The sequence below is a fragment of the Sus scrofa genome, chromosome 13 (genome assembly GCF_000003025.6).
Source record: "Sus scrofa isolate TJ Tabasco breed Duroc chromosome 13, Sscrofa11.1, whole genome shotgun sequence".
In the NCBI taxonomy this organism is placed as follows: Eukaryota; Metazoa; Chordata; class Mammalia; order Artiodactyla; family Suidae; genus Sus; species Sus scrofa.
The window spans coordinates 205,921,909-206,062,566 of NC_010455.5; the positions used below are offsets into that span (position 1 = coordinate 205,921,909).

General features: G+C 55.6%; 1 protein-coding gene and 1 long non-coding RNA gene across 7 annotated transcripts; one reads left to right on the forward strand and one right to left on the reverse strand.

Annotated features, from left to right (window-relative positions):
* On the forward strand, positions 16,434–113,073 carry PDE9A (phosphodiesterase 9A). 6 transcript variants are annotated; one of them, XM_013981283.2, is made up of 19 exons: positions 16,434–16,572; positions 45,071–45,141; positions 46,804–46,881; positions 52,985–53,028; positions 80,215–80,269; positions 81,132–81,202; positions 89,035–89,119; positions 94,123–94,204; positions 96,177–96,251; positions 100,470–100,556; positions 101,417–101,521; positions 101,753–101,835; positions 102,987–103,143; positions 107,326–107,439; positions 108,843–108,947; positions 109,582–109,710; positions 109,890–109,985; positions 111,588–111,657; positions 112,853–113,068. In XM_013981283.2, the coding sequence occupies exons 1-19, from the start codon at positions 16,504–16,506 to the stop codon at positions 112,861–112,863; spliced, it is 1,587 nt and encodes a 528-aa protein (XP_013836737.2). In that variant the 5' UTR covers positions 16,434–16,503; the 3' UTR covers positions 112,864–113,068. The 6 variants fall into 6 exon arrangements, with proteins under 6 accessions (XP_013836737.2, XP_005654136.2, XP_013836743.1 ...); XM_005654079.2 differs by having other exon boundaries at positions 16,437–16,572; positions 111,585–111,657; positions 112,853–113,073; XM_013981289.2 differs by lacking the exons at positions 16,434–16,572; positions 45,071–45,141; positions 46,804–46,881; positions 52,985–53,028 and adding an exon at positions 69,713–69,944 and having other exon boundaries at positions 111,585–111,657.
* Positions 113,015–116,127, reverse strand: LOC110256496. The gene is made up of 2 exons (XR_002338087.1): positions 113,732–116,127; positions 113,015–113,283 (listed from the first exon to the last, which is right to left on the reverse strand). It is a non-coding gene; the product is annotated as an uncharacterized LOC110256496 (long non-coding RNA).

Below are 140,658 nucleotides of genomic sequence, written 5' to 3' on the forward strand. Positions count from 1 at the left end.
TTAATTTATCCACCCATACATCTGAGCTTCCATGAGCCCATCCAATCATCCATCCATCCATATATAGACATATACCTAAGCATCCATGCATCCTTTTATCCATCCTTCCATCATCCATCCATCCATATACACATCCATCCAAGCATCCCTCCATCCATCCATCCTTCCATCATCCCTCCATCCATATCTATATGTATCTAAGCATCCGTCCATCCATCTTGCACATATCCATCCATCCACCCATCCATTCTATGTCTATACATACATCCAAGCATCCATCTACCCATCGCCCATGCATCCATCCATCCAAATACCCACACATCTATCCAAACCCACCCATGCATCCTTCCAACCATCCATGATACACACATACCCGTGCTCAAGCGTCCATCTGTCCATCCACCCATTTAAGGATAGTCTCCCATCCCTTTCGGCACCAGCATCTCTCCACACAGTGCCCATGGCTTAGGACAATAACAATAACCTCGTCTCTAACTCCTCCTCTGGCTTCTTTTTCCAGAAATTGCCTGTGGAAACACACAGTGACCCTGAGATGTAAATGCCATGGACAGAGAGAGCTCTGCCTCTTTTAAAGTCACCCTAGCCCACCTCCTCACTGACACAGAGCAACTCTCGCACCGACGGAGGGTCCAGGTGGACATTTTCACACCCACACAGGTGGGCAGGTGGGTAGCCTCGCCAGATCACTGCCATTTTTCTTATTTGCCTCCCCAGCCCCACTTAAAGCAAAGAATGTAACTCGGGGAATACTGGTTCTCTTTTTCTTTTTCTGTTGGCTTTTTAGGGCCACACCAGCAGCCTATGGAGGTTCCCAGGCTAGGAGTCAAATCAGAGTTACAGCTGCCGGCCTGCACCACAGCCACAGCCACACAGGATCCAAGCCGCGTCTGTGACCTACACCACAGACAACACGGATCCCTGACCCACTGAACGAGGCCAGGGATCAAAGCCGCACCCTCACGGATACCAGTCAGATTCATTTCTGCTGGTTTTCATTTTGTTTACTCAAAGATAGCGTTTCTCCTTTCTCTGCTGGGCAGCTAAGTAGATTTAACAATGATTCATTAAAGTTCTGTCGCCGAACAGCAAATCAATCACAGGAAAGGCTTACATGCAGTCAGATAGTTGGATATTTATTCCGCAGAGTTATAAAGCCCCCGTCTGACTAACTCTCCCACTGATGCGACGGTGACACCCACACGGTGACGGAGCCGCACAGAAACCACAGCTCGGCACAGAGCACTTCCCAAGATCTCTGCTTCCTCCAGTTTTACGCTGTTTCTCAAGCCATTTTCTTTTGTCTTCTTTAAAGCTAGAAAGCGGGGGGCGGGGGCAGGTGTAAAACCCACCTGCTGACAGTGGATAATGACATTGGGGGGGGGACTTCTGGGGGAAGTGATTTTACCACAAACACAATTACATCAAACCCACGCGTCCGAGAAGAGCATCTCTTAAAAGAATCAATCAGGGATGCAAAATGATAAAAAGGAGTATTTCCAGAACACGGAAGGATGGGGTGTCTTCATAGGCTGCCGTGAGGCGTTTTATGCGGAGCTGGCCTTGGAGTTGTCTGTGTTTCGTGGCCGGGATCAAATTAACCAGCAGGGTCCCGAGCAGATTCGTGTGGCATCCCCACTGGTGTTGGATGGCTCGTGAGCAGGACTTTACAGAGCGTGTGCACGCACGCGCACACAAACACACACACACACACACACACACACACACGCCCGACAGGCGCACATACACCCTGGAGGAAAGCCGTCTCTGACGTCACACCTGCCTCCCAGAACCGTCAAGCTCTGAGCGACCTCACGTGCAGATTCAGCTAAGAAACCACATTTCATGGATGAGAAAGGAACATGTGACGTTGCAATGATGTCATCTCTGGCTCCATTGGGCTGGTGTGCGTGGGCTGGTGTGCGTGTACGGAGGACGAAGAGGCTGCAGTTCTCATCACTTTCTTGGCCGTCTGCAGATACGTCAACAGAAAACCGATCCTGGGGTCAGGTTATAGCAGATGTCCCATATCCACTGACACCCAGTGTCAGGCTGCTTTTGAGCAATACACTCGGACCAGCTCTGCCGACCCACAAGGTACAGACCGAGGGTCTCCTGGCCGCAGTGTGGGCTGACCATGGCCAGCAGGTAGCCTGCCCCAAACTCAGATGCCCCCCAAGGAGGGCAAAGTGACAGGAAGGGGCTGAGGGCTCTCTGTACCAGGAGCAGACCCTGCGCTGAACTTTGATAAAGCCACCGGTCTCATCAGGTGGGAGCCCGGGGGCCTGGCCCAAGCTACCTGGGTCTGACCTGGGGGCTTTTCAAAAGGGAGGTGACTCTGGATGAAGAGCCAGACAAGCTCTGCCTTTCAACGTTGGCTTTAGAGTCTCCATTTCAACCTTGGGCTTCTCTTCAAGAGACTCACTGCTTACCTCAAAATTAACCCCAGTTCTTCCTCTTCTGGCACAAGGAGACTCTTTTAAAATTTATTTCAACTTTTTTTCCTGAAATATAGTTGATTTACACTGCCATGTTAATTTCAGAGGTCCAGCACAGTCATAGAGTTTTACATACATATAAAATACACATGTAAATAAAAATGTATATCGAAATAGACATATAATATATATTCTTTTTCAGAGTCTTCTCCCTTATAGGTTATTATAAAATATTGAGTAGAGGAGTTCCCGTTGTGGCTCAGCGGGTTAAGGACCAACTGTTATCCATGAGGATGTGGGTTCGATCCCTGGCCCCACTCAGTGGGTTAAGGATCCAGCGTTGCTGTGAGCTGTAGTGTAGGTCACAGACAAGGCTTGGATCTGGCATGGCTGTGGCTGTGGTGTAGGCAGGCAGCTGCAGCTCCGATTCAATCCCCAGCCTGGGAACCTCCGTATGCTGCACCTGTGCCCCTAAAAAGACAAATTTTATGTATATATATATATATATATATATATATAGAGAGAGAGAGAGAGAGAGAGAGAGAGAGTCGAGTCCCCTATGCTGCGCAGCAGGTCTGTTTTTGAGACTTTATCCCTTCCCATCCTCCCTGGGTTTAAGATCGCCTCGGGCTGGTCTGACGGGTCCCCTCCCAGCGTCTCCATTTACTCCCTGGCAGCCTTAGGTGGTTTCACGAGCTGTGTGTCTCCCCCTCCCCTCGTGAAGTGCTCATCGCAACGCCCGTCCTGCCTTCTCGCTCTTTCTGCGGGTCCAAATGCTCCCCGGGGTGGGAGGAGGAAGTGAGCTTCGTCCAGGCCCCTTCTCACACGCTCTGCAGAGCAGCAGCTCAACCGTCTGGATTCTGCAGCAGAGGACGAGCTCCTGAGACACGGCTGGGGCCCAGCCCCCAGGCCAGGGGGCCAGGATTGCTGGGTGGCTGCAGTCCTGCCGCTGGGAGCCGGCAGCTCGGGGTGCCCCGTTCACCACAGCCAGACTCCCCAGCTGGATCCCCCCAGCCCTTCCTCTCTCTGCGTCCACCACCTCCGACCACCCTCCAAACCTGCATGTGGACACGGGAACTGAACAAGCAACAGGTGGTGGTGGGTGGTGGTTTCTTGGTTTCATTGCTGTGGGAGTGGGAGGTAACAGACAAGCTAGAGGAGGGCGGGCAGGATCCACGTGGTGACAGGTTAGAGTGGCAGGTCCCGTTGTGATCGCACTGGACTTGACCTGGACTCTAGGGTTCCACGTGGAGATAGTTATAGATGTGTGTATGTACATGGGTCACTAGATACACACATATTTTCTTGCTCCATCAGCCTTGACAGCCTAGAAGCAATGACCCCAGAAGCAACAAGCACATCCAGCCTTAGATGTTGGTTCTTCTTTTTATTTTACTATTGTTTTGTCTTTTTAGGGCTGCACCTGCGGCATATGGAGGTTCCCAGGTCAGGGGTCAAATCGGAGCGGTAGCCAGCATCCTACACCACAGCCACCGCAACACCAGATCCCAGCCACATCTGCAACCTACACCACACCTCACAGCAATGCCAGATCCTTAACCCACCGAGCAGGGCCAGGGATCGAACCTGCATCCTCCTGGATACTAGCTGGATTTGTTTCCACTGAGCCACAACGGGAACTCCAAATTTTTCTTTTTTTATTTTTGGGTTCTTCTCTCTTTTTTTTTTTTTTTTTTTCTTTTTCAGCCACACTCATGGCATGTGAATGTTCCAGGACCAGGAACTAAGTCCCAGCCATAGCTGCGACCTGCGCCACAGCTGTGGCAATGCCAGATCCTTAACCTGCTGCACCACAGCGGGAACTCCAAATGTTGGTTTTAATACTGTTCCCCAGTGACAGGAACCAGGGCTCCTTGGAGAGAGGGCAGATTCTAGGACTAGGACGGAAAAGATACAAGATGGGCTAGAACATCCTATGGTCCCAGAAAGCGCTTAAAAAGGGAAGAAAAAGCACGTGGAGAAGAGGGAATATAGGAGCCAAGTGAAAAGGCCCCCGATGGCCAAAGTGGGAGCCACTGGAATCACAAAAAAATAAAGTCGTGCTGGTTTATAACCCAGAGACTAAAATAACATCCATGAGGCCATACAGATATAAATAAATGGATGAATAAACAAACACCATGGGGGAGGAGAGACAAATTTCTCCTGCAAAAGAATTCAGACGGGTGTATGCAGACCCTCTGCCCTGGAGGAGGGCACACCGGGTCTCCTGGGGCGGGCCGTGCACGGGGACATCCTCTCGGGGAGGGCCGTGTGGGGAGGGGGAAACAGAGTCACTTCTCGTGGGAGAAGCCGGCAGCCCCACCCCCGCTGGGGTCCCGGTCAACCCAGCAGTGACAGGTCGAGGGGCTGCAGGACACCGGGGGGAGGCGATGAGCCTCCCCGGACACCTACGCCCCATCCCATCTCAGGAAATGCCTCCGAGATCCCAGGTGAGGGACGTCCTTCAGAGCGGCGGACCCATCCTCCTCAAATCTCTCAAGGTCATCGAGACTCAGCAAAGTCCCAGAGGCTGTTGCCACCAAGAGGAGCCCAAGGAGACAGGAGGACTCACCTTGTGTGGTTTTCTCACTGGGCTCCTGGAAGAGAAAAAAAAAAAATTAGGAAGAAAGAAGCCAGGAAAATCGGAATCAAGTATGGACTTCAGGTAAGCAGAAAATATCAGTGTCTGTCCGTTAACTGCGACGTCGGAGCCCGCCAGGCTGTGATGTTGATCACGGGGGAGACTGGCGCCCGTCGGTGAGAACGCTGTGTACCATCTTTGTCAGCTCCCAGTAAATCCGAAACCGTTCCAAAGTATAAATTTTATTTAAAAAGTATAATGAGCACATTCAGCTTATGACTCATGGATGTTATTGTGACACGACCCAACCTCTCAGTCCGAGCACTGGCCCCCGCAGAAATGACTCAGGCTGGACCCCAGCTGGCCCCTTGGGCCTCGCTCTCCAGCACATGTCCCACCAAGTTCTCCTACTTGGGTGACCAGCCTGGTAGGATGTGTGCTCCAGGCCGCCAGCAGCCATGACCTTGGCCACATGGGGAAAGCCCACTGGGGGCGGGGGGGAGACAGACGGACACACGGACATAGATGGAGACCTTAGATCAACGTGCCTCTCATGCCAGACCGACCCCCGGACTTTTCACTGATAGGAAGCAAAGCATTGCCTCTGCTCACATTTGTTTGAGCTGAGATCCTGTCATTTGCAAATGCAGCATCCATGAGCCCTGGATGGAACCCCGGATGGAACCCTGGTTTCGCTGGTCTTGTGTCTTAGAAGGAAAAGAAACTTGGGGGAACCACGTCTTATAGCATCAAAAATGAACATTTTTCTGGGACACCTCACCGATGAAAAGCTCAAATCCCTTTTCTTCCGAAGCAACGAACTTTGCCCCAGCCCACGTCAGGGCCCGCGTGTTCTTCGCCTCTGCGCACCACGCAGCTGAGGACCGGCTTGCCCTCAGCAGACCATCTGAAGATCTGCTGGTCGGCTGTCAGACCCACCCCAACCTCAGTGCTTGAAAGAAGGAGGGGGCAGCAAATTCACATTTAAACTGCCAAGGCGGCGACACCCAGGTGTGTTTCACAACCGCGGAGGCAGAGCTTCTACGCTGCGAATCCCACGGGACTGTGGGCGGCTGGTCGCCAGGGAGATGGCCTTGGCAGTTCTGGACCCCCTCAGCGCCCACACGTGCTTGGGCTGCTGGTCAGCCAGCCCCCTCCCTTCCTGGGGGGCAGTGAGGAGGGATGGAGAAGGAGAGGCCGAGCGGGGCCCCGGGGGATCCTCCTTAGAGATCGCCGCTGGCCCCGGACCCCTCCCCACGGCGGGGTGCGGTCACTCTGGAAATGATTGGTGGGAGCGGAGGTTTTCTTCAGAGTGTTCAACACTCTGAAGTGGCCTCTTGAGCCAGTCTTGACCCTGCACTCCCGCGGGGAGAATCTCAACTACCATGGCAACAGCATTGTTCCGCAGAAATCCGGAGAGACGAGGGCGAGGAGGAAGAAAGGCATCGAGGGCTTTGCAGCCTTACGCCACTACTCCTTGCAGAGGCCCCATGAGCCCATTCCACAGAGGAGAAAACTGAGGCGCAGGGCTGCCCAGCAAGTCGGAGCTGGACTCAGACCCCCCGCTGACCGCACCCCAGGACCTGCTGGGCTGCCCTGGCCACCTTGCACGCATGTCACCTGCATCCAAGTCAGCTAAGGCCACGCCACGGCTTCCTATCCTCCAGTGGCTTTGGTTAGACCTCGAATAAAACCCCAAACCCTGCAACACCAGCTGCCTTCTGCCTCCACTCCTCCATCTCTCTGCCCCTGCGCTGGCTGCCTCCCACCTTCCCTGCTGGGCCCCCTCCCCCTGGACAGCTCTCCCTTTGAATGAATCTTCTCCTTGACTTGATTCATGTCTCTGCTCAGATGTCACCTCCTCCAGGGTGCCTTCCCTGATTCCAGTATCTAAACTGGCAGCCCCAGGGAATCCTAAGTCCTCCTTCTTGGCTTTATTTTTTCCTTTACAGGCCTTATTTTTGTTGTGGCATTATACATCCATTGTTTGTTGTCTATCTCCCCACCAGAATATAAGTCCCAGGCAGGCGTTGTCTGTCTCCCCACTAGAATAGCAGTCCGAGGTGGGTAGAATTCTCCTGTCTTATTTACTGGGAGAGCTTTTTACAAACTTCTACTAGACCTGGCATGTTTCGTGTTTGTGCAGGGTGGAGGTGAGGGGATGGGTGCTAGCTCTTGCTTTCATGTCTTCCCCCTCTGCCTTGGAGCGTGCCAGAGAGCCAGGCCCGGTCACACATATCTTTGCCCCAGTCCCGGCTCGTGGCTCACAGCTCCCTGTTCCTGGCCCAGGGCTCCACCCTCATCAGTGAGCGCTTATTTGCCATTGGCTGAATTGGGGCCAGGCTCAGGGGCCAGGAGGCCTGGCAGGTCCTGCCCCCATCCACCTGCTTCGAGGTCGACCTTCACGAAGTTCTGATCAGAAAGAGGCCACTGCAAAGTTTCCAAACTTTGGAAAATTTTTGCTTAGTAGAAGCTTCTTTTGAAAAGTCCAGGCTCTTCTGTGGTCAGGAAAAGTGCTTTCCCTCATTCGAGGGTGTCACAGTGGTAAGAATGGGCTCACCCCAAAGGCCAGGGGACTGGGGGTCTGGGGCCTCACCTGCACAGCCTTCCCCTGGGGCCGGAGGAAGGGGGAGCACAGCAGGGCTGCCCGCGGCTTGGCTGGAGTTAAAGGAGCTGACTAGTGACAGAATAGGAGGCGGAGGTCCTGGGGGCCATGGGTGGTAGGGAGAGCTGGTCTCCTGTCTCCACAGATGAGGGATGCTTCTGAGGTGGGGTGGCCGACCACTGGGTCCCCCGAGACCCCGTGCCCTAGAGCTACCAAGAGGATGCTTGGAGCAAGGCTCTCAGACCCAAAGTATTCAAATGAGCAAGTATCTCTAAGGGCACAACTGCTAAGAAAGAAAAGAGACATAGGAATTTCCCACAGTTAAGACCTCTCTCTTCCTTCATCCGGCAATTTTCAAACTCTAATCCTTCTCACGGGTTGGGGAGGGGTACTTGGGGTGTCCTGGGGTTTCTGTGCCTGCTTTGGTGGAGACGACGAAGAATGGGCGGGGGCGGGGGCGGGGGCGGGGGCGGGCCCCACCCGAGCCCCGCCCTCTCCCCGCCTCTCCCCGCCCTCTCCCCGCCTCCCCCCGCCCTCTCCCCCGCAGGTTTACTGACCTTCATAAACCCTTGCGGTTTGGACACGTGGGAGAGGGACACCCCGGCATACAGGACAGGGGACTCCCTGCTCATTTGGACCCACAGGCGCTTAAGAAATTCGTCACAGGGAGTTCCCGTGGTGGCTCAGTGGGTTAAGAGCCCGACATAGCATCCTCGAGGAAATGGGTTCCATCCCTGGTCTTGCTCAGTGGGTTAAAAATTCGGTGTTGCCGTGAGCTGTGTTGTAGGTTACAGATGTGGCTTGAATCCAGTGTTGCTGCGGCTGTGGTGTAGGCCAGCAGCTGCAGCTCCGATTTGACCCCTAGCCTGGGACCTTCCAACTGCTACAGAGCAAAACAACACAACACAAAACAAAACAAACAAATCCATCGCAGGTGGTACAAGAGGCGCGGTCACCACCTAACTTTGAGTTCATGGAAGTCTCTTTCACTGAAAGATGGACCAGCTGGGCCATAAACTAGCTTTCAGAATAGTTTTAAAGCGTCCCTAGGCATCGTGGAAGCCACCCCAAATAAATAGGACACAACCCTCGTCTTTAAAGAGCTAGCAATGAAGTCGGGCGCGAGGGCCTACAGAGAGACGCTACTGCGGATAAAGTTCAGGCCTGCATACGAATTAAGCTTCCGTGTCCTACTTCTGGAAATGAGATCATCAGTTTGCAGAGCACTCCACTCACAACGGCGGGCTTGCCCCTGGGTCAAGCCTCAGCCGGGAGGTCATTTGGGCTCGTGGATCAGCTGAGCCTGCCTTCGGTCCCCGCCGCTGCTCGCACGGTCACCTCGGCACTCCTGGAGGCCGGGCAGGCTGAGAACAGACTCCAACACCCCACCCAGGGACCCAAACCGAAAGGAACCAGCCTGTCGGGTGGGGATCGGGTGGGTGGCCAACCCCGCCTCGCCAAAGAACTTGGGGTGGTGGGAGAAAAACAGTTGATCATGGAAGTGGGGGCTGGTGGGTAAGCGGCCACTCCCAGAGGCAGGTCTTAGAGTCACTCCCAGGTGCCCAGACCCCGAGCACACAAGCCCCCACGGCACCCCACGTCCTACTTGGAGCCTCCTTTGACCAGATGACATCATTCTGTTCCTGTCCCACTTAGGGCAGCCCTGTGCACCCGGCTGCTCTCGGGCTCTGCCCGCCACCTGAGCGCAGGGAACAGGGTCCAGAGAGAGCTAAAGGGCCTGAGACCCTGGGGCGGGCTCAGTCGCTCCCAGACAGCAGTGCTCGGGAGCCCCTAACAGGTGAGTGGCCTGAGGGCCCAGCCCAGGTGCCTCAAAGCCTTTTAAGGGGAAAACCAGTCCCTTAGTGTCCAGAAGTTTGACCGCAGCCGTGGCCAGCACGGGTCCCTGTGGCAGCTGGGAGATGGGTTAGCGGTGGCAGGTGGCGTGTCACTGTGAGAAGGGACAGGGGCAGCCCAGCCTCAGCACCCAGCCCCCAGAGGCTGCCCCTTTTCTGGGGCGGTGGGGGTGGGGGTTGGAGGTGGGAAGCTGAACCAGAACCGGCTGCTGGGGGCGGCACCCCACCGCTTGGGCTGTGCGGGGGTCCAGCTCTGAGCAGCAGCCTGAAACAAGTTCTCACGGGCCGGATGGGGCAGAGGCCTCCTGGGTTCAGCACCAGAGAGCCCTTTTCCTCCTTAGAAACTCAGGAAAACCGCTTTAGCCGAAAGGTAGGGAATCTGTGGTTGGCTTTTAGCACTGCTTTGAATGCTGATTAATTCAAAGTCAAAAATTCAACACAGGGGAGTTCCCCGTTGCGGCTCAGGGTTAGGAACCCAACTAGTATCCATGAGGACGTGGGTTCGATCCCTGGCCTCTATCAGTGGGTTAAGGATCCGGCATTGCTGTGAGCTGTGGTGTAGGTCACAGATGTGGCTTGGATCCGGCATTGCTGTGGCTGTGCTGTAGGCCGGCGGCTGTAGCTCTGATTGGACCCCTAGCCTGGGAATCTCCATACACTGGGTGTGCGGCTCCAAAAAGAAAAAAATGTCCACACCGACCATCAGCTTTGCAGAGAGGAAGGGGCGCTAAGTCACAGAAAGGCCTCCATCCACAAAAGATTGTTCAACGTTCACTTAGCCCCGGGGGGAGGGCTGCCCCATCGAAGGCCCCACGGCTCCGTCTTCCCCTCACAGAGGCTTCGTTTGGTGGGGAGACGGCAGCAGCTACAGCGCAGAGAGGGAGCAGGGGGACAGCAGTGGCGCTCTTCCTAACAAGACAACAAAACAGCCCCGGAGTCCTCCTGGGTGCCAGGCCTCGGCCAGTGGATGCTCACGCAGGGTCACGCGGTCCCCATCAATCCTCAGGGCACCTCAGCCCCTTTAGTCAATGAGGCGTCAGGCTCAGGAGGACACACAAGTCATCCAGGGCCACAGGGAGGGGATCATACAGGGCGCGGGGTCTCGGGGTCCCCGGGAGGAGCCCCCACCCCACTGTAGAGAGAGGGGTCCGTGTAGGTGACATCTGAATAATCCTAAGGAAGCGGTGGTGGGGGGAGAGGAAGGGACAGTCTTCTCGGATGGGACGAGGAGCAAGGTCACGGATGTCACAGCGGAGCATCTGGTGTCTTCGGGGAATGGGGACAGAGAAGGACATACGAGACGGCCGACGCCAGATGTGCCACACTGGAGGCAACGGCAAGTCCCCAGAGAGGCCACCAGGGACATGACAGGCAGACCAGGCCACTGAGAAGATCCAGGAACACCCACGTGGGAGGGACGAGGAGGGAGAAGAGGCAGGGAACCAGCGGAGGCCGCTAAAATGGACCGACAGGGTCAGAAGAGGGCCTTGACCTGCCAGCTGCCACAGAGGCAGACACTGTCCAGGAAAAGGGGGCAGCTGAGGCCCCGGCAAACAGCCCACGGCCACACCACAGTCTCGGGCAGACTTGAGTGTCTGTCTGGGCCCCGACGTCTCCCGGCAACGCATTTGCAGAGACCCGTTCTTCCCTATGCAGCCATTTCTAAGAACGTCGCTGCGTCATTGTGTACCAATTGCTTCTCCCTTCTTCCGCGTTCCCACTGAATGCAAAAATAACATCACGGCCTTGGAAAAACGGTTTTTTAAAAAATGCCTAAAACCCCAGGACCCTGAACAAGCCATTTGGTTTTCGCTCCCTAGATGGCTTGACTCCTAGCAGGTGTCACAGAGCCAAAGACGGTGTGTAATCTCCGCAGAGCAGGGGCAGGTGCTGCCCACAGCCGGCCCTCCGGGACCTGGCCCCAGGGTGCCTGGGGACAAGCAGCTGGGTTCAGGAATGGACGGCGGGGTGTAAGCGCCTCTGCTGGGTCATGGTCACAGCAATGCCGTGAGTCCCCACGGCCTCTCTCCACGCGGCATAATCCCTGCCCTTGATCGTCCTTTCAGCAAATGGGCCCCAATTTAATTAGCCGGTCCCAGTCTTTGGAAATTCAGGTCACATCTTTATTTCTTTTTTAACTCTTCTATTACAAACGGCACCTCCTTTCTACGCCAACAAGAAACCCAACAGGAAAAGTGGTCGTGTTTTGATGACTTAAACATGTAAAGCCGCAGTATGAAGGTATCGTGAGTAAAGCTGAAAGATAAGGCAGTGACTGGTATAAATTATTAGCAAAATACTCAATAGTCAGAGGGTTCCTATCCTTTGTATATAAGGAGCCAGGAGACATCAATTACGGAGAGGGAGTCCCGTGGTGGCTCAGCGGGTTAAGAGCCCAACTAGTACCCAGGAGGAGTCGGGTTTGATCCCTGGCCTCGCTCAGAGGGCCTCACTCAAAGCATTGCCATGCACTTTGGTGTAGGTCAAAGATAAGGCTTGGATTCGGCATGGCTGTGGCTGTGGCGTAGGCCAGCCGCTATAGCTCTAATTTGACCTGGGAACTTCCATATGCCACTGGTACGGCCCTAAAAAGCAAAAAAAAAAAAAAAAAAAAGAAGAAGAAGAAGAAGAAGAAGAAGAAGAAGGAGAAAGAAATCCATAGTGGAGAAAAGCTCACCACCCAGCACATAGACCATCCGATCACTAGGTCAAGAGCAGGTGCGTGTGCGTCTCCGAGTTGCCCCTGGACGACCATTAGGAAGCGGGGCGGAGGGGGGGGCGCCACCCACAGACCTGGATGGGGCTGTGCCTCTTCTACTGCGTCGTTTGAAATGTTTACAATGAGTAATAATCCTGTAATGACCAAAACCGTAAAAAGAAGTAAGTCGACGTGTGTATAAATCAAATATTGTACCACTGAACTGACGCTGCCTTTGCACGAAAGTGCAGGGCAGGCAGACCAAAGGGCACACGCTTTCCCTCACTCTCGGCACCTCCCGCCAGACGGGTTCCCAGGGGGAGAGAGCTGTTTACAGGGCGTTCCGTTCACTCCATATGCACTGAGCGGCTGATGCCTCCAAGAGGCCCGTGGTGAAGCTTCCAGAATGCAAAGCACCTTATCTCTGACCGGTTCCTTCACTTTCGCCCTCTCCCACGGTTTCTCCAGATCACGTGCTCCCATCCCCTTAACAAGGTCTGCCCCCTGCCTGGTGTGCAACAGGTGCGCATGCATTTGGCTTATGCAACAAATTCAGTTTGGCTCCCCGGCCCTGCCTGCCCCTGCCAGTTCAGAAGAGCTGGCATGGAAGCCCCTGGATTATTTTCAGAACAGTCATTAAAAATGCTAGTTAGACCCACGTGAGAATAGGCAGAGGATGTCCTCGGGGCTGGATCAGCAGCAGCCTGCTGACCCATGTCCCCTGCCCCCCAAGGCCGGGTGCCTGGCCATTCTGGACAGGCGTTTCCCTCCTCCCCCGGCAGAGGCGCCCTCTGGATTTTCCCGACTGCTCTGAACCTCCTCCCCTGTCCCTGAGTCCTGGTTGGAGGTGCCCATTCCAGGTGGGGGCGGGGGCAGGGACAGGGGCAGACCCTCTTCTTCCTCCTGACTGTGGCCGCGCTCCTCTTGCCAGAGATGAAGAGCTGGTGTGGGCCCGGCCACCAGGGCCCAGTTCTTCAGGCCGATTTGAAAGGACGCTTTGATGAGGGTCTCTGGCAATTAAAGGGTGAGATCTGCATACAGAGGTGAGCCCATATGCAGGCTGGTCGATACTGGAAGAAGCTGGGGGCAGATATTGGTCCACGCTGGGGGCAGGGGTGGGGTTGGGTGGAGGCAGGACCCCCCCCCCAGGGGTGGGTTTGTACCTTCGCCTCTGTAGCATCCCTGTGAGATTCAGGCAGGATCTTCGACTCTGATGCCCCAGAGAGTTGGGAACTCCCCTCCCTGTAATTCCCCTCGGACTCTGAACCCCGTGGCCAAGTCCCCACAAGCCCCACGGGCCTCCTGCCCAGCCGGGCCCCTCATCCTGGCCCCCAGGCCACCTGGCAGAGGCTGGCGGTTTCTTTGGGTTTTATCTTGATTCTGGGAACTTACACGGGCTGCAATGCTGGTGGCCAAGCCAGAATCAGGAAGGCAGGTCAAGGACGCCAGGGTGCCCCTGGGCTGACATGGCACGGACAGAGGGGAGGGCTGGCTCCTGCGACCTTACCAGGGGCTGTCCTGGCTGAAGGAGAGTGAATTTAGGCAGAGCCTAAGGGGAGCAAAAGGCAGAAATCATAGCACTGTCAGCAAGGAGCCTCAGGGAAAGACCCAAACCGTCTCCAGACCGGGGATGCCGAATCCAACCACTTCTTGCCCAAACCACTGTCATTCTTTGCAAAGATGATGAGGGCTGCCCTCCTGGTCTCCCTGCTGCCCCCGCCATCAGCGCATCCCCACTCAGCAGCGGCTGAGCCTCAACTTCCCTTCTCTGCCCAACCTCCTGGGTGACTCCATCCTAAAGAGCAGGACCACGTCATGCTACCACCCACACGGGGGTCTGCCACCCCTCACCTCTCATCCCACACCCCCTTGCAGGCCCCCTGCTGCCACCTGCTACATTCCTTGGGGGGGAGGCTGCTCCGGCCCCTCCTCCCTCTCTTTCCTGTGTGCTCAGGCCCAGCCACCCTCCCAGTGTCAGCTCTGCACGCTCCCTTCGCCTCCTGACTTTTCTCCTTTGCTCTAATTATTATCCAACATGCTCGTGTTGCATTTCCTGACACCATCTCATCTGCTTCCCACTAAAATGCCAGCTCCTCCCGGAGCGCCGGGAGTTCTGCTCCTTCTCCACGGATGGCCCAGGGCCTAGAAGAGCAGCGACACACAGCAAGGACAGCACGGGGGAAGGGAGGGAGGAAGGAACCGGGGCTCCTGCAGGCGGGGCAAAGGCAGGTTCTGCTGGCTCCGGGATGAGGGACGGGACAGCAGCCTGGTCAATCCAATACTCATGGGGTGATCATTAATCGGGAGGCAGAACCAGCCAGGCGGAAGGAAGGAGCCCCCCGCCACTGTGGTGCCCGCCACGCCACCACGGAGCCTCAGCCTCCAGCTGGCAGGAACGTGGCCCTGGAAGGAGACGGTCTGAGAGGACCAGGTCAAATGACAACACGACATAGAAAATAACTGGGTACCAAGCTGATGAGCCATCAGCCGGGCGGTGAGCTTTCCACGCCCAGCAGCGCAATAGCTCCGCAGATCAGTCACTGGACGAGCCCAGAGAACATCAGACCCTTCCACGACAAGACTGAACTCTAATAACAGGGCTCCCTCCAATTTTCTGGGGCCACATTGTCACAAGTGTGAGTCAAGTGCCCACTCCAACCCCCTGGTGGGGCTGACCCTCCACCTCAAAGGCCTCCTGGTGCCTCCTCTCCAGCCCAGTCGCATGTCAAACAAATCTCGTGATGCCCCGGCTCTGATGTGGCCCCTTCACTGTGTTGGAGGCAGGGACCGAATCAGCATCAGTCTTTGAGAGCCATCCCCCACCCCCACCCAGAGCAGGGGGACATGAAGCCACACACGCTGGGCTGTTCAAAGGCTGAGGAAACCTCTTCCCCCAAAGGTGACGACTCCACCCTCCCCGGGGCTCCAGCCCGGCCAACGCCCCAGGGGACCAGGAAGAGTCTGGAGAGCCAGCGACTGTCCACCAGGTGGAGGCCAGATGGCCAGCGAAGGAAAAGCAAAGGCCATCAGCCGTGGCCATGGGCCGCCTAGCCTGGGAAAGGCCGGCAGAGAAGAGGGGGTTGGATGCCCAGACACACTCTCTCAGGAAGCAAATCCCAGACATTCAACAGATGGAAAGCAGTGGCTTGGAATTCTCTTCCAACGAAACAGTAAGTGCATTCTCTGGCTGCTTCCGACACTCGCTTCCAAAAGCAACAGGCACCGGGAGCCATTCCGCGTCCCCAGGCCTCCCCACAACTCGTTCCCACTCCTGCAAAGGCAGCTCCCCTGGGATGTGCAGGTCTGGGGCTGCCTGAAATCCCTCCTTTTGTTCCCACACTCCCTGCAGCGATTAACAGGGAGGGTGGCGACCCGAACAGTGCGAAACCAGCAAAGAGCTGATGGCCGGGTAATCCTCAATCTGGCTCCATCGGGGACGGAAATAAAATTGCCATTTCAGCTCCGGTGCAGCTGGAAGAGGCTGTCACTCCCGAGGATGTACAGAAAACTTAGGGGAAGGATGGGCAAGAAGCAACTTTTCCCATCTCCTGTTGAAACTAAATGAGGGTGGCAGTCACAGCGAGCAACGGAACCCAGGGGAACTCTCCCAGTGTTAAGTGGCGCTTAAGTCTAGGTAGTGACCACAAAAGCCTTAGGGCCCCATGCCACACGGGTGCTTGCTGATGATCGCGTATCCACCCACCTGCAGTAAGGCATCCCACGGGGAGAGGACCAGCCCAGCAGCCCAGCGGGCACTACGGGAATCTGGTGACAGGGGGAGGCGACCAGCTCAAAGGCCAGAGGGGGGCGCTATGGGAATCTGGGCACAGGGGAGGTGACCAGCTCGAAGGCCAGAGGGGGGCGCTCTGGGAATCCGGGCACAGGGGGAGGTGACCCGCTCAAAGGCCAGAGGGGGGCGCTCTGGGAATCCGGGCACAGGGGGGATGTCTTGACCAGCCCAGCGGCCAGAAGGGGTCACTCGCCCTGAACGACTCTCCAGGGGGCACCGGGACTCAGGCTGCCTGCTTGGCCGCGTCCCCCAGGGAATCCAAGGGACGAGGAGGGTGTGCCGTGACGCGGGAGCGGAGAAGGGAGGGGCGGCAGGGGCGGGGCGGCGGCGGCGGAGGGCCGAGGCGCGGGAAGAGGAGGAGGGCGGCGCCGGGGCGGAGCCGAGCGGGGCGGCGCTCTGGTTGGCTGGTCCCCGCCGCCCGCCCGCCGCCCGCCCCCTCCTCCCACTGCCCGCCCTCCCCGCGGCGCTGGCGTCGAGAAAGTACAGTAAAAAGTCCAAGTGCAGCGCTGGGCGCAAGATGGGAACCGGCTCCTCCAGCTACCGGCCCAAGGCCATCTACTTGGACATCGATGGACGCATTCAGAAGGTACCCACCCCCTCCAGCCTCCCCAGCCCGGCCGCGGGCGTCCTCCCGGCGCGCCCCCTGCGGTGCCAGCCCGCCGCGGGCCCCTCCCCAGGTGACAGCGCTGGGGTCGCGGAAGCGGTGGGGGCCGGCCAGGGGGCGCCAGCGGGGGTGGGGGACCGCGGTCCGCGCGTCCGCGGGGACAGGCTGCGGCCTCCGACAACTTGGGCGGGGGACAGGGTGGTCTGCCGGGCAGGTGTCCTCACGCGCGGCCCGGTGGAAAGGGGCGACTGCACCGGGGTGTTTTTTCCGTTTCATGGGCTGAGCTTTCTTTGTAACAAATCTGATTTTGGCTGAGTTCCTACGTTCAGAAGCTGGCCATGAAGCCGTTTATTTCCGGCGGAACGACCCTGAAGCACTCACCCCTCAGGAGCCGGTGGGCAGCCCTGGGGGCTGCCGAGCTCAAAGCCCCCAAAGGGACCGGACACTGCTTCCTGGCCGGCTGGGAGCAGGTGGGGGTGTCAGTAGAGGCAGGCGCGGCAGGGACACCTCATTCCCCCCTTCAGTTCCCCATCCCAGCAGGTGGTCAGCTCCCACCGGAGAGGGGGACCCCCGCCGCTCTACTTCCTGGGCAGGCAGAGAGACTAGGCGACCCCATGGACCAGCTCTGCATTCAGAGCATCCCCTGCTTCTGATTGGCAGAGAGGGACAATAAGACAGCCTCCCTGGAGGGGGCATCGCCTAAGCTTCCCTAAGGCCCTGGGGGAGGGGATGCCACAGAGAGAACATCGCTCTCAAACCTCGGCTGGACATTTTGGGAAAGCCCTGCGGCCACTGAGGCTCACCTTGCTCTTCTCAAGGAGCACCCAGAGCCAGGAAGCCAGAGGGAGATGCCCCAGCCAGGCACGGGGTAGCTCCTGGGCTTGGGTTTCCCCCTCTGTCAGCCGAGAGACTTGCCCACAAGCCCCTGTCGCCCTGTCCCCTGCTGGCTCCCATGTCCCATGAGATGAGAAGTACGAGCACCCCTCCCCCCACCATAGCCTGCCTCATTGCAACCAGGTACCTGGGAACAGGTGGCATCAGCACAGGGCAGGTGGTCACCTGCTGCTGGACCCCCACCCCCATCCCCCGATGCCAGGGCCCCTGACCTCCAGGCCACCTGGGACCTCACAGGAGTGAATGGAACGGCCTCCCCCAGGGGGAGAAGGGGCCTGCGCTGAATACTTCCCCGCTCCAGCACGGACACACACACACAAATGTGCACACACATGGGCATGCACTTGCATCCACACACAGCGTGCACATGGAAATGCGTGTACACACACACCCCGCATGTAAACACACAGCATGACACACATGCACACACAGAAACAGGCAGACGCACACACGTGCACACACTTTCACCCTGGCAGAGGAGGAGTGCAAAGGCCAGCCTTTTTTATCTTTTGAAGGAGGTGAGACGAGATGCTGTCACCCTCACAAGTGACAGTTCCTTCCCCAGAACTTCCCAAAGGCTTCCGGGAGAAATTCTGCAGGAAGTGGGTGAACAGTGGAAGAGGTTCCGGGGTGGGAGGTGAGCGCTGAGCAGCGGGCTGGACTGTCATCGTGCGCAGAGGGGGTTTGTGGCTGAGGCACCGGCGGTTTGGGTGACCTTCAGGAAAGCAGCCTTGCAGGTGGCCCGGGCAGAGCAGGCACCTGCACGCGGGAGGGTGGGGCGCCGTGGCCCCTGGGAGGGGCCAGGTCTGAGGTTAGCGCGGGCTCCGCTGCTCTCTGGCTGAACACCTAACCCTCGGCTCCTCTGAGCTGGCCTCCCGGTCAGTAAAGTGGGACAAAAGCACTGCTGTATAGACGCAGTGAAGGAGGCCGGGTAGACGGAATGCCTGGAACCCTCTGGAACGTGGCGGGCGCAGTGCTCGCTCTCTGTTCCGTCCGTGTCCTGTAAGTGATACAAACGGGAGGAGGCAGACCGTGGTCCTCGGGCCTCTGCCACCTCTGCACAGGCTGTCACTGCTTCTTGACCTTGCTCTGCGCCTTCTGCCTTCGCTGCCGATGGTGTCGGGGGCGCCTGGCGGCCAGACCCTGAGCCCTGGGGGAGAGCCGCATCCTTTGGGGTTTGCAGCATGTGCTGGAAAGTCAGCGCCCCGTGCTCCCCTCACAATCGACACCCAGCCGCCCTGTCTGGACTTTAAATCCTAGGCTGAGAGCTCCTCCAGCAAAGCTTGCAATGGCTGTGGTTTTTCTTTCTTTTTTTAAATGTTATCTTATTTTTATTAGAGTATAATTGATTTACAGCGTTGTGTCAATTTCTGCTGTACAGCAAAGTGACCCAGTCATACGTAGATATGGATTCTTTTTCTTGTACTGTCATCCATCGTGGTCCATCCCAGGAGACTGGACAGAGGTCCCTGTGCTGTACAGCAGGACCTCATTGCTTATCCATCCTAAATGCCAGAGTTTGCATCTACCCCCACCCCAAACTCCCCATCCATCCGCCTTCCTTCCCCCTCCCCCTTGGCAACCACAAGTCTATCTTTGCTTTCTTTGCTTTTTCTTTTTTTTTCTTAAGTCTGTCTTTTCTTAAAGTCCCAGGCACTGGGTTAATTCTGAAGCTCCCCGCCTGCGGTCGTGTTCTGTCTCCCTTTTACCCAGCCCATCTCCTTCCCGGGCAGGGTCCCGGGTGCAAACCCATGTGGGGTGGAGGCAGGTGCTGCCGTTGGGGCTTGTGTTGTCCTGTCCTGTCCCCGCCCCCTATCCCCTGCCCCTCGGCTCCTGTGGCTCCCCCTCTCCCCAGGGTCCCCACTCCTGGGCCTTCCAGCCAAGAGGGTCGCAGTGGGGAAGCCGGTGATACCGTTCAAACAGTGGCTTCCGTGGATGCTTTCTGCTCCCGCAGAGCTTGGGGCGGAAGAGCTAAAGTTGCCCGAAGGGGCCGACGGCCAGCGTCCCCGTCTGAGGACTGACCCGCAGGGATAATAATGTCGTCGGCATTTCTGGTTCGAAGAGAGACTGTGTTGGCCCCGGGCACCTGGCTCCCTGCCTTCTCGGTGTGAAGGAGACAGAGCACACGCGGTCGCATCACCCGCCCCGGTGTCCAGTGGGGGCAGCCCCGGGGACCTGGGCTCCCGGGATCCCCTGGAGGGTGCACCTTGTATCCGTGGCCTTTGCTTCAGAGGCCGTGTGGACGAGGCCCCGGGGGCAGGCATGGCTTATCTTCCAGGCTCTGGTCCTTCCCGGGTCAGCACAGAAGGAGGATCTGGGAGACCCAGGGGCCTCCCCTGGCACCTCCACGGCTCAGGGTCGTCCCCTGACCTCTCTCCGACCCGGAGGTCTCCACGGTCCCTCGGGGGGGCTGGGGGGGCTGTGTGGTAGGAATCAAGGGCAGGACACATCACAAAGCCAGTGTCCAGTTTACTGAGTAGCTGCGTGTGCTGAGAGCTGGGACATTCGTGCGTCGTGATGCTCCGTGAGCTGTGGCCCCCCTGCCTCCCCCTTCCCCGAGAGGGACGAGTGGTAACCGCCGCTGTCGCCGGGCGCCCTGTGACGGGAAGGGCACAGCAGGCCCCGCGGGTGGGGAGAGGCGGTGGCGCCGGCCACGCTCAGGGCCCGATGGAGAGGTTTCCTTCCTCAGGGAAGGTGGGCGTCATGGGGACGAGACCGTGGCCTCAGGAGGACTCAGGCCTGGGACTGTGGAATGGCTGGGGCTGTGGCCTCACGAAGCCAGCAGCACCTCCGCACACCTGGAGGTGTCACCTGCTCCTGTCCTTGCCGGGGTCACCTGCTCCTGTCCTTGCCGGGGTCACAGGTGGGACCTGGCTCAAATGCAAATGCACACACACATGCGCGCGCGCACACACACACACACACAGCCCAGGTGAGGGGCCGGGAGTGGGAGCTGGGTCCCTTGCTCCGAGGACTCCTCTCCCGGAGCTGAGGTGTCCTTTTCTCGCCTGAGGGTTTGCTGCCGCACCTCCTGAGCTCAGAACTGCTCCTCTGCCACCAGAGAGAGGTGGGCTCCGCTGGACTGTGTGGGGCGTGAGCGGACGATGCCCTTGGCAGCAGGGAGCTGGAGGGGCTCCTGCCTGGTGGCCCGTCCAGCTGAGGGTTTGCCCACCTTCTAAACAAGGCAGAATGAGGCCTTTGTGGAACCCCTGGTCTGGCCTTGACCTTGGGCTTGGTGAGAAGCCTCGTCCGGGCAGGACTGACCAGCCTGGAGTGAGTAAGTTCCGTGAAAAGGGACCACCTCTGACGGTGTCCCTGCGGGACAGCCCCTGGTCACGGCCTCTGCTGGGTCCACTCTTGGCCACTCTGAGCTGCGGCGTCTTAGTCTCTGCCCGGCTCTGCAGCGGGAACTCAGGGCTTAGTAGGCGATCAGCCGCTTGATTTCTGCCAAGTTGTGCCTACTCTCAGATATGCAACAAATAAGACAAATCCAAAAGGAGGGGCGTTGGAAAGCTCTCATCACAGCACAGAAGATGTTTCCATGGTCTGACCCTTCCCCAGGGCTCACTGCGGTCGGGCTCCGTGACACTCCCCCCCCCCCGCCCCCACTGGACCCCAGCCCCCACGTCCAGTCTTCTCTCCATGCTGACACCTTCTCCAGGCCTGGCCCTGCTGTGACTGGGACCCCAGGGGGATTCTGCCCCGCGGGAGGTGGGGCTCGTCCCAGCCCCACCCCCCGGAGGTTCCCACCTGCGTCAGGCCTGCCCCCTGCCCCACCTTCGTGCCCACCTTCTGCCCACGCCCACGCCGGCCTTTCAGCCACTGCTCTTCCCAAGTCATCCCCTCCTGGGTTCGCTGAAGGTGCCCCCATCCCAGGCTTGTCCAGTGTGGTCAGCGTGGCGGGGCCTCTTGTCCCCCCCGGCTCATGGAATGTCTGTCCTGCCACCTGGCGAAGCCCGCGGATGCCCACGCTTGGCCTGGTACTCAGCGCCTTTGTCTTCAGCCCACTGGAAGGGTCTTTGCGCATTTGTCCAGGGCTGCTGGCCTGACACGGTAGACCCATGGAGAGTTCTCTGGGCTTCTCTGCTGCTGTCCACTCTCTGCAGCACTGCCGGCTGGATGTCCGCCCCCCCTTGGCCACATCATCATTCCCAGCAAAGTCTTTTTTTTGGGGGGGGGACTTTTTATGATTTTTTTCCATTATAGTTGATTTCCAGTGTTCTGTCAATTTCTGTTGTGCAGCAAAGTGACCCAGTCATACGTATATACACATATTCTTTTTCTCACATTATCCTCCATCCTGTTCCATCACAAGTGACTAGATGCAGTTTCCTGTGCTTAGCAGGATCTCATTGCTCATCCACTCCAAATGCATCTGTTAACCCCAAACTCCCAGTCCCCGTCCCCCAACCCCTTGGCAACCACAGGTCTATTCTCTAAGTCCATGATTTTCTTTCCTGTGGAAAGGTTCTCCTGTGCTATATATTAGATCCCAGATAGAAGTGATGTCACCTGGTGTTTGCCTTTCTCTTTCTGACTTCGTTCACTTAGTACGAGAGTCTCCAGTCCAGCAAAGAATTTCATCTTCCTTTAAATCTGCATAACATGAGGTCTTTACAAGACTATTGAAATGGTAACATAAGCTTATTGCAGCCGCGGGAAGTTGGAAAAGGAGGTCACTGCACCCCCTTTTGGGGCGTCCAGTGTGCGTGGAGGCGGGGCTGGTGGCGCTGGGGAGGAGGCCGGGCCGCTGGCCTGAATGCTCCCTGCCTCCAGCTGGGCCAGAGCCGGGCTGCAAAAAATGGATAAGTGCCTCAGTGTTCAATCTCTTTTTCCACAAGTGGATCAGCCACTCCAGCAGATCAGCCTGCCTGCCTGAGATGCCCTGGCAGGTGCCTCCAAATAAGAAATCTTGGAAGCATGGTTTCTCCAGATTTTAGCCTAAGGTCACCGCTGGCCTCCCTCCTGCTTGCCGCTTGCCGTGGTCGGAAGGCCTCTTAAAACAGATACTTCCAACATCTAGAGGCCCCGGCTGGAGGCCCGAACCCCGCTGATGTCATCAGAGTAGATGGATGATGACACGGAGACCTCTCGGGCTGAGTGCCGAGGGGAGCTGCTCCCGGCAGCCGTGTGGGCGAGCTGAGACCATGGCACTGGGCCACGGGTCCTTTCTTTTCGGGGGGACACACAGATAGCACTAAGTGACACACAGAGCCCAGGTGGAGGCTCAGTGAGCACGTTTTGTCCCCTGACCCTCCCTCCACCCTGCACCTGTCCCCTCGGAGACGCTGGTAGAAGCCATGGCAGTGCCTTGGTGTCCCTGGTGTCTTATCTCTGTGAGCCCACCATGACTCCGAACTAACCACCACAAAGAGGCGGCAGTGCCAAGGCCCCAAGCCCTGGGCCACTGCCCTGGAAGCCCCTTCTCCGACCAGGCAGAGGTGATGCCTCTGGGTGGCAGGGCCACCTCATGCCCTGAGCAAGGGAGCCAGTGGTGTCACCTGAGCCCTGGTGGGCAGAGGGGCTGCCTGGCCTCTGAAACATGCAGAACACGGCTCTGGGCCTCAGGGAAGAAAAGCAGGGGCCGGCTGCCCCCTTGGATACCCTGGGAACCGACATGCCAATGAGAGCTGGCAGGGAAGCAGCCAGGACGTGGCGCCCTGTGCCAGCAGCGGGCAGTGGAACTGGGTGGACAGGTTGCCGTGGGTTACCGCAGGCTGTGTCCCCACGCCCCTGTCTTAGGTTTGCCATCTCTCCCACCACATCAGCACAAGCTGAACCATCTCTATCCCATCACCTGCTCCCCCACCCCCGCCTGCTCTGTGGCAGAGGCCACACTCCTGGGGACTGGGCAGTCTTTGCAGGAAGGGCTAAGAGGGTGCCCAGAGGTCACGGAGGGACCTCAGGTATCCACCAGGTGGACAAGACAGCAGCATCCCAGTCCCCCCCTTGCCCCTCCCCCACCAGACAGGCGGGAGGGAGAGCCCCCACCCCCACCCCCACCCCCCCCCCGGCCACTCGCAGAGACTCAGGCTCCAGGCTGGGGGGCGGCTCGGGGACCCAGCTCCAAAGGAGTTGAGGCGCAGCCCCGGCCTTTTGCTCAGCAGCCTTTCCTCCTGCTTTTGTGATTAAGTGACTGTGTTCCCAAAGCCTCTGAATCTTTTTGAGACGATTCTAAGGGTGCGTCTCCTGAAGATCCAGCCGCCGGAGGAGGAGCAGTGCATGCCTCTCTCCTTAGGCGCTCGTTTCCAGCCGTGCGAGGGTCACCGGACAGGGGTGCTCAGCTGCCTTGAAGATGCCTCCAAACATTGGCCATCTCAAAAAAAATACCCTCTGGAGTCGGTGATTTGCCTTGCCCCCCCTCCCGCCCACCTGTCCCCTCCCCACACCCCTGCCAGGGCCACAACCTCTCCATTCCCAAAGCACCTCTGAAAACTCCATCTAGACACAGCTAAAGACGAGCCAGAACGTTCTGTTTAGTTGGCTTTAGATTCCCTGCCTAGCATGTGTTTAATTTTTACAAACTGTAGTGAAGTACACGTAACATTCTGCCGTCTTCACCACGTTTAAGGGCGCAGCGCAGGGGCATACACACTCACACCAGCAGCCATCTCCAGGACTGCCTCCAACTGGGTCCTCACTGAGCACCCACGCCCCAGCCCTGGGACCCGCACCCATCTCTCTGCGTTTGCCGGCTGCGGGTGGAATCATGCCATGTTTGTCACCTGTGCCTGCCTTAGTCCACCGAGCGCCCGGTCCTTGGGTTCTTCCACATCGTGGCAGGTGCCACAGTGCCCTTGCTCGTGAAGGCCAAGGCAGCTGGCATGGTGTGTGGAGACGGCATTCTGCTTATGCCTGAAGTGGTTGGGGAGCTGCCTGCTCAGCATGCGGAAGTCCCCCAGGGCCAGGGATCGAACCCATGCCACTGCAGTGACCCCACCAGATCCTCAACCCACGGAGCAACCAGGGAACGCCTCGTTTCCACTCTCATCTCCTCAGTTTGCAAAGTGCAGGTCACCGCAGTGGTGGATTATTGTGCCTTCTGGAAAACTCTGCGTTCCCTAAAGCCCTGCCCCGTTTCCCCGTCCTGATTGTGTTCGCCTCGGGCGGTTGCCTGCGCTGTGGTCTGTGCAGGGTGCTGTATCGCAGGCAGGGAGACGTCACCCGTTCCTGGAGACAGATGCGCTTCAGATTCAGTTCGCTCAGCTCGCTTGCCGGCTCCGTGACCTCAGGGGCGAGAGCACCGATTTGGGGGCCAGTCTCTGCCTCTGAACCAGGCATGGGGGGCAGGTTCCTTACACGCCTCTGGGTCTCCATCCGTGAAGTGGGGTGAAGCGAGCGTCCACCCCACAGGGTGGCAGTGATCAAAGTCCAAAACGTGTGTCCTGTGCCGGACGAGGGGGGCGCATGCTGAGGGCTCCCTAAGGTCGTGTTATCCTCCTGAGCTTATCATTTCTCCGGGTCGTGGATTCGAGGCCGCTGGATCTCTGCATCTGGTTGGGGGAGGCTTACCAAGACCCTGACCTTGTGCATCCTGCCGTCGTTTGGGCACAAGGCCGTGTGTCCAGGCACGCGCTGCGGCAAGAAGGGCCAGGGGAGCCCCGAGGGGGTGTCCAGCTCCGTGATCGCCGGCGACTGCATTCCCCGGCTTAGCCTTCACCCATCCTCTTCCCCATCCTTCCTCCGCAGGAAGGACCACAAATGCCTTTCATTTCTCCTCCGGCTGGTCCAGAGGTGCAGCTCTCTGGGGATGCAGTGAGGAGGCAGGAAGGGGAGGGGAGGAGACGTGACCCCTCAGTGCAGCTCCCGGCTCCGAGGAACTGGGACGAGCAGCCCTGGTGACAAGGGACAGCCTGCGTGCCAGCACGCTCTCCAGCTGCATTAGGGTTTCCAGGCTGCTGCTTCATTTATTTTGCTGGAAGAGGTGGCAGCCGTGCCCACAAGCATGTAATAAGAATTTTATAGGCCAGCTAAACCCAAACGAGCTGTGCCTGGAGAGTGGATGGTTGGTCACTGTCCCCTGCAGCCCCGGGAACACCCTGCTGTCTCTGTCGCCTGGCTGCTGGCTGTGTTCCTCCCAGGCCCTCAGCAACCCCGCCTCATGTGTGGCCTGGGAGAGCTGCTCGGCCTTGGGGGGGTGGGGTCAAGGGACAGGGGAGCTTTGGGGCAACAAAGTCATTGCCCAGCTGTGGGGTGGGAGTTGGTGGGACTCATCACAGCAGAACCCTCCTGGGTGTAGCCAGACAGAAGCTGCCACAGGGAAGCAGCCACCGCCCTGAAAGCCCCGCTGCCCAGCTGCCAGCTCTGGGTGACCAGGGCATCGTCTGGGGGGGGGGGGTCTGGCGTTCCCGAGACCAGGCGCAGGTGGCATCGATTCATTCCATAAGCAGAACAGTTAGCCCTGTGATTCAGGCTGCCTTTATTCTCACAGCTTCTGCCTTGGGTTTTTTTTTTTTTTTTTTTTTTTCTTCCCCTTTCTGTTTTTACTTGTATTGCCTTACAAATAACAGACAAAGAGGCGGTGCGTTTGACATTATCATCTAGAGATCTGCCATAATCGCCACCTGCAGTTTACGCTTGCAAGAACGGCCAACCTGGAGCCTGGCTGCTGTTACGTAAAGGCTGACTATCAGCAGAAGCAGCCGGGCGTGGAGCCCCGTCTGCTGCGCGCACCATTTCCAAAGCTCTTTGGGGAGCAGCCCCCAAAATGCTTTCGCTCGGGGTTGGGTTATATAAGCTTCCCACGAGGGAAAGTTCAGATGCGGGCGGTGCTTAAAGGTTGAACACTAATGGTCGTACATACTCCGAAGCCTCTCAATGAAGCTTCTTATGTAAAAGCCTCAAGTGTCTTACTGTCACTATTAATAACAGGAAATCCAAAGCTTAGAATAAACACGAGAAGCGCTGAAACAGAGATGGCTTACCATGTCCCCCTGGAGCCACAGGATGCGCAGCCGTGGCCCAGCACGTATTGGAGACCCGTCTGCATATGATGTTTTGAAGGCTGAGCTCCAAAGGGCAGAGATGGGAGGCGGCATCTGTGCCCTCCTGGCAGAGACCACCCAGGATATTCCAGGGATGAGAGTCCGGAGAGACACCTCCAGAGGCAAAGTTAAACAGGGGGAGGGTGTCGGAGTCGTGAATTTCTTCCAAGAGTATTTCTTGAAGCAGTGCCAGGTGGCCCCAGGCAGAAAAGCTGGCTGAGATGGGCCATGGCCTCGGGGAGCTGAGAGCCCACGTGCCGGTGATGCCTGGGTGATGGAGGAGCAGTGGAGCCCTGAGGGAGACGAGGTGGGTGGGCAGAGGGCGACGGTGGCCCTTCTCAGAGTCAGGCTCGGCTGCCTGCTGATGCCTGGGTACTAAGCCCTCAGCATCACGCCCGATTCTAAGAACGGAGACAGGAGGGTGTGGGCTACGTGCACAGTGGGCTCCGCTGGTGTTCCGAACTAGAGACACAGGGAGACCTCCTTCCACCCACCCTCCACTCCCTGCACCCCCACATTTCACCCGGAACGTGACAGCGCCAAGCCCCTCACCCTACTTTTTCCGTCTTGCCTTGTGATGGCATCTCCCTTCCCAGGCCTTCCCCTAAAGCCTCTCTAGGGACGGGGGACTCTGGGTCTCCTGGGTGTTGGTGTTGGAGCAGCGAGGGGCCGAGGGCTGGGAGCCAGGCCCCCTCTGGTCTGGGTTTCAGACTCAATCTCTATCCCTGTCGTGAAGCCTCCAGCTCCCCCATCCACTCAGAAGCGCCAGGCTGGGCTTCTGGAAGAAAGAGCCAGGGGTTTGGCGGCTTTCTGCCAACTGCTGTGAGCCCCAGGCTTCACACTAAAAATAGGGAGCCCGAGAGGAATTGCTTGGTTCGGCGCAGAGGCTGCACGGGCAGCTCTGCCCCCACAGGCTGCGCGACACAGGCGACGTGGGACGGTGCCCGTCTCAGCCTGGCCCAGGAGAGACTGTGCCCGGCTGATGTCATGCTAGGGACAGGCACCCCCAAAAGTCCAGCAGCGTCAAGGAGACACCCTGATCTCTGGGCACACTTGGAGCAGCAGCCACAGAGGAGGCCCGAGGGCTTTTTCTCTGGGCAGTGGACGCTGGCCTTTGCGGCAGGTGTGGGGCCAACTTGAACCCCCTCGAGGCCGCGGTCGCCCACACTCAGAGACATTTCTGGCAGGAAAGCTGCGCTTGATTTGTCTAATGGAATCTCAAGTACTGGAAAGCAGAGGAGGAACAGGAAGCAGTGGGGGGAGGAAGGCGGCTCCCGGCCGATTTGGAGGCGCCTTGGCTCCCCCAGCCTCAGGCCAGCTCAGCTCACTCGCCACTGTCCCCCTGGTGCCCTGCGACGGCCTCAGGGTCCTCTGACACCACCTGTCACCTCATGCTGCCCTCGCTCCTGTGGGTCCCCGCTGTTTGGGGTTGAACTGTGTTCCCTCCAAACGTGTGACCACATCCTGAGCCCGTACCTGTGGATGGGACTGTGTTTGGAAGTCGGGTCTTTGTCAATATAATCAAGGCGAGATGGTGCCGCACTGCTTGAGAAGGGGCTTTTATCCCGTGTGACCGTCCTCCAAGCAGAAGGAAAGTTGCAGGTACAGAGAGCAGAGGCAGAGTGAGCCCTGAAAGCCAAGGCCAAGCCCGAGAGATGAACCCACCAGCCAAGGCACACCGGGGGGTCGCTGGCAGCCACCAGAAGCTGCAGAAAGACAGGGAAGCCCCCCTCCCCGAGAACCGTCAGGGGGAACTGAACCTGCAACCCCCAGTTGCAGACTTCTGGCCTCCAGAAGGGTGGGAGGATAAATCTCTGTTGTTTTAAGGGGGCTCTTTGTGGCGCCTTGTTGAGGCAGCCCCAGGAAACTCATGCAATGCCTCTTTGTAACTTAATTTCCTCTCGGAGTTCCCTGGTGGCTCAGCAGGTTAAGGATCTGGCGTTGTCACTGCTGTGATGCAGCCAAAAAAAAAAAAAAAAAAAGCTAACTTAATTACCTCTTTAAAGGCTCTGTCTGCAATTGCAGCCCCTCCCACCCCCAAAGCCGTGACCCTTCCTGAGAAAGGGCTGAAGGCACAGCTCCCCAGAATCCTCGCGTTCTCACTTCATTCTCGCTGGGAAGGGACGGAACCTGGTGCTTGCTCACCAGGGCGACCCAGCCCTGCAGCCTGAGCTGGAGGGAGGGGCCCTTCCTGCCGCCCCCCCCCCCACCAGGTCTCACTTTCACTGGGTTTTTTCCACGTCTCATCTTTCGCTCTTAGCATCCTCACGATCCGACGTGGAACCAGGCTGTTGGGAGAACCCTCCCACGATGGTCCCCCTTGGGCCGTGGCCCCAGGCGCCCCCAGCACTGCCCTCCTGCCCCCTCCCCTCCCAGGGCACTCCGGAGCCCCGACCCCGGGATGGTCACCTGGGTGCTGACACAGCTGAGCTGAGACTGAGCCGGGAGACGTGGGCAGAAGAGCAGGACGTGGCCCAGGAGGGAGGGACAAGGGTCCAGGGTCAAGGGCTGCCTCCTCTGGGACTGGAGCTCAGAAGGGAAGCAAATCGGAAGCAGAGACACCATCAGACACGTCCTCCCAGGCCTCTGGGTTGAGCTTCATCTCGGCCCATCTCTTGGTCCTTCGGCTCCTGGATTTTTGCGTTTCCAATCCCCTGCGATCCATTATTTATAACAGCGGAGCTTGGTCTCAGGTTCCAAAAACAAAAACAAAACAACCCCGAAAGATGGCAGGGGCGGCGAGTGGATCAGCCGTGACGAGAGGCCTCCGTGCGGCCGCAGATGCAGGTGGGAAATGGGCCCTGAGCACCCACTGAGCCTCGAGGCGCCCAGAGCCTGGGCAGGCAGGTGTTTGCAGCGTCTGGGCAGCTGCATCCGCTCGTGGACATCTCCAAGCAGGACAGGAATTCCCACGACTGCCGGCTGGTCCCCTCCGGCCTCCCTGCCTCCCTGTCTCCCACGGGAGCTCTAACGGGAGGCAGGCGGGTGGATCACAGTCTGACCTGTTCCCGAGCCTTCCATGTCTCCTGTTTAACCCGTCGTCCCTGGCCTCGTCTTGCAGTTTGGCCCTAATCCTATACACACGCCGTGCCTCCCGCAGCCTCAAGGACTCCCATCCCCTGCAAAAAGATCGCAGCCCTCTTAGAACGGAGGTCAAGGGTGTATCCGTCCGTGGAGCTGCTCTAACACATCGCCCCAAACAGCATGACCTAAAACAACAGGAATGTATCCTCTCGCCTTTCTGGAGGCCAGAAGTTCAAAATCAGTGTCACTGGGTCCGAATCAAGGGGTCGGCAGAGGCCCGCTCCCTCTGGAGGTCCTGGGGGAGAATCCATCGACTCCTGGCCCCTTCCGGTTTCTGGAGGCTGTCCGCAGATTTTGGCTTGTGGCCGCATCCAGCCAGTCTTCCAGGCCAGCATCTCCCGGTCTGTCTGAACCCGTTGTCACGTCACTGTCTCCCCGTGTGCGGTCAGCTCTCCCTCTGCCTCCCTGGTGCTTTTGTGACTTCCTTTCTGGCCACCTGGATGATCTCATCACAACAGCCTTAATCCAATCAGCTGCACAGACTTTGCCCGGTCAGGTCAGGTGATACGCAGAGCGAGCTTTCCGGGGCTCGGGCGAGGGGTCTGCAGCGGGGGGCTTTAGTCAGGACCACAGGGCTCGTAGCCACTGGGCTGTGAACGTGGTCCAGCCTCAGCTCGACCACAGCTCCTAACCCAGCGGGATCCCGCGGGATCTTTGGGGAGTGTGGGCGGGGCAGAGCCAGGTGGTCACACCTGCCCGTCACCACCAGCCCGACGCACCTGCTCCTCGTGGCCTCCCCACCCGTCCAGGTCAGCTCTCTTTCACAGATGTGTCACATCTGCCTTTACCTTCGTGGGTGTCGTGGACTCAGCGCCTCGCCAGCCCCCAGCTCCATGTTACAGGCGGGGTCGCAGCGCTCTCTGCTCCCCCGCCGAGCCTAGCTGTGCGTGCAGATTGAACGCACTCCTGCGTGCTGGGCAGCGGTGCCTCTCAAGCCGTCTCCCTTAACAGAGGTTAATCCAGGGCCTCCTGTGTGTTGGAGCCCAGAGAATGGGCGTGATGGGGAGGTGAGTGGCGGGGGGCCGTGGTGTGCTTCTGAACAGCCTCCCGCCCGCTGCCTTGGGGGCGTATCCAGCGGCCCTAGCATCCGCGGACTGGGGTTCCCTCCAGCAGGGCCATGTGCTGGTTGTGGATCTTGGGCCTTAGTTTCCACCTCTGTAAGTGGGGACCGTGCGCGCCTGGCCGGCGTTTGGATGGTGTTACCACACGCTGGATGTCTTGGTAAGTACCTGACAGAGGCTGCCGCGTGGCAGCCAAGGAAGGTCCGCCGTGAGGAGGGGAAGGGATTTGCCCATGACCCTGGAGTCTGTGAGAGGCAGAGCTGGGCATGGCACGCGGAGGCTGGCTTTGGATCTGTGCTGCGAGTGCACCTCTGTGGGGAGAAAGAAGCCCACCTGCCGGGGGAGGTGGCCATTCCAGCATCCAGGGCTCGGGGCGGAAGATGCCCCTGGGGAGCAGGTGGAGCTGGCATTGTCCCCATCTGAGGATGGGACATCTGAGGCCAGAGATGTGGGAGCCTTGCCAGGGCTCAGGGGTTATTAGAGAAGGAGCAGAGTTGGGTCCAGGAAGCCCAGCTCAGAGGCGTTTCCTCAGCCGGTTCATCACGGCCTTGCCAGCTCTGCCCTGGCAGTGAGGCTGGTTCAGGGGCCTCTCTCTGCACCCGTCCCAAATCCGCCCTCCCACACCCCCAGGGGCGTTGTACGTGTGCCCCCGCCCCTGCCCTGGGCTGCGTCGTCGATTCCTGGCGTCTGTCCACACCCAGGCTGCATCCAGTAAGGGCTGCGTCTCATAAGGGCTGGGTCTCACCCTCTTTCCGACGCGTCACTCCCGCTCATGTGCTGTGACCTCAGGAAGGTTCCTCCGCTTTCTGAACCTTCTGCAAAATAGGAAAAGCAATCCCCACCCAAGCTTTAAGGATCAAAGATAATGCGTGTTCTTCAAAAATAATCAGCAAGAAAAAGAGACCACCTCTCTCTCTAGAATGTGCTTTAACATAACCCTGGGAGTTCCCTGGTGGCCTAGCGGTTAAGGGTCTGGCATTGTCACTGCTGTGGTGCAGGTTCGACCCCTGGCCCGGGAACTTCCGAATGCTGCGGGCGTGGCCCCAAAGTAAAACTCAATCAATTAATTAAATAATCCCAATGGAAGGAGAAGCTGGGCAGCAGACAAGCAGGGCGGGTCTCGTGGTGACGCCTACAGAAGCCGGGAGGTGGGGAGTAAACCTCTCATGCCGGACCCAGCCATCTGCTTTTTACAGATTGCAGCATTTCCATTACACCAACGTTCTTTTATTTATTTTTTCAGAAAATGTATGTCATGCATCTGGCTTAGAGTAATAAATAGTTTTTGTTATGATTTTATATTCTTTTCAAATGACATGACCAGAAAAATGCCTCTTGAATTGGAAAGGGAAATAAGGCCTAATTCAGACTTGTATCTTAGCAAAGAAGCAATGATGGCCTGCCTGGTGGTGAACAACCATCCTCTGTGTGTGCCATTGTTGTCGCATGTTCTAGAAACAAGGGGCAAGACAGCACAAGTGGTACGTTTGCATTCGTACAGCTAACTTATAAGTAGAGGTGACTGGCAGACGGGCTGCAGATGTACTTGGATGGATGGATGGGGAGACAGATAGCCTACAATCCCTTCTTTGCTGAACGTGTATTTATTTCTTGAGTGATAATACAAAAATCAAATGTGGGATTTGGGTCTTGGTCTCTTTTCAGCTTGTTTGCTTTATATACTAAACATTTGTAATTCTCAGGAGCTGAAAAGGCAATCGAATTCAGCTTTTCACTCCCCCAAAGACAGCAGAGCTGCAGAACCACCGCTGAGTTGGAGCTGGCAGTTCCGGTGGCTGGTCTGGTGGGTTCTGAGTGGTAGAGCTGGAGCACGAGAACAGGGGCCAGACGGAGACATTCTGGTTTGCTCTGAGGGCCAAGCCCTGTAAAAGCTTCTAGAGGCTTATAGAAAAGCTTAATAGTTTATAAAGGCTATAAAAGAGGAAGCATGGTCTGATCGACAAAGGTAAAGGAATCTAGATTGGTTTATTTTCCTCTGCGTGGAACGGGAGTCTAAATCAATACTCCTTCCAAATAGCAATCCGAAATATCAGTAATTTGAGAGCAAAGCAAACCGAATGCCGACACCTTTATGGGGGGGGGGAGTGACAGCGACGAAGAGGCCGAGAGACCACCTCTACCTCCCATTCAGACCACCATTGAAAGCCTGACCTCGGGCCCTGCATGCGTCTCTGGGCTTGGAGCCACACGGGTGGAGTCTGTATCCAGGCCCTCACGGACCCAGCCAGGCCAGGCTCTCTCTGTGGCTCAGAGGCCTCGTCTGTGATGGGGATGATGACAATGCCAAGCCCACGAGGTCCTCCCAAGGACCCGGGCTGCAGGGTTTAAGGCACTTGGCCCAGCTTCTGGCCCAAGCATGGGCTCGACCTCATTAGGTGGTGCTGGTGCTGGTGGCAGTGAAGGGATGATGCTGGCGCTGTGGTAACAGTGGTGATGCCTGGAGGTGGTGGGGATGGTGGCGATGGTGGAGATAGAGGTGGTGGTGATGGTGGAGGCGGTGGGGATGTTGATGGTGGCGGTGATGGAGGTGATGATGATAGAGGTGAGGGAGGTGATGATGGAGGTGGTGGCGGTGATGGAGATAGAGATGGTGGTGGCAGTGCCCGTGGTCCTGGTGGTGATGGTGGAGGTGGTGGGGATGTTGATGGCGGCAGTGATGGTGGAGGTGATGGTGAAGGTGATGATGAGAGAGGTGAGGGAGGTGATGGTGGAGGTGGTGGGGATGTTGATGGTGGCAGTGACAGTGGTGATGGTGGAGGTGGTGATGGTGGAGACAGTAGTGATGGTGGAGGTGGAGGTGATGGTGGAGGTGGAGGTGATGGTGGAGGTGATGATGAGAGAGGTGAGGGAGGTGGTGATGGAGGTGGTGGCGGTGATGGAGATAGAGATGGTGGTGGCAGTGCCCGTGGTCCTGGTGGTGATGGTGGAGGTGGTGGCGGAACTGGCCTCATTAGCCATATACCCTCAAAATTTGGGGTCAACCCATTCACACCAGGATGCTTGGACACCAGGGTCCCCGAACCTGACGGGCAGGTCCTGTGCTCACAGCTGGATACAAAGGAGCCGACTGAGACGAGGCCCGCGCCTTGCAAAGGGTCCCTCCGGGATGAAAGGGGAAAACTGACACAAAGCAGAGTGAGGCCCAATTGATCACTCAGCCCGTCCAAGTCTAAACCCTACATGATCCTCTTGACAAAAAGACACTTGTGTGGACACGACCCCAGCTCTCCCTGCACCTTGGATGTAGTGGCACGTGGCTGGTGGTACCGGGAGGTCCGTTAGAGCGTCAGAGCCGCTGCTTTGGGGCAACTTTCCTAAGACCGCATCTCCTCGTGCCCTGACCCGAGAACCACCGGAAGTGCCACCTGTTGAAGGAAAGGCTGTGTGTCCTGGGAGCCTCTTGCTGGTGAACGTGGGGCTTTGAGGGTCAAGGAGGCGCCCCTCCACCTCCGGGGAAGACGCCCCCGCGTTCCATGGGCCTCCCTACAATCACAACTGCACTGCCCTGAGCCCTTCCTGTGTGCCAGGCCCTCCACCCGTCAGGATTCGCCCTGGTAACATCCGTGCCAATTACCCTCACCCCGCAGACAAAGAAGCAGAGCCTCAGAACCGTGAGGAAACCCGCCCTGGGCAAGCTGGTGAGAAGAGAAGCTGGACTCCGTTCTCTGCCTCCTCCCTACCCACCCCTCTGCCCTGCATGTGCCCAGAGCAGCGTGCAAGCTTGACGCCCACCAAGGGAGATGGGGGAGCCGCGGGGCGCCTTCCACCCCAGGGCCCACCCCCAGGCAGACCGAGCCAGCTGAGAGCAGCCACTCACCAAGGTCACTCTGCCGAGCAGCCTCCGTGCCAGGCGCCCGCTGTGCCCTGATGCCCACGAGTCAGCGCAGTGACGGGCACAAGTGTAGCCACAGAGGTGTTGTTTCCTCAAAAAAATTTGCATACAACCCTGATATATAAGGCTTATATGAGCAGTTAAATGACCCAAGTGCTGGTATTAGGACCCACTGATTCTGTAAATCCGAAGCTCCAGCACCCAGTAAAGAATTAACGGGAACAGAGAGGGTCCTTGCGGGAGCACCGTGTTTGGAATTGGGGGCCCCAGGGCCACACCACCCCGCGGCCCCGGACTGGCCCTAATGACTGGGCAGCGCTGCCCTGCCGCTCGCTGGCCAGCGGACATGTACGGGACACTCGGGTCTCAGGACAGCAGGCGCGGGCAGCCTTGGCACTGACCAGCTGCACCAGACGCCAAGGATGACGTGTCCCTCTGAGAAGGCCCTGATATTTAAGTTATCACAGCCGAGTACTAGTTTCTAGCTGGTGTCTGAAGGAGTTTCCATCCATCTACTTAAAGAAGGGGAGTCGGAACCAGGGCTGGCAGGCCACCACCCCTACCCCTGCCCCAGGGCAGCGCTGGTCAACCAGCCCCCTTCCCAAGTCTGGGGCGTGGCTCCCCCTCTCAGCGGCTGGTCTGGTCCCCGTAGGACCCCTGCCCAGGCTCCCTGCAGCCCCTGGGAAGCCTCCACACCTGTCCTGGTCACTGAAAACCTCACTTGGGTGGGGTCAGGAAGACACGTGGATCTGAGGGGCATTTGGTGACGTCTGGAGCTGCAGAAATTGTTTAACAGGAAGGCTGGCAAGTGGGTCTCAGGACTCAGAGCAACTGTGGGGGGCGGGGGCGGCTTCTCTGCAGCCCTTCTGTCCGCTGGGCTTCACACGGATCCCTCCAGCCCTGTCCCGCCTCTGTCCCTGCAGCCACCCCCTGGGATCTGCTTCCTGGTCCCCCTCCAAGGAGGTGCCTGGCCCCGCCCTTCCCTCCCCATCCAACCCCCCCCCCACTCTGTCCCTGTATCTCTCTCTCCTCTGATTTGCCCCCCAGTTCCCCCCACTCCCGGCCACATGCCGTTTAAATACTGATTTTTGTCCTCTGGCAAACTCATTTAATTTTCTCATCCGCTTGGCTTGGTGCCAGAGTATTCTTTCCAAATAAAAATGGTAAAGACCTCTTTTCCTCTGCTACGAATTCTGTGTAAATGCAGCCCAGCCTGCTACCAGAAGAGAGTGTTCAGGAGCCTGTTCTGTTATCAGTGATTAACCTCGGCTTCTAGATCTAGATAACTTTTTTCTTGGTTATAAAAGCCCCGCGTATTCACTGTGGAATATTTGAAAAATACAGAGCCGTATAAAAAAGAAAAGAAAAGAACCCATCATCCCAGCAGACTGAAAACAGCGGCGAACGTTTCAGGATCTTTTCTGCTGGTGTTTTCTGAGAGAGACTGGCTTTCTTTCACGTATTTTTTTATTTTGACCATTTTCACTCAGCTTTGCATCAGCCATATAAAACCGTATAAAACCCAGTTTCAACCGCCTGTGTACTGTTCCATCGTGGACCCTTACGAAAATGTAATCATTTCATTGTTTTGAGACATTTAGCTCGATTCCATTTCTCTGCAATAATTAACAGAAAAGAACCCCCACACACACCAGCTCTTTGCTCGCAGAGGCTGCTCAAGGCAGTGGTTTGGGCCTAAACCTGGGATGCGACTGGAACAGTGCCTGGCACTTAATAGCTGCCGTTGTTATGCTATTATTTTCTTCAGAGCGGCTCCTGGACATGGGACTCTGGGTCAAAGGGCACACGAATTGCCACACGGCTGCCCCGCAGGGCTACCTGGACCTGCAGTCCTCCAAGGGCGACCCCCTCCCCAGTCCCGGCCAGAGTCAGTGGGGAGGGGGCCGCCTTCGAGGACTGCAGGTCCAGGTAGCCGGGCTACTCTGTGACCCCGGGGTGCTTCTGGGGTCATTAGGGTGACGTGCGCCTGTGAGCAGTGCTGTGGCCAGAGCTGCGGGCCCTTCACCCAGTTCTCCCCATGGGAACGTCTTGCAAAATCACAGAACGGGGTCACCGCCAGGATAGCGCAGGGAGACAGCCCACCGCCCTGTGCCCTAGGTCCAGTGAGTTCTAGACATGGAGCCATACCCGCGGGATCTCCTATCCAGGCCACAGTCTCGCTGTCCGGTTCAGTCCTGTTCAGTCCTTTTCATGACCCCGCCCCCGCCCCCACCCTCAAGCAAACACTGTGTGCTCTCCATCTCTGTGATTTTATCATTTCAGAAGTGTCCTATCAGTGGAGCCACACTGGGTGTAATCTTTGGGGGACTGGCTTCCATTCACGCAGCATCAGTCCCTGGGGATCCAGCTCAGTCGTCCCATGGATCAATCCCTTGGTGATGAACCAGAGTCTGTTTCACGGTCCCCGGGGAAGGGCCTCTGAGCCATCCGTCCCTTTCGCCTTCGGGCCAGTGCGATGATGTGCCTTCCATTTCTTGGAGGCCAGCATGGCTGTTCTGAGAAGTCACGACCCTGTTTTGGTTGTGATAGAATTTGTTCCAGGATGAGTTGCATGGTTTCCTCGGTCCCCTGGCACGGTGAGGGCGTTACGAATCGATTAAAGCGAAAGCACGTTTTCAGGAGACAGAGAAAAAGAGGGCCCACCTCGCTTGGTAATTGCTTTTCTGTCCCGACACTGCGGACCTGAGTGGGGACCGGATAGTCCCGCCCCGGCCGCTCTGCCTGCGTAAGGGCTGAGTGTTGATTGGTCTTTGTAGGTGACCTTATTTGCATGGGGAAGAGGTTATATAGAGGCGGGGTGAGGCGTGGGCACACACCTTCCGGGTGGGGAGTGGGAAGGAGCAGCCAGGCTGCTCGGGGTGGGGGAAGGGCTTGCGCCATGGCCAGAGGCTCTGAGGTCTAATCTCCTTGAAAGGGCCTTGAACCCTCTAACAGCTGGGTGCAGATTTCTGAAGTCAGTGCGACATTTATAAGTCACATCGTCAGGTTGCAAGAGTAGATGTCTGATGATGTGTTACTGCAGAGATTTCAGATGCTCAGGGGGCTGAGAGGAACAGGCAGCGCGGATGGAGCCAGGAGGGGGCGGAGTGAGTGTTGCTGGAAGAGGCGTCCAGTTCTGATGAACAGAGGAAGGAAACCGAGCCGGGAGCCCGCGTGCAAGAGCCGAACTCGCCGCGTCCCCTGGGAAGGGAAAGGTGCCTGCCTTCCCTTCCGCCTTCGCAACCTCAGCAGGATCCGGGCATCGCCAGACTCGGGGCTCTCGTCTCCAGCTGCCGCCCTTCAAAAATCACGTTGGGGGAAAGATTGCAGAGAATGATAATGAGGAAAATTTTGCTCGAGGTTCGTTCCTCCAAGTTCAAAGACGCTCTGTGAAAACTGTTGCTAGGGCAGTGGAATAAAAAATTTCACCGTCGGTGTGAGAGGGAACAGCAAGACAAATGGACATAATTGCATGTCTTACAACCACCACCCCGAAAGCACATCCTACGGACACAGAGTTTTTAATGATATTGAGAAGGAGCTGATGCCATCCTGCATGATGAGCTTGGTGACACGGCCCCCTGGTGAGAAAGACAGTGGCCCGCCCCGCAGAGGAAGTTCCCCGGGGACCACTGCTTTCTCAGGAGGCCTCCGACCCTCCCAGCTCTGCCTGGTCCCTGGTCCCTCGTCCCCTCCAACATCCACCCACTGAATTTTTCTTTTGTGTTCGTGGTGGGTTTTGCCTTTCCCAGCCTGCAGAACTGAACCCAAACCTAAATTGCTGGTAGGTCATATCTTATTTGTCCAGAACCAGGAGTATTTCACAACATAGCCCGGCGACCGTCCACGTGAGAAACCCACAGTTTCCAGTGGTCCCTGACTTGGTGCCAGTGCACACCAGAATTTGACAAACCCAGCAAGAAGTGTTCCCAGCAGCTGCAAGGACGTGCCTGCGACGGAAGTAGGAAACCGAACTGGGGTCTGCTCTGGATTATGGGCACAACCATGCGGAAGGGAGCTCAGCCCAGCCCCCCAGGGCGCTTAGAGGTGGGGGCGGGGGACGCTTGGCGCCTCTCTGCTTGCTGGGCAGCTCTGTTCTGTTATTACTGCCCCTCCCCGCGGGCGCCCAGTTACTCAGAGAGGAAATTATGCCCTTAGCAGCCTCTGCCAACCACAGTCGGCTGAATAGATGCCAAAACGGCCAGAGGAAGTGGGGCAGGAACAATGGCAAGCCATTTTCACCTGCGGAGCCCAAATGAAAGGACGCTTTGCCCGGTTTTCACGTGTTTGAGCACCCCCAAGGGCGCCCCCACTTTCCGAAGCCAGGCCTTTCCTGTGCCTGGATCCTGGGGGCTCAGCACTAGTGCCCCCCGACCCTGCCATGGGCTTCTCCATCCACCACATTAAAGAGGGGGCAGCAAGAAGCCAGGGCAGAGCTGGCGATGGACACCAAGAACAGCAGTTTTTGAAACTTTTTTTAAATACTTTGACCTGTGTGAATTCACATGTGGATTTCAGGCGTGTGTGTCGGGGGCATAATCTCAAATGTGTGCTGCATAAATCAGGGCTGATGTCCGGCAGACATGGAATCTAGCATCTTTGCACCGTCAGCCAGCATTTTCTGGGCACCCACCCAGGCCAGCACCCCGCCCCCCGCCCCCGCCCCGGCTCTGGGCACATGGACAGAGCAGGATTCAGCCTCCAGGTCTAAATGCTGACCAGCACAGCAGCTACCACCATACAGGGCAGACTCGGAAGCAGGAGCTGGCTGCCCATATACCACAGTCGAAGATGCTTGGACAAGGGCTGGGGGCGGAGTCATGGGGGGGCGGAGCCTGAGCTGCCTGAAACCCCAGGCGTTACAGTCCCAGCAGCTTCCCTGCACCAAAAGTTCAGTCCCCAGAGGTATCTCAGGGAACCAGCCACTCCAGACTGGAGGGTGGGACCTGTCGGCACCTTCCAGATTCACCGACACCTGGCAGGGGAGCCAGCTTGCAGCCTGAACACGGGCAGCCTCGAAGCAGCGCTGGCGGCTTTCAGGGGCCAAGCGTGAGGGAGCTGACGCAGGGCCCCCTCGGGAGGTGAAGGGCCCCCCAGGAAATGTCCAGCACAGGTGGGGCTGCCTCCATCTGCGGGTCAGCAGCTCAGGGCCTCTGCGGGCCTCGCTGAAGCCTGGAGCCCCGCTCCCCCATTGCTGGGCGTCCCCGGTCCTGTTTCTCCTCCAGAGCCCGCGGCATGCAAATCGCTTTCCAGAACATCTCAGCCGCTCCTGATTCACCCGGGTCCCCTCTCCCTGCGCCATGTCCTTGTGCCGAAAGGCCCAGCTGCAAGTCCCTGGTTGAAATCTCCCCAGAGGAACGTGGAAAACCTTTCGTTCCAGCGTGGTCTGTGCACAGGCCGCGGTGCGCCCTCCAGAAGCCCCGGCTCCGCCGTGATCAAATCTCGGTCCTCCTAACCTCGTAATGGGAAACTCGATTATCGGAGCTGCCTGGCGGCCTGGAGACCATCCATCCTCCTGCTTTTCCACACGCAAACGGCCGCGTGTGGCTGGGACCCGGGCGCTCGGGGGCTGCTTTCTGCACCCCCACCTCCATGAGCCTCTGAGTGGCGTGTCCAGGAGGAGAGGCCCTGGAAGAGGCCCCTGGGCTCAGAATGGACCCGAGTCCCTCCCAGCCTTTAGAAGCTGCCCTCCTGTGTCTTTAGCCTGGAGGCCACGTGGACGCGGGCTGGCAGGGTGCTGGCCATCTGCTCCACAGCTACCAGCCCTGCCTTTCTGAGTGTGTTGGTGGAGGTGCTTTTTGTTTTTTTTTTTTTTTTTTTTTTTTTTTTTTTTTTTTTTTTTTGTCTTTTTGCTATTTCTTTGGGCCGCTTCTGCGGCATATGGAGGTTCCCAGGCTAGGGGTTGAATCGGAGCTGTAGCCACCGGCCTACGCCAGAGCCACAGCAACGCGGGATCCGAGCCGCGTCTGCAACCTACACCACAGCTCACGGCAACGCCGGATCGTCAACCCACTGAGCAAGGGCAGGGACCGAACCCGCAACCTCATGGTTCCTAGTCGGATTCGTTAACCACTGCGCCATGACGGGAACTCCCGGAGGTGCTTTTTGATACAGAGAAACAGAAACGTGCTGTGCTCTCCTGCCCTCCACCCCTCGCGGCCTCCCCTCCACCCTGTGATCCTGCCCACGGGCCAGGTGGGGACAGCCTGGGTGAGACGCCTGGTGACCGCACAGCGCACCCCAAACACCCCCAGCTCTGAATCGATCAGTTAAAGTTCTCACGAGGAAAGGAGATTGTGTCCTGGCCAGATGGTCACAGGTCAGGCCAGGAGGGCGGGCAGGGCCACCAGGGGCTGGGGCTCTGGGGAGCAGGCTGGACAGCCAGTTGGTAGAGGCACCCTGTGCCGAGGAGTGTAGCTTGGCCACTGCAGTCCCCTAGGTCTCAAGCCCAGGGCCCCCCACCTGTTAAGGACAGGCCTAGAGCATGTCCTCGGAAGGTCCCTGGCTGGGAGGACACAGCCCTGACCCGAGCCCTGGGTCCCGCTTCCTGGGCTGCTGGACAGGACGAGTCAGGGCTGGTCCCAGCCATGACCTGCGCCAGAAGGCACAGTCCGCCCGCGTGTGCCCCCGGGACACTCACCTCTGGACAGACTGCTGGTCCCTTTCGCCCCAGGACTGTCCTGCCGTGGGCATGCAGCCCAGGAGCCCCTGCCCCACCCCCATCCTTTCTGGAGTCGCAGGTTCCCCGCCCTCCAAGGAACAGTGGAAACGGAGCAGCTGGGCTCTTTCTTCAAGCTCTGGAGAGCCTGCGGGTTGTGCGTTTGAAGTCCTACTAAATAAGACTTGGTGCCAAATGGGGTACAGCCGTAGTCATTTTGGGTGCGTTTGGAGGCAGCGGGACCCCGAGCCATTCCACCCACACTCAGGACCCTAGAGTCAGTGGGATCGTGAGCTTCCCAGGCGGCCAAGATGCTGTGGACTGAAGTTTGCATTCAAGCAGCAGCGGCCTCAGGACCCTGTTCAAACACTCGCCCCTCGTCTCGTCCCTGAGAGGCAAGTGGAGCAGGCGCCATCCCCCCCACTCACAGGAGGGCAGACCAAGGCTACGGGTGGGGACAGTCTTGCCCACAGCGGAGGCCGTGGGGGGAGCCAGCGCATAAAAGAATAGCCCCCGGGGACCGTGGGGCCCAGGACCCCTGCCTTTGCTGCGGCAGCATCTCCAGGGGGAGCTGGTTTGCACATGCGCATTTCATGCCTCGCAGAGCCTGGGAGCCGGAGCTCTTTGGGTCGTGTGTGTGCGCTGGGCCGTGGTAGGCCTTGGGTGGGATCCTAACGCCCTGACCACTCGCTGGCTGGGCCCGAGGGAGCCTCGCCAGCTCTGCTCAGAACAGGGCTTGGCTGGTGGGTGGTGCTCTGAGAGTGCCCGCTCTCCAGCTCATGGGGCAGCAGGAAGGTTCTCGACGCCCCAGTTCCCTCTGCCCTTCACGGGCCCCGCCGCAGGTGAGGGGGCACCCGCATCCAGCAGAGGGGGGCCTCTGAGTTCTCACGTGTGTGTCCTGGTTTAACGTCACGGTGCTGGGTCAGAGCACGTGGAAGAGTCTGGGTGACCTGCTGTGCTTACCGAGGGACTCCAGCCCCGGGCTGCCTCCGCATAAAATCCCAATTTCTCCGTTAATCTCGCGGCCTCCACATCTCACGTGTAAATTCCATTTCCCCAAAGCTCCCCCCCACCCCCCGCTGCTTATTTCTGGATCAAGGCTAAAGGCTTTGGAAAAGGATTCAGCATGTGAACAAAAGGCCTTGTGCCCTCCTGACCAGGCTGCCTGGGGTGGGGGAGGGGATCGCCCCAGGCCACCCAGGCAAGCATGAAGCAGGGGCTGGTCCCCCCACCTCCCCCAACTACTGCGTTTCCTCCCCCGCCCCCCGCCCCCAGGAACAACCCATCGAGGCCAGGAGCTTCTCCTGACACCCGGCAAAGGGCGAGGCTGGGAGTTCCCGTTGTGGCTCAATGGAAACGAATGACTAGCATCCATGAGGACGCAGGTTCCAACCCTGGCTTCGCTCAGTGGGTTAAGGATCCAGGGTTGCTGTGAGCTGAGGTGTAGCTCGCAGACATGGCTTGGATCTGGCGTTGCCGTGGCTGTGGCGTAGGCCTGCAGCTACAGCTCTGACTGGACCCCTAGCCTGGGAGCCTCCATATGCCGCAGGTGCGGCCCTTAAAAGAAAAAAAAGGCGAGGCTGTCCAGGCATTGCTGCATTGGGGTTCGCATGGAGCTTCACCCCAGAGCCCTGCTAAAGGCTCATTAACTGATGAGATAAACACAGCAAAAGCATGACTCCCACATACGAAATGGCCATGCGCCCACGATTTTTGCCTCGCTGGTTAGTTGAACGAGGGAACCGGTCAGATGTGAGGGCCAGTTCAAGGGGGTCAAAGCGCCCGCATTTCCGCACAGCAGAGGGACGCTGGAGCGGAGCTCCGGTGGACACAGCACAGTTTTCCGTGCAAATCTTTTCTGCTTATTTCTGACCTCCTCACAGCCCCCCAGCCTGTCGTCCAGAATTATCTCACAGCCCCCCGGGCTGTCGTCCAGAATTATCTCAAAGACGGTTCTGGATCACAGAACCTCAGCAGGTTTGGCTGGATCGGCCACATGGGGCAGCGGGAGCATCCGTGGGCGCTGTGAGTCCGGGGTTTGCTCTGCTGGGAGATTTCGTAATTGGACTTTTTAAAGCTTCTATTGTTTGCTTGCCCGAGTCGAGGGACTCTCTCCTCCAGATTCCTCTGCAGCCGAGGCCCTCAGGACCCCCGAGGGATGGCCTTTGTGTCCCCTCCCCCGGGGGGGGGGGCGCTCGTTAGCCTGCACTCCACCTCTGTCACACTCAGCTCCAAGCCGCCTCCCCCTTTTCTGGAAGTCCCGGGCAAATTGAGAGTTTTCACAGACAGAGCTCCCCGCCCCCGGCCCCCCTACCCTTCGGCCCACCCCTGCCTTGTCCTGGGGTCTGGAATGAACCCACAAAGTCCGCCGGTGCCAAGTGGAAATGAACTTCTCAGTGGTTCAAGTGGGAACATCAGAAATGGTCCCGTGTCAGTGGGCGAATGGCCAGGACCACCCCACCCCACACCCCTCGAGGGCACAGCCCGCGAGAGCTAAAGCCTGGGGGAGGGGGGCAGGGATGCACCTTCGTGAAAGCCCAGGCCTGACCCAAGGTCAGATGGAGGCAAGCGTCAGCCCCCAGCCAGGAGGCGCTGTGGAGAAGGGGTTGGGGGAGCAGAGCAGAGGGTCGGGGAGGGGTCCCCATGGACGAGAGTGAGGGTGGGTGGGACCTCGGCAAGGACAAACCCCGGAACCTCAGGCGCCCGGCGAGGGGCCACCTTCTCCTATGGGCCCAGCACAGGCTGCTGCCTCGAAAATGGGCACCTCCAGGCCTGAGTTCTAGCAACCGCTGCGGGGTGCTGGGCGAGCCCCAGCAGGGCCCGCACGGGGGCTGCTACAGGGGTCCAGCAGCCCAAACCTGGACACCGGCGCCAGGTGGACAGTGCAGATAAAGGGCCCCTTCTCGGAGGGTGCGACACCCCCCGGATGGTGGTGCTGGCTTTGTCTCAGCGTTGCCAGGCCAGCAGCGCGCAGGAAGCCGCGGTCGTCAGGGAGAGGCTGCCTTGAGGGGGGACTATCTGCCTGCTCCAGTTCGCTGTTTCCAATAAAAAAAAAAAATGATGCAGACTGATCTTTGCTGAAAACATGGTACTCTGGTCATTTAACAAGTCTCCCTGCGGCCCGGCCCTCCCACCCCGGCCCTGCCTGCAGCTGAGCAGGGGGCCTCACAGCAGCTGGCGAGAATGGTGATGCAGAGGGGCCTCAGCTCAGCTCAGCCTTGGAGAACAACCCCCGTCTACTGGGCTTGAAGCCCGTCTCCCAGGGAGGGGCTCTCGCTGAGAGTCCCAGGCGGACCCCCCCAGGGCGAAGAGAGTCCTGGGCAGGCCCCCATCCCCACCCCGGACAAAGATACGGATGCGAACACGTTTCTTTCCTGTCCAGCCAGGGCTGGACGCCCAGCCTGTGGGCAGAACTGCTTCCCGAGAAGTTGGTTCCCTGTGCACCCCGAGGGCTCACATCAGATCCTTTCTCGTTGCCATGCCTTCTGTGCTTCCGTCTGTCTGCAACCTCAGCCCGCAAAGCCTCCAAGGCAGTCTTAGGTTTAAGCAAATGCCCTTCCCCCCTTTTGCACAGCGGGCCCCCGTATGATGTTGTTGGGGTCCCCCGTGATGCGATGGCTGTAAGCGGAGGGGTCGAAGGTGTGTCAGTTGTCATCAGGATGGCACACAGCAGCACGTCCCCTGCGGGTGTGTTTATGGGGGTGACAGCTTTGTTTTTCATCATTCTTTTCAGCAAACCAAAAAGTGACATTTATCTCAACCAGTCTAAATGGAAGCAATGAAAAAACACTGTGTAACCTGCCAGGGCCCGGGGTTTTTTGGCTTTTGCGTTTGTTTTTTCTTTGTAGAATGCACCTGCAGGTTGGGACCGGGGGCGTGGGCTCTGGCGTCGCCATGGCAACCAGCGCTCCGGCCCCGCCCTCACGGCCCTGTGCTTGCTTCGCAGGTCATCTTCAGCAGGTACTGCAACTCCAGCGACATCATGGACCTGTTCTGCATCGCGACCGGCCTGCCTCGGTGAGGGACCCGGAGTCTCCCCTGCCGGGGGCGCCTCAAAAGTCACCTGGGGGGGGTACCTGGGAGGGCGAGGGACTGACTCTAGGGCACAAGAGGTGCGCGCTCACCTTGCACGCAGGACCTTTCACATTGGTGAATGAAACCGCAGAGGATGCAGCCACAGCTGTCCCCTGCCCGCCAGCAGCCACCACGCCACTGCACGGAGGAGGGAACCACTGGGCGGAATTAGGCAGAAACGAGTCTTAAGAGTTTCTTTCTTTCTTTCTTTTTTTTTTTTTTTTTTTTTGGTCTTCTTAGGGCTGCACCTGGGGCATATGGAGAGTCCCAGGCTAGGGGTCGAATCAGAGCTGCAGCTGCCGGCCTACACCACAGCCACAGCAACGTGGGATCCAAGCCACGTCTGCGACCTACTCCACAGCTCACACCAACACCAGATCCTTAACCCACTGAGCAAGGCCAGGGATCAAACCCGCAACCTCGTGGTTCCTAGTTGGATTCGTTTCCGCCGCGCCACGATGGGACCTCCAAGAGTTTCTCTTTATCTTCATTTGTTCCTCTCTTTGGGAGAAAGGGTGAAAGAGATGAGAACGAATATTCGGGCTCTGGTCCCCCAGCCCCACACGACCCAGCAGGGACCTCTTCTGTGGGGGTGGGGCAGTCCTCACAGGTCAGCGTCCCGGAGAAGACTGACATGGAAAGTAAGTCGAAAAGACCAGAAATCGACCTTCGAGAGCCATCAGAATTCCCGAAGAGTCATTTTCCCAAGTCAGCACTTTGTTGGGGAAGTGGATTTTCCGTCCTAACTTCCCGACTAAAGAGAGTGACCAGGAGCCACTTGGACCTGCTGTTAACTTTCGAGTACCATCCAGGTCCAGGAAGGTGATAGGGCGCCTTTCAGAGTCAGGTGAGAAAAAGGAGATTCAGGCATGAAATTCCACGTCTGAAATCCCAGCAAGGGGCAGCTTGTAGTAGCCAAAAATAACCCACAGTTTGGGGCATCTTTTTTTGTCTGCAGCTGCAGCATGTGGAAGCTTCCAGGCCAGGCATCAAACCTGTGCCACAGCAGTAACCCAAGCCACAGGGGTGACAATACCAGGTTCTTAACCCTCTGGGCCCCCAGGGAACCCCCGAAGCGTCTTTTATTAAGCCCTGTGCTAAGAAATAAATGTTATTCTTTAAAACGGCCCTGGGACTCAGGTGTCCCCTGCACTGCATGGATTTTAACAATGCACGACTGAAGGCCAGGGCATTGCGGCCACCCCTCCGCAAGAGAGGGGCGCCCCCCCGAGGGGAGAGGTGGGAGGAAGAGTCAGCTTATCCCCTTAAAACTGTTTGGTGGCAGAGGTTCGTGCCGTTGGACAGACTCCCGCAGGAAATGAAGTGCGAAGGCAGACCCTGGACTCATCCCTGGCTGGTGTAAACGCTCTTTTCACCACGGTGGGGGTTCATCACCCCACCCCGCAAACGGGACTTCCAGTCCCTCCCACATCCAGAGAGCACCTCAACCGCTCACTTGGTTTACGAGCCAAGGGCCAGGGGCTCGAGGCCGAGTCCTCGCCACCCTTTGGACGGGACGGGCCTGGCGCTGGCGCTGCTGCCTCCCGGGAGGCCCGGGTCCGAGGTCCACCCACGGGGGAGACACTGGCCTTTCCTGTCTTCCAGGAACACGACCATCTCACTCCTGACCACAGACGATGCCATGGTGTCCATCGACCCCACCATGCCCGCCAATTCCGAACGGTAAGCGGCGTCGCCAGCCCCTTCCGGTGGCGCGTCCGACGGGAATCTGCTCGCGCGGCAGGGTGTCCGTGGCGGGGTTTTTTTTCTTTCTTCTTCTTTAATTTACTGCTGCAGGAGAATCTGAATTGAAACCACAGCTGGGAGGGTCTCAAGGAGGCTGCCGTCTCCTCGGCAGAGCTGGTCACTTTTCGAGAAAGTACCAGCTCTACGTGTGGGAAAACTGAGGTTCTGCGTGGCAGTAGCAGAGCTGCCCCCCCCCCATCCCCGTCCATCTGGAGGGGCCGCAGGAGAGTCCCTGCCCAGGGCCTCTGGGCCACGCTGGGTGCCCTGGGACACGTCCTGGAAGCGGCAAGTGCTACCCCCGGCTGCTCCACACAGGACGGGAGGAGGCCTGGGGCCCTGCGAGTGGAGTCGGGCGCTGCCTGGAGGGAAGAGGCTCGGGCTTCTGTGGACTCGAGTCCCGCCCACCTGGCTGCGTGTGGCCAGAGGGCTGATAAGGGCTGAGCAGAGCCTCTCCAGCCCGAGCCAGCTCGTCTGCCCAGATGGGGAGGCCAGTTGGCAGGGCAGGGAGGGGGTGTCTGGGGTGGGGGGCTCCACCTGGCTGCTCCAGCCCGCGGGAGAGTGCGTGTGCAGGAGGACCCTCGAACATGCGGCCACCAGAGGGTCCCGGCTGCCCGTGGGCTCCCCGTGATGGGGTCCCCGGGACCTCCTCCATAGGTGCTGAAAAGATTCCCCCAACCAAGGTCCTGGCCCAGGGACCAGCACCTGCCCTTCTTCCTCTGTCCCCAGAAGCCACCTGTCAGCCACTGCCGGCCTGGGTGCAGGATGCCGGGCTCCAGACAAGGACACAAGGCTCCTTGATCAAGGCATTGCTGCAGAGCCAGGCAAGCAGCCCCCACTGCCTTGAGCGCGGGGGCAGGCACCCAGCATTGTCCTCCCCCAGCATCTGGATGCTTCTATGGGGGCCCCCCGTCCCTCCCCCTGCACCCCGTCACCTCCTGGATTTTTAATCTCCTCACCAGGCACCTCTGCCCGCATGCGCTGGGCTCTGATTACGCTCTGATTCTGGGCTCCCGGCTCCCCCGAAGGAGTGATGCTGACTGAACCCCCAAAGGCTCCAGGGGGGTTGCTGTAGATCGCAGCGCAGGCTTGGGCCTGACCCCACTCTGTTCATGAGGAAGGTCACGCGTGACCTGTCCCCCTGACGTCCCCTAGCTTAAAATCATGCCATCAGGGGGACGTGCCTGTCCGGGCAGTCTGGTCTTGGATGGAGCCAAAGGGCATTTTTCCTGAATTAATGGAAACAGTGTGTGGTTTGTTCCTATTCTCTCACTTCCTCGGCTCTGGTTTGGCACTTTTTTCCGAGCCAGCCCTTCTCAGCGGGAGGCAGTTTTGTTCCCTGGAAGACACTTGGTGAAGTCAGGGGACATTTTGGCCACAACAGAGAAGGGGTCTCTGGCACCCCGTGGGCAGAGACCAGGGCTGCAGCTCCATGTTCCATGGTGCCCGGGCACCCCTACCCCAGACACTCCTGCCTGAACGTCAGCAGTGCCCAGGCCGAGAGCCGGGATATATGGTCACCACCTTTCTCTTGGCCCAGCTGCCCGTTGTCCCCCAGGGCACCAGCCTCCTGTCCTGGCAGGTCCTGGCACCACAGGGGTGGTTGAAGCAGAGCCCCCCCCCCCCCCCGCATCTGATTGGCTAGGTCTGGGTGGGGCCCCGGAACAGGCGTTTCTGCAGGTTCCCAGGTGGCAGTGGTGCTGGCCGAGTCCCCCTTAGTCACTGCTCTGACCCCCGGGCAGCCCCTCGCTCCCTTTGTCCACTCCCCGCATGTGAGGTCACAGCCCTTTCTCCATTTGGGGCTGCCCCCCCATCCGCTTCCCCGTCTGTGTCTGTGTGCCCGCTCTCAGCGCCGTCAGAGGCCGTGTTCCCCGAGGTTTCGTCCAGCCCACTCCCGTCCCCCACCCCACCCGCGCCCCCACCGAGCCCCCATCTGCTCCGCTGCCCCCAGCTCTCAGCTCCACGTTTCCAGCCGCCATCCGGGGGCCCCCTCATCCTAAACATGCACAAAATAAACTGGTCCAGCCAGACCCGCGACTGTCAGCCCTGCCTGCGGGTTCAGGCCCCCAGGGGTCTTCAAAAAGGCGCTGATGACCAGACCCCAACCAGGACCAGGTCAATGGAGATTTTTGAGGGAGTTTTGAAAGCTCGCCGGGGGATTCCAACCTGCAGCCGGGGAGAGAGTTGCTGATGCAACGTGGGGACACCAAGGAGCCGCTCTGGACCCCGGGGCGGTGCTCTGCTCGCCAGCGTCCAGAAGGTCACCCGGGGTCTCCCTTTCTTGGAAAGTGCTGGATACATTTTGTTTCTCCCAGAAAACGTCCAGTCAGGTCGCGTCCCCGCCGCTTCCTCCAGCTCTGAAGGACCTGCAGCCCCCGGGCCAGGCCTGGCCAGGGCCTGTCCCCCAGCCTCAGACTCAGGAGCCGCCTCCAGGGACGGGCTCCCCGCCCCCACAGCACCTGCCTCCCTCTCGGTTCACGCTCACAGGGGCCACTTCCCACGGCCTCCTCTCCCCATTCCAAGAGCTCTGGGCTGTCACCGTCTGGACACTGATCAGAAGTCGGGGGCCTGCCTGCCCTAAAGGTTTGGGCTCATTTCAAACCAAATAGCATGGCCTTCCGCCTCTTCCTTCAAAATATGTCCTGCTTGGAGTTCCTGGCGTGGCACAGTGGTTAACGAATCCGACTGGGAACCGTGAGATTGCGGGTTCGATCCCTGGCCTTGCTCGGTGGGTTGGGGATCCAGCGTTGCCGTGAGCTGTGGTGTGGGTCTCGGTTGCAGCTTGGATCCCACGTTGCTGTGGCTCTGGCGTAGGCTGGTGGCTACAGCTCCGATTGGACACCTGGCCTAGGAACCTCCATATGCCGCAGGAGCGGCTCAAGAAAAGGCAAAAAGTAAAAAAAAAAAAAAAGAAGAAGAAGAAGAAGAAACGTCCTGCCTGGAGTTCCCATTGTAGCTCAGCAGTAACAAACCTGACTAGGATCCATGAGGATACGGGTTTGATCCCTGGCCTCCCTCCGTGGGTTAAGGATCCGGCATTGCCACGAGCTGTGGTGTAGGTCGCAGATGCGGCTCGGATCTGGCGTTGCTGTGGCTGTGGTGTAGGCCGGCAGCTGCAGCTCCGACTCGACCCCCAGCCTGGGAACCTCCATATGCTGCAGGTATGGCCCTAAAAAAAAAAATGTCCTGCCATAACACTCAGGGAACATTCAGAGCAGCATTTTCAACACCCTGAGACCCTGGAACACAGCCACCGGAGTCAGAGCGGCTCTGACTCAGAGCACCGGGCTGAGGCGCTTCCTCTGTTTTGGAGCCGAGAAGAAAGACAACTGATTGCTAATCAACCCTGATTCCTAAAGACAACAAACAGAAGACCCGCGTCCCAGCTCAGATTGCACTGCGAGGACGGAGCATCTGGCCCAGTGCTCCTTCGGGGCCCCTGGTTCCCTTTGACAATGTGGCGCTTCTGACAACACCCCCTCCGTGTCCACCTTGGCCGCTTCAAGATCCTCATCAGAGAAGAGACCCCCCAGCTTAAAGAGCCTGAGGAAAGAGGGGCGGGCAGCGGGGCAGACGGCGCGAGGGGAGAGCCAGGACGGCGGAGCGCACGCGTGCCCCGCACCGACGCTCCTTTGTTTCCCGTTTGGGCCGGGTTGTGATGCGCGAAGCTCTCCACCCGACGCGATGGCCGGGCCCTCCCCAGGATGGCGAGCGCGGCCACCTCCCCAGTTCCCGCGTGGCTCCCGCTAAGCGTGTTTTGAGTATTGGAGTCCAGGCAGGTGCATTCTGGAAAAAGACAAATGCAGAAGTTCAAGAAAGTGGACTCTCTCCGTTCCGACGATGAGGAAGAAGGAATGAAGGTGCACCTCGGTTTAGGCCGAGCCAGGAGTGTGTTCAGTCGTGGAAGCCGCGTGATTGGTTCTGAGAACATGGCTGTTGTTCAGTCAAGAGGATTAAGGGTGGAGGAGCCAAGAATAACCTTGGGGGGCTGGGGGGCTGCTGTCATCCGCACCTCCTCCACCCGGAGTCGTCAGGATACGCCTGCCGCTCTGACTCTGCCCACCCGCCCCCTGCACCTTTGCAGAGCCAGCACTGACCCCACGGCCCCGGCCCACCTCCTGCACCCGCTCTGCACCATCACCACCGCTGCCAGCATCCGCCTGTGGGGAAGGGGGCGGGAGAGAAGAGCAACAGGGGACTGGAGGGGGAGGGGGGCCCCTTCCTGCACCCTCGGGGCGGGCCCCGTCTCTCCACCCAGTGCCCCGCATCAGTGCTGCTGCTTGTGGGGCCCCTGAGGGCAGAGGAAGAGGAGACGGGGTGGCGGGGACGGCCCCCTCGCCTCAGTCCTGGGTGGCGCTGACACGTGGCCTGGAGCACGGCCTCTGGCCGCCTCTCTGGTTCAAAGTCCACCCCAGGCACACTCATCACAGGGGGTTCCAGCGAGGTGTCCCCTCCCTGACCTCTGGCTCCTCGCCCCTGCGTGTTGGCAAGGCTGACAGCTGCGGGGTGGGTCGGGGGAGGATGGGACCCCCTGCTACGCGCATCACTGGGAGCCCAGAGGCGCTAGGGCTGCCCTTGACCAGCCCTCAGGCCCCACCCCAGCCCCCCAGGCTCATTGTTGCTGTGGCTCACCTGCATACAGGTGGGGCCGCACCTCAGGCTGCGTGGATTCTAAGGCGGTCCACGATCTGCCAGGACCCGCATGCCGTGGGGCAAAAAATGCCCCAAATCCCAGAGAACCACTGTCGGGGCCCTTGGGAAGACAGCCTTTCGCTAAGCAAGGCACTCCCAGGGCAGCTGGGCAGGTGTCACTCCCTGTGCCAGGAGGAGCCTCCTGGACAGAGACCACCGTGGGGCTGTCCCTCCCTCAGCCACCGTGCCACGCGCTTGGGAAGTTTATACTTTACCGGTGTCTTAAATTGGAAACAATTTTCCGTGTGGCCTGTGACTGTTCAACCACAGGTGTCACCCCCAATTACTCACGGTTAACCGTTGTGTTTGGTGTGAACCCTTGCAGACTCTGTACGTGTTTGGCAGCCCTGAGCTGGTTCTCTGTCTGTGACCCCGTCGCTTGCTGTGTCTCCCTCATAAGATGCCCCGGGCATCCCTGCACAGCTGCCCTCTTTTCCATTTTTTTTTTCTTTTTCTTTTTATGGCTGCACTTGTGGCATATGGGAGTTCCCAGGCTAGGAGTTGAATCCGAGCTGGGAACCTGGTTCACCCGTGCCCTCAGAGCTCTCTTGTTACCAGATCCTAAAATTTGGCTAAACTGCTGCGTGTAAAAAAAAAAAAAAAAAAGCCTCTTTCACCAGGTGTCTCTATTTTTTCGAACCGTTTCCGGAGTTCCCTGGCGGTGCAGCGGGTTAAAGTCCCAGTGTTGGCACTGCTGTGGCTGAGGCTGCTGCCGTGGCATGCACGGGTTCGATCCCTAGCCCTGAAATTTCCGTATGCCCTGGGGGCAGCCAGAAACAAAGATAAGCTGTCATCGACCATCACCGTGTTTGCTCTTTTCTGCCTCCTTTCCATCGACTTCATCGCCTTCCCCACCGTTGTCACAGGTCCTTGTCCTTCTGCCTGGCCCCAGTCTCACCAGCATTGTCTCCCCACCGCTGAGGGTCTCCTCATTACCCGGGCCGGCATCGCCAAGGTGCCAGTGCATTTTCCACTGAGTTATGACACCAATCTCTCTGTGCATCTGGGGGAAGAGTCCCCAGGAGCTCAAACCCAGCCAAAGAGGGAGAGCTTCCTTTGTCTGGCAGGTGTGGGGTGGGCCAGGACCCTTCTCTGCGGTCCCAGCTGCATTCAGCTTGCTGGTTTTATTAACCAGCTATGAGCATGATAGCGGGTGGTCCATCCTTCAAGGGCTATATTTAAAGTATTTAGAATTCTTCTGAACGAGGACGCTCAGAAGCGCCAAGGAAACTGATTTTTAAAAGACCTAATTCGCTGAATTCTAATTCACCCCAAGTGCTTATCTCTAGTACCAGACGTGCTCCAGCGTCTTTGACAGCATCTTACTGTGGAACGGCCTTCTCTCTTGCAGAACTCCCTACAAAGTGAGACCTGTGGCCATCAAGCAGCTCTCTGGTAAGGCCCTGCTATCATTTTTTTTTTTTTAATTAAAAGGAAAAAAGAGAGAGAAAGAAAGCGCCAGGCTACCCCGTGATCGCATTATGAGCTAAGAAGTGAATTTGGAGCCTGGATCTGTTACAGAATCTAAAGCCATCTTCCCCTGCAGAGGCAGCCACGCTCTGCCCCCCCACAGCCCCCAGGGAGCCCGGCCCGGCCCTGACCACACCCCACTCTTGTCTCCCCGAGTCCAGTACCTGTCCTGCCCATTAGATGGGGAGGTGAAAAGCCCAGCCCTTTGCAAGCCCAGCCTTCAGGGTGCCCCACCCAGACAGTGGTGGTGTTTTATTAAAATTCCATTTCCTTTTGGGGTGTTTTTAAAATCACTCTAACGTATGTATGGTTTACACATAATAAAATGTTCCCATTTAAGTGTATATTTGGATATGCTTTGAAAGTCGTGCACAATCTTATTGCACCAAGACAAGGAGCACGTACATCCCCTGAAAAGGTCTTCTTAGGCCTCTTCCCACGCAACCCTGTCCCCCGCCTCCTGGTCCCTATCAGCCACCAACCCGCTCCCCGACCCCATAGGTTACAGATTTGTTTCAAGAGTTTCATAGAAAAGAAATTATGTAACATGTGTATTCTTTTTGGACTCGACCTAATGGTTTTGAGACTCGTCCCTGTATTTTGTGTATCAGTGATTCGGTCCTTTTCACTGGTGAGTAATATTCCAAGGGGTGAATGGACCACAGTTTATCTGCTCATCTGTTGAAGGGCCTCTGGGTCCTTCCGGTTGGGGCTTTTGTAAATCAGGCAGCATGAGCATCCAAGGACAAGCGTTTGCAGGGGTGTCTAGTTTTATTTCTCTTGGCGTCAATGGGATGGAATGGGGTTGCTGGGTTAAGCATGTGTGTGGTATAGAAACTACCGCCACGCCCTGTTTCTGCACCATCCCGCGTTCCCACCTGGCACGGACCAGAGCTCCCACTGCTTCCCCTTCTCGGCAGCACTTGCTAGCGTCTGTCTTTTTTGTGTCAGTCCTTCCAGCGGGTGGAGTGGTACTGCATTTATACTTTACCGGTGTCCTCGACATCCCTGCAATAGGGAGCAGATAAACTGCATTTAGGTCAGCGATCCCTTTCAAGTTAATTTTTGTGTATGGCCTGAGGTGAAAGTTGAAGTTTGTTTTTTTCTTTTTAGGATGTAGTTGTTAGTTTAATTGTACCTTTTGTAAGCTCGCTGGCTGCAGAGTAGAATTTTGACGCCGCCCGTATTGTGCTGGATGGTGTGTGAGGGAGGCCCCGACGGTCTGTGCCCTGGCGTCTCACCTTTAAAGTGACGGCGTTTACGTAGGAGCCCTGGTGGCTTTCAGTCTTTTTTATGCCTGAGCAGCTCTTGATGAAAATTCTTAGTTCAGTTCTCTTGAAAGTAGATCTTGGAATAAAAAATGAGTTCTAACTTTATCTCGCATGAAAAGCACATTTTGGAGTTCCCACTGTGGCCCAGTGGGTTAAGCATCTGACTGCAGGGGCTCGGGTCGCTACAGAGGTGTGGGTTCAATCCCTGGCCTAGCATAGTGGTTTAAAGGCTCTGACGTTGCCACCGCTGCAGCTCAAATTCAGTCCCTGGCCTGGGAACGTCCCTAAGCCATGACTGTGGCCATAAAAGAAAAAAAAGAAAAGAGAAAGAGAAAGAAAGGAAAGGAAAGGAAATCACTTTTTACCCTAAAAAGCTTATCAAGCCCTTGACTTAGTAGTAAACTATTTTTCTGGCTGTTTGCCATTCTTGCCGTTAACTAGATCCCGCACTTACTTCGGCCTTCACTGCTCTCTCTCCCCGTTGCCTCTTCTCTTTCGGGCCCCAGTCCACACTTAGTCGTTGGGCCTTCTTGGTCTTCTCTGGTCCGACAGGGTCTCAGGTGACCGTCACTGTCGTGACCCTGGCAGTCTTTAAGAGTCTGTCGATGGCTCTTCCATCTGGGCTCGTCTGATGCTTTTCTCACCACCAGCCTGGGCGTGTGCACCTTGGGAAAGAAGGTATAGGGTCCGTGAGACCCACGTGAGCCCCTGGCTCCTTCACTGTCAAGTTGCTTTTTTCCCCTTTCCTTGCTCAATTCTTGGGCAGCAAGTCCCGAGTCTAGCCTCCCTTCAAGTGGAGGCGATCGGAATTGAGGTTCACTTTCTCCGGACAGAGATCCACTTGTTGAGAAAAGAGTCCTCTCCCCCATTGAATTATCATGGCACCTTTGTCACAAATCCGTTGAGCACACGTGTGGGGTCTTTGGACTCACTGTGGTGCTCCATTAACAACCGCGTCCGTCCTCCAACCAGCGCCACACTGTCCTGATTACGGGGTTCCCGGTGAGCCTTGAAGTCAGGAAGAGCGGATCCCATGGTTCTGTCTTCTTTTTCAAAAACGTTTGGCCCCTTCCAGGTTCCTTTTATGTTCAGACACATTTTAGGAGCAGCCTGTCAATCGCTACTCAAAAAAGTCTGCTGGGATTTTGATGGAAATGCTGCTAAATATACAGAGGGCAACTTGGGAAGGACTGCCGTCTGAGTCACGTGGAGTCTTCTGATTCGTGAGTGTTTCTTCTGATTCGTGGGTGTTTCCTTTAATGTCTTTCACTGGTGTGTTTTAGTGGACAGTGTAAAGTTCTTCAATGGATATTGACAAACCTATCGCTGCTTCATATGTCAATGCCATTATCAATGGATTTTTTAAAATTTCAATTTCCACTAGTTCTTCGTTTAGAGAAGTACAATGGGCTTTTGTGTATGACCTGGCTGCACTCACCTATTAAGTCTAGTGTATTTTCTGTAGATTTCCTATGATTTTCTACATATGCAAATAGAGAATTGCTTCCTCCTTTCAAATCCGATGGCTTCTGTTTCTTTTGTTGTTGTTTTTTTCTTGTTTTATCGTACTAGCTAGGATAGCTCCTGTGATAGAATAGAAGGTGTGAAGGTAGAGATTCATGCTTCGTTGCCAACCTCAGAGGGAACGTATGATATTTTTCACCATCAGTTATGACGTCAGCTATAGCGCTTTTTGGTAGATGCCCTTTATCAGGTTGAGGGTTGGTTTGTTTTGTTTTTTTATTTCTATTTCTCATTTGTTGAGTGTTTTAATCATAAATGGGTGTTGAATTTTGTCAAATGCTTTTCTGCCTGTATTGAGGTCATCTTTTTTTTTCACCTCTCCAATTAGTAGTGAATTTTAATAATCCATTTATTTTTTTTATTTTTATAAAAGTATAGTTGATTTACAATCTTCTGTCGATTTCTGCTGTACAGCAAAGTGACCCAGTCTAACAACTGATTTTAAAATATCAAACTAACCTCGCAGGCCTAGCATACACTCCATTTGGCCATGGCATATTTTCTTTTTGTTTTGAATTAAATTTGCAAATATTAAGGATTTTCGTATCCCCGTTGATGAGGGATATAGGTCCATAGTTTTCTTTTCCTATAATATATTCATCTGTCTTATAAAATGAATTGGGAAGTGTTCTGCCTCCTCTGTGTTCTGGAAGAGTCTGTGTAGGGTTGGCCTTATTTCTCCCTTAAATGCTTCACAGAAATCACCAATGAATCCATCTGTGCTTGGAGTTTCCTTGTGGGAAGGTTTTTAAGTATGGATTCAACTTAGTAGGTACATTCAGGTTTTCCATTTACGGAGGTTAATTTTAGGAAGCTGTGTCGTTGCACCTGGGTTTCATCTAAGAGTCTGTTGGCATGTGATGCTGTTGATATACGCCCTTACGATCCTCTTTAGGTCCTTAGGCTTCTAGTGTAATTCCCCCTTTCACTCACGGTATTAGGAATTGCTGTCTTCTCCCTTTCTACACTGATCAGGTTAACGAGAGGTTTAGAAGTTGTATTGATTTCTTTTTCCAAAGAGTGGGTTTCATTCGTTTTCTCAGTCGTTTGCTTCCTGTTTCATTAATCCCTGCTCTTATGTTTATTACTTCTTTCCTTCTATCCATCCAGATCTAACATGCTCTTCTTCTTCTAGCTACGGAAGGTAGAAGCTTGATCATTGATTTTAGATCTTTCTTCTTTATGCATAATAATTTAAAGCTAGAGATTTCCCTCCAAGCATACTTCGTGTCTCATATATTTTGATGTGCTGTGTTTTCATTTCCATTCAACTTAAAATATGTTCTAATTTACCTTGTGGTTTCTTTTATGATCCATTTGTTGTTTAGAAGTATGGTGTTTAATTTTCAAGTACTGGGGTATTTTCCAGTTGTCTCTCCGTTATTGGTTTTCCAGTTGTCTTTCCGTGTGTTTGTCTTGGCCACAGGATGCAGCAGCTTGATGTGGGGGTCTCAGTTCCCAAACCAAGGACTGAACCCAGGCCGCAGGGGTGAAAGCACCGAGTCCTGGTCACGAAACCCCCAGGGAACTTGCTGTTATTGGTTTCTGTTCATTCCATTGTGACTGTGTAACTTCAGCCTTTTTTCATCGATTCCAGTGCATGGTGTATCTTGGTGACTATTCCATGTACACCTGAAAAGAATCTGTACTCTTGGTCCTGGGTGAAAGAGTTTATAAATGTCCATTAGGTCAGGTCAGTTGATAGTGTAGTTCAGGTTTTCTGTACTTTCGCCTATTTTTGTCTCTTCGTTCTATCGATTGGTCACCGAAGGGAGAGTATTGAAATACCCACCTCTGTCGTGGGTGCGTTATTTCAGTTCTCAGTTCTCTCACTTTTGTTTTCTGTTATTGGGCGCATGCTTGTTTAGAATTGTTGCACCTTCTCGATGGATCAGCCCCTTTATTCCGATAAAAATATGCCCTCTACCATTGGAGCTGTTCCTCGTTTGAAAGGCTTCTTTATCTCACGTTACGGTAACCAGTGCAGCTTTCTCACACTTACTGCTCCTACGCTGTATCCCTTTCCATCCCTTTCCTTTTAATGTCTTTATGTTTGAAATGGATTTCTTAGGGGCGGCATTATCAATTCTGGCAATCTCAGCTTTTTAACTAACTTTTTAAGCCATTTACATTAAATGTAATTATTGTTAGGCTTCTGGTTAAATCTGCTGCCTGGTTACTCATTTTCTGTTTGTCTCTTTATTCTCTTTTGGGTATTTTTCTCTCTACATCTTTTGGATACCAAGCGTTTTTTAATTCCACTTTTTTCTCCACTCTTGATTTATGAGCTATACTTCTTTATTTAAATTTCTGAAGCATATATGATTTACAATGTGGTGCCAATTTTTGCTTTACAGCAAAGTGACCCAGTCATCCGCATATATAATTTCCTTTCTTACAGTCTTCCATGGTGATCTATCCCAAGGGGCTGGATGGAGTTCCCTGTGCTGTACCATAGGACCTCATTGCTTATCCATTCTCAGTGTAATTGTTTGTATCTACGAACCCCAAACTCCCCCACCATCCCACTCCCTCCTCCTCCCTCTTAGCAACCACAAGTCTGTTCTCTATGTCTATGAACCTGTTTCTGTTTTGTAGATGGTTCATTTGTGCCAGATTTTAGATTCCACATATAAGTGATATCATGTAGTATTTGTCTTTCTCTTTCTGACTTAACTTTGCTTAGTGCGATAATCTCTAGTTGCTGCAAATGGCATTACTTTGTTCTTTTTTATGGCTTAGTAGTATTCCATTGTGTATATATATCCGTCTACTTAATCCATTCATCTGTAGATGGACACTAAGGTTGTGTCCCTGTCTTGGCTATTGTGAATAGTGCTGCAATGAACATAGGGGTATAGGTATCTTTTTAAATGATAGTTTTGTCCAGATATGGCCCAGGAGTGGGATTGATGGTTCATGTGGTAGGTCTATATTTTGTTTTCTGAGGAACCTCCATACTGTTTTCCATAGTGGTTGTACCAACTTACATTCCCACCCAGAGTGTAGGCAGGTTCCCTTTTCTCCACACCTTCTCCAGTATTTGTTATTTGTGGACTTAGTAATGATGCCCACGCTGACCACTGTGAGGTGGTATCTCACTGTAGTTTTGATTTGCATTTCTCCAATAATTAGTGATGTTGAGCATTTTTTCATGTGCTTCCTGGCTGTCTGTATCTCTTCTTTGAGCACCGAATCGTAACCCCTAGAGCAGGGATGAGCTGTACCTCTTTGTTTTATTTCTCGGTGGCTGCTTTTGGTGTTCCATATGTATCATCAGCTCATCACAGTCTGCCTTTAAATTCTGTTATCTGATGTCACCTCATGCAAGACTCTCAGAGCAGCAAGCTCCTGTTTCTCCGGCCTCATTCTTTGTGCTGCATCGTACATTTTATTCCTACCTAAGTTTTAAAGCCCATAATAGCCCGTTACCAGTTTTTGCTTTCAACAGTCAATTATATTTCCTTTCTTCATGTTTTTACCCATCCACATTTGCCTTTTTGCTACATTTTAGATCATCTGGATTTTCTTTTCTCCTGTGAAAGAGCGTAGGCTTTGTCCTGGTGGATAGTTGAATGCTCACAAGTCAGTCTGATGCCCAAGGAATGACATAATGCTTTTTGCAGCAACGTGGATGGACCTAGAGACAACCACACTACACTAAGTCAGAAGACAAACATCGTATGTTGTCACCACGTGTGGAATCTAAAATACGACACGAATGGACTTATCGACAAAACAGAACAGACTCAGACGTGGAGAACCGACGGGTGGTTGCCGGGGGGTAGTGGGGGGGGGATGGATACACACCAAGGTCCTACTGTGCAGCCAGGGAACTCTGTTCAGTATCCTGCGATGGGCCATAACGGAAGAGAACGTGAAAAAGTGTATACACCTGAGCCATTTTGCTGCCCAGCAAAAATTAACGCAGCTTTGGAGAATCACCTCTACTTCAGGAAAGGAAACTTTCTAGAAGACGGCCATTCCCCTTCTTGAATGAAGGCCGTCTGCCCCCCCCCCCCCATCAAAGCCAGGACTGGGAAGCACACCCACATGCACGGGCGGGCGGGCCTGTGGCAGCTACGGGTCCAGAAGAGCCCGGCGCCCTCACTGTTTTCCCTGCGGCTGCTCTCAGCCCCTGAGGCGCTTTACCTGGGGGACGGTGTCTTCATTCAGCCTCAGGACTGAACCAGCACCTGCCGTGGGGACGCAGGCCCCCAGTCCCCTCCATCCTTGCTTTCCCCAGGCCTGCATCTTCCGTCGCCTGACACCTTGCCCAGCTGCACCTCTGCTGGCCACTCGTCCCAGGAGGCCCTCGGGCCGTGGCCCAGGTGGCCTGGCTCCAGAGGACGTGGCTGTCCCGTCCTGCCCTGTCTCCTGGGCAGAGATCGTGGTGCCTCAAACCCACCTGCTCCCAGCAGCCCCCTTGTCCTTGTTCTCTAAGGCGGACGATGAAAGCTGGGGCCTCAGGGTGCACAGAAACACCCACAGCACGTGTGCACGCGCTCCTGCCAGGCAGAGGTGACAGGTGGCCGGCGGGGAGCGGCAGGGTGGCTGGCTGTCCATTGACTGGTCCCCAGAGTTCTAGCAGGGGACAAGCAGCTTGTCTCCCGGGCACACGTCTGCCTTTCCCCGGCCAGGGGGTACTCCCCCGACCCTTTTAGGGAGTCCTTAGGCCTCCAGACCCGAAGAAGCCAGGCCAGAGGGCCGACTGTATCTCTCCTCAGGTCCTTCGGCTGCAGGGGCCTCTCGGAGAAATGTCCCCCCACGCCTGCGCCCCACAGCTTCAGACAGACAAATCCCAGTTAGGGTCTCGGACTCGCTCCAGCCCCGTTGTGGCTAAACTCTCAGCCCTGCAGCCAAAAGGGCCTCAGCCATGGAAGCTGGAGATGCTCTCGGGACACCCCCCCCCCAGGAGAGGACCACTGTATCAAAAGCCAGCCGCTGTCCGGAGGCTGCTGCGCTGTAACGCAAAATACACGCTGAATTTCGAAGACTCCGTCGGAAGAAAAGCAATTCAAACCATCTCGTGAATAATGGTTACATTTCATGCTTTCGTCCGCAGCATGAGTCACACGGCATGAAACCTACCGTTTTATTTATTTTGGACCGCACCTGCAGCATGTGGAAGTTCCTGGGCCAGGAACTGAGCCTGCGCCACAGCAGTGATGATGCCAGGTCCTTAACCTGCGGCACCACCAGGGAACTCTAAAACCCACCATGTCAAAGGGCACAGATGCCGTTGTTTGCAGGGCATTCCCTTCGTTGTGGAATCATCTTTCTCAAATGCCAGGACATTTCTGTCATCCAGGAAGCCCCACAGCTCCCGGCCGGCCGTCCCACCCCAGCCCCCATCTCCGCGGACAGACCTGTCTGGACGTGTCGTGAAATCGAGCCTGTGGCCTTGGCACCTGTGCCCTGCCCGCAGCCTGGGGTTGGCGGGGCTGCGCTGCTCTGCTCCGGGGAAGGTCAGCGCTCGCCCCACGGGACTGCAGAGCCACGCGGTGTTCTGCTCACGGATATTCAGATGTTCCCACTTTGCGGCCAATGTCAAGTCCACCACCGTGGACACTCATGCCCAGGTTTTCCTGGGAATGATACATGTCGGAATGAGCTATTTTGAGATAAGTTGGGTTCCATAAAATATTTAAATTAAAAAAAACCCACAGAGTCCAGCTGCCTTGGAGGGAGGGCCTGAGAGGATTCGAGCCCTGGTGAACCAGCTTCTTCCTTCTGAGCCGAGGTCCAGCCTGCGGACTTGTGTGCGGGACAGACCAGAAGTGCTGAGGGCTGGCACCCCGAGCATGGCCCCCCAGCCAGACAGGGACACGGAGAAGTGCTCAGCTTCTTGCCCCGCGGGGACAGTTCACCCCTCGTCTACGCAGCTGCCCCCAGTCCCCTGCTTAACGCCCCCACATCCCTGCTTTGCCTCCGTTGCCCATGCCCCCAGGTTTCCTGGGTCCCCTCCAGGTGCACTGCTGGGCCCCGGTTCCATGTGTCCAGGGCGGCTTCACAGGATCCCAAGCGAAGAAACGGGGACGGTCCAGCTGCCCTCCTTCGGGGCCAGTCTGGGTGAAGTGGCTTCAGGAAGACTGCCGTCTACACTGCACTGCAGCTTCCCTGCGAAGGAGGAGCCAGGCTGCACCCCCGCGTGGTTCTTCCCAGGATCCACGAAATAACTCCTGCAAAAGGGCTGAGCACAGCGCCTGCCCCGTGGGGCGTGCTGTCATTGAACGACAGGTGTCATTTCAGTGACCCGGGGGGCATGTTTCAGCGGCTGAAGCCGGATCTCTGGAACTGCTTCCTCAAGTCTGAACCTGCACACTGAGGGCTGGCTGCCTTGCCCCTTGCCAGTCAAGCTAATGCTTGACATTGGAGCACAAACATCATGGGAAATAACGACCCTTCTTAACACCGTCTTCTATTTTTAGTGTAATCTCATCGCCAGCAGCTCTGTAATCAGAGCCTCTGTCGCCTTTACGTGTATTTTTTAAAACAAAAAGAGCTCAGTGTACAGAGGGAGAGTTCCCGTGTCTCCGTGATGTCTCCCTCGGGCTTCGTCCACTTCTGCTTTCTTTAGCTTCATGGCACTGTGTGTCCGCCCTCCCCTGGGGTGGCCCAGGCGACAGCAGCGGGACTTGGCACATCACTGTGAGGGTGTGGGTGGCAAACCGTGGTACCGCATGCAGGCGCCGCAGTGACGATGTCAGGATCCAGCAGCGCCGGCCCTTAGGGTCCGCAGGTCCCAACCCGCCCACGCCGAGGGATGTGAGCATCAGCAGATTGGGGTGTCCTGCGGGGAGGTGTCTTGGAACCTGCCCCCTGCGGATACCGAGGCGCGACTGTACAGTGAGAACGGTGACATCCGAGCACGAGTGCACGCACCTCCAGGAAACAAAGGTTCAAGCTCTTGGCATTGGCGGAGGCAGGCACCCCTCCCCCGCCGCGTCTGTGTCCCAGGTAACTGTGCAGTGACGGGCACACACAGACGTGACGGATAGGTCTGATGACGTCCTAAAGACGTGTGCGCGTGTGCTCACCCCCCCGGGCCAAGACAAAGCCGCATTCCCACGCCTGGGAAAACGCCCTGGGCTTCTCTTCAAGCCAGTTCTCCCACCCACCCCGTGGGAAACGGCGGTTCTGACTTCTTTCACCGCAGACGGCTTCTTCCTGTTCTCCAGTTTCATGAGAATGGAATCACACTGTGAGGGCTCTCTGGTGTCTGCCTTCTCTCGCTCAGGATCCTGTGTCTCAGACCCATGCAGGTCGTTTGTTTACTGTCTGCTGCTCTGTTTCATGCTCGCCCCATCGCCGGTTCATGAATTCTCCTGGGAGTGGACTTTCCGGTTTGGGGTTAAGCTACCTTTAAGCATCGCACACGTCTTATGTGGTCGTATTTGCCGTTTATCTCCGGTGTGACTTAGGAGTGATGCTGCTGGCTCATGTGATAAAGTGTGTTTAACTTTATAAGAAACTGCCAAATTTTTCCTGCAGTGGCATTTTGCATTCCCACCTGTCATGGATGCGTGATCCAGGTGTCACATCCAGCCCAACACCAGCATTCTTGGTGTTTTTAATTTTAGACCTTCGAGTAGGTGTAAAGTCACATTTCATTATGGTTTAAATTTGCACTTCTCGGATGACTTAATAAATTGGGAAAGTGTCTTTCTGTGCTCATTGGTACATGCATACCTTATTTTGTGAAGTGTCTATTTCAAGCATTTTTCTCATGTTTAGGCTCTTGTATCAGTTTTTGTCACTGGTGTGGGGGGCAGCGCATACTCTTGGATAGAATGCAGTTGTCAGGTGTATGTACAGCCAGCATCCTTTGCCAGTTTGTGACTGGTCATTTGATGAGCGGACATTTTTAACTGGATGAACTTAATTGAACAGTTCTGTGTGTGTGTGTCTGGTGCTTTCTGAGTCTTCATTAAGAACCCCTTCTCTCCCCGTTTCTCCCACCCCCAAGGTCACGAAGATACAGTTTTAGGAAGTTTAGGGTTATAGCTGTTACAGCTTAATCTGTGATCCATTTCAAACTGATGTTGTGTGTGGTGTGAGGTAGGGGTTGACAGGCTTGTGGATCCAGTTGGTACGGCACCCCTGGTTAAAGAGCCTCCCTTCCCGTTGGGCCACTTTGGCACCTTTGTTGAAAATTGTCTCTCTGTATATGGGTCCCTGTTCTGTTTCTTCCATTTGCATGTCTCCCGACCCCGAGACCACCCTGGCTCAAATGCCAGAGCTTGGGAATGGGTCATTGTCCATGTCTGTACTTCCTTTTGTTTTGGTTCTTTGGGTCCCTCTAAATTTTAGAATAAAGAATCAACTTGTTGGAGTTCCCTGGTGGCTCAGCGAGTTAAGGATCTGGTGTGGTCACTGCTGTGGCACAGGTTCCATCCCTGGCCCAGGAACTTCCACCAAAACCAAAACCAAAAAGAGAACTAACTTGTTGATTTCTTTCAAAAACCCTTCTCTAGCTTTGACAGGGATTGCGTTCAGTGTGTAAGTGAATTTGGTAACAGTAACGTCGTGACACTATTGAGCCTTCAACCACAGGCACCCTCCGTCCCTCCACTCAGCTTCAGGAGCAAGTCCGGCTTATCTTTTGTTAAATCTGTTCCCGAGCTTGAGCTTGTGCTGTTTTCCGGTGTTATTGCAAATGAGATCTTCGTTTAATTTGCCATGTGTTTGCTGCTCATTTATAAAAATGGAACAGATATTTGTACATTGACGGAGTATCTTGAGACTTTGCTTATGCCTTCAGGGGTTCGTTCTGGTACTGATTTTATACACTCGTAGGATTTTCCGTAGAGACGGTCCCACTTTCTGACACTGAAGACAGTTTTGCTTCTTACATTCCAGTCCGTTTGGCTTTTATTTCTTTTGCTTGTCTTGCTGCGCTGGTTGAACCTGCCGTGCAATTAAAGTGACCTCAGCCCGCCCTTAGGGGACTTGCCTTCATTCTGTCACCAGTGGGTGTGAGATGAACTGCAGATTGCTATTATTGCTATTATTTGTAGCCTCCCTTTTTCAGGTGGAGGGTGTCCTCTTCGGCTAGTTTTCTATGAGTGTTTGGTCCAATGTTCTTTGAGAAAATTCTCCATTCATTTTATCTGATGTTCTTTGTGTGTCTCCTGAGATTGGTTGAGGGTGTTTCTTTTTACTCCTAGTTTTCTAATGGTTTTTTCCATCAGAAGTAGGTGTTAATTTTGTTTAGTTTAGTTTTGTTTTGTTTTGTTTTTCAGGGCAGCAGGTGTGGCATATGGGAGTTCCCAGATTAGGGGTCAGGTCAGAGCTGCTGCTGCCCGTCTACACCACAGCCACAGCCACGCCGGATCCGAGTCACATCTGTGAGCTACACCACCGCTTACGGCAACACTGGATCCTTACCCCACGGAGCGAGGCCAGGGATCAAACCCGCATCCTCATGGATATTAGTCAGTTTTGTTTCCACTGAGGCACAACAGGAACTCCATGGTGTTAGATTTTGTCACATGTTTTTTCTGCACCTACGAGGGTAACTATACGATTTTTCACTTTTCTTCTGTTGAGAGTGAATTATACTGACTGATTTTCAACGGTTTAAATAACTTTGCTTTCCTGGGGTAACCCCACTTGTATTCCCAGGAAGTATTCCTAGGAAAATATTTAGGAATAAGTTTAACAGAGGGTATGCAGGACCTCTACCCTGACGGAAGATTGTTCCCTTTTTATGGATAGTTTTCGATTTTATTTCCTACTAACACATTAAGGTTTTTTGTGTCTGCGTTCTTGTGGAACGTTGGCTTATAGGTTGTTCTTGTCGTGTCTTTACCATGTTTCGATAGTGGGGTTGTGGTGGCCTTATCAAACATATCGGGGGGGAGGGGGTTGCTTTCTGCTCTGTTTCCTGAAAGATTGTACGGAATTTTGGTATTATTTCTTCCTATATCCATTTACATGCAGTGTATTCGTCGATGTGCTTGCAGCTACGTCACCATCCTGCCCTTTTGTTTGTTTGTTTTCTGTTGATCTTGGGTTCGCTTCCCTGTTCTCCCTCTTCAGCCTTCTGTGGGGTTAATTAGACAAATACTTGTGTTGTTTTTTATTCCTTCTGTTGGCTCTTTTATCTCTATCTTTTTTTTTTAGGGCCACACCCACGGTATATGGAGGTTCCCAGGCGAGGGGTCCAAGCGGAGCTGTGGCCGCCGGCCTGCACCGCAGTCGAGGCAACCCAGGATCTGAGTCGCATCTTTGACCTACACCACAGCTCACGCAACGCCAGATCCTTAGCCCACCGAGCGAGCTCAGGGATCGAACCTGCATCTTCATGGATAGTAGTCAGATTTGTTTCCGCTGCGCCATGACGGAAACTCCTATATCTACTTTTCAGCGTTACTTTTTTTTTTAGTTGGTTTTTCTAGATATCTCCCTGGGCACCCTTACCCTTTTTTAATTGAGGCTTTATTTTTTAGAGCAGTGTTACAGGTTCATGGCCAAACCGAGTGAAAGCACTGAGTTCCCACACGCTTCCCCGCCCGCCGTCAACACCCCGCGTTAGAGCTTGATGTGGGTGTCAGCCCAAGTGCATAGGGCTCACCCTCTGTGTTGTTCATTCTCTGGGTGCTGACAGATGCGTAATGACATGTGTCCACCCCCACAGGGTCCCTCCGCATAGCTCCTCTGCCCCCAGAGTCCTCTGTGCCCCGTCTTGTCACCCGCACCCCCCCCCGACACCCCTGACAACCACAGAGCTTCTTACTGTCTCCACTGTTTGCTTTTTCCAGAACGTCCAGAGCTGGCATCCCACAGCGGGCAGCCAGTTGGCTTCCTTTGTTGCGTAATATGCATTCAAGGCCCCTCTGTGCCTTGTCATTGCCTCCGCCTAGCGCCTTTCTCTTTAGAAGGACTACAGTTTGTTCCTTCACCCAGCGAGGGAGCGCCGTCGTGGTTGCTTCAGAGGCTTTGGCGGTCATGGCCAAAGCTGCTGTAAACATTTGGGTGAGGCTTTCGTGTAGACATGACTTCTCAGCTCCTGGGGTGGAAACAGCCAGGAGCGTAACTGCTACCTTGTGCTTTTACGTGTGGAAGGACCTGTCTTGGAAAGTGGCTGCCCCCTGTCGCGTCCCCACCAGCCGCGGCCGAGAGCTCCTGCTGCGCCGCGCGCTCGCCAGCCGTCGGGGACCCCGGCGACGCGGGTTTGGCAGCGGTATCTCACTGCGCCTCTGTCCGCAGCTCCCTGTGGGTAGTGAGCCTCCTTGCCTGTGTTTCTTTGCGTCTGTACATCTTCTCCACGTGTCTTCCGCATCCTTCGCCCATTTCTAAAGCCTCCTTAACTTTTTACCTATTTAGAGTTAAGATCGTAGCACTTTGCGCAAAATGGAAGGACTTTGAGCACGGCAGCCCCCCCACACACACCCCAGAGCCATTGCCACGGGGACTTGGCATCTGTGCTGTACGCTGAACCTGTGTGACTGCCCACCCCGAAGGCACACGTTGAGGTCCCAAGTGCCACTTTGGTGGCATGTGGAGGTGCGGCCTTTGCCAGGGCAGAAGGTCCTGAGAGCGGATTCCCCCTTATAGAGGAGACCCAGAGAGCCCCCTCGCCCCTTCGGCCCCGTGCCCTCTGTGTACCAGGCAGTGCGCCCTCCCTGGAGGCTCCAGTGAGAATCTCCAGCCTCCAGAGCCACGAGAAGTGAATTTCTGTTGTTTGTAAGACCCGATTCCGGGTGATCTGTCAGAGCAGACGGAACAACTAAGACAATTACACACATTATAAGCTCCAAAGGACAGTGTTCCGCTTTTTACTTTAAACAGCCAGCTGTCTTTTGAAGACATTATGCAAAGAAACTTAACGATCCCTTTTTTTGCTTTTTGTTTTGTTTTCTTTTTGCATTTTAGGGCCGTAGGTGTGGTATATGGAGGTTCCCAGGCTAGGGTGGAATTGGAGCTGCAGCCGCCGGCCTCCACCACGGCCACAGCAACGCCAGATCGGAGCCACGTCTTCGACCTACACCACAGTTCACGGCAATGCTGGATCCGTAACCCGCTGAGCGAGACCAGGGATCAAACCCCCATCCTCATGGATACTAGTTGGACTTGTTTCCAGTGCACCACAAGGGGAACTCCCTAAACTTAAAGATAATTTTGTTTTTGTTTTTATTTCTTTGGCCGGGCCAGAGACTGAACCCAAGGCGCAGCAGCAACGGCACCGGATCCTTAACCGGCTCCACCACCAGGGAACTCCAAAGATAATTTTTATAGGGACCTACCTTTTTACCACTTCCAGTGCCTTTATTTTTCCCTGCAGATGCCAACTCCTGAGTGGCGTTCTCTCTCTTCAGCCTGAAAATTTCCCTTTTTCTTTTAACATCTCTTGCAGTGCAGAGCTGCCAGTGACTAATTCCCTCAGCTTTTGCTTCTCTGAACATGTCTCTGTTTTGCCTTCATTTTGAAATACAGGTTTTCGGGGTGTAGAATCCTGCATTTCGAATTTTGTCGTTGTGTTTTAAACCAAGTCTAAAGACGTCTGTTCATTTTTTCCCTGCCTTCCGTCTTTTTCTGATGAGAAGCCAGCTTTGATTTGATCATTATTCCCTGCAAAGAAGGTGTCTTTCTTCCTCTGGATGCTTTGGAGGGGTTTTTCCTTTATCTCTGGGCTTCAGCACTTTGACCGGGTCATGCGCTGGTTTTCTTTTTGTTTCTCCAACTCTGTGTCCTTCGTGGAGCTTCCACGGTGCATATGTTTGTTTTCATCAAATTTGTCCAGGTTTTCAGTATTAACCCATTAAAGGCATTTTGTGCAGCATTCTCTCAACTTTCCTTCTGAGACTAATTACATGTACATAAGGACGCTTGCTCTTATCTTTTTAATCTTTTCCTTTCTGCCCTTCAGACTGGATACTTTCTAAAAATCTGTCTTCAACCCCCGTGACTCCTCTGCTCACTCCAAACTGCTCTAAGCCCATCGGTGAAATTTTTATTTCAGATATTTTTTCAAGTTCAACAATTTCCTTCAGTTCTTTTTTTTTTTTTTTTTTTTTTTTTTTTTTTTTTTTTTTGTCTTTTTGCTATTTCTTGGGCCACTCCCGCGGCATATGGAGGTTCCCAGGCTAGGGGTCCAATCGGAGCTGTAGCCACCGGCCTACGCCAGAACCACAGCAACGCGGGATCCGAGCCGTGTCTGCAACCTACACTACAGCTCACGGCAATGCCGGATCGTTAACCCACTGAGCAAGGGCAGGGACCGAACCCGCAACCTCATGGTTCCTAGTCGGATTCGTTAACCACGGCGCCACGACGGGAACTCCTCCTTCAGTTCTGATTTGTGGATTTCTCTCTTAAGACCCCCCATCACTCTCCCACTTACTAACAGTTTTTCTTTACTTTCTGGACACACTTGTTATTGCTGCATGAAAGGCTCCTTCTGCTCATTTCAACCTCTTGCGTCATCTGGGTTTTTAGTGTTTTGTTTTGTTTTGTTTTGTTTTAGGGCCGCTCCCGCAGCATATGGAGGTTCCCAGGCTAGGGGTCAGATCGGAGCTGTAGCCGCCAGCCTACATCACAGCCACAGCAACACCAGATCTGAGCCATGTCTGTGACCTACACCACAGGTCACAGCACCTCCGGATCCTTAATCCACTGAGCGAGGCCAGGGATTAAACCTGCGTCCTCATGGTTTCGGCCTGAGCCATGACGGGAACTCTGGGTTTTTTAGTTTTTAATTTATCTTCTACAGTCTCTACAACCATGCAACATGCTATGTCCACAAATGGAAGAAAACCTTTGGTTTGAAAAAAAAAAAAAAAAAAAAAAGGCTCAGTTAGGGTTTTGCAAGAGTCACCCTGTCATGTGTTCCGCCCTGGATCGCGTTGCTGGATCAGAGTTGATCCCAATAGAATTCTCCCTGACCCCGGACCTCTGGCGTCATTGGACACACGCTCAAGCCCAGACACGGTGAGCCCGGGGTGACTCCCTCTGGCTTCACTGTAATTAAACTTTCCCACGGGGTGTCGGATCACGGAGACAGTCGAGGCTATCGCACAGAGGACAAAGTCCCGCCAGCAGGTACAGTTAATCACCCGCTGGCTCTCAAGTTCAGTTTCCTCTGGGGGCATCTTCAGGACGAGGTCACACCCAGGTCCTCTGCCCTCAAAGGTGCCCCTCCCTCATCACATCAGGAGGGGGCCGGTTCTCAAGAAGGCCTGCGTGCAGAGTATCTCCGCCCCGGGGGTCAGCACAGCCCTGCCCATCTGGGCCACCCTGGGGTGGGGGGGAGCCCGTCTGCTGGTGGGGGGGGCGGACAGGAAGGGGTTGGCCCCGTCCTGCTGTGGCTCTATCCGCAGCCACCTCAGGATCTTAGGAACTTGCCTGGTCAACGTGCAAACCACTCAGAACAGTTCCTGGAACCTGGAAAGCGCTCCATCAAGATAGCTGTGCTTGTCGTGGCTATAAAACCATAAAGAAAAATTGCACCGCCAGCTGTCCCAGAAGCTGCGCCCTCAGAGGCGTTTTTCTTGAAACCTTGGCCTAAGGGGAGAGGGGGGCAGAGGGGAGCATTGAATCCCAACATCTGAAAGCCAACCAAACTGTGCAGATCGTGAGCCCCAGCGCCAAAAACGAAACGGGTTTAAAAACACTGCAGTCCCCCGCCACCGAGGAGCAGCCCGTCCGCAAGGACGCAGCCCAGACAGACAGGGACACCCTCCAGGTCCCTGCCGTGGTGGCCAGGGCCCTTCCTCCACTCTGCTTTCTGGGTCACGTCTGCAGGCTCACAGGAGGTGACAGCATCTCTCCCGAGTCACACTGCGGGTCGTCTGGGACGTCCCTTGGGCCGCTAAGAAAGGAGTGTGATTTCTCAGAAGGACAGATGGGGGAAAGGGCGCCTGTGCCTTTAAAGAGGGAGGCCAGGTCGCTGTCCATCACAGCTTCATCTGTCGCGCTCTGGGCTGTAAAGGAAACAGCCACCTGCCCCAGGTCTGTTTTATGACGCCCATGAACAGTGAGGGGCCTGACCGCGCCTGGGGCTGGGACGTCCTCGGAGGCCGGAGGGGCCGGGACAGCAGAAGTGGAGCAGAGGTGAGCCCCCTTCTTCCCTGCAGAGGGGCAGTGCCCCCCTGCCCCCCAGGAGGGCCGGAGGGGACAGACGGGGCGACTTCTCCCAGCCCTTGCTAGGCAGAGCCCTTCCTGGAAATAAATGCACCCCAATCTTCAGGGCCTCCTAGGGTCTCTTTGGGGCCAAGACATGGGTTTTTTTTTCCCTAATGCAAAGCAAGACATCACTATCTGAAGGGACAGCTGTGTTTTTATGTTAAAAAATGCTTTGGGGGCCGTTCGTTTAGTGTGCGTTTCTCCGAGCACCGTCAGGTTCTCCATCCCGGGCTTCGGGGGAGACCAGCGAGGTCAAACCACCCACTCACTGTGTTCACAACGGGGAAGCACAACAGCGATGTTGTGTAGCGATTACAGACGTCTCGGGGGAGATCGGGGCCCATTGTGGACTCCAGGCAGCGCTCACAAAGCCCACAGGGTGTGAGGCGCCATGGGGGGGCATCCCTGTGCCCCCCGCCCTCCGTGCACAAGTGTGGGGCCTGCGTGTAACCAGGGCTGCGCTTGCATCCGTCCATCTGCCCTGGGGGAGGCCACCAGCTCAACTGTGAGGGGGGTGGGGGGTGAGGAGTGGCCGTCTTGTCACTGTCCAGTCCAGCTCTCCATGGAGGGAGATGCCAGTCGGCTGGCTGGCCCCGCGAACCTGGGCATCACTTGGCACTAATCTTAGAGCAGGATTTCCAGGGCTGGGCTGTCCTGTCGATCATTTAAGCCAGGCTTTTATGTCCTTCTGTGCTTCGGACACTGGGGACTGGCCTGAAATGAGTAAACAATTCCTGGAAGGGCTGGAAGAGGCGGAGGCAGGTTCCTCGGAGGGTCCGCCCAGCAGGGGGTCTGGTGAGAGGAGCGACAGTCTCTGGCATCAGGGTGGGCAGGACTGGGGCTGCGGGCTGTCCTGGCCCCGAGCGGGGAGAGACCAGGGGAGGCGCCTGTCCTGTCCTGCGCCACCCCCCACCCCCGCCCCAGGCAGAATCCTACCCGCACACACCCGACGGCCATCTCCGGGAGTCTCGGAGCAGGTGCTCCAGACGCTGTGATCCGCTCCAGGGACAGCCCCTGGGACCACTCCGACCCAGGGTCTCTCCAGAAGCTGGGCTGACTTGGCAGTGTCCTTAAAACTGGACTCAGATTCTGCCAGATGCCAGGATTGCCCTGAAACGAAACCACACTCTCCTCCGATATGTGGGAGATTCTGCCCGCCCAGCATTTACCTGAGAGGCCGGCAGGACAAACCCCTGGAACCCCGAAGCCAGGCCAGTCCAGGTGTGAGCAGGTGAAAGGCAGCCCACACCTGCAGAGGTGGATGGCGAGCCTGCAGGGACCTCTGTCATTGTGACTGGTCCCTTGGTGGCCAAGTCTTTGGCCTTTATTAAAGCCAGGGATGCCCGGGAGTCACCCCTTTGGAGCTTGGAGCAGTGCCCTCGATGGTGTCAGCTGTTCTCTTGGAGCAATTTTCTCTGGAGAACAGGTGCATCGCCCAGGCCTGTGGGCCAGCTCCCCCTCGGCTTCCATCCTGTGGACCAGCAATAACCCCTGCTCACTGCCCATTCTCTCAATCGGACACTGGGGACTGGCCACTCACCCAGTTTGCAAAAAACCTTCAAGGTCGAAAGGGTCCCCAAAGACCCAGTCATGTCCAGCCCTGAATTGCCCGCATCCCCGGCTATTGCTGCTTATTCTTAAAGCTCCATAAAAACTCTCAAAGCGGAGTTCCCATTGTGGCTCAGCGGGTTAAGAATCCGACTAGCATCCCTGACGATGCGGGTTCGATCCTGACCTCACTCAGTGGGTTAAGGATCCGGCGTTGCCGTGAGCTGTGGTGTAGGTCACAGACGTGGCTTGGATCCCACGTTGCTCTGGCTGTGGTGTAGGCCGGCAGCTGCAGCTCTGATGCGACCCCTTGCCTGGAAACTTCCATATGCTTCAGGTGCGGCCCTAAAAGTTAAAAAACAAAACAAAACTCTCAAAGCAAAGTTTCTTGAATCATGCTTATGTTTCGGTACAGGCCATGCGGCATCGAGGCAAAAGAAGTGGATTCCTACATGCTACCCGGTTTCCCTGATAGGGTGGGGTTCAGCCACCAAGGTCGAGGCTGAGTAATATTTGCGATTAAAAACTGCTTGTTACCCCCAAAACCCAGGGTTTAAGGCCGAGGCCTCCAGACGGACTGGGCGTTGAAGGGCCTCTTTGGGACACGCAGGAAGGATACTGTGCTTCTCAGCCTGGAAATGGTGCCCCCAGACCTCAGCCTGTCCCCCGCCCCGGGACGAGGAGCACACCAGGAGGGCACTCTAAGCAAAAGGCATCAGGGAGAGGCTGTGGCTGTCAGCAGCACCTGCGGCTGTAGGAGACCCTTAGTGACGTAGTAACACCCCTGACGTAGTAGCAGCAGCAGGAACCGCTAGCTCGGGAGTGCTCGCCACCGCCAGGCACTGTCCTGCGTGTTTCAAGTTGCAATTCATTTTAAGTTCATTTTAACTCCCCTGGGCGGAAACAGCGGCCTGCGGCAGGAATTCCAGGGAGCTGGGGTAGGGTGGGGGTGGCACCCACTTCCTGAGCTGGCTGTTTATGGATGTGTGGGTGTGGTTGGCCTTTGGCACAGAGGCTTTTTTTTTTTTTTTTTTCTATTTCTCTTTTGCAAAAGAGTGCAGATTGCACGGTCTCTAAAGAGGCAGCTCAGGGCTCCGTTCTCTAGAGGACACAGACCTGGGCAGTGGCGCCCCAGGGCTTCCTCCCACGAGCTCATCTTTGCGCCTGTGCCCGTTCCGAGGTCGTCCGTATGTTGGCCTGGGTGGCATGTAGGCTGGGCTGTAGCTGCTGGGTGGATATGAATTTCCAAGCCTTGGACTGAGCCGGGGGGAGGAGGGTAGTGGGTGGAAGGAACAAAAGCATTGCTGGTCCTTGGGCTGGAAAGTAAATGTCGGCGTTAAGATCCTGCAGTGCCCCAAGGAGCCACCTCCCAAGTCCAAGGGGAAATTCCTCCTTAACTGCTTCTTTCCATTCTATCAAATTTTTATTAGACTTTTTAAAATTTTTCTTTTTTTTTTTTTTTTTTTGTCTTTTGTCTTTTTAGGGCCACACCCACGGCACATGGAAGTTCCCGGGCTAGGGGTCGAATCGGAGCTACAGCTGCCGGCCTGCACCACAACCACTGCAACTTGGGATCTGAGCCGCGTCGGTGACCTACACCACAGCTCTCGGCAACACCGGATCCTTCACCCACTGAGCGAGGCCAGGGATCGAACCTAAGACCTCATGGTTCCTAGTCGGATTCGTTTCTGCTGCGCCACGACAGGAACTCCCTAGACTTTTAATTTTCAAATAATTATATTGTCACGTGCAGCTATAGGAAGAAAATGCAGAGAGACCCAGGCACCCTTGACCCATTTTCCTCCAGTGGTGCCCTCTTGTGAGCTACAGTAAGATGTTGCCACCGGGCTGTTGACACTGGTGGAGTCCAGATCCAGAACATTCCACCCCCACCAGGACCCCTCTGCTCGCCTCATATGGCCTCACCCAATCCCTCTCTTCCCTCCCTCAACCCCGGCTGATGTCTTCACTGATGGCTTCTCCATCTCTGTGGGGTTGTCATGTCAAGAATGTTCTCTAAGAGTTCCCTTCGTGGCTTAACAAACCTGACTAGCATCCATGAGGACACAGGTTCGATCCCCGGCCTCACTCAGTGGGTTAACGATCCGGCGTTGCCGTGAGCTGTGGAGTAGGTCACAGCTGCGGCTTAGATCCGGTGTTGCTGTGGTTGTGGTGTAGGCTGGCAGCTGTACCTCTGATTCGAAACCTAGCCTGGGAACTTCTGCCCTAAAAAGCAAAAAAAAAAAAAAAAAAAAAAAAAGAATGTTTTCTAAATGCATTCATCCTGAGTTTGGGGATTGACTTTTTTCACTCAGCGTATTAATTCTCCAGAAACGCATCCAGGTTGTTGAGTGTATCCCAAGTTCGATCCTTTTTTATTACTGTGTAATATTCCATGGTGTGGCTGGACCACAGCCTGTTTCCCTGTTCACCTGGCGAGAGGCATCTGGGTTGTTTCCGGTTTGGGGCAATTCAAAGCAAAGCCGCTCTGCACATCTTGTACGGGCTTTCATGGGGACACAACATGCCATTTCTCTGCTCCCGAGGACACTTGCGAAGTCATACAGTAGTTGCCGGGTCCTTGTTTTTAAGATGCTGCCGAGCCATTTCCAGAGTAACTTAGCATTTCACCTGTCCTGCCAGCTCTGTGTGATCTGGTTTCTCCACAGCTTTTCCAGCTTTTGAGGTCGTCACTATTTTTCTTATTTTGCCTTTTTTTGATAAATGTGCAGTGATGTTTCCGTGCAGTTTTAATGTGCATTTCCCAACGACCGGCGTCACGTAGCCTTCGCTCGTGTCCAGTTACATCTGGACGTTCTCTTCCGTAAAACGTCTGCTCGTGTTCCCTGCGCGTGTTCACATGGAGTTGTTTTGTTTTTACTGTTGAGTCTTGACAGTTCTTTTCATCGTCTCTATTCAAGTCTTTGCCAGATACGTGGTTTGCAGGTATTTTTTCCCAGGCTATAGCTTTTCATCCTCTTAACAGGATTTTTCTCAGAGGAAAAGTTTAGTTTTGAAGGGAGTCCAGTTTATCAATTTTCCCTTTTATGGACCATGTTTTTGGTGTTGCGTCAAAGACTTCTCTGCCCAGCCCAAGAACCTGTCGTTCCCCTATTTTTTTTTTTTTCCTAAAAGTCTTATAGTTTTCTATTTTACATCCAAGGTCATTTTGCATTAATCTGTGTATAAACTGTGAGGGTTGGAGTTCCTGTTGCAGCTCAGCAGTAACAAACCCGACTAGTATCCATGAAGATGTGGGTTCGATCCCTGGCCTTGCTCAGTGGGTTAAGGATCTGCTGTTGCCGTGAGCTGTGGTGTAGGTCGTAGACATGGCTCGGATCTGGCATGGCTGTGGCTGTGGTGTAGGCTGGCAGCTGAATCTATTTTTCAACCCTGAACCTGGGAACCTCATATGCTGCGGGTGTGGCCCTAAAAAGACAAAAAAAAAAAAACTGGGGGTGAATCCAAGACTTCTTTTTCTGCCTGTTTGGAGTTCTAGGTCAGTTGCTGCAGCTCCACTCGTTGGAAAGCTGACTTGCTTTTTCTGTGGGTCAAACAGCAGCTGGGCATATTTGTGTGGGTATAAGTTCAGGTTCTCTGTTCTGTTCCGCTGGCATCTGTGTCTGTCCCTCCACCAATGCCACACAGCCGTGATTGTTAACTATATCATAGGTCTTAAAACCAGATAGACCCCTTTCATACTCCTTTTCAAGACGGGTTTAGCTCTCCTAGTTCCTTTTCCTTTTCATAGGAATGCTAGAATAATCTTGCCTGTTTGTACAAAAGAAAAAATCTTGCTGGAGTTGGTAGGACTTGTGCTGAACCTGTATATTAATTTGGGGAGAAGTGACATCTTTACTATCTTGGGTCCTTCCAGCCATAAAAGTTGCAGGGTTCACCATCTACATCTTTCTAAATTTCTTTCACCAGTGTTTTGTGTTCTCAGCACACAGCTTTTGTCTGTTTTGTTGTGTTTACACGTAAGCTGCTTGAGGTTTTTTCAATGTCTGTAAATGGTGCTGTGATTTTAATTCCCATGTCTGCACGGCCACTGCTTGTATATATAAGTACAATAGATTTTATGTATTTATCTTGTATCCCTTGACCTTGCTGAACACACTTATTAGTTCTAGGAGGGTTTTTGGTAGATTCCTTGGAATTTCCTAAGAAGACAGTCATGTCGTGGGCAACCAGGGACCGTTGTATTTCTCCTTTCTGATCTGCATATCTTTCATTTCCTTTTCTTGCCTTATTGCATTGTCTAGAACTTCCAGCTCTATATTTAATGAGTGTGAACAAGAGCAGACATCTTTGCCTGGTCACAGTCTGGGCAAGAAGCCTTCAGTCTTTTGCCTTTAAAGATACTATTAGCTGTAGGGTTTTTGTAGATGTCCTTTGTCAACTAAAGAGGTTCCCTTCTCTTTCTGTTTTTCTGAGGTTTTATCATGAACAGATGTTATTTTTTTCAAATGCTTTTTATGAATTCATTGATAGGATCTTGTGATTTCTTTAGATTACATTCATTGATTTCAAATATTGAACCAAACTTGCATCCCTGGAACAAACCCCACTTGACCTTGATGTATAAGTATTTTTATATTTTCCTGAATTCTAATTGCTGATAATTTTGTTGTGGATCTTTACATCTACGTTAATGAAGGATATTGGTTTGTAAGTTTCTTTTTTGTTGTCTTTGTTGGATTTGGTGTCAGATTAATACTAGCTTCATAACATGAATCGGAACATGTGCCCTCCTATTTTCTAGAAGACGTTGTTCAAAATTGTACTAATTCTTCTTTACGTGACTGGTATAATTCTCCAGTGAAATTATTTGCACCTGGAAATTTCTTTGGGGGAGCTTCTAAGTTAGAAATTCAACTTCTTTAATAGTTGTATAGACGGTTTAAATTACCTGCTTCTTATTGGATGAGTGGTATAGGTAGTTCATGCTTCTCTAGGAATTGGTCCATTTTCATCTAAGATGTCAAGGGTACATGTTTAGAGGTGTTTGTAGTCTTCCTTCAATGTGCTTTTGATGTCTACAGAGTCTGCAGTGACATCCCCCTTTCATTCCAAATATTGCTGATCTGTGTCTTCTCTCTGTATTTCTCTGTCCATCTTGCCAGAGGTTCGCCAATTCATTGATATTTTTAAATAACCCGCTCTTAGTTTCATTGATTTTCTGCCTCGTTTTCTATGTCATTAACTTCTCTTTTTATTCTTTCCTTGCTTCTGCTATTGTTGTGGGTGTATTTTGCTCTTCTCTTTCCAGGTTCTTAGATGACAGAATTGAGATTTTTCCTCTCTGCTAATGCAGACAGGCAGTGCTATAACCCGTCCTCTCAGCACTGTTAGCTGTGTCCCACAGCTGAATTTTCACGGGTTGTATTTTCATTTTCATTCAGCTCGCTGTCTATTTTTATATCCCTTGAGACTTCCTCTTTGACCCACTTATTTCTTAGACGGGTGTTGTTTCGTTTCAAAGTGTTTGGAGATTTTCCTGCTATCTTTCTGTTGAGGTCTAGTTGGATTCTTTTAAAAGTCCAAGACCTTCCTCTGCAGGGCTGCAGTTCTTTCGTATTTGCTGCAGTTTCGCGCGTGTGGACCCGCACAGGGACTGTTGCGGTGTGTGTGCTTTGTAGGCATCTGAAAAGAATGCGTGTTCTGCCCTTGTTAAATGGCGCGATCTATAAATATTGATTGTGGATGGATTTCTAAATTTGTCTCAAGACTTTGAGACAGATCATGCACTCGCGAAGCTTATGTGGTACATGATGTTTGCCAAAGGTTTCAGACCGAGTGATCTAAACTCCTGCTGAATTCGCCCAGGAGCCTGTGAAAGCCTCTCGCGGGTGACTCTTATCAGCGGAGCCACCGTTTTTCTTCCTTGGCTGGTGAGGACCCTGCTGAAGCATAGGGCTCAGAAGCCCCGGCCGACATCCTTCCTCTTGTAGTTCTGAGAGCTGCACCAAGACCTCGTCTTTCTTCTCATCAAACCATAGAACGCTAGAGCGGGAGGAGACCTCGGGTCATCTGGTCCACCCTTCCATGTGACAGGTGAAGGATGAGGTCCAAGAGATTCGGTCTGATGGTCTTTTTTAATATTTTTAGAGAATTAGCATATTTTTATTCTAGAGATGTATTGGATGTAGAGAAACAAAAACGGGGGGTGGGGGTGGGGGAGTGTGTATGTAACTTTGCAACCGACAAGCATCTACTCGTACGATTTTCCACCATCTCCTTCCAGCGTTTTTGTTTTGTTTTGTTTTGTTTTGTCTTTTTGCCATTTCTTGGGCCGCTCCCGCGGCATATGGAGGTTCCCAGGCTAGGGGTTGAATCGGAACTGTAGCCACCGGCCTATACCAGAGCCACAGCAACTCAGGATCCAAGCCGCGTCTGCAACCTACACCACAGCTCACGGCAACGCTGGATCGTTAACCCACTGAGCAAGGACAGGGACCGAACCCGCAACCTCATGGTTCCTAGTCGGATTCGTTAACCACTGCGCCACGACGGGAACTCCCTTCCAGCGTTTTTAAAAACGGGATCTCACTGTATGGTCATCTTTTTTTTTTTTTTTTTTTTACTTGAACAGTAGACATGAACGTTACCCAAGGCGTTGTTCCTACTAGTAGAATGTTCCCGCCGTACAGATCCACCATCGTTTGTCCAGAGCAGGTGGTGTCCACTTGATGGACCTCAAGGCTGTTACCAGTCTCACCGAGTTAAACACCCCTGCCATGAACATCTTCTGTGACCCACACGATTCTTTTCTAGACACGGAGACAACGCTCCGTCAAAGCCGAGGGGCCTTTTTAGCTGGCGCCCCAGGTGCCAACTGGATTATTACAGTTTTTTGGTTTGTTTGGACAGGCCTGGTTTTGATTTGCGCTGGTTTTCATGAAGGGTCAGGCATAGAGTAACAGGGCCGTTTGCATGAATTCAGGAGGAAGTCTCAGTTTTTAGGGCATGAGCCACTAGCCACCTGGAGCCAAAAAGGGACCTCTCCCCTCCTGAGAGCAGAGAGGGGCAGGAACGGAGCTGTGCGAGGCTGGGAGTCTCCCTAGCAGGCGGCCTGCATTGGACCCGGTCAGGAAGCAGGACAATGGGCAGGTCATATTCAGCCTGGGACCTGAACCTTGTAAAACCAGGCACCCAGCCCGGTTTTATGCGCCAGGCAACAAAGGGACACGCTTGCTCACCCTGGCCTGCTTCCTCTCTCTGTGACCTGCCGTGAGAACACTGTGTCTTGCCCTTAAAATATGCCTGGAACTGGCTTTGTCATAGTAATTGCCCCCATAAAATGGACCGGGGCACTTAGTGAAAACTGAGACAGTATTTAGAGACCCAGTCCTGCCTGCTTGGTACGGCTGGTGCTGACGGCGGGAGGACCACGGCCCAGGCCACTCTGCGGAGAACCTGCCGAGAGCAGCCCAGCAGGGAAACAGCATCTGAAGATGGACAGGAAACCCCGGGCCCAGGAGAGGCCCTGCCACTGGCCAGGTAGCCGGAGCGTCCCCCCAGGTACCAGGCAGCTCCCGGGCACCGCGTCAGTGCCCTTGCCCCTGCCCAGAGTGCGGGCTCAGCCCGCAACCCGCAGGGCTGCCCTTCCCATCGGTCTTTCTTTTCTCATCTGCAGAGAAAGAAGAACTGATCCAGAGCGTGCTGACCCAGGCTGCAGAACAGCTCTCAAGGTACAGAACCTTCTAGATACGTCCTCTCCAGGGCCGGGTGCGCTGGGTCTCGGTGGCGCTGGCGGGCCCCGTGCTCCGAGGCTGTCCTGGCCAGTAGGCTCTGGTGCCTCTCCTGCCCCTTCCGAACGGAAGCCTCCAGGTCTATAACTAAGGCCGCTTGGATGGGGTCCAGGAAGCGCCCGCCTGGCACCACAGACCATGTCTCGTGGGTACTTTCAGAATGAGAGCCCCCATGGCTGAGAATTTTCTCAGCTCTTCTGAAGCTAGGACTTCAACCTACGGACACTGACAGCTGCCCGGAGGGCGTGTGTAGATGCCAGGCCCAGGGTGCAGTGCTCTCCACTCCCCGGGCACTTCATGTGGCATCTTGCCGCCCCCGGGGTAATTCAGATGGGACAGGGCGTCGGGTGTTTTCTTAAAGCCCAGGAGTTGGTGACCGAATGGGTTGGGGCCTGGAGCAGGGTGTGCCAGGCCCCCTGAAGGTGGTCTGTGCCCAGCGGGCAAGGTGCGGGGGGCTGGGCCCTGCCGGCTGCGAGCCGAAGACCCGGGTCCTCCCCACAGAGCGCCTGGTCACCGCCCAGGTATGAGGAAGTAGACGCCCCTGCTCTGCATCCCAGGGACGGGGAAGTAGACACACCGGCTGCGGGTTCCCGTCTTGGAAAACACACCTCGGAGATAATTCGAGGGTGTATCCCCCCCCCATTCTCATGAATTCCTCAAAAGCAGCTCCTCCGTGCGAGCCCCTCACCCGCCCAGCTGCTGGCCTCAGCATGGCAGGGAGTCCGCAGATGTTGGCCAGACCTACTTGAATTTGGAGGATTCAATGAGTGATGCCGCTTTGTTTTGTGTCTTTCTTTCCCAGGGCATTTAAAATCAACGAACTGAAAGCGGAAGTTGCAAACCACTTGGCCGTACTAGAGAAGCGAGTTGAATGTGAGTGGCATTTTGATTCCTCTGCACTGATTTGTCCTTTTTGGAAATCGAAATAGAGTTGATTTCCCATGTCATGTTAGTTGCAGGCACACAGCACGGCAAGTCAGTTGCAGGTCGTTTCCCTCATCGGTTACCAGGGAACATTGAGTACCGCTCCCTGGGCCGAGCGGCGGGTCCTTGCTGGCGATCTCTTTCACGCACAGCAGGTGTATGTCTTAGTCCCAAACTCCTCATTTCCCCTTTGGTAACCGTGAGTTGGTTTTCTTTGTCTGTGAGTCTCTTTCTGTTTTGGAAATAAGTTGATTTGTGTGTGTGTATGTGTATATGTATGCACATATGTTTTTTAGATTCCACATATAAGTGATATCATATGATGTGTCTTTCACTTAGTATGATAATCTCTAGGTCCATCCATGTTGCTGCAGGTGGCATGATTTCGTTCCTTTTGATGGCTGAGTAGTATTCCATTGTGTGTATGTACTGTATCTTCTTTATCCATTTCTCTGTGGATGGACATTTAGTGACTAGTGCTGCAATGAACACAGGGGTGTAGGTATCTTTTCGAATGATGGTTTTCTCTGGGTGGACGCCCTGGAGTGGGATTGTTGGATCATATGGCAACTTTATATTTAGCTTTTCAAGGAACCACCGTACCGTTCTCCCGAGTAGCTGCACCACATGCCATCTCCACCAACAGTGTGGGAGGGTTCCCCTTTCGCCACACCCTCTCCAGCATTTATTATTTGTAGACTTTTTGAGGATGGTCATACCGACAGGTGTGAGGAATATCTCATTGTAGCTTTGATTTGCGTTTCTTGCCGATTGGTCTGTTGACTTCTATTTAAATTCGCTGCGGAACAGCGGCAGGGGGCGAAGGCGAGGGGGGCTGAGGCTGACATGGAACAACTGTTCATTGTGAGACACTCGAAACACACCTCTGAAGTTCACAAGGGCGCGAAAGAACATGAGGTGTCTTCTTTTTTTTTCAGGCCACGCCCGCAGCATATGGAGGTTCCCAGGCTGGGGGTCTGATTGGAGCTGTAGCTGCCAGCCTATGCCAGAGCCACCGCAACGCCACATCTGCAACCTACACCACATCTCACAGCAATGCCAGATCCTTAACCCACCGAGCGAGGCCAGGGATCGAACCCGCAACCTCATGGACCCTAGTCGGGTTCGTTACCGCTGAGCCACAACCGAACTCCACAACACGGAGGCATCTGAAGCATTTTATTTCTATTTGAAAAGTAATTCAGTGACACGCGCCGTGTTCTGAGTGACGTTAAGCGGAAGGTGACATGCAGCACGAGCCCCAGTAGCACAGAAGAGCTCGGAGCCCTGAGGCCCCAGAGAGGAGCTTGTGCAGAGAGGAGCTTGTGCAGAACAGCTTGTGCGTGGCCCGTTTCACACGGGTGAGGGCACAGCGACCCACACTCTGCGATTTCGCAATTTCGGGGGGGGGTGGCATATCTACAAAATCATTACCAAGTATTGATGCAGTGACCAAATACCTAAAATTCCAGGAGGAGAACTTCCAGACTCTCACACTTTGTGTCCCGGGCCATAAAAGAGGGACCTATGCTCGACCCCACGTGGCTCACGGCTCCCACACAGGGCACAATGGGCAGGCTCTTTGTCAACGTCAAGGTCACGCTGAACAGTCCGTGGGCACCGTGTTTACTGACTTCAGGGATGAGTAAACAGAATCTAAGCCTGAGGCCACCAGGGTCATGCCGTCAGCAGACTCCACCTGGCTGACCCACGGACTGTCACTTTTCATGGCCTGTATGCATTGCTTGGATTTTTCCAAGAAAAAAAAATTCAGGATTGCGTAAAAAAGGATCAAAAAAAAAAAAAAATTCACCTGAAGAACTTGAATCGTGATTACATAGTCACACTTTGCAAAGTGCAGTAACATCTTTTAAGCCCATTGGTTCGTTGGAGCCTCAGGAACAGGTCTGGTCCTCTGCTTGCTTGGTGATCCAGGAGCCACCACGGGAAAGGCGACAAAATGGGGACCAGCCCCAGGGGCCTGGCGGGGCTGCTCCCTGTCACCTTTCCCTACAGCCAGCTAGAGAGGCTGGGCCCCCACGAGGCAGCTGGGAACACAGCTAAGAACATAGCTGCAGCCATGGACTCTGGGTGCGGCTGCATTGAGCAGCAAGGGGGGTTCCCTGAGGGATTTGGGGGCGGGGGCGCTCAGAACAGGGCTCAGTAGCGTCGCAGCAGGAGTGATGCTTCAAACCCATGTGGAGTGATGCTGTGGGCGTGCTGATCTGGTGGATCGGGGCCCCGGAAGTACCGCAGAGGCCTCCCCCCCGGCCCCCAGGACCCCACAGCCCCTGTGGCCATGGCTGCAGACATCACTGTTTCTCTGCGTCGCAGCCGTAGGTCCAGAGTCTGGGCAGAGCTGGACCCTGTGCTCACGCCGCCCTGCAAGGAAGGCCTGAGAGAGCCAGAGCGCTAGTGCCCTGGGGCTGTCGTGACAACGCACCACACCCTGGGGGCACAAAACAGCAGAAGTGTTTTCTCTGGGTGCTGGCGGCCAGAAGTCCAAGATCAAGGTGTCAGCAGGGTCAGTCCCTCCCAGGGCTCGGAGGAGCACCCGCAGGGTCTGGTCTGGCCCCTGGCACTGCCAGCGGGCCTTGGCACACGGCTGTACCACCCCAGCCCGCTGCCATCTTTGCACCCCTCCCCCGCCTCTTGCTCAAGCCCCTCTGCCTCCTCCTGTTGGAACCTGGCTTTGGATTCAGGGCTCACCCTCGCCCAGGGGGGCTGCGTCTCAGGACCCTTTGTCTAAACAAGTCACATGCTGGTTCTGGGGGCCCCAGAGGTGAGCCTGTCTTTTCAGGGGGCAGAGTTCAACCCCCCTGCAGTGAGCATCTGGTATTTCCATCTCCTGCCATGGGAAGCGAGCTCAACTTCGCCCCACCGTGTAGGGAGCATCCCCGTGCCCCCAACCTGGGAAGGGGTTCAGCCGAAGAGCCCAAAAACCGGCCACTGCCGAGTCACCACCCACATTTAGAGAGGAAAGGTCACCTGGTCGGCCCTGCAGAGCAGATACGGGGCGGCAGGTGCCTCCCGCTGCGCCCGCGCCCTCCCCTCCAGCTCGCCCCGCTCCTCCCGCCCCCCGGAGCCAGCTCCAGTCCCGCCTTCCTTGTAAACAGGCGAGTTGAAGAGGCCATTAATTAATTGTCAGAACTCCTGCAGCGCTGTGCTGACCTCCGCTTGCGAGGCCGTGGACACAGCCGTCAGAGAAGCGCTTTCACTTGGCCTCCCTGTGGCTTGTCCTTGAGGCCCATGAAAGGACAGAGCCCATGGCCTGTCCCAGCCCCGAACCCTCCAGAACCGCTGGCTCTGCGGGGAAGCATCTCCCCAAGGGCCTTTGTGTAAGTCCCATAAATCAGGCAGATGCGCCCGAATTACTGGGAAGGGGGGGGTCCACCCCCACCCCCCGGGCACAGGCTCACTGCCCAGATGGCAGCTGCCCATGATGTTACTAGTGGTGCTCATTTCTAGCACCAGAGACCAGCCCTGAAGGAGGCAGCGGTGTTGCTGAGGAGGAGGGGGAGGGAACCTCGCAGGAGCTGCGGGCCGAGAGCGGCCTGGTGGGGGGCAGCAGGTCCCCCCCACCGCCCCATTTCAGCACCTTCCCCCACGTCGGCCCCCTGCGTCCCCACCTCCTGCAGTGGCCGACCGTGCCCAGGTCCGTGGCTGTGGGGGTCACACACCCAGGAGGTGGCATGGTTCAAGGGTCTCACCCTCCTTGAACCTGGGCACTTCCTCTCCTGGCCCTTACAGCTGCCGCCTCCCGGGCTCCACCAGCCTCCTTGGTGGCCAGGAGGTGGCCAAGCTTGCCTCACCTGCACTGAACCCCGGGGGGCCCGGGCTCTGAAGAGCCACTCAGACACAGCATCTGTGCCTCCCCAGAGACATCTCAGGGACCTTGGACGTGGACGGGAGTCGGGGGGGCAGCTCTGGAGGACAGGGGTCCCTTGGGGAACGGGTCACCTCAGCTGCTTAGAAAGTTGGTCCTGACCCTGCACAGCTGCCGGAAGCAAGGTGGCCTGGGCTGCTGGCCTGGGCAGGCCGCCGGGAACATGACCGGCAGGCCGCTGCGCTGGGCCCTGCCAGACACATGCACCTGCACACGCACCTGCACACACACACACACCCCCACATGCACACACTGTGAGCACACGCTGAAACACAGGCACGTACACACACGTACCTCCACATACATATACACAGAAATACACACACGCACCACACGCTCACGCACGCACACCCTTTATCTGAGCTGTTCGGGGCTGCTTCCTCCTTGCGTTCAAGGAGGCGCCCGCTGGAGCGGGTCGTCTGTAAACCACAGCACACTGGTTCGACTTGTTTTAAGTGGAATTTCCTGCTTTTTTTCGCCTCCTCAAACATACAGTTCTTTGAAATCAGCTCTACTTTTCTCCTCTTAATCCACCTTTCTTTCTCTGTAAAATGGTTTCCTTCGTGGGGAGGCTGGGGTCTCGCTTAGGTGAGAGGCTGCTTCATAAACACAGGACGCGGGGGGCGTCCCCTGGTTTCTGGGTGGACCTGGACCATCCCTGGCCTCCCTCCCTTCCTTCCTGGTTTGCAGGGCACCGGCACTGTGCCGGGCACCCCGCTGGGGCCCAGGGCAGCCCTGCCCCCACCCAGCCTTTGTCCCATAAGTTGATGCAAACAACCCAGAAGACGCAAAGCTGAAACCAAACCGGGCTTTTCCCTGCTCCTGGGGGTCTGTAACCAGTTTTCAAAGCTCTGCAGCCCTGCCAGGGCCTCTCCTGCCCACAAGGCCTCTTAGGTGGGCCCGATGGGGAGCGGGGAGGAGAGGGTAGGACAGAGCTGCCTCCGTGACCTTGACCGTTATTGTGCCGGTGCTTCTGCCCGCTGAGGCCCTGTCCCGGCAGCTGGTGTCCCTCTCAGAAAATCATTTTTCAGGACCCCCCCTTCATGGCAGCTGGGACCTGCAGAGGCCACAGAGCCCCTTCTAAAGTCCCAGAGAGGACAGTGTGTCCAGAGGGTGCGAAGCCTGGGACAGGCCGTGCTGTGGAGAAGACACCAGGGCTGGGGGGGGGGCCTCTGCGTCAATGTGGGCCCTGGTCTGTGCCCCCCGTGTGTGGGCCGAGACGTGGGAACAGGCATCCATCAAGGCTTGAGTCCTCAGTGGTCTCGGAGGCACAGGCCCTTGGGGGAGGCTGAGCTGGGCGGGCCTCCTCCCTCCCCCAGAACGGGGGAAGGGGGAGGTGAGCTGGGGAATCTTCCAGAAGGCAGCCTGTCCAGCGAGGCCTGGGAGGGGTGCCCCCCGCCCTGGCCCGGCCCGGGTGTGCGGGTGCCTGAACCCACGGCTCTCATGGTCTCCGGGCTTCCTCCCCGCCGCCCGGCTCGTGAATCCCACAGCACGCGGCTCTCCTCTCCCATCCGTCAACCGTGCTTGTGCCGTCTCGTTACTCACCATCGATTTCCTTGGCAACCGGGCTCTTCTTACACATCATTGCCATAAATTCTGAAGCCCCGAGATTCACATTGGTGATATGGCACCATGTCGCCCAAAGGGCTTAACCTAACATCACCCCCAGTAAATGGCCAAGGAATCTGATCTATGTCACTTCCGGGATTGATACCACAAACATCGGGCACCCCCCAGGACCCTGCGCTGGGAGGGACCTGCTCACAGGAGCGCCCTGGACCTGCGGATAATGGAAAAAGGCAAATGAGAAAACAGAGCAGCAGGACCCCCGGGCTGTCTTTTTAAAACGAAGCCTAAGAGACAGATGGATAGACATTTGGAACGCACAGGAAGGGCACACGCCTGTATCTCTAACACTGAATGGGTTGTTTTCTGGTCTACGAGGACCGTGGGTGATTTTTTTTTTTTTTTTTTGGCTTTTTGGCTTTTTGACTTTTTGTCTTTATAGGGCTGCACCTGCGGCACATGGAGGTTCCCAGGCTAGGGGTCCAATCAGAGCAGTAGCCAGGCCCACACCAGAGTCACAGCAACGCAGGATCCGAGCCATGTCTTTGACCTGCACCACAGCTCACGGCAACGCCAGATCCTTAACCCACTGAGCGAGGCCAGGGATCGAACCTGCATCCTCATGGATGCCTGTCGGGTTCAATAACCACTGAGCCACGACAGGAACTCCGCATGGGTAAATTTTTAAATACTCTTCTTTGTTCTGTGTCCCCCCATTCGCTGCAGCGATCATGGGTGATTCTGTTTTCAGAAAAATGGTGATGGGAACATAATGACGGTCCAGGGAGCCCTGTTTGGACTCTGCACTGGGTGCTCCAGCTCCTGCCCAGGTCCACTCGCTCTGGATCCAGGTCCATACCACATGTCAGGTCTCTTCTTCAGACTTGCTCAGCTTCCGAAATTCTCTGCCCTTTACGCACTAACAGCCCCTCCCCGAGCCCGTTCCTGCTGCTGAGGGCCAATCTTCCTCTTGTCCCAGAGGCAGACCCGCCAGCGTGGCTCCGAGGTGGTCCACGCCTCCTTGGGGTGAGCGTCCAGCGCTGGGACTGAGGCCGAGGCATGCCCTTGGGCGGCGTGCGCTCCTGGACCAAATGCGAACTGTAAAGGGTGCCAGCGGATGTGTCTTTTCTTGGAACAGGACCCGTGCTTTCATCCGCCGCCTATCAGGGTCCATGGGGCAAGAAAGCGCCAAGAGCATCCCACCCCAAAGGAGGCTGTGGGAGCGCGGGGCCCTTCCCCACCCGCGGCTCCCATCCTGGTCCAGGAGGGCGGAGGCAGGTTTTGAGCCTCCCCCGCTGCATCCAGCGGGGCACAGAAGCAGGTCACTAGGACCAGATCTGAAATCAGACCATCCCGAGTCCTGCTGCTCGGGCAGAAGGAAGGGGCCTGTAGCCTTCCCCACCCCACCCCGCCCCCCATCAGCCCCTGGCCCTGAAATGTTTAGAAAATCTTCCAGGGAGGTTACGGTTCCTGCCAGGCGGCCCTGCCTTGAGCTGTGGCAGTTCCTCCCGGTGGGAGGGGATTGATGGAAACAGCGGAAGTCACTGAGCTGCTTTGTTTTTCTTTTAGTAACCATCCGCATTTTATTTTTAGCCCTATTCAGAGCCACACTTGATGAAAGGGGGAATGAGTGGCATCGTGGGTAGTATCTTTTTGCCTAAAAATTGAAGTGTGATTACAAAGTAACAAAGCTAATCTTTTTTCTTATGAACTAACTCAAGTCTAAGCGCCTTTCAGCACGCACCTGCTAGAGGGACTGGCTTAGGGTTGAGTACTTGCAGGTGTGAACACCAGTCACCCTTTGAAGGACGAACGAGTGCCCTGACTTAAGGGACCCCTTGTCGTGGGACCCCGGGATGGTGACCAAGTCCAGGTTCTGCTCGTCCTTGACCTGCCGTGTTCGTTTCTCATCCATTTCAAGTCAGCACTTGGGGTGAACTGCTCTGCAGAGGACCTTAAAATGCAAAGCTCTTATCTTAATGAAAATGTGGTCCTTGGTGGGAAGACTGGGGTTTTGCCCCCGAGCCTTCATTGCATTTTAATTCTCTGGGAGCACGAATCCCCCTGTTCTTTGGGAGATAAAAGACCCTCTGTCCCGTGCCCTCAGCTGGTGCTTAGGGCTGGAGAGAAAGCAAGAAGGGGATGCAGGAAGAGGGGCACTTCGGGAAGGGGGTCGGGAAGGGGCTTCTGTCCTGGAGGCACAAGCCCCCAGCGAGGCAGCAGCCCGAGGCAGGAGGGGGACACGGGAGCCGTGGGTGGGCCCCCAATTACAGCCTCCCCCATCCCCTGTGGGTATCCATGGTAACCGCTCGCTTCTCTCTGGCTCCAGTGGAAGGACTGAAGGTGGTGGAGATTGAGAAATGCAAGAGTGACATTAAAAAGATGAGAGAGGAGCTGGCAGCCAGAAGCAACAGGTAAGCGCGGTGCGGGCGCGTCGCATCGCAGGCGGGCGGGCGGGCGGGCAGGCGGCCAGGAGATCCCTGCCCTGCGGGGACACACGGGGTGCAGGGGTGGGGGGCCTGGGCTTTTTTTTCCCCCCAAAGCAAGGCTGGAGAATCCGGCCAGCCCTGGGGGGAGCTCATCTGGGGTTCGCTTCCCCATTACACAGCTTTCTCATCGTAAAAGAGTTTACGGCAGAGGGAGGCTGGGAGGATGGCTTCGCAGAAACGGAGAGGATTCTTCCCACAGATCCAAGTGTTAGGATTCACTTCCCCAGCTTGAAAGAAGTGGCTATCGATTTTTCTGAGAAAGGGAACAAGCCAGGAGATTGGTCGCAGGGACCCGTGTCCTGGTGGCCCAGGAGCCCCGCTCCCGTGGGGACATGCCCACAGCACAGGGCAGCGGGTCAGGGGAGGGAGGCCGCCTGCTGGACACAGAAATCGCTTGTCCGCTCAGCATCTGTGCGGCTCAGCCCTCTGGCTTCCCTGATGGCCCGGCTGTCGCTGGGCCTCGTCCTGGGGCCAGTCCTAACGCCCAGGCGGGAAGAGCCAACAGGCCAGACCCTGTCCCAGCCCTCCGGCGACCAGTCTCCAAAGGGCTGCCCGTGCCCAAGGGCCATGTGCTGTGGAGAGAGGGTGTTTCCTCTGGGTCACTACCCTGCTGTCCCCATCTCACCCACAAGCTCCGTGCTGTGTCCACGGAGCCCACAGAGGACTCGCAGGAAGTGGAGGCAGGCGGGGGTTAAGGTGCCGTCGACCTGCAGTATTGTATCACTTTCAGGTGGGAGTTCCCATCATGGCTCAGAGATAAAGAACCTGACCAGTATCCGTGAGGACGCGGGTTCGATCCCTGGCCTCGCTCCGTGGGTTAAGAATCCAGGGTTGCTGTGAGCTGTGGTGTAGGTCACAGATGCGTCTCAGATCTGGCATTGCTGTGGCTGTGGTGCAGCTGTCGCTCCAATTAGACCCCTAGCCTGGGAACCTCCATATGCTGTGGGTGAGCTCAGATGGAGGACAAGCCCTAAGTGTTTGCACTACCCCTTTCGCCTCTGAGGATGGCAGGGTCCCTAAGAAGCAAAAAAAGCAAAAAAAAAAAAGCAGGAGGCGTTTTTATAGTACAGCCTCTCGTCCCTCTTCAGACAATTAAATCCTGCCACCTGCCCAGCAGCCGGGCCTGAGTCCCGACCCGCCCCCCGGCACTGGTGCTCGCCCCCCACCCCACCCCCACCGTGTGGCAGGCACCCTCCTCTGTAAGAGCAAGGCTGGGGAGGGGTGACGCCTGGTGGGGTTCCTGGCGGGTGCTGGTCCTGCAGTCAGGGTGCAAGAGGAGAAGCAAAATTTTGTCCCAGTTGTGTGCTTCCTGAAGCTGCTCTAAGGAAGCTCGCGGCTGCAAACAGCAGGTGTTTATTCCCCCCAGTTCTGAGGGGCAGAGGTCCGTGATGAGGTGTCAGGAGTCCAGGCCCCCTCTGCAGGCTCTCGGGGAGAATCTGCCATTCTTGGGGCTCCTGGGCTTATAGAGACGTCACTCAGTCTCTGCCTCTGTCTTCACATGGCCATTTCTCTTTGTGTGTCTGTCACTGTGTCCAACTGTCCCCTTTTTAAAAGGACACCGGGTGTTCCCGTTGTGGCTCAGTGGATTATGTACCCAACATAGTCTCCGAGGAGATGCGGGTTCAATCCCTGGCCTCGGATCCAGCGTTGCTGTCAGCTGCAGCGTAGGTTGCAGATGCGGCTCGGATCTGGCATTGCCGTGGCTGTGGTGTAGACTGGAAGCTGCAGCTTAGATGCTACCCTGGCCCAGCAACTTCCATATACCGTGGTTGTGGCCCTAAAAAATAAAAAAAAAAATTAAGATAAAAAAATAAAAGGGCTAGGGGCCAGCAGCCTACTCCAACCTTAGCTCATTACATCTGTAACAACCCTGTTTGCAAATGAAGTCCCTTCATGGCGCTGGGGGGTCAGAGCTTCAACACGCGGCTCCTGGGGACACAGCTCCACTCTTGGAGAAGACCTGCCCGATCGCAGAGACGCCCCTGCAGGCGTCCGTCTAGAGCAGAGTGGGCCGAGCTGAGGCTCATCCAAGCAATGACGCCCCCAGAAGCACGTTTTTGGAGCCTCCCGGTGCCCTGAGCCTGTCGAGAGCGTACAGTCTCAGCGGCGGCTTTCACAGCCTCCCGGGAGGTGGGAGACGGGAACTGTGACTCTTCCACCAAACAGAATGGGGTGAAGTCTCCACCGCTGCTGACACAGTTGGGAAGAAGCCCAGGCTCCCAGGCCCAGGTCTGATCCCTGGCGATATTGCCAACCTGGCCCTGGCCCAGAGCCCAGCACCCCATCGTGCCAGGGCAGATGGCACTGCCGTTGCCTCCTGGGAATCAGCTTGGGTGGAGGATAAGCCCTAAGCGTTTGCACTGCCCCCTTAATCCTGCAAGGGAGCCCCGCAGCCCCTCGGCATCCTGGGACGGGGCCTGTCACCTGGGGGAGAGGTCGCACGGCTGAGCCTCTCTTTCTCATGATGTCAACCAGCCGGGCAGTGATCCTGCCTCTGGGAGGACAGTCGGGGGAACAAAGATGCCAGGCTGGGTGAACGCAGCCCTGTACCCACCCGGGTGGGCCGTGAGGGTGCTGGCCACCCTCCCCACAGCCCCCAGGGGTCTGCGTGGACCAGAACCACCTTCTCAGGGAGTGGGCATAGCGGTCCGATGGGGGCTGACCCACAGACACCCCCGGGACAGGCTGCACGCCTTTGAGGCTCATGCCCTGGGTTTCGCTCGGTATCTCCCACACGAGGTAAGAGGTGAGTGCCCGCCCACGTGCAAGGCAGGGCCAGGCTCACGGAGCACGTGCCCGCAGAGTGGAGCTCGCTGGTCCACCCCAGCGGGGGAGCCATGGAGCCCAGGTGGCATCTGGGGGCTCTGGGCTCTGTCATCTCTGCTTTCACCCCAAACCAATGGCCTTCACCAGCAGACTGAGCCCCAAGGGAGGGGAGATGGGAGCCCAGAAAAGGAAAGCAAAGATAAGCCCCGCATAGAATGAAAAGGAAAGGCACCATGCCAGCTGCTGTGTCAGCTGGAGGATGCCGGTTCCCGTGGCAACAGGCCGCGGAGGGAGCAGGCGGGGGCGCCTGGCCGCGGCAGGAAGGCCCTGGCAGGAGGTGCCAGGCACACGGCAGATGCTCCTGACGCTGGGATTTTCGAGGAAGCAGCTGGGTTCCAGCATCAAACCATCTCCCGTGGTGAAAGGCTTACACAGCCCTCCTGGGAAAAGCGCATGACGTACCTGAACGGCACGTGTGTGGATGTTTGTACGCAAGACCCGAAAAGCAGAGACGGCATCGTGGCCACGCCACCTGGGTTCTTCAGAGCACAGACCAAGTTCGTCCCTGCTTGGGAGCGGGCGAGAACCTCTGTCCATCCTCCTGAAGAGAGGGGTGAATTGTTCAGTGTTAGCTTTCGGGACACGCTCTACGCAGCGATTCCTTTTCCGCCTCACCTAAAAATCCCCTCCCGTCCCATGCGAGTCCTGTAACCACGAGATGACCTAAGACTCTCCCTCGTTGAGGTTTCCATGATTTCCCGTCTGGGGACATTCGGGTGGCCTCTCGTTTGGCTGGGTGCTTTTGCCACAGCAGATACCGCAGGGGTGAATGCCTGCGAGCTCTTTGCCTGCGTCTAATTCTTTTCTTAAGCTAAATTCCCCAGAGGAGCCTTGCAGTTTAAAGGACAGAATGTCTTCATGGGCTTTGACGACGTGCTGTTAAATTCCTCTCCCAGAAGACGGAACTTGAGCTACAAATGGGACTTGAGCTGCAAACCGCGTGAGCTCCCGTGCTGGCCTCCTCCAGCCTGAGACGCTCACACTCGGGGCGCAGACCCCCCTTTTCAGGGGGGGGATGGACAGACCTTCTTTCCGAAGGAGTCGAAGTGCCCAGGTGGGGGGCGGGGGGCCCAGGAGCTGCCCGACGGGCCCTGACGTTGGAAGGGGCTTCCCGCCCAAACCTCCACGGTTCTTTTGTTCTCTTCTGGATGCCTTGATGCGAAGCGACATCGAATTCCCCTCTCCACCCCTGGGTAGTGGGGACACGTGGGGACATCCCCGTCACAGGAGGCGGGACGGATGACCCGTGTCCGCCACGCCCGAGGCCAGAGGAGGACCTGCTGTTTGAGGTTGTGCTCTCCGAAGCAGCAGTCAAGAGTTTGTGATGCTGAAAAAACAAGTCGCCGAAGCTCAGTCCAGTTCCATTCTTGTTTAAAATGCCCAGGGGCTGTCCATGCGTGCCTGTGCCTAGGAAAGTTCTGGAAGGATACCCTGGCAGAAAGTATGTCCAGGTGTGAGGTTTAGAGAAAAGGAGGGGGTGAAATAGGCCTTATGTTTTTTTCACTTCTATTTCTTTTTTTTTTTTTTGGAACGAAATTATTTTACTTGCATCATTTTAAAAAAGCTTGAGTTCCTGTCATGGCTCAGTGAACGAATCCGACTAGGAACCATGAGGTTGCAGGTTCAATCCCTGGCCTTGCTCAGTAGGTGAAGGATCCGGCATTGCCGCGAGCTGTGGTGTAGGTTGCAGACTCGGCTCCAATCTGGCGTCGTTGTGGCTGTGGTGTAGGCTGGCAGCTACAGCTCCGATTCGACCCCAGCCTGGAACTTCCATATGCTGTGGGTGTGGCCCTAGGAAAAGACAAAAAATTAAATTTAAAAAAAAAAAGAAGAAGCCTACCTAGTGAAGACGGCGTGTTTTTTGAGCGTTCGCTTTTCCGCCAGGCGGTCCAGGCAGGGGCCTCGGAGTTGAGCAAGGAAGCATCACTGGTTTTATGACGTCATCTTCCTAACACATAAGACCAAAGGGGTTTGTGGGGTTTGACTTTGTTTAGGTTTTGGGGTTTGGGCTTGTTTTTGCTCTGATGAGGTCCCCACAATCCACTGCCCAGGTGACAGCAAGAGGCAGCAGCGTTAGAACAAACCTTTGCTTTTCTCTTCAGGACCAGCTGTCCCTGTAAGTACAGCTTTTTGGACAATAACAAGAAGTTGACGCCTCGACGCGATGTCCCCACGTATCCCAAGGTAAGGCGACCTCCGTCCTCTGAAGAAAAGGCGGTCTGTGTCCACGGCCCCACCCACGGCCAGCCCTGCTATCTGCACCCTTGCAAAACCAGCTCACGCCGGGGCCCAGGGCTGTGGGTGCTCCTGTTATTCTTAAGCAGGATTTATTCTCTCTGTGACATTTGTTTGGTAAAAGTGGTCCCAGACCACAGCTCACTGTGTCAGGAGACCACAGCCCCTCCTGGGTGTCCGCTCAGGCCCCCTCGCTGACGAGATGACTGGTCTTTAGACTCAGATGTTACATGAAAGAACTTTCAGTCTCTCTTTTTTTTTTTTTTTTGTCTTTTTCCAGGGCTGCACCTGCAGCATATGGAGGTTCCCAGGCTAGGGGTCGAATCGGAGCTGTAGCCACCAGCCTGCACCACAGCCACAGCCACGCAGGATTGGAGCCGTGTCTGCGACCTACACCACAACTCATGGCAACACCGGATCCTTCACCCACTGAGCGAGGCCAGGGATGGAACCCTCAACCTCATGGTTCCTAGTCAGATTCGTTAACCACTGAGCCATGATGGGAACTCCTAGAACTTTCAGTCTTAATGAAACTGTTTAAAATCTGCTTCGTTGCATCTCCTGTCCCTGGACAACATGGAGTTGTCACAGGAAGTGTTGCCTTTTTGTCACAAAGGATTTGTCAGTTACAGAGCCCCCGGGCCCTCGTTAAAGCCTCAGTGTCCTGGGATCCGGGGGACGGTTCCCCAAACAGTAAAGACGCGTCTGGTGATGGTGACCCCGTCCCCCACCCGCCTTCAGCTGGTGACCGAGCGGGGTCCTGGGCCAGCCCACCTTTGACATCCTCTTGTGCCAAGATTCGGGCTGGAAACGGCCGGGCTCCTGGATTCAGAGGACCTGGCTGTTCAGACCCCCCCACCCCCGCCGTTCCCACAGCAGCAAAGATGCTTCCAGAGCCTCCTGCCAGGGGCTTCCCCACTCGGATACAAAGACGAGCTAATACTCTTGGAGGTTTTCACGTGGGCCTGTCGTGCCCGGTCCAGTAGGACCACGTGACCCACGTGTCAGGATCCGGCCCAAGGAGTCAGGAGGCCCAGCCTAGGTCCAGAACAAAGGGTGCCAACCCTCCAGGGCAGGTCCTTTAAAAACATACCTGGGGTGGGGGTGGGGGGGTCCCTTCGTGGCTCAGTGGTTAACAAACCCAACTAGTATCCATGAGGATGCGGGTTCGGTCTCTGGCCTCGCTCAGTGGGTTAAGGATTCAACGTTGCCATGAGCTGTGGTGCAGGCCAGCGGCTGTAGCTCGGATTCGACCCCTAGCCTGGGAACTTCCACATGCCATTAGTGTGGCCCTAAAAAAAAAATAAGACAAAATATAAATAAAAAATTAAAAACACACCTAGGACCTAGGAGACGGCTCTGTCTCGTCCCAAAGCACCCCGACTGTCTCATGTCTGGAATCTTCGGCTTCCTGCAACAGTGTAGGCGGAACTCGGGGTTCCTTGGGACCAGCCCCTCGGTAGGCTGTGCCGTCCTAGCCCACAGCTCATCCTGCGACAAGCCTCAGACTAGCTTCTTAGCCAGCACCTGAATCTATGCCAGTGGGACCTTTCCCTGGATTTCTCCTCCCTGTGCTTGTGGGGGCGGGTTTACTGGGATGTCGCTAGCGGGTAGTAAAGGCCACCTGCTGTAGGCGTGGACTGCGGTGACGTGTGACAGCCTCACGTGGTCGCGTGCCCCCCACCACACTCAAGGCGTGAGCAGTCTGTCTTCCCCAGACGTCCCCCGTCCTTCCCGGCACGGTCCCCTGCCCTGGACACCACGGGCGGGATGTCACGCCCGCCCCAGAATTCCAACGGGTGTAGCTTTGAGTCCACACAGGTGCCCTGAAAGGGGAGCAGGAGCGGGAGCATCCGGCAGCCTTTGCCTCAGCGCAGAGGCCCCAGGGGAGGCGCTAACCCCACTCCCCTGTCCCCTCCAGTACCTGCTGTCCCCCGAGACCATAGACGCCCTGCGGAAGCCCACCTTCGACGTCTGGCTCTGGGAGCCCAACGAGGTGAGTGAGGGAGCCGCCCGGGGCCGGACGGGCCTCAGGGACCAGTGGGGGGGGGGCGCTGGCTCTTCTCAGCTTCTCCTTGTTCTTCCTTTACTTTTAACCTGACTCCAGGTTTGCATCTAGGCTGCCCTTGGGGGCCCAGGGGCTGTGAGAAGGGGGCCTGGCACCCGGCTCTGGCTCTGCAGGGGGCCCTACCCCCACCACCCCAGCAACCCCTGCATCCTGACTCCAGGCGGCTGCCTGTCCCACCGAGCCCGCCTGGAGCAGGGCTCCCAGGCATTGGGGAGAGTTTCCAGAATTGGTTCTGCTGAGAGCAAGGCAGCCCGGGCGGCTGTATTGCAGCTGGATGCTAGGGAGAGAGGCCCAGGACCAGGCGTGGCTTCTTGCAGCAAGACAGCTCTTTAAAACTTTTTGAGAAAACACAAACATGAAGTTTTCTGGACGAGTCTGTTACCCAACACTATCAGTTATACCCCCCTCTCTGAACCCCAAGAAGACAGAAAGTCCCTCCCAGGGGACGCCAGGCCACCAACATCGACTGGCTCTTCCAGCTTTTCAGTGGCACAGACGCGCAGAAAACCTACCCTGGAGGAGCTCACTCTCCTGGACAAGGTCACAGAGCCACCTCCCCGTGGGTCACAGGCAAGGGACCTTGCACCCTGAGCATCTGCCATCACAGTCGCCGGCTCCTGGGCCAGAATCCCCTGCGTGAACCAAATTCACGGGCGTGTCTCCCGGGATAAGAAGAGGCCAGGAAAGCACAGACCCCGCCTCCGCCCGCCCGGTCCCCCTCGAGAGCCACGTGCTGGCTGGTGTCCGAGGGAGGAGCCAGCTGACTCGTGTGCCACCGGGCATCCGACCAACCAGCACGCGGACTGGGGCTGGGAGACCAACCAGCACGCGGACTGGGGCTGGGAGTTCTAGAAGGATGCATTTTAAGTGTGTAGCTGTCGCCTGCCAGATCAAGGCATAATCAGAATTGTTGGAGTTCCCTGGTGGCCCAGCAGTTAAGGATTCAGCATTGTCACTGCTGTGGCTCAGGTTCGATCTCTGGCCCGGGAACTTCCGCATGCTGCGGGAACGGCCAAAAAAAAAGAAGTGAAGGTGGAGGAGAAGCCACATGGCAGGTGCGGGAGACGCGTCGGGACCTCTTGTCCGACGGCTCCCACTGAACTGGGGACCCCGCTGGCCTGTCCCCGGACAGGTGGATCCGCAGAATGGCTTGAAACACACAGACCCCTGCTTCCTGCAGGTGGACAAGCCCCACTGCTGTGCACGTCTAGAGGGCTCCCGCTCCCAGAAGTTGTTTAGACCTCAGCCCACGGGAGGAAGAGCAAACTGGGGCCCTCTCGGCGGAACCCCGCTGTTCCTGCCTCCTCGCAGCCAGGCTGTCAGGAGGGGGAACCCGCCCTCACGTTGTGAGAAGGAAGGACCCAGCCCTCGGTGATGGGAAGGCCCCCTCTCTGCCCTGCCTCACTGCCTGCAAGGGGCAAATTGCACCTGCTGTCAGGACTGGGGTGGAAGTGGGTGCCTCCGCGGGTGGGCTCAGCCTGGGCGGCCATCTGCCAGCCTGAGCCCCCATCAGCACACCTCTGCGACCCCGGTGGGCCTGGGCAGGGGTTCCAGTGCTTCCGAAACACATCTAGGGAGTTCCCATTGTGGCTCAGCAGGTTAAGAACCTGACCAGTATCCATGAGGATGTGGGTTCGATCCCTGGCCTCGCTCCGTAGGTTAAGGATCCAGCATGGCTGCGAGCTGTGGTGTGGGTCGCAGATGTGACTTGGATCCCTCATTGCTGTGGCTGCCAGAGGAGCTCAAAGATGACAGTGATCGGGTGGCCTCTGAAAAATCTAGGGGTGCCATGAACTTGGGAGTGTGGGCAGCAAAGATGAACAGCCACAAGGACACACCTGAAAGCTTCCACAGCCCACCTGGTCCCCAAAACCGCATCTGGCTGCCCACACAAAGCAGCTCCCACCCAGAAGCATCAGGGCTCCCTGGTGGGGGCTGCCCTCTCTTCCTTCGAGTGGGGGTGAGGCGTGCCCTGTGTCACCCAGGGCCCAGCCTCCTCTGATCACAAACCAGACAAGGAGGTGACTTCTGTCTCTCGCGGGCTGAGCTGTCAGCACCTCCCAGGGCCGGCTAGAAGCCTGCAGGGCCTCCCGGTGGGTGTCTCATGCGCCCCCCACACTCACCGTCACCCAGCTGCCCAGGCCCAGACCCGGACCCGCCGCAGCATCCGCCGCGGCTGCCGTGGAAGCAGATGCACCGACGCGTCACTTCTGCTCCAAGCTGCCACACAAGGGGCACCAGATGGTTTTGTCTGCCGAGCACCTCTGCCTCTTGACTCCAATTTCACAGCAAACGTTTCAGCTGCTCGGGGCTGCCGGTGGCTGCGAAGGGGCTGGTGGGCCGGGAGTGAGGGCCACCAGGACGCCAGCCCCCCGGTCCCGGGGCCAGCATCCAGGTCAAGAGGGCACTAGCTGCTCTGGACCGTGAGACCCAGGCTGGGCACTCATGCTGCTGGCAGAGCGGGGGTGACCAGAGCAGCCGCTGGCCAGCAGCCTGGACACCAGCCCTCCCCTTGTCACGCCGGGACCCTGCGCTCCCGGGGCTGTCAGGGGCCCCTTCAAGGACCCCGTTTCCCAATGCTGGTGCCCCGTCTGCGTCTGTGCTGTCCCCTCGAGGGGACCAGCGTGTGGGACCGTCAAGGACTGTCCGCCTGGGACATCCTCCAGGTCGCCGCTGCGGGTGGTTCTAATCTCCCGAATGGGTTCTTTGATGCCCCGGAGTGTCTGCTCCCAAAGCCGCCCCGTCTTGGCCCCCCGTCGCCTCTTGGTTCTAGGGTTGGATTTGCAAAGCTTCGCCTGACTCGCAGTGTTCCCTGTTCTCAGTGTGGACCAAGGAAAGCTGGGTTTTCAGCCGCCCGGCCCGTGCGGGTCTGCTGTGGCAGCTGTAACGACACCACAGAGCGAGGGGCCTAAGTGGCCTGTTCTCACGGTCCAGAGGCTCGGACCCCGGATCGGCCGTGGGTGGGGCTGGTCCCTCCTGACGCCTCTCTCCTGGGCGTGTGGGCGGCCGACTCCTCCTGTGTCCTCACATGCGCAGCCCTCTGTGTGTCTGTGTCCCGACCTCCTCTTAGAAGGACGCCTGTCCTAGCAGATTAGGGCCCGCCCCTGTGACCCCGTGAGCCCACATGACCTCAGCTACCTCCCTAAAGGCCCTCTCCCCAAACCCAGTCACGTGAGGGTCAGGGCCTCGGCATCTTCACTTGGGGACACCGTTTGGTCCCTAAGCACCCTTTTGGGAAGAGGAGGGCACCCCCCACACACACAAGCAGAGGCTGATGGGAAGCCTGTGCCGACTCTGGGTGGTGGGTGATGGGACGGGTGGAGAGCCCAGGGGTGGGGGGCCCTGGCAGGTGGGCGTCCCAGCCCCGGGCTGCCCTCAGGCTCCCCTGCAGGCCTCCCTCCCCGGGGTTCTCGCCCAGGACCTGCTTTTTCCCAGGAAGCAGTGTCACTTTGTGAGACTCTCACCTGGAAACATCACGTCATCTTTCTTCCCTGTGGCTTAGTCAGCGGCAAAGCCCTGAGCGGTCCTTCACTAGGTGGGAACAGTGACCACAGCTCCTCTTTGGGGCGGGAAACCACATCAGCGTCGACTTGAGGGACGTTCTGTGGACGACAGCTCAGTGAGAGAAAGGGGGGCACAGCTCTCCGGAACGAGGGTCACTTTCCAGACACTGCACTGAGCACCCCGAGAAGCAGTGGCCCAGCGGGCCGGGCTGCTGAGGCGGGTCGAGGGTTCGCCAGAAAAGCCCCTCCAGGCCCCAGCCTCAGACGTGTACAGGGCTGGGTCTGCAGTGGTCGGAACTGTGTCCGAGCCTCAGACTGTGCTGTGGACCCGCTGAGCCTGTGGCCCGTGGGGACAGACAGATAAAACCATTTCCCAGGCGGTCGTTTGGGTGTAGGGTTTCTCATCTGGCCGCTGTCGCCTCCTGCAGAGAATTCCATTGACTTCTGAGCCCCGGTGCCCTTTCAAACCACCACACCTCTTGTGGGGGATCCTGAAACCCCCTAGTCCACAGGCTTTGCTCTTTAGAGCCCCTGAAGGGGAGGGCTTGCCTGGGGACGGTCCTGCAGGTGTCTCAGGGGGTGGGACTGTGGGGGGGGTGGGGCCGCCCGAGCACTTACCACCCTCCTGCTCCTGTGCCCGCAGATGCTGAGCTGCTTGGAGCACATGTACCAGGACCTGGGCCTGGTCAGGGACTTCAGCATCAACCGCATCACGCTCAAGAGGTGGCTGGTAAGCGCCAGGCCCTCCTGTGCCCTGAACACAGGCTCATTGTGTTTCTCAAGAATGCACGGTGGGCCCCTGCCTGGTGGCACTGGGCTTCCTGCAGACGGAGGAGGCCACGCAGAGTCCTGCAGGGACGTCAGCTGGCCCCTGCCTGTCCCCCAGAATTCTGCTCCTCAGCTCCTGCCCCAGGGCAGCGAGAAAACAGACGGAACTGGGGGTGGGGGCACGGTCCAGTGAGGCAGTGTATGGTAAGCAGTGCATGTGAGCAAATGTGTGTGTGCTGTGCAGGTGTGTGTGTGTGCCTGTGTGAGTATTTGTGTGTGTGTGTGCATGTGTGCTGTGGGTGTGTATGTATGTGGGATTTGTGTGTCAGTGCAGGAGCCTGCCTGCTTGAGGGGGGTGTGCTTGTGAACACGTGTCCGTGTGTATGCACGTGTGTGTGCATGTGTGGGAGAGTAGCCATGCAGGGGAGGTTGTGTGAGTGAGCGTGCGTGGGGGGGGGAGGCGCGTGTGTGAGTATGTGATGGTGTTGTGGGGGGGAGGTGCGTACGGGGAGTGTGTGTTTAGCAGCAGATTCTTCTCTTTAATCTGATATTCTCAGAACCAAATGCCAAGAGCCGGTTGAAGGTTTGAGGGTGGCTGGGAACCCGGAGCCCCCAGCCTCGCCCCAGCCTCGCCCCAGCGGGGCCCTGGGAGGCAGCCTGGAGCCAGAGTGTGCCCCCCCACCCCGGCTCTGGGCCTCGCCCTCGGGAAAGGGGGTACAGTGGGATGAGGACGGGGTGGGGAGCGGGCACTGGCCTCGGGGAAGAAGGTGCGGGCGCGTGGGCAGCGGCTGTGGCACAGGGCGGCCCCGCTGGTCTCCGCAGCTCTGCGTGCACGACAACTACCGGAACAACCCCTTCCACAACTTCCGCCACTGCTTCTGCGTCGCTCAGATGATGTACAGCATGATCTGGCTCTGCGGGCTGCAGGTGGGTCCCGGGCCCCCGGGGCAGGCGGCAGCACCCCCGCCCAGGCGCGTGGCCCCCCCACTCCCCAGACGGGCCTTGGGTGGGGCTCCTGCACCCCCCCCAGCCACAAGCAAGTGGGTGCCCCGCCCTCTTCCCCACCCCAGGCCGGGCCTGGAGGGGCATCACCCCCCGACCCCCCGCCGTCTCCCACCCAGCCCAGCCCCTCACCCACCCCACCTGCCTCTGATCCAGGAGAAGTTTTCCCAAATCGACATCTTGATCCTGATGACGGCGGCCATCTGCCACGACCTGGATCACCCCGGCTACAACAACACGTACGCACCTGCTCCTCTGCTCTCTTTCCCCTTTTAAAGGGCACCCTGGGCGTCCCCCGGGGTCTGGGGGTTAGGATGCAGCTCTTCCACTGCTGGGGCCCTGGCTCAGCCCCTGGCCTGGGAGCTGAGATCCCACATCAAGCCGCCGCCCGCCGCAGCCACAGCAAATAAGCAAATAAAGGTCACGGTGGCCCCCGAAGTGCGCGCTTCTGCTCACCCCTTGGCGACGGTCTCGCGAGCCCCCAGCGCCACCTCCTCCTCTGTAAGGCTGTTGCCCGGGGCCTGGGCCACCCAGGCAGGACCCAGGAGGTTTCCAGAGCCCCAGGGGCTTCCGCAGCCCCTGTGGTCCTGCCCCAGACCAGCAGAGGCCCCCCCCCCGGGGGGGGGACAGCGGAACCTCCCTCCTCCAAAGCAGGAGTGCTGCCCGCACACACGCAGGGTAGCCGCCCCCCACCCCGGCTCTGGGTCGCGCTCCCCCCAGGGCAGCCTCCCGGCCTCCTTCCAACAGGCACGAGGCAGAGGCTGAGACGGAGCCTCTGAGCAGCAGAAGGGGTGCAGGCAGCGGGGGCCGGGGAGGGCAGGCCAGGGGCGGGAGGGGGACCCGGCTTTGCTGGGAGTTGATCCACTCCTGCCTCCAGGTCGAAGGCACAGAGGTCCCCCCACACATGCCCGCCAGAGTCCAGGCCCGAGCGTGGTGCTGGTTTGTGTTCACAGCAACACACCGGCGGTTCTATCAAATTTGTGCATTTGTGTATTGAACTGTATTGTGTGCGTGATGACACCAAGCACCCCCGAGAACCGGCCAGGGAGGATTCCTGCGCACCTCGCCCGCCAGGGCCACCTCCACAGCATCCGACCTGAAAATGCACCCTGTCCCCTCCCGTGTCCCGCGCACTGAAGGCTTGCTGGGCCTTGACGAGGCCGGACCACCTTCAGGAGCGAGGCAGGGGGGAGCTGGGGCTTATTGTGACACCTCGGGGTCTCTGGCGAGCGGGCAGCAGGGCCCGGGGAGTGAGTTCCCCGCACACACAAGCAGAGGGCCGTCACCCCCGCCAGCCCCGTCACTTCGGCCGCTGCCGGCACCACGCCCCCTGCCTCGCCGCCTCCAGGCAGGATGCCAAGGTTCCCTCTGCCCTGTCCTCCAACCCCAGGTACCAGATCAACGCCCGCACGGAGCTGGCTGTCCGCTACAATGATATCTCGCCCCTGGAGAACCACCACTGCGCCGTGGCCTTTCAGATCCTGGCCCAGCCCGACTGCAACATCTTCGCCAACGTGTCTCGGGACAGCTTCAGGCAGATCAGACAGGTGCGCGGGCGACTGCGCGTGGGGCCTGGGGGGCACGGGGCAGGACCAGAGAGGCGAGGCCCCTCACCCACCAGGGATCCTGGGGGGCTGGCCCTCCATCCCCGCCTCCTCCAAGGCCAGGTAGCACCCGGCAAGCATGGGGCACATGGATCCCCGATTCCCTTAACCTCTGGGGATAAGTCCTCTCCCATCTCGCAGCCCAGGAAATGAGGCTGACTCGGGGGGTTGACCGGCCCGGGCAAGTGGGATGAGTCTGTGCAGACCCCAGACCAACAGGTCTGCGGCCCCCAGCCCAGCAGAACCTCAACCACTGTCCCCAGGCCCTGCTCCTGGCCCCGGCCACCCCGGGCCTCGTCAGCCCCCCGCCCCACTTCAGAAGAGACCTTTCTGCTCCTCCAGGCACATTGGGAGCAGGGCAAGGATGCTTCCCAGGCCCCGAAAGTGACCCCTCCAGGGGGTCCCACTGAACCCAGCTCTGAGCCCCACCCTCGGACGTTCTCAGGGGAGGGAGGGTGTCAGAGTCACTGACCTCTTGGAGGAGTGAGGGGGGTTGAGTGGTAGCCACCCCCAAGCAAAAAAAAAGGCACACGCACCTCCAAATCCTAAGTATGACCTCATTTAGAAAAAGAGCCTCTGAGCTCCCTGGTGGCCTCGTGGTTAAGGACTCAGAGTTCACTGCTCTGGCGCAGTTCAATCCCTGGCCTGGGAAGTTCCATGTGCTACAGGTGCAGCCAAAAAAAAAAGAGTCTTTGTAGCTGAAATTGTTACAAGCCCTCGATAAGATTGGCTCAGATCATCCAGGAGGACCTGAAATCCAACGGCAAGTGTCCTTGTGAGGGACGCACGGAGCAGAGACACAGAAAGGAGGACAGAGGCAGAGACGGGCCTGGCCTGACCCAGCCACCGAGCGCCAGGGAGGGTCCACGAGAAACAGCAAGAGAAGGGAACAGATTGTCCCGGAGGCGTCAGGGGACACGGCCCCTGGTTGCAGGCGTGCAGCCTCCAGAACCATGAGGGGACATGCCTTCCTGCTGCTCTGTCACCGGCGCATGGCACTTCGGATGGCAGCCCTGGGACTCGTGTCCACGGCAGGAGAGGAGCCACTGAATGTGGTCCACGGGTGAAAACCCACCGTTCGATGTCTCGGTGGCCTCGCCTCAAGGCGCACCTGATAAAGCCTCCAGAGCCCAGCGCCGGGACACGCCCGCCCCTCCTGGAGAGGTGACAGCTTCACCCTATCAGAGGACCCGCTCCCTCTCGCCCGGCTTCCAGGACCTCAGCTGAACCACCCCTTCCAGACACTCTTATCTCCCCCTGATCTGCAGGCTTTCTGGCCTCCCCTCCAGGCTTTGGCACCACCCGCCTGCTCGTGCTACGTGTTGTTACACGAGCCGTGGCAAGTCTGAAGGAGGTAAAGCAGCAAATCCCGAAGAGAGGGCCCTGCATCCCCGTCTCGCCTCCCGGCTTCCCGGTGAGGAGCCCCGCCGGGAACTCGGCCTGGAGAGTCCAAGCCGCTGACCCCCCGACATGCGTGGAGTGGTCAGAGCAGCAGCCCCCCCTCCTGCGGAAGAACCCCCCTCCCCTGTGAAGGGGTCTGCCTCTGCCGCCCACCACAGGGACACCCAGGGTGGCCCAGCCCCAAACACCTTGCTGACCCTGACACGTTCTCAGGGGAAAATCCATTGTCCCAAATCTCTATCAATATTTTGTCCTTGAGTATACACATATGTATTGTCTTTCTAGGGCCACACCTGTGGTATATGGAGGTTCCCAGGCTAGGGATCCAGTCGGAGCCTGCACCACAGCCACGGCCACGCAGGATCCAAGGCGTGTCTGCGACCTACACCACGGGTCACGGCTGAACCGTGAATGTTTTGAGGGAAACTCCTCTCGGGAATAGATCCTCCACTGACCACACAATTAAATCTTACAAAGAAACCACGCAATGCAAAATGCCAGCAACGTCCCTCCAAACACATTTGAGATTATCTGTGTTGACTGATTTGAGTTCTATATTTGATGCCTGTGGTGTTATTTCCTTGACAAAGTAGAACATCACACACGGCAGAGAGGTGTGTTCTATAACCATTTGTGGGATGGACAGATGGATGGATGGATGGACAAGTGGGAGGACGATGGAGGGATGGACTAATGGATGCTTGGATGGATGGACGGATGGACAGATGGATGGATGGATGGACAAGTGGGAGGATGATGGAGGGATGGATTGATGGATGCTTGGATGGATGGATGGATGGATGGATGGATGGACAGATGGATGGATGGACGGATGGATGGACAAGTAGATGTTGGATGGATGGACAGATGGATAAATGAATGAGTGATTAGATGGATGGACAGATGGGTGGATGGATGGATGGACAGATGGGTGGATGGATGGATGGATTCATGGATGCTTGGATGGATCGATGGATGGATCGATGGATGGATGGATGGATGGACAAGTGGATGGTTGGATGGATGGACAGATGGATAAATGGGTGGTTGGATGGATGGATGGATGGACAGACAAGTAGATGGTTGGATGGATGGACAGATGGATAAATGAATGAGTGGTTAGATGGATGGATAGATGGGTGGATGGATGGATGGATGGACAAGTGGATGGTTGGATGGATGGACAGATGGATAAATGGGTGGTTGGATGGATGGATGGATGGATGGACAAGTAGATGTTGGATGGATGGACAGATGGATAAATGAATGAGTGGTTAGATGGATGGATAGATGGGTGGATGGATGGATGGATGGACAAGTGGATGGTTGGATGGATGGACAGATGGATAAATGGGTGGTTGGATGGATGGACAAGTGGATGGTTGGATGGATGGACAGATGGATAAATGGGTGGTTGGATGGATGGATGGACACGTGGGTGGATGATGGATGGATGGATTAATGGATGCATATGTGGACAGGTGCATCAATGGGTAGACAGATGATTGGGTAGATGGATGAATGGGTAGATAAATGGTCATTGATTCAAATTATGCTACTTCTCCTGAACCAATATTTGGTGAACAAGGTAATAAGAGATATGTATTTAAAAACTCACTCTGGGAGTTCCCGTCGTGGCTCAGTGATTAACGAATCCGACTAAGAACCATGAGGTTGCAGGTTTGATCCCTGGCCTTGCTCAGTGGGTTAATTTAAGGATCTGGTGTTGCCCTGAGCTGTGGTGTAGGTTGCACACGTGGCTCGGATCCACGTTGCTATGGCTGTGGTGTAGGCCGGTGGCTACAGCTCTGATTCTACCCCTAGCCTGGGAACCTCCATATGCCACGGGAGTGGCCCTAGAAAAAGGCAAAAAGAAAATATTAAAAAAAAAAAAAACTCACTCTGTCCTTGTTTACAAGTATGTTAACAGCAAAAGACTATTATAAACACATTTTTATTTTTTATTTTCATTTTTCGTCTTTTTAGGGCTGCATCCAAAGCCTATGGAAATTCCCAGGCCTGGGGGTCGAATCAGAGCTGTAGCCCCCAGCTGACGCCACAGCCACAGCAACACCAGATCTGAGCTGCGTCTGCTGCAACCACCACCACAGCTCACCAGAACGTTTAACCCACTCAGCGAGGGCAGGGATTGAACCTACGTCCTCATGTATACTAGTCGGGTTCGTTACTGCTGAGCCGTGACGGGAACTCCAAGAACGCTATTATAAATCCTGAGGCTTTGATAATTCCCAAGCAAGACACGCACATCTCATCACATAAAGATTAGGTAATAGGACAAATACTCGGGAAATCGGCTCCTGACCTCCGCCAGCAACATCTGGAAGGAACAAGCGCGTATCTGAAGGAAGCATTTGTCCTTGGCGGACACGGCGGGACTTGGCAGGAGACGGACCTCGCCGCCAAGCCTGCCCTCGGCAGGTGAATCGCCCTGGCGGATCTGGACACGCTGGCTTCTCCCAGGACACAGCACGCGCCAGGCCAGAGCCCCAGGCTGCCGCTCGCCAGCTGGGCCTGGGCAGGTGCCTCAGCCTCCTCCCGGCTCGGCGTCTTTATAAAGACGAGGGCAGGGATTCTGAGACCCGCGCCAGGCGTTGCCCGAGGCCTCGCGCGCCGAGGGCGCTGCACACGGGGGGCACTGCCCACGGGGGCGCCCGGAGCACCTGCGGCCGGCCCGTGTGAGTAACGCTCTGCTCCTCCACCCAGGGCATGATCACGTTGATCTTGGCCACGGACATGGCGAGGCACGCAGAGATCATGGACTCTTTCAAAGAAAAGATGGAGGACTTCGACTACAGCAACGAGGAGCATCTCACGCTGGTGAGGGCCGGTGCTCTCGGGGGGGCTGGCGAGGGGCCCCGTCCTCCAGCGCAGACCGGAACCCAGGCCGCCTCACCTTGTGGGTGGTGGCAGGAGAGCCGGTTTGCAAAGTCCCAGCTTCTCGGGGAAGCCCCCCCACCCCCCGCCATGGGGCCCCAGTTCCTGGATTCCTCCACTGTGCTCGGATTTGAGGGTGAAAGTGGGGGACAGCAGCCCAGTGTGCAGAGCTCAGGCTGACACGGGGGGGTGCCAGGCTTGGGAGCAGAGGGCACAGACCATAGCATCTGTGTGACAGAGCCCCCTCTGTGCTGGGGGGCTCGAGGGGGACGCCGTCTGGGTCAGGACTGTGGTTCCCACTCCTGTCTCAGCTGGTTCAGGATGTGGGGTGTCGAAGCTGCTGGGCACCCTCCTGCTTTTACACGGGGGTCCCCTTCGCCCTGGGCTTCTAACCACCTCTTCAGGGCTCGAGGTCCCAGCACACGCCACTCCATGAGTCTCTTCTCACTACCTTCTGAACCCCTGCCTCCTGACCACTCCGGCTCTCAATATTTTTTACTTATTCTCAACCTTAAGAAGAAACTTTGTGGCGCAGTGGTTAACAGATCCGACTAGGAACCATGAGGTTGCGGGTTCAGTCCCTGCCCTTGCTCAGTGGGTTAACGATCCAGCGTTGCCGTGAGCTGTGGTGTAGGTCGCAGGCACGGCTCAGATCCTGCGTTGCTGTGGCTCTGGTGTAGGCTGGCAGTTGTAGCTCCGATTGGACTCCTAGCCTGGGAACCTCCATATGCTGCAGGAGTGGCCCTAGAAAAGGCAAAAAGACAAAAAAGAAAAAGAAACTTCACGGAGTTTCCACTGTGGCTCAGTAGTAAGGAACCCAGCTAGTAGCCATGAAGATGCGGGTTCAGTCCCCGGCCTCGCTCAGTGGGTTAAGGTTCCAGCATTGCCATGAGCTGTGGTGTAGGTCACAGATTCGGATCGGATCCTGCGTTGTTGCGTCTGTGGTGTAGGCCGGCAGCTGTAGCTCGGATTCGACCCTTAGCCTGGGAACCTCCATATGCCGCGAGTGCAGCCCTAAAAAAAAAAAAAAAAGACTTGTGAACTTTGCAGTGTGTGGTCTGTGTGACTAAGGTCCATTTCGGGGGACTTTCCTGCTGCGTAAGCCTCTCCAGAAGAGATTCTGACCGTTGGGGTGCGGTGCTGTCCTGCTCTGCCCAGCACGGCCGAGGGGCCTAGATGCCGGCCGTAGGGCTGCCCGCTGCAGAAAGAGACGATCTGCCCTCGGTGGTGGCAGGGGGAGGGGGTACCAAGCCCCAGTCCCCTCCCCCAGCCCTGCGTATCCTCTGTCCCCTCCCGTCGGGGACGCCACGTGCAGGCCCCGACTGCAGCGTGGCGTCTTCTTCCAGCTGAAGATGATTCTGATAAAATGCTGCGATATCTCCAACGAGGTCCGGCCGACGGAGGTCGCGGAGCCCTGGGTGGACTGTTTGCTGGAGGAGTATTTCATGCAGGTAAGAACAGGGCACGGCAGCCACACCTCCTGTGGTTCTTCAGCCCCTTCCCTGGGCTCGTGTTCGAAGCCCACCCAGGTGGCTGGTGTCACCAGCTTCCGGAAGCCTTCACAGCAGGTGCACGTCGGCAACACACTGGACTGTAATTTGAGACACAACCACCAGGAACAGCTAAAGTCAAACTGCTACCACGCCAGTGCCTCTGTTACCAGTAATTAAAGCCCCGAAGGGGGCCCGCAGGTCCGGCACAGGTGGCAGGGCAGGGAGCCCCCGAGGGCCGGTGAGACAAGCAGGCCGGCCTGAGTCGTAGCCGGGAAGCTCTGGGACAGGAAGCAAAGGCTGGAAGGGACCAAAAGCCTTTCCCACTGCAGCCCAGGGAGCCTGGGGAGCGGGGCTGGGGGTCTGCTGCTGCTCTGCGGCCGTGGGTCCCTCGGCACCACCCTGCAGGTCCAGCGGGCACCTGGTCGGCATTCAGGGTGTCCCCATCTCCCCACGTGGTCACTCCTAGGTGTGGCGTCGGTGGCTCCATCGGCCTCTGCGCTGTTTTTCTCTTCCTCTGGGAACAGCGGTCCTCGAAGCTCCCGGATTCCAGGGCCGTTTCCTTCTTTAACGCCGTGTCTGCTGCCCCCCGCAGAGCGACCGCGAGAAGTCGGAGGGCCTTCCCGTGGCCCCTTTCATGGACCGGGACAAAGTGACCAAAGCCACGGCCCAGATCGGGTTCATCAAGTTCGTCCTGATCCCGATGTTTGAGATGGTGACCAAGGTGAGTGGCCATCACCACGAGCTGATGACCCGACAGTGAGAGGCACCCGTGTGTGCGTGTACCCACCCACACCCACACGCACCCTCACACGTGTGCTGGGGCCGCCCACTCCCCACCCCCCTTACCGCGTCTTTGGTGAGCACGACGCCCATCGACCGAGTCCACCTGTCCTCTCCCAGCTGTTCCCTGTGGTCCAGGAGCTGATGCTGCAGCCCCTGTGGGAGTCCAGAGACCGCTACGAGGAGCTGAAGCAAATGGACGACGCCTTGCAGGAGGTGAGCGCCGGCAAGGACGCGGGTGTCCCTGGCCCCACGCAGCCCGGCTGCACCTCGGAGGGGGCCCTCTGGAGGGAGCCCGTCCAGCCCTCTGCGCACCCAGGCCACGTCGAGGGAGGGCCTGCCCTCGGGGAGCCACGCCGCAGGGAACCCACCGAGCGAGGGTGCACCTGCCGCCTGGACCGCAGGGCATCGCAGCCGGGTGGCCGCCCTGCCCCACAGGACCCCTCCTCTCCCCTCCCGGGCTGACCTTGTTCAAAGGGAGGGGGTGGAAGAGACGCGCCCCAGCGGGAAAAGCCACCACCACGACCTGGCCACGGGCCTCACGTGGCAGCTTGGCGCCTCGGGGTCAGGAGCGCGCGTGTGGTCCAGGTTGCTGTCGGGATGGACCCTGAGTTTCAGGGACGGTGAGGTTCACAGGCTCAGAGCCGCGGGAGAGGTTTTCTGCAAAGCCCCGGGAGCTGGTCTGGACAAGTCGGGGCTCCCTGCCTCGGGGGCCCCCACAGACCGTCCCCGAGTGGCCACCCCTCGGCCAGCCCTCCCACCCTCTCTCAGGTCCCCGATGCAGGTGGAACCGCCTCCCCGCCGCCTCGTGCTGTGTCCCCGTCTGACGGTGGCCAGCCTACCCCCCCTCCACCCCAGGGCCCTGCCCCATCATTGGTCCTTCACGCTCGCTGTGGGCAGGGCCCCCCACCCTGTCTCCGTGGACCTGCTGAGCCTCCGAGCGGCTCTCGCTCCCTCAACCTCCTTTGTATGACGCTGGGTCCGTTGTGGTGTCAGTAAACACTCACGGGTCCAGCCCCGTTCAGGGGTGACAGATTTCTCTAGCTGGATTCTTCTAGAAGGTCACAGGCAGGTCCTAAAACCCCAGAAGCCTAAGAGCAAATGATGCAGAGAACAGATGTAAGAGGAGGTGTCCCTGCCGAGGCCCCCAACGGGGGCTATGGGGACCTGACCCCCCCAGGCCGGCTGCCCGTCATCCCCGCCAAGGCCTGAGTCTCCAGGCTCCAGACTGGCCACCCAGGGCGCCACTCGGACCCTCTCCAGAAAAGACAGACCCACAAAAGAAGTGAAAGGTGGGATTCCCGTCATGGCTCAGTTGTAACAAGCCCGACTAGGATCCATGAGGACACAGGTTCAATCCCTGGCCTTGCTCAGTGGGTTAAGGATCCGGCATTGCCGTGAGCTGTGGTATAGGTTGAAGATGCGGCTCGGATCTGGCGTTGCTGTGGCTGTGGTGTAGGCCGGCAGCTGCAGCTCCCATTCAACCCCTAGCCTGGGAACTTCCATGGGCTGCAGGTGTGGCCCTAAAAAGACAAAAAGAAGGGAAAGGGCTGCACCTGCCACCGCCAGTGCACTGGGGCCATGTGCCAGTGCTGTCCACACGCAGACAATGGCCACAGGCGCTGAGGCCCCAACCGCAGGGAGGTGGCTCCTGCAGAGCCGTGTCTGGGGGCTGTGGCATGTCGGCCCCCACATCGTAGATCCGGTCTCACCACACATCTCCGCATCCTCAGTCTGGAAGCTCTTAGACGAGCCGTCACCCCCTGTCTCCTGGAGCCTGATTTTTGCCTCCTTTCCACTCTGTCCTGCCCGTAGCAGAAAGCTGAGAGCCTGACCTCGGGGGGCACCAAGTCCAGAGAGAAGAGCATAGACGTGAAGGGCGCCGAAGGTAAAGCTCTTCTAACCGCGTCTCCACGCGCGTGGTAGTGCCGACCGAAGCGGCACGGGCCGGGAGGGAGGAGACCTGAACGCCGGGCGGTTTTAAATAAATGGAACTTCTCCCGTAAAGCGTTAGCATGTGGCTCTGAAAGAAGGGGCACGTGCTGCTGTTTCTAACAGAAAAAGATTAGTGATTAGCCCAGGTGCCCTTACAAGGGGAAGGACTTTCTAGAGGCTTGTCAGTTTTTAAGAGTTGCCACTGTGGCTCAGCAGGTGAAGGACCCGACGTGGCCTCTGTGGGTTTGATCCCTGGCCTCGCTCAGGGGGTTAGAGGCCAGTGTTGCCACAAGCTGCAGCCGCAGGTGCAGCTCAGACCCGTCATTGCCGTGGCTGTGGCGTGGGTCGCAGGTGCAAGTCCGATTCGACCTGGGAATGTCCATATGCTGCAGGTGCAGCCGTCAAGAGGAAATAGAAAGGAAAAAATACTAATATTTTCAAAAATAAAAGCTTTTCCGTTTTCAAAAATCAGGTAGTTAAGGAGTTCCTGCTGTGGCTCAGTGGGTTAAGGGTCCACCATTGTGTCTGCAGTGGCTCAGGTCGCTGTGGAGACAAGGGTTCTATCCCTGGCCCAGGACAGTAGGTTAAGGATCCAGCATTGTTGAAGCTTCAGCCTAGGTGGAAGCTTCAGCTGGGATTCGATCCCTGGCCCAGGAACTTCCATACGCTGCAGGTGCGGCTAGTAAATAAATAAGGTTTTTGCCTATGTCACTCCAAGCACGGCCTGTGCACCGTGGGTCCTGGCCCGTCCCTCCATCCAGGTAGAAGACAGACAGCCCGCTGGGCGGGCTTCTGGGTGGCACGGTCACAGCACATCGGTGGTGAGGATTGTTTGGGAGTCTCTGTGACAAAGCCCTCAGGGCACAAGGGCGGGTTTGGCTTGTGGAGGAGGGTGCGGGCCAGCCTCCCACAGTCCCCACTCTGAGCCCCAGCTTTGCTCATTACGAGCTGAGCGACCTGCACAGGTGGCTCAACCTCTCTGAGCCGCAGAGCCACAGTCTCTGAGCGATGTTTGGCGATTCAATGGGCCGAGTTCTGGGGCAAAAGAAGTGCCCGTGGTCTGTGTGGGATCCCGCGACTTTTGTGAGATGGCCCGCACACTTCCAATGCCACAAACGCGAGCCAGCCGTCTCTCCTTCTCCGAGCAGACTGCGCCTGAAGGGAGCGGAGCTGCGGGCTGCTGTCCCGGACCCGGCCGGCTGAGCTTCGGATCCCGCCTGCACGGGAAAGTGGTTCTGAGCACCCACGCCATGAGCGCACGTTTTCTAAGAGCCGTTTTATTCCCTGATACAAACAAAAGGACTTCCCAATGCTGTACAGAATTTTTATTTTTAAACCGTCTTTTAAATAATATATTCTTATACAGAAATGGGTGCTGTACGTTTTCTTGGGTGGAGCCGAGTATCCCGGGGTGCTTCTGATAAACCACAGGCATCTCCCGGGTCCTCACGTGGGGACAAGGACACTCTGTCCTTCTCATCCGGGTGTCCTGAAGCCATGGCCGAGGGCTGTGATGGGCGCCCCATGGGATCCAGCATTAAGTGTCAGGCCGGTGCCCGGAGCGTGAGGACACGCCGGCCTGTTTGGGAGCCGCGAGGGGACACGAGGCTGTGCTCGGGGACCTGGGGCCAGAGGCGGCTCGTAGGGCTGCAGGTGCTGTGAGCCCACGCAGTCCACGCGGGGTTTCCGGGGTGGAAATTCCACATCCCATCAGCAGCCGGGAAAAGGAGCCGCATCTACACAGCACAGCTCAGGGTCTCTGTCCCAGGGGACGAAGCCCCGCCCCTCTTCCTGTGTCTTAGGGACAAGCACTGGGAACATTCTGGGGGCCCCACACCCTCGAGGGGAGAGCCCGCCCCCGCCTAGTTCGCAGGTGAGCTTCACGAGGCCACACAGGCCTGAGCTCTCACGCGGGACCCCTCCCCACGCGTGTGTTCTCAGCGTTTGCAGGGCCGCGGGCGCCATCCCTGCCCCGCCCCCGCCAAGCATCTGCTCGAAGCCCAGACTTTAAAAGCCATCGGCCTAACCTGAGCTCCTTGGGCGTCGACGGCCTGTTGGTCCCCTTCCCTGGGAGCGCCCTTCCGTCTCGGTGAACATTCCAGAACATCGCATCCCACCTTTGCGTGGTTTGAGCGGAGAAACCTTCCCTCTGGTCTTGAATCAGTTCCACAGGGAGACGGCCCTGGGTCCTCGTCTCTGGGTTGGTTCTGCTTTTCATTGTAATCCTGCTGAAGCCAATACCCCCTGCAGCTGTGGCCACACGGCAGCCCAAACTCTGCGGGGGTGTAGACACGGACGCCTTTTGGCCGCGAGACGTCCTGCTCTCTCACCTGCCCTCCGATCCCTGGGCACTTCAACGGGTGCCTTTTACCCGCCGAGTGACGCCGAACGCCTCCCTCAGCAAACTCTGCCCCCATCAGGTTTCACACTGTGACAGTTTAATGTTCGCGTACACCCGTGATTCACACGCATGTAGACACGCAGTCACACAGAGGTCCACGCAGGCACACACATAATTGCCTACACAGGGACACATGTCCACATATGCTATGCACACACTTACGTATGCAGGCAGCCACACGTGTACGTGCATCCACACACACGCACACACAGGTGTGCACACATATACCCAATCACGCAGCTATGCCCGCCCCCGCCGTCTCGGGCTGGACCCCAGGCACCTCCCGTGGACGCCTCCATCCGCGTGTCCGGGCCAGGGTGACCATCTCGGCCTGATGGCATCTTTAGGCAAATCACACAGAAAAATCAGTTCAACGCGAGGGTCGGATGAACTCTAAGCGCACAGGGTTTGTAGCCCCAGATACACAGCCTTCTGGGGACTGTCGGCTGGCAGTGGCCTCTGGCAGAGGAGAGCAGCTGCCCACCTGGCCGGGCCTGCCTCGCCCAGTTGTGGCCGCAGGAAATGCCACGTCCCTCCTTGCCCCCCGGGGCCGCGGTGGCGCTGGTCCCCTCCTCCACCCGGGGCCGGGCTGAAGCGGTGGCAACGCCCAGACAAGAAGGCGTCGCGCTGTCTTTCTGCTCCTCCAGTGTTGCCAAGAGGGGAGATGCTAAAGTTTAAATCGAAAGACCACAACTGTCCAGGGGCGGATGAAATCACTGCTCTGGCTGTTCTCCACCAGGAGCCGAGAGGGCCTGGCAAGGAGGCGGAGTTCGAACCCCCATGTCTGTGGGCAAGTGTTCCCAGCTTCCCGCTGGGCTTCCCACCTGCCCCCGAGGTGGGGGGGTGTTGGGGGGGGGAGCAGGTGCCACAGAGGAGCCTGGGGTGGGAGCCAGGTCCTACAGGGATGAGGCCCCTTTCGCAGCTAAACCGTGTCCCCGAATTTCGCCCTCAGCGCCTCCGAGTGTGACGTCCTTGGAGGCAGGTCTTCAAAGAGGTAAGTGCATTCAAGTGAGGTCACGGCGGGGGCGAGGGGCCCTGGTCCCCAGAGAGGGGCCGTGTGAGCGCTCGGGGACACGTCCAGGAGCAGGGCCTTGGTGGGGACCAGCCCTGCCCGCCCCGGATCCGATGGCCCCAACGCCAGCCTGGAAGAGCACAAGTCCTGTATCTGAGCCCCAGCCTTGGGGGGCTTTGTGAGGGCCGCCCCGGGACCCTCACGCAGCCCCCCTCCCATGTACTGGGGCGGCCGGCACAGCCTGGTGCTCAGGGCAGATAAGCTGGTTCTGGAGACACCAGGACGGCCGCAGGTGCATGGCCACCCGCCTCTCTCCGGGCGCCGCTTGTCCCGGGAGCCGGGCCTTTCCGCACGGGCAGCCTCCCTGGACGGAGGCATCAGTCACGGCCCCGGGAACAGCCTGCGGTTCTCCCAGCACCGTGGGCCCGGGAGCCGGAGCAAGGCCAGGGAGGTCAGAGCCGCCACCTCTCGTCCGGCGAGGCCTCGGGGAGGCTTCACTCCTTGGGAAACCTGAGGCTCGAGCAGACATGGTCAGAGGAAGGAGGCCCTTCGGAAGCGCCCAGAGGTCAAGGCCACGTCCACCCCACTGGGCCTTCCGCCCAAGCACCCCTGACTCAGCCGGAGCCTCAGCACCTCAGCTGCGAGGCCGAGTGAGGATTCTGGCCGAAACGGGGCGGGGGGCAGTCTTCTTTTTCCTGTAGTTTCCAATTTTTCTATAAACTGCTTTTACTTTTCTAAGTAGAATAGATTTTAAAATGTTATTTTATTTATAAAATGCAGTCGGGGAAAGACATGACTTTCTGGCGGGCTCTTGGCGCCCAACCGGGGCGGTAACTGACCAGCCTTCCCTGTGTCCTTAAACCCCACACACAGCCCAGTGCCCCCCGCCCGCTGCCCGCTGCCCACAACAACCCCAAGGAGTGGCTGTGGCTCTGGCGTAGGCCGGCGGCTACAGCTCCGATTGGACCCCTAGCCTGGGAACCTCCATGTGCCGCGGGGGCGGCCCAAGAAATAGCAACAACAACAACAACAAAAGACAAAAAGACAAAAAAAAAAAAAAAAAAAAGGAAAGATGGCCAGCGTCCCTGCTTGGCACCACGTTCAGACCTGGCGGTGAACGGGGTAAAAACAACATTTGGCTTTGTTAAAAAACAAAGCGACAGGTGTGAGGAGCGGGGGGCGGAGGCAGATGCGGTCCCTCATTGGGCAGCGAGGCTCCTGTCCAACCTGCGGCAATGAGAACGCGGGACTCATTTATGCTGTTTTCCTTATAAATAATTTTACAAAAAGTTCAAAATGCATTGGACGGGCCAACTGGCAGGTAACAAGATGTTGGGTGACAGCGGCAGGCTGGCCACTCTGCCTGTTCTCGTGGCCACAGGGATGCCCAGCGGCGCCTGCCTCTGACACAGCCACGCGGGTTCCACGGGCGCTGATCCCCTGGGGGCTGCGTTTGCTGCGGGACGCGCAGCTCCCACTGCCACGGAAACACCTGGAGCTGCCTGGGCCGAGGCTGCCTGCGACCGATGTGTGCGCTGCGCCGGCCAGTTTACCAGCTGGGAAGGAGCCAGGCAGAAACAGTTATCTGTTGATGTATCGCCCGCTCCCCTCGGACGAGCCCATCCATCCTGAGTGGAAACATGGGCGGCTTCCAGAAGCCCCAGCCGGCCATGCCAGGGTGCGCCCTCCCCCCCGTGCTGGTCCAGCCTTTGCCCCCAGGATGGAGGGCTGCTCTGCCCAGAAGCCGGCAGGACTGGGTTTCCTCTCCTCTGGATTCCTCTTCTCACCCATCATGTGGACTGCCCACCTCCTGCATCAGCATCCCAGGGCTGCCGCGACAAAGTGCTGCAAGCTCGAGGCTTAAAACAACGGGGATGTTTTCTTACCGTCAGGAGGCCCGGCGTCCGACCTCAGGATGCTGGAAAGCCCGGGGGAGAGTCCCCCTCAGCTCATCCACGTTCGGGGGCTGCCTCACTGTTCCCTGGCCCCTGGGGGGCCTCACCCCAGTTTCTGCCTCCTCTGTGCCCTGGCCTTCTCCCCTGCCTCTCTGGGTCCAGATTCCCTTCTTGTGAGGACACCAGCCATGGGCCGAGGCCCAGCCCAATCCAGTGTGACCTCATCGTAACAATTTCATCCGCAAAGACCCTGTTTACAAACAAGGTCACGCTCACAGGTCCAGTGGTAATGACTTGGGGGGGACAGTTCCGCCTCCTCACCCTCGCAGCCCCAGCTTCCCAAATGTCAACGTCCGCCTCTCGAGGTGGCTCGGAGGATTAGCAAAGTACGGGTGCCCAGTGTTCTGCAGGATGCCTGGCACTCAGCTCTCCATCCACAGCAGGGGGCCCTCCGGAGCCTGCCTCCACCTCTCCGCAGTCAGGCCATCAGTGCAGGAGGCCATCTGGGCGGCACCTGCCCTGCCCTGGCAGCCGCGTGGCTCTGTTATTTGGCCGTGTCTTCCCTTGCTCAGGCTTCCCCAGAAAAGCCGGGATCTGAAGAAGGCAGAGACAGGCCCCTATAGGAAAGGAGAACTGAAGTCTCTCCCTTCCGTGGGACTCCTGACAAAAAGGCACAATCTGGGGAGTTCCCACTCTGGCTCAGCAGTAACAAAGCCTGACTGGTATCCATGAGGACGCAGGTTCAATCCCTCGCCTCGCTCCGTGGGTTAAGGATCCAGCGTTGCCATGAGCTGTGGTGTAGGTCGCAGATGCGGCTCGGATCTGGCGTTGCTATGGCTGTGGTGGAGGCCGGCAGCTGCAGCTCCGATTGGGCCCCTGGCCTGGGAACCTCCATATGCCTCAGGTGTGGCCCTAAAAAAAAAAAAAATGAATGGGGTCGGTGGGGGCCTCTGTCATCAAAGAGCAAACAGCACCTGGGCAACAGGCATCTTATATGTTCACTTTCTCAGGCACCTTGAAGTCTAACCTTGCCGGTAACCCTGTGAGCCTCCACGCAGCCTCCTGACACAAGCAAATGTGTCAGACCCGACATTCCGCCAGGGGCCTCTGTCAGGTCACGTCAGCACATTAGGCAGAAGCACAAAAAAATCCCATAAGCATTAGGAACCTTTTTACAAAATCTCATTGCCTTAAGCTAATCGCTGACAAGGGAGCTGCCTGCAGTGGTATCTTAAAAACCACCTGGCAACCGGGGGTGGGGGTGGGGGGGCCGGGCAGCAGGAAGTACAGGGAGATAAGCTCTCTGCCTTCTTGTGGCCCCAGCCCGTGGGGGGCAAGCTGCCCAAGGATGGGAGGGGCGCGTGTGCGAGCAATTAAAAGGCAGATAGTTGAAATGCTGTTTATGCAGGAGCCTGGCGGAATCATTGGCTTTACTGCTCAAATCTGCTGCTGGAAGGGTTGCTAGCATTGCATTAAAATGGCCCCAAGGGGTAATTCCCTGACGTCTAGTGGTTACAGGACTCGGCGCTTGCGCTGCTGCAGCCCAGGGGCGCGCTCTGGTCTGGGAGCTGAGATCCCCCAACAGCCACTGCAGCCGCAGCCAAAAACAATCAAGTTCAAGGAAGCTCGGAAGAGGGAATGAGAAGTGAACATGAGGGTCCCGCCGCAGGGCAGCCCACTCATCTCTGAGAGGCTTTGTCCAAAGCCCCTGGGAAAGAGCTTGCGGTCTCTTCTTGATCCACTGAGACGAGCCTCTGTCCACCATTTCGCTAAATAGATTCTCCATGGGTTTGTCTTTAAGAAAAATACATCGGGGAGTTCCCGTCGTGGCGCAGTGGTTAACGAATCCGACTAGGAACCATGAGGTTGTGGGTTCGATCCCTGTCCTTGCTCAGTGGGTTAACGATCCGGCGTTGCCGTGAGCTGTGGTGTCGGTCGCAGACGTGGCTCGGATCCTGCGTTACTGTGGCTGTGATATAGGCCGGCAGCTACAGCTCCGATTGGACCCCTCGCTTGGGAACCTCCATATGCTGCGGGTGTGGCCCTAAAAAGACAAAAAAAATAAACACTGTGACGGCTTCTTAAAAGCTTGACCCTTTCATTCTCCTGTGGCATTCCTCTTTATTCCTGGTAACAAACTTTGTACTGAAATCAACTTTGTCTGATGTTTGCATCAGCACCCCAGCTTTCTTTTCATCCACGTTGGCACAGTGCATCTTTTTCATCCTTCGCCTTTACTCTGTCTTTATATCTAAAGTGGCTCCTTCCAGACAGCATATCGAGAATAGTTATTCGTAATACATGAAACAGAATATTTTTTTAAAAAGCAGAATTTTTTCAAAAGCAAACAAAAATTTTAGATCTACTTATTACGGTTCATTGAAATAAAAAATTTATCAGGAGTTCTCACTGTGGCACAGTGGGTTAAGGATCTTACTGCAGTGGCTCATGTTGCAGGTGAGGGTTTAATCCCTGACCCAGCACAGTGGGCTAAAGGATATGGCAATTGCTACAGTTGCAGCTCAGGTCAATCCCTGCTCCGGGAACTTCCATACGCCATGGATACAGCCAGAAAAAGAAAAAAAAAAATCTGACATAAGGGAGTTCCCCTGTGGCTCAGCAGGTTAAGGGTCCAGCATTGTCATTGCAGTGGCTCTGGCTATTGCAGTGGTGCAGGTTCGATCCCTGGCCCAGGAACCTCCACGTGCTGCAGGTGCAGCCCCCCCATATTTTAACATGAAGATTACATAGGAGACTAGATACTGCTGAAGAGAGAATTAATGAGCTGGAAGCTGGATCTATAACAAAGGCAGATGAAGGTTAAAAAATATTAAAGAAAATTCTAGACAAGGAAGATAGAATGAAAAGCTCTAATACATATATTCTTAAAAGGAGAGAATAGAGGACATGGAACAGGCAATATTCAAAGCTGAGAGAATTTTCCAGACTTGGGGAAAAACCTACAAAACTGTGCTTTTTTTTTGGCTGCTAGTTATAAAAAAAATCAAGATAAGAATGGCTTAAAGATGTTAGAGGCTTATTTTCTGTCCTGTTAGGAAGACGCTCCAGACGGCAGCTGTGGTCAGATGTGAAGTAAGCCTCTTGCCAGAGTCTGGGGACCCCTCAAGGACCTGATAGCATCTCTTTGAGACGCAATCACCAAGGAGGATAGCAGCCCATCTCCCGGTTCCTTAGGAAGGGACGGCAACCTTCAGCTATTACCTGACTCCACGTCACAAACCTACCTCCCGTTATAAAAGTCCAAGAAATCGAATAGTTTCGTCTCGGAAACCTGAATATGAAGGGCTGTGGTTGCTTTCCTACGAGAGAAAGCCCGCTTCCTGTCTTTGAGGGCTCCGTAGCAGGTTGCCTGTGTGCACATCCCCTTGCGGTGAAATAGTTGTCTGAGAATGCCATTGTTGCCTTTTTCTTCTGCCTCTATGGAAGGTTTTTCTGGTTTGGGAGGAGACTTTATTCGATTTCCCCAGCACAGTCCTGGGCTAGCAGAACAGCTACCCCTCTGAGCAGAGCTCCAGGTCCTTCTGTGTTTTTTGTTTTTTGTTTTTTTGTCTTTTTCTTTTGGGGGGCTGCACCTGAGACATATGGAGGTTCCCAGGGTAGGGGTCTAATCGGAGGTGTAGCCACTGGCCTACACCATAGCCGCAGCAACGCCAGATCCTTAACCCACTGAGCGAGGCCAGGGGTCGAACCTGCAACCTCATGGTTCCTAGTCAGGTTCATTAACCACTGAGCCACAATGGGAACTCCAGGTCCTGTGTTTCTGCTTCACCGTCCCTAACGTGTGGCATCATGGAAATAAATGAGACCCACTCAAATGAGAAAGCAAAGGCTTCTTACTCAGAGCTGGCTCTAGCAAGAGGGTTGGAGACTCTCAGGGAGGCAGGGGGGACGCCTCATAGTGGGGAGAAAAGGGAGGTTCCAGTGTGCCCATTGGAAGCTGTAGGCAGGCTCACTAGAAGTGGGTGTCCTATGTGATTCATTTGGAGGTACATTTGGCTTTCTCTGGTTGGTCCCAGATTGGACCTAGGGGGAAAAATTAGAGCAGCTACCAGTTATTAATCAGTTATTAATCAACAGTTGGGGCCAATTGTTGCAAGGGTTATTGTTTGGCTTGATGAACCAGTTCCTAGAGATAGCAGTCTGAATTCCTGCATGTCTGACTTACAGCACGCTGGCTTTAAGAGATGGGGTTGGAGTCCTGTACAGATTCCTACAGTTTGGGGGTCAGAGTTCCATTTTCATATATGTTCTGGCCATTGTTCGTTCATATTCAGGATCTCAACATTCATCATCAAGGCGACCTCATGGCCCCAATGTGGCTGCAGTAGATACAGCCATTGTGACCACATTCCAAGCAGAAGAAAAGTAAGAGGAAGGGCAAAGAGTAGGCCTCCCAGGTGAGTCCTACGACTTTTTTGTTGTGGGGTTCCTCCAAATTCATTCCTTTAGATCTTTCCAATCCTCCCTACCATCAAGGAGACAAGGAAATGTGATTGTTTACTGGGTCCGAGGGTGCGCCCCAAAAAGGAGACCTTCTGTTAAAGGGAAAGAAGAGAGAATCGATATGGAGCAGGCCATCAGCAACCTCTTTCATACTCCCAGCTTGAAAAAAAAAATGGGAGAATAAACCCATCTATAAAAACATTTATGAAAAGTACATCGCAGGTGCAGTCTTGAATTCCTTGTTCAGTGTGAAATGTTTGTTTTACGACGGTTATTTTATGTTAATTAAGAGCTGATTGATCAGAACCCTTCTCAGTCAAGGTTATAGGCTCCCCAGGGCATCATCAAATCCCCCCCACCCCCGCCGCCTCCAGGGCCCTGAAGCAGAGACGGAGGAACCGTCCGAATACACCGACAGGAACACAAATTGAAAACTGCTCAACTGAAACGAATTACTTCAAAGAAACCATAAATCCAGGGAATTGGTCATTTGGCAAATTGGCTCCTCAGAGAACTAGCTTTTTGTGGCAATCGCCTGCGAGAGCAGAGAGTTCAAGCAAAGGCGCACATTATGATGGGGGAGCGGGTCGGGGCGGGGGGGGGACCCCTGGGCGGCTTCCCGCGGCCGGGAGCATCCTCCCCGCGCTGGTGGAGGGAGGGCCCAAGGGCTGGAAGATTAAAGCGCTGCAGTCGCCCCTTTGCAGTGCGTGCCTTAGGTCCTCTGGAAACGAGGACACGAAACTCGGTCTGCAAACTCTCTGAGTTCAGGAGAGGCCAGATTCTGCAGAGAGGCCAGAAAACAAGCCCCCAGTACACGGGAGATCGAGGGGGCTTCTAAGACAGGGCCCTTTGGCAGCCGGGGAAGCTGCACAGGGAAACCCTCCTCCAGGAGGGAAGGGGCCAGATCAGGGGGCTTCACAGGCTTCTCGGCAACCCCTGGTGGGGCTGCCCCCCAGCTTCCTCCCAGGTTCTTGGAAACGCAGCTGCCATCATGCGCATTTCCCTCCCCTGCAAAGGGTCTGGATGCAGCAAATACACACGTGCACACACTCACAGGCACACACCCCCAGGCACACATGTGCACACACAGGCATACACGTGCACCCACCCCCAGGCACACACAGGCACACCGTGCACATGCCCCAGGCGCACACACACACACACACACACTCCACTCCACCTGCCCCCGGGGTTCCACTGTCTCCGCTGCGAGGGATGGACCAGAAGAAGCTTTTTTCCGCTTGGCTCCATGTGGCTGGGGCCTCACTTTCCTTGGCAGTGGCCCCATCCGCACTGCCTGCCCCTCCCAAGTGAGGGGCCGCTTCCCACCTGCCTCGGGGACACGCAGGGTCCTTCTGCCACCAAGTCCCCCACAAAAAAAAAAAAAATGTTTTCAATTCCTCCTCGGAAATTTGTTCTTCTGGCATCCCCACAGTGGGGAAAGGACCCGACTGCAGTGGCCGGGTCACCGTGGAGGTACAGGTTCCATCCCCGACCCAGCACAGGGGGTTAAAGGATCCAGCGTTGCCGCAGCTGCGGTGCAGGCCACAGCTTCACCGAGGATTCACCCCCCGGCCCGGGAACTTCCATGTGCCCCCCGTGCGGCCAGGACATACATAAATAGAGAGATGATGCCTTGTTTTCCCTCAACAGAGTGCTCATGACTAAAACGCAAAATGAGAAGAAGGAGGAAACCGCGAGCGGTGACTTGCAACCTACAAGGAAAAAACGGAGGTGTCTTCTCATCCCGGGAGTCAGGGACGGGGGGAGTTTTGCCTGCTCCTGCTTCAATGGGAGAGCTGGAAGCAAAGCAGTATTACTATTTAGAAGGGAGAAATAGGAAATTACTGGGTTTTCACCTTAAAATGGTAGAGAAAAAATCTTGCCGAGTTCATGCCTATTGACAGTTTCCTGGGACCTGGTCCTTGATCCCATCTGACCGCACCTGACCAGAGGGAGCTTCGGGAGGAAGCGAGCTGATGGCCCACCTTTCTTGGCACATCCCGGGGCGATTTCATGAGGAAACTGCCGACTCAGAATGAGAAGGGACCTCGGGGAGGCGGTAAGGAGGGCGCCGGGTGGAAGGCAGCCAGGACGTGGCCTTCCCAACCCCAGGCCGGTCCTGGGCCAGTGACCTCCCTGGACCAGCAGGGATGGGGGGCTTTGCCTGGGGAGCCAAAGAACCAGATTCAAAACCCGCACCGGGAATTCCCGTCGTGGCGCTGTGGTTAACGAACCCAACTAGGAACCATGAGGTTGCGGGTTCGATCCCTGCCCTTGCTCAGTGGGTTAAGGATCCGGCGTTGCCGTGAGCTGTGGTGTAGGTTGCAGACGCGGCTCGGATCCTGTGTTGCTGTGTCTCTGGCACAGGCTGGCAGCTACAGCTCCAACTAGACCCCTAGCCTGGGAACCTCCATATGCCATGGGAGCGGCCCAAGAAATGGCAAAACGACGACAAAAAAAAAAAAAAAAAAAAAGGAACAAAACGCGCACCGATTATGGCTAACGTCCCAGGCCTCAGCGGCCCTGCTCTAAAGGAGGGGTCAGAATGACGCCCACTGGTCCTGGGGAGTGAAGAAGCCTGAGTCGCCGCGGATGGGCTCGATTGCACCGAAGCACGCGGCCTGCAGGAGGACCCACCGGAGGAGGTGGCAAGCTTCCTGCTGGGTGGGCGACGCCACCTCCCAGAGGGAGATGCAGCTCAGCTCCCCGGGGCAGAGGCCCCTGTGCACAGGGCCCTTTGGGCCTCGCCCCGGTCCCTCTTCACTGGGCTGCTTCCCTGGGAATAAGCTGGCGGATGCAACCTAAAGGAATCGCGAGTCGTTCCAGCAAATGATCAAACCGAGGACAGGGCTGGGGGACCCCAATGCGGAGGCGAGACAGACAAGTGTGGGGACCTGGGGACCTGAGGACCTGGGGGCCCGCCGCCTGGGATGGCGTCCGAGGTGGGGACGGTGTCACAGGGCTGGGTCCTCCACCTCGGGGGCCTGCGCCAGCTCTGGGGGGTCAGGGTCAGCTCTGAAGGGACCAGCAGGGCAGCTGGTGTCCAAGCTGGAGAACCAGTGGGAGTGGGGAGGCACCCCTGCGTTTGGCACCAGAATGAAGAGCAGTGAGTTGAAGGCTTTTCCGCGGAGAAGGGAAGCAGCCTGGTGGCCGCCAGGGGCTGGCGGGGGGACCGGGGCATGACGGCTCAGGGGCTGAGGTTCCCTGTCGGGTGATGAAAATGTTTGGAATTAGATAAAGGTGGTGTTTGCGCCACACTGCTGTTTTTATTTATTTTGTTTCATCTTGTTTGGCCGTACCCATGGCATGTGGATATTCCCAGGCCAGGGATCAAACCCACGCCGCCATGAGACAACGCCGGATCCTTAACCCCCTGCGCCACGGTGGGAACTCCAGCACAACTCTGCAACCGGACGGAGTGCCACTACGTTGTACGCTTTCAAGTTAATGCATATCGTTTGGAGTTCCTGTTGTGGCTCAGCAGGTTAAGAACCCGCCATAGTCTCCGTGAGGGTGCAAGTTCAATCCCTGGCCTCACTCAGTAGGTTTAGGATCTGGCTCACCTCACCATTGCCGTGAGCTGTGGCGTAGGTCACAGATGCAACACAGATCCAGTGTTGCCGTGGCTGTGAGGTCGGCAGGCAGCTGCAGCTCCGATTCAACCCCTAGCCTGGGAACACCCATACGACACAGGTGCAGCTGTAAAAGAAGAAGGAAAAAATGTATATATATATAGAGAGAGAGAGAGAGTGAGAGAGAGAGAGAGAGAGAGAAGTCGTGGTCTCTGCTCTCAAGACTCAACCTGGTTGAGAAGAAAAGCGTGGACCCCTTCGCCGGCTGGTCACGCAGGCGCCCTGGGGAAACGCCAGCTTCAGCCCGTCCTCCGTACAGCGTCCGTCCCACCTCTTGGCTGGACCTCTCCTGTCACTACGGTCCTACGATGGGACAAGGACAGAACATCCCCAAGTGTCCACAGACCTCCCCGGCACCCACCCCCCGGCCCGCCCCTCTCCCACACCTACCTGCAGGTAAGTGTTTTCCCTCGTCTTCCGAATTAAGATTTCCTTATTCTAGTTTTTCTCTCTCCTACTTGAGTTCTACATACTTGTTCTATTTCCAGTCTCTCAGTGATCCCACTATGTTTTTAACTGTATACTCAGATTGACAAAATCTAAAGTTACTCTAGTAGGAGTTTCCTGGTGGCTCAGTGGGTTAAGGAGTCAGCATTGTCACTCCCGTAGCTCGGGTCACTGCTGTGGTGCAGGCTTGCTCCCTGGCCCAGATTCTTCCGAATGCCGCGGGTTTAGCCAAAAATAAAAGTAAAAAACGGAGTTACTCTAGCCTCCTGCAGCATGCGACATCTCAGGATCTTTCCCTCTATTGTCCCCTTTGGTTTGCGTGGCATTGTTACCGGGTGTTCGGGGCCTCCTTTGGTGTTTTATCCGCCCAGAGTAGACCTGGAGCATTCTCATGCTTTTCACGGTGAAAAGCAGTTTGTACTCACCAGCTCCTCGGCTCGCCTCTCCTTCTGGGTCTGAGCGCCCTTCCTCTGACGGTTTTGTTCCTTTCGTGATAAATTCCCTTTGTTTCCACGTGCTTGAAAATGTCTTTACTTCATCCCGGTTTGTGAAGGTTCATCGACTGTCCTGGGCCGGCGTTATTTTTCTCAGCTCTCTGTCCCGCTACCTTTTGCTGCTGCCGCTGCTCACGCGCTGCTGATCAGTCACGCCACCCAGGGCCTGTAGCTGTCCTCTCAGTGTGCTGTGCCATCTGCCTGCCACATCGCACCCGGGAGAAGTGGGAAAGCCACAAACAGAGGAACAGGCAGAGAGCAGGCAAGAGAAATTTCAGATGAACTTCAGCGTAAAACGAGGTTAAATTCCCCATCTAAAGATGGGCCGACCAGGGGGGAAAAAAAAAAAGGAAGACAGAAGATGGTACAGGAAGAGAGAGCATGATGAGCGGAGGGCCAGGGTGGGGTGAATTTGTCCACTGCTTCTGCCTGTCATGTTCCTCTGATCTGCATCCTGCTGAGCTACTCCGGGGATGGGCAAGTGCACCTGAGACCAGCAGACCTTGTGTGCTGCTCTGGGGACAAAAAAGTTAGTATTTGTAAGACGTTTAGAGCAAGGCCTAACATATAATAAATTTTTATATGTGTTTAGTACATAAGCATCTTCCAGCCCTGCCATCCTTGGTGCAGGGCCTCATGAGCCAAAGTGGCTGCTGGAGCCCCAGCCATCATGACCGCATGCCAGAAAGACAGGACACATTTCCTCTCACTTTGGGGAAATGCAATCCTCTGGCTTGGCAACCAGGTGCCCAGCTACACCAGGATTCCATCACCAAGGAGAAACATTCCTTTTACCATATGCTGCTGTGCAGTCATCTCACTATCTAACGCCCTTTTTTCTTTCACGACAATTTCCCATCTTTATTTTATCCCGCCACCTGAGCTAGTTTCTCCTTCCGCCCAGGGAGACTGCGCCCGAGAAATCCTCCTCGAGTGTGTTTGTCCACATCCCACGCTCGGCCACGGGCTCCCCAGACAAGCCCACCTGGCCTGGCCCAGCTCAGTGTTCAGGGCTGACTTTGGGGGACGCAGAAGAAACACTTCCCAGTCCTGCCCCCGCCGTGCGGAGGGGCAGACCTGGCAGGAGAGGCTGAGCCTGGCCATGTTTGTCCATCTCGAATCTTCGGGGTTGAGAGATTCCACCATCAGCCATCCTGTAACAAATATCCTCTGTTTTCTCAGGCACCAAAGGAAGAGAAACAGATGTGTAGCTTGCAAAACAGTGGCCTGGGGAAAAGTGTCTGCACATTGGGGGCAGGGGGAGGTGGGTAAAAAGCCAAGAAACCTAAAGAGGAAAGGCGTGGAGTTCCCATGGTGGCGCAGTGGTTAACGAATCCAACTAGGAACCATGAGGTTGTGGGTTCGGTCCCTGCCCTTGCTCAGTGGGTTAAGGATCCGGCGTTGCCGTGAGCTGTGGTGTAGGTTGCAGACTCGGCTCAGATCCCACGTTGCTGTGGCTCTGATGTAGGCCAGTGGCTACTGCTCCGATTAGACCCCTAGCCTGGGAACCTCCATGTGCCGTGGGAGCGGCCCAAGAAATGGCAAAAAGACAAAAAAAAAAAAAAAAAAAAAAAAGAGGAAAGGCGTGAGGAGGCCCCCGTGGAAAAGGATGCCGTTAAAACAACAAACAAGGCGGATAACCCTAGTGGCAGAGGTACCAGTGATTATATTTCCTGTAAATACATCAGGCTTGCCAATTATAAGACAGACTTCTTAGAGCAGAAAACAATACAGCCAGCTGCTGTATTTATGAGAGACTTACCTAAAATATGATGAAGGGAAGGTTGAGGGGACTATACAGAGAAACTGGGCATCAAAAGAGAGCTGATGCTGTAATGTGGGTGCCCGAGCGAAAGGCCTTTGAGGCAGAGAGCATCACTGGGGACAGTGAGAGTCCTAGGGTGATAGTAAAAGGAGCGATTCCTTAGCAAAGACAGATGAACCTTGAACCTGCGAGAAACATAACTGAATAGTTTTTCTTTTTTTTTTTTCAAGGCTACACCCTCGGCATATGGAGGTTCCCAGGCTAGGGGCTGAATTGGAGCTGTAGCCACTGACCTACACCACAGCCACAGCAATGCCAGATCTGAGCTGCCTCTGCAACCTACACCACAGCTCACGGCAACACTGGATCCTTAACCCACAGAGCGAGGCCAGGGATCGAACCTGCGTCCTCATGGATGCTCGTCAGATCCATTTCCCCTGAGCCACAGCAGGAACTCCAGGAAATATTTTCAAAGTATAATAAACTCACTTCAGGAGTTCTTGCTGTGGCACAATAGGGTCGGTGGCTTCTCTGCGGCATCAGGACACAGGTTCGATCCCCAGCCCGGCCCAGCACAGTGGGTTAAAGGATCCTGTGTTGCCACAGCTGTGGTGTAGGTTGCAACTGTGGCTCTGATCTGATCCCTGGCCTGGAAGCTCCATATGCCATGGAGAGGCCAAAAAAGGAAAAAGAAAAAAAGAAGAAGAAGAAAAGAAAGAAAGAAAAAGCTCACTTGCATGTGGAAAATCTAATTTTTTAAACGACACAAAAGAACTTATTTATAAAACAGAAGCAAACGCACAGATTTCAAAACCAATCTTTTGGTGACCACAGGGAAATCGTGGTGGGAGGGCGGGAAAGACAATTACACGCCGTATGAGACAGATGATTCACAAGGACCTCCTGCAGAGCGCAGGGGCATCTACTCAACTGCTTGTGATAACCTACGTGGGAAAAAAGAACGGATCTGTGTGTACCCATAACTGATTCACTTCACTGTGCACCTGAAACCAACACAGCATTGTGAGTCAGCTATGCTCCAATAAAACCTTTCTAGAGTGTAAAAGGCAAAACACAGGGAAAAATTAGTATGTCCTCTGCTGCTTCCCTTAATAATAAGCCTGGAAGCCGCCAGACTCGGCCAGGCAGCGGAGGGGCCCAGTGTGGGAGGGGTCTGCAGGAGAGACAGCGCCAAAGGGCACAGGGGGGCAGGAAGGCACCAGGGCTGGGGCAGGGGGTGTCCTGTGCTGGTGAGCCCACGGTTTCACAGCCCAAGCAGGATGAGCAGGCGGCCATAGCGTCTGGCCCCTGTAGGGCCCCGGGGTGAGGAGGGTTTACTTATGGGGGTGGGGGCAGCAGTGGCGGTGGTCCACAGGGCATCAGGGCCTGAGCGGGGCATGAGGAGCGATCTGGAGGAGAGGGGGCTGATCCAATCGTAAATATACTGAGGATAATGGGAGCTGGACTTCTCGCTGGTGGAAAGAAGGGAGAAAGGGAGGGTGAGCCCTGGGGCTGTGCGAGTTTAAGGTCTACCTTAGGCGCAGGCCGATGGAGAAACACATCCACGTCCAAGGCTGTGTGTTCCTGCGCCTGTTTCCTTGCTCTGTATCCCGAGAGGGCCGAGGCCCCTGCAGCCGTGAGCACACCCAGTGCCCCGATCTTGGTTCCTGTTTTTTTTTTTTTTTTTTGTCTTTTTGTCTTTTGTTGTTGTTGTTGCTATTTCTTGGGCTGCTCCTGCGGCATATGGAGGTTCCCAGGCTAGGGGTCTAATCGGAGCGGTAGCCACCGGCCTGCGCCAGAGCCACAGCAACACGGGATCCGAGCCGCGTCTGCAACCTACACCACAGCTCACGGCAACGCCGGATCCTTAACCCACTGAGCAAGGGCAGGGACCGAACCCGCAACCTCATGGTTCCTGGTCGGATTCGTTAACCACTGCGCCACGACGGGAACTCCCCGATCTTGGTTTCTAAGTGCCCTTCTCCAATATGTACAACCAGGGCTCCTTGGAGAAATGGCTGATGCTAGGGCTTGGGAGCAAAGGCACAAGATGAGCCTGAACTCCCTTGGTACCAGAAAGGAAGAGGGGCCCAAAGAATGATGAGACATGACAAAAAAAAGAGAGAGAGAGAAAAAGACACAAGAGCCAAGTCAAAGGTGCTCTCTTTGGCCAAATCGGGGACACTCTGAATTTCTCTACCTTCTCATCAATGTTTCTTCTATTTGCTTTGTTTATAATAACCACCCCAACAGGAGTAAGACGTATCTTGCCGTCATTTTGACGTGCATTTCCTTAATGATTTGTGGTGTTGAGCATCTTCTTATGTGCTTATTAACCATTGCATATCACTGTGTGTTTTTCATACATGGCTTTTATTATGTTCCTTCTACCGCTGGTGTGTTGAGTGTTTTCTCTTGAAAGGTCATTTAATTTTATCAAATGCTCTTTCTGCATTGAGATGATGGGGGGGTCCCTTCATTCTGTTAATGTAGTGTTATTACACTGATAAATACTCATATGTTGAACCATCTTGCATTCCAAGAGTAAACCCCATTTGGTCATGGTGTATAATCCTTTTAACATGCTGCTGAATTCAGTTTGCTAGTATGTTATGGAGGATTTTGTATTAGTGTTCAAAAGAGATATTGGTCTGTAGTTTTCTTTGCTTATCGTTTCTTTTTCTAGCTTTGGCATCAGCATAATGCTGGCCTTATAGGATGAGTTAGGAAGTGTTCCCTTCTCTTCATTTTTTGAGAAGGACTTACATTCGTTCTTCGAATATTTGGTAGAATTCACCAGTTAAGCCATCAGGTCCAGGGCTTTTCTGTGTTGGGAGATTTTTGGTTATTGATTCAATCTCCTTATTAGGTCTATTCGGATTTTCTATTTCTTTATGATTTAGTTTTGGTAGATTCTGTGTTTCTAGGAATTTGTCTATTTCGTCTAAGTTATCCAATTTGTTGGCACAGAATTGTTCACAGGACTCTCTTCTAATCCTTTTTATTTCTGTAGAATCAGCAGTCAAGTCCACACTTTCATTTCTGATTTTTTAAGTCTTCTCTCTCTTTTTCTTACAGTCTATCAAGCTAAATGTGTTGATTTTGTTGATCTTTTTGAAGAACCAACTCTTTGGTGTAATACATTTTCTTTTTTTGATTTTTTTCATTTTATTTTATTTTTTATTACTCAACAAATTTTATTTTATTACATTTATAGTTGTATAACAATCATCACAACCAAATTTTATAGCATTTCCATCCCAAACCCTCAGTGCATCCTCCCGCCCCCCAAACCTGTCTCACTGGAAACCATAAGTTTTTCAAAATCTGTGAGTCAGTATCTGTTCTGCAAAGAAGTTCATTGCATCCTTTTTTTAGATTGCACGTGTAAGTGACAGCATTTGATGTTGGTGTCGTACTGTCTGACTTCATTTAGCATGATAATTTATAGGTCCATCCATGCTGCTGCAAATGCTGTCATTTCTTTCCTTTGAAAGGCTGAGTAATATTCCAGTGTGTGTATATGTACCATGTCTTCTTTATCCACTCTTCTGTTGATGGGCATTTAGGTTGTTTCCATGTCTAGGCTACTGTATATAGTGCTGCAATGAACATTGGAGTACATGTGTCTTTTTGAGTCATGGTTTTCTCTGGATAGATGCCCAGGAGTGGGACTGCTGGATCAAATGGTAATTCTATGTTTAGTTTTCTGAGGAATCTCCATACTGTTTTCCACAGTGGTTGCACCAATTTACAGGTGTAATAAATTTTCTCCATGGTTTTTCTAGTCTCTCTTCCATTTATCTCTGCTCTAATCTTTATTGTTTCCTTTCTTCTGGTAGCTTTAGGTTTAGTTTCTTCTTTTTTCTAGTTCCTTAGATTAGAGAGTTAGGTCGTTGACTTGAGATTTGTCTTGCGGTTTAATGTAAGCACCTATAGCTATAAACTTGACCCTGAGCACTGTTTTCTTGGCAGCTCATGGGTTTTGGTATGTCGTGGTTCTGTTCTCATTCATCGCTAATTATGCTAATTCCCCTTGTGACTTCTTCTTTTATCCAGTGAGTGCTTAAGGGTGTCTTGTTTAATTTCCACAATTTTGTGAATCTTCCAGTTTTTCTTTAGTTATTTATGACATCATTCTGTTGTAGTCAGAGAAGAGTTTCTATATGGTACTTATCTTTTCCTATCTATTGAGAGTTAATTTGTGGCTTATTATGTGGTCTGTCCTGGAGAAAGTCCCACGTGCCCTTGAGAAGAGCGTGTGTTCTCTTGTTGGGCATGCGTGTTCTGTACACCTCTATTGGATCTAGTTGGTTTATTGTGGTAAGTCCTGTTTCCTCACTTCTATCTACTTGTTCTATCTACTGCTGAGAGTGCGGTTTTGATGTCTAGTGTCATAGAGCTATTTTCCCTTCAATTCTGTCAGTTGGTGGCTCATATATTTTGCTGGTCTGTTATTAGATATACAGATGTTTACAATTTTTATATTCTCTTGCTGTATTGAACACTTTGCTAAAACACCATATCCTTCTTCGCTTCTTGAAGACTTTTTTATTTAAAGTTTATTTCTTCTGTGGGAGGGATTGGGAGCTTGGGTTTATCAGACACAACTTAGAATAGATTTATAAGGAGATCCTGCTGAATAGCATTGAGAACTTTGTCTAGATACTCATGTTGCAACAGAACAAAGGGTGGGGGAAAAAATGTAATTGTAATGTATACATGTAAGGATAACCTGACCCCCTTGCTGTACAGTGGGAAAATAAAAAAATTATTAAAAAAAATAAAGTTTATTTCCTCTGATATTAGTAGAGCCACGCCTGCTGTCTTTTGTTAATATTTGCATGGAATTTCTTCTTCCATCCTTTCACTCTCAATCTGTATTTTGGGAGCATACAGTGAGTCTTCTGTAGACAGCACATAGTTGGATTATATGCTTTTATCTATTCCGCCAATCTCTGTCTTTTGACACAGAGTTTAATCCATTTACATTAAAAGTAATTATTGATAAGGAGGGGCTGGAGTTGTCTTGCCACTTGTTTTCTGTCAGCCTTACAGCTTCTCTGTGCCTGATTTCCTGCATGGCCGTCTTCTTTTGGTTTAGTTGACTTCCTGTCATGAAACGTTTAAATTCCTTTCTCATCTCCTTTGTGTATATCCTATGGCAATTTTTTTTTCTGATTACCGTGGGAATTACATGCAGCGTCCTAATGTTGTAACACTCATATCTGAATTTAGAGCAGTTCAATGACCTGCAAAAGCTCTGCCCCCCTACGACTCCATCCCCACTCCTCTTCCTTGTCTGTGTCACCAAATTACGTTACAGATTTATACACCGTGTCCCACAGGGCCCTCGGGATCTGTTCACTTGCCTTCAATCTTTTGTTTCCTTCCACTCCTCAGACTCAATAATTTCAACTGTCCAATCTACAACAGCGCTGGTTCTTTTTTCAACTTGCTCAAATCTGCCTTTGAATTCACCTAGTGGATGTTTCTCTTCAGTTTTACTTCCAAGCTCTAGAATTTCTTTTCTTTTCCACTTTTTAAAAAAATTTTATTACAAGTTCCCATTGTGGCTCAGTGGCTAATGAATCCAACTAAGAACCATGGGTTTTGGGTTTGATCCCTGGCCTTGCTCAGTGGGTTAAGGATCTGGCGTTGCCGTGAGCTGTGGTGTAGGTCGCAGATGCGGCTCGGATCCCGCATTGCTGTGGCTCTGGTGTAGGTTGGTGGCTGCGGCTCCGATTTGACCCCTAGCCTGGGAACCTCCACATGCCGTGGGAGCGGCCCAAGAAATGGCAAAAAGACAAAAATATAAAATTTATTAAAGTGTAGCTGACGTACAACATTGTGCCAGTTTCTGCTGTACAGCCAAGTGACTCGGTCACACAGACATATACATACACTTCTTTTGTCACGTTATCTTCCATCGTGGTCCATCCCAAGGACTGGATAGAGTTCCCTGTGCTGTACAGCAGGACCTCCTTGCTTGTCCATTCTAGATGTGAGAGTTTGCATCTATGAGCCCCAAACTCCCGTCCATCCCTCCCCCAACGCCTTCCTCCCTGACGACCACAGGTCTGTTCTCCACGTCTGAGAGTCGGTCTCTGTTGTGTAGGTAGGTTCATTTGTGCCATGTTTGAGATTCCACATGGAAGCGATATCATACGGCATTTGTCCTTTTCTTCCTGACTTACCTCACTCCGTATGAGCATCTCTAGGGCACCATGTTGCCACCAGCACTTCTTCAGGCCTCTTTTAGCTCCTCTTTGTTGGCTTTACCTAAGTCTTTATTGACGGTCCCTTTCGTCCACGTGTCGTTTCCTTTCTCCGCACCTCCTCTAGCTCTCTGAGCATCTCTAGGGCCGTGCTTTAAGTCTGTGTCTAGATCTGCCCTCGGGTCTCTGGGAGACAGTTCCCGCTGCGTTTTTTCCCCTTCCAATGGACCGTACTTTCCTGTTTCTTTGTACGCCTTGTAATGTTTTGTTGAAAACTGGGCAGTTGACTCTAATAACGTGGTGGCACCGAGGATCGGCTCACCCCCGCTTTCCCAGGTTTGCTGGGGTTTGTTGTTGATCTGTTCCCTGTTTTGTTGTTTTAATTGCTGTAGGCTGTCTCTGTGCTGAGGATCAGCCTGAGGTGTAAACTCAGCCCCCTCAGCTCTTTTCTGAGCCTATCCCTGGAAATACGCACTTTCGAGGGTTCCCCGTATATGCAATGGTTTTTGGATGTTCTCATCTTTAATGTCTGGCTTCCAAGAGAGGAAAAAAGCAAAAAATGAAGGAAGGAAAAAAAAAAGGATGCCAGCCTTTTTGATTTTCTGGCAGTCACTTCAGCCTGACGGTGGGGGTACCTGTAGCAATGAGGGAGGTACCACTCCCGGCTGACCCCCCCCTTTATCTGCACCTCTGTGATCAGAAGCAGCAACCTGTCATCAGAGCACAGACCCCCATATTTGGAGGACAGAGTCCTATCTACCCACTCCGACTCCTGCAGTCTGTGCACTGCCAGGGGCTGCGGCGGGGGCTGGTAGCTGAAACTGTGCAAGAGCTGAATTTTACTAGAATTAACCACAATTTACCACTCGGCCCTTCCCCCTTGAAGCTGCAAAGCTTCAACAGACTCCAGATTTCAAAAATAGTTATATCGTTCAGATCCTGCCAGAGTGATAGTGCAGGTGGGGAGACAGACTGCTGCTTCCCACTCTGCCCTCTTTCCAGCATCCCCCCAAAACTCGGTGCCTTCGGCAGGGGGCGGGGGGGGGGGCGCACGGCATCAGGCTCAGGAACACAAAGACAACCGTGTCTCAAGGAGACAACAACTGCGCCTGGGAGCAGCTGGACTCGGAGCCAGTAAACCAGTGCAACCCCTGTGGTGACACCTGCAGCTGTGCGACCCTGGCACAGCCCGAGTCTCAAGCTCCTGACCAGGAAGTGCCCATGGGAGCACCTCCTGGGGTGGCCAGCAGGTCAGCAGTGCTCAGGAAATCAAGTCCTTCCCATCTCCATGGAACCAGCCCTCAAAGTCCTCAGAATCACCCCTGCCCCCCAAATCTGAAGATGTTAGAGGCGAAATCATTTTCAAAACCCAAAAATGACCTCTCCCTACTGATTGGCCCAGCCTGCTGTGGCCCCACGACAGGTATGCCCTGTGCCTGCCAGGGGACAAGCCAGATCCGCCCAACACGAGGTGCCCGGTAAAACTTCAGAAATAAAGTGGCATTCCAGAACTTTTAAACCTGAAATTCTAATCCCAGGTCTCCGCTCACTCACTCACTCACTCACTCAACCAACCACTCATTCATTCACTGGTGCCTTGAGTGTGCTTGCATGCTGGGAAAGGCAGGCAGAGGCTGCATCAGGCAGGACGCAGGCAAGAATGGCCACATCGGTGCTGATGCGGGGCCCGACGCTCCAAACTCGGCTGGAAGGCAAAGCACCCTCCCAGCAACATGATGAACCACCTGCCGTGATGCAAAATGAACAAGCCAGGCACAATGAGGACGTAACAAGATTCCATGCACATGGAGTTCAGAAAAGGCAAACAATATATGGTGTCAGAAACCAGGGCTGTGGTTACCGGGGAGTGAGCCCGAGAAGGCTTGGGGGCGAGGGGCTTCTCCTGCTGCAGTGCCTGTCTCCTGACGTGGGGGTGCCCGGGACAGGGAGAAAGCAGGCATGGTGGGTGCGGCAACAGACCGGCAAGCTCACACTTCCGGGATAAAAAGTGAAGCTAGAAAGAGCTGGTGAGCAGGGTTTGATGGGCACAGGCTGTTTGTTCTGGACCAGGAGCCAAGAGCCCTTGGTCTCATGTGTGCTTCCAAATCCCACCAGGAGGTGCCATACTGAACACCTACCGAGGCAGGAAAAGCCCTGAGAGCAGGGCCAGGACACCTGCTCAGGGAGGGGGAGACTAACCCACCCAGGCACACATCACACGGGCAGGCTGCGCTTTACAAGAGACACCAGTCCCGGCGTGAGCATCACCCTCCATCCAGACGGCGGCAGAGTCTAAACACAACACCCTCTGAGCTCCGGATCACCCCCTCCCCACCCCGGGGTTACCTGGGCACCGCTGCCTGTCTCCCGGCCGGATGCTCAGTCTGAGAAGCTCAGAGGGAGCCGCAGGGCGAGGATGGTGTGTGGCGGGTCCACGGGGGCTTCCGCTGTGGGTCCGTGGCCTCTCTCGACTGCCTCCTACGATCTGTCTGTGCTTCCCTTCCCGAGACACGTATAGATTAAGAGCTGGCTTAGGGCTGCAGCAATGACATAGAAGCTTGGCCTCCTGACCAGCTGTGCATCCTCAGAGGCTGGCACACAGTGGGAGCTCCGTGAGTATTTTTTCAAGGATTTAACATTGTTTTCCCCAACTAGCAGTTTTACATATAGCCAAGTCTACACACCACACACGTATTCTTACTCTGCCTCTACTGAGCTAACGTTATTAAGGGCTTATTCTGTGCCAAGCCCTGCCCTGAGCAAGACACATGAATATATGCAGTTTCTTCTACGGGTAATTTTCACAACAACTCTAGCAAGTGGCGTTCCTATTACCTCCCCGTGCCGATGAGCCTTGGCAGATCGTAACCGCCTACGATGGATCACACTCCGTTATCTCATCCAAGCCTTCTGTTACGACCGAGCGTGTGTATCCTGCTGCTCGTGTGTTGAGATCTGAATGCCTGATGTGATGGTATCGGGCGGTGGAGTGTTGGGTGATTGGGTCAGGAGGGTGGGGCCCCCGGCAATGGGATCAGTGCCCTCATTGCTCCCAGTGCAGTGGTTCTTGGGAACCTGTTTGCGAGAAACAATCTAGACCCTCCTGCGGTTCAGTCTCCTAAGGCCACTTGTTTCATGCCGGCGCCACCCCCACTCGGGGTGCTGCACCGACCACCATGCTGCCGTGGGTCCCGGCTTCCCGCGGCTCTCGGACGCTCAGAGGATGGAGACCAAGGTGCGTCTTCCAGCTTGTCGCCAGCTGGCCGTCCCAGCTGTGATCACTACACTCCCGGAACCTCTCAACGGTGTCACACCCGTGCCCTCCGTGCCGCCACCAGTGGGACAGCAGGAGAGGGCCAGGGCGAGGCCGGAAGAGGTATCATTTGCACAGGAAGGTCCATCTCTTTTCCCATAGAGTGAGCCGAACCTCGTCACCTGGGTCAGAGGCCAGAAAGGACAAAGGCCGTTGATATGGGAGCAACTCTCAGCCCTCAGTGGAGATGGGTGTGGTCTGCTGGTAGCCACGGGGGCACCCAGGGCAGAGGACGCCCCCACCAGCCCACCACCCTTGGGTGCTTTACATGAGAGGTGGAACATGGGAGGGTGAGCAGCAGCTGGGCATGAAGACAGACAGACAGACACACACACCCCCCAAGAGCTGCAGCCCGAGAGTGAGGGGTGGGCTGGTGGTCCCAGGAGGCGGAGGACAGAGGATCAGAGAGTGCCCCCAAAGGGAAAGGTGGGGCGCAGCCATTCCCGAGCACCAGAAGGACTCGGAAAGTGCTGAGAAAGGCGCTTCAAGGCATGGGGCCCCTGGGCGGGTTCCCTAAGCATCTTTATTTCCCGAATTTGTCAACCCCGGAGGCACGGGGTCCCACGCGCCCTAGTCCGACTGCGTGCTGGGGAGGCACTGACGTCGGAGGTCCAAGGAGGGTGCCCGCGGGCGGAGCACCCCACGGCTTGTTAGAACGCGGTGTACACGTCTCAGTGCTGACCCAAGGGCACCCTGCTGCGTGTAAATTACCCCACCCCAAGATGCAACCAACCCCGCAAAGGCAGGAAAGGCAGCATGGTCCCAGCTGGGTGGCCTTCTGCTGGACTCCCCCCTGCAGTCCTCCCTCCTCACTGACCCCCATAAACTCACACACACCAGGGACCGCCCGTGTTTAAAGGGTTTCCACCAACATGCCCCTCCTGTTCTGGGACCCAAGCCAGACCCCACACTGCCCCCCGGTGCTGGGTCCCCAGTCACCTCCAGGCTGCAGCCATCCTCAGTCTGTCCGTGCTCGGTGACCATGACACCTTCGAAGGGTGACTCCTGGAGACTGCTCCTCTGCCAGGGCTTGTCGGACGCTGTTTCAGAGATGAGTCAGGGTGGCAGCCGCTCCACAGCCATGACGTCAGGTCCTGCTCAGTGCGCCAGACCAGCAGGAGCGTGGTGTCCACACGTCTGGTCACGGGAGCCTGACCTTGATCACCAGGCTAGCGTGGCGTCTGCCGGGTCTCCCCACTGTACAGGTACACCTGCCCTTCGTCACGAGTAACTATCTTGGGGACGGTCCTTTGAAACTGTGCAACGGTCCTGCTGTCCTTCAAACTTTTGCCCTCGGAATTGAGCGTCTATCCGTGGGTCTTGCTGGCAGCAAGGGTGACTGCTGTTTGCCAACAGGCAGCTTTGCATTTCAGTCCTTCTTTTACGTATATTAATTGGAACTCTTCTCCACCATCTCTTTCTTTATTCACTGATTTGTATCAGGATGAGTCTGTGGATATTTATTTTATGCCAAGGGCTATAGTCCAATTCAATCACCATTTATTTTGCTGCTCAGATTGTCCCAGCTTTGATTGTTGGGAACGCCTCCACATTGGCGCCCGTGTCCTTTCAACAAACCCCTCTTTTTCAAGCCTTTCCTTATTTTCTTGTTCCAGTGGATGTTTCAGGCTCAGCTCGCATTTTCCTGCTGGAGTCCTGGAATCATCCAGTTCTCCAAGGATCCCTGGTTCGTTATTGGAGAGAAGGGTTTAAAAACCGAGATTTATAAGCAGAAATTGGCACCACATCGTACCTCAGCTATACTTTAATTTTTTAAAAAGTGAATTAAAAATAAATTAAAAACCAAGATGCGGGTGCCTGGTGAGCACACTGTGACAGAGACGTCATTGTGTTTGAGCCACGAGGACTGGAAACAAACGTAGCACACCCACCCAAGCCTACGCCCACTTCCACCTGTGTTTGCATTTATCTGTGTACACACATTAAAAACTATAGTGTGTGTAGATGAACCACTTCGCACAGAGGAAATTAACACAACATTGTAAATCCACTAGACTTCAAAAAAGTTTGAAAAGAGAGAGTTGGCATTCTTGTCGGTGTATCAGTTTTACTGGTGTTATGTTAATCCTAAGTATATTCGTATTTTTTAAAACCCAGAGATTCATACCAATTCCTCAGACTGCAATCCAACCCTCCCTTCCCCTTATGTGTAACCTCTTTCTCCAACAGTGAGAAGCTGGCCTCCTTCTCCCCATGTATTTACTTACTTGTTTGGTCCCAATGTGCATAGAGAGTGATTTGTTACAGGGCACTGATGGTGCCCTTGCTACACGGCAAACGCTTGTTGTTTATTTTAGATATACTAGTTAATCCCATACCCCTAGTTTGTCCCCTCTCCCTTCGCTCTCCCCTTTGGTAACCGTAAGTTTGTTTTCCATGTCTGTGAGTCGGTTTCAGTTTTGAATATACATTCATTTGTATGATTTTTTTTAGACTCTATATAAGTGATATCATGTAGTAATTGTCTTTGTCTGACTTACTTCACTAAGCGTAACATCCTCTGGGTCCATCCACGTTGCTGCAAATGGTGTTACTTCATTCTTTCTTATGGCTGAGTAATATTCCATTGTATATGTGTACCTTGTCTTTTTTACCCATTCATCTGTTATTAGACACTGAGGTTGCGTCCATGTCTTGGCTTATTGTAAATAATGCGGCTATGAACACTGGGTGCATGTATCTTTTCAAAATGGTTTTTGTTTTTTTTCCAGGCATATACCCAGGTGTGGGGCTGCTGGCTCATCTGAGAGGTCGATATTTAGTTTTTTAAGGAGCCTCCACACTGTAATCCATAACGATTGTACCAACTTACATTCCCACCAACAACGGAGGAGGGTTCCCTTTTCCCCACGCCCTCTCCAGCTTCACTATCTGAGGACATTTTGATGTTAGCGGTGATACCTCATTGTGATTTTCATTGCATTTCTCTAGTAATTAGCAATGTGGAGCATCTTTTCATGTGCCGGATGGCCATCTCTCTTCAGAAAAAAAATCTATTAAAATCTGTCCATTTTTTGATTGGGTTATGTGTTTTTCAACATTAAGTTCTATGCGATGTTTGCATATGTTCCCAACTTTGGGTTTTATTTGTTCTTTTCCTAATTCTTTTAGGTGGTAGTTGAGGTTCGTGTCATTTTTCATTTGACATTTTTCTTGTTTTTAGAGGAAGGCCTGTATTGCTATGAACTTCCCTCTTAGAACAGCTTTTACAGCACCCCATAGGATTTGTATGTTTATGTTTTCATTTTCTTTTGTCTTTCCTCTGTTTCTGACACATCAGGTAATTACA

Coding starts and splice junctions, on each gene's coding strand:
- PDE9A (XM_005654079.2), top strand. CDS start 16,504: ATGGGAACCGGCTCCTCCAGCTACCGGCCCAAGGCCATCTACTTGGAC. Junction 16,573..45,070: donor TCGATGGACGCATTCAGAAG/GTACCCACCCCC, acceptor CTTGCTTCGCAG/GTCATCTTCAGCAGGTACTG. Junction 109,986..111,584: donor TGGACGACGCCTTGCAGGAG/GTGAGCGCCGGC, acceptor TCCTGCCCGTAG/CAGAAAGCTGAGAGCCTGAC.